Genomic DNA, 144179 nt, shown 5'->3' on the forward strand with positions numbered 1-144179 from the left:
GTCAAAGGTGGACAGCAGAGGCCTTTCAAGGAGGGCGCCTCTGTACTGCAAGGCACGTGCGAGACCGGAGAAGACTCGTTAAGCCGCTGCTTCTGCGGATCTGCGCACGAACGACAGAGGCTCTCACTTGAATCCTGTGTCAGACACGTGAGGGCGTCCCAGCAGCAAGGGGCTGGGGACAGTGGTCATTCCGGCCCTCACTGATTCCTGTGTTTTGACATACTGCAGTTTGTGTTCAGTTAAATGGACTGATGGTTATATCACCTGGGTTTCGCTAAACCAGACACCACAAAGTAGACAACTGTCTGCTCCTTGAAGAGTCCTACCAGGTGGACTGAAGCAATGCACACAACATAAGCACCAACGACTGAAGGAGCTGTGCCCACGCCTGTCCCCAGCACGAGCTCTTCCCACGCCACACCACCGGATGAAGACGCGGCGACCGCGTCGGTCAGGGCTGTCAGCACAGCTCACGGTGACGACGGAGGCGCTCCAGGCGGGCGTGCCCAGCACGGTCGTCTCTCACAGGAACTACCGGACGCCTGAAGCGCAGCTAGTGTGGCTGAGAAGCTGCACTTGAATTTTTCACACCTACTTTAAATCCTCACACGTGCCTGGTGGCTACTGCACGGACAGCGCAAGTCTAAGAGAGAACACACTCAGGCTGGGGTCCAAATGCTCTCCCTTACAAACTGTGACCTCTGGCTTAATGTTTCTATGCCTCTATTTCTTCATCATAATCATAACAACTATCTCATATGGTTAAAATTAAACTAATGCACAGAAAGTACTTAGACAACGGCATAGAATATAGAAACTTTATTATCTCCTAAGCAGATTAGAGAAGAAAAAAATTATTAATTTGAAAAATGGAGAAACAAATACTTCTCGCTAATGAAACTTGAACAAAGCTTACATTGGGCTTTGAGATGTTAAGTAGTTCGTACAAGGCTACCGCAAGTTGTGGGACATCTACGAAAATTTTATCTCATTGTTATCTTATGCATTCTTGTATACATCTTATAATGAACATTGTAGATATCAGTACTACTATATAAACTATATAATTTCTTTGGCAATGACATAAATACACTATTGAAAAGACAAAGACTGTCAGCATGAATTAAAAAAAGAAATCACCAACCAGACTGAACTACGCTGCTGCTGCTAAGTCACTTCAGTCGTGTCCGACGCTGTGCGACCCCATAGACGGCAGCCCACCAGGCTCCCCCGTCCCTGGGATTCTCCAGGCAAGAACACTGGAGTGGGTTGCCATTTCCTTCTCCAATGCATGAAAGTGAAAAGTGAAAGTGAAGTCACTTGTCATGTCCGACTCTTCGTGACCCCATGGACTGCAGCCTACCAGGCTCCTCCGCCCATGGGATTTTCTAGGCAAGAGTACTGGAGTGGGTCGCCATTGCCTTCTCCGGAACTATGCTAGTTATTACTATATAAACAAATATGTATATGTTAGATATATGCACTCAATTTCTTTTCAAGTTAGTGCAGTGAAAGTATATAAGCCATATCTTCTAAAAAATAAAATAATGGAGTAACAAAAATGTTTAGAGAGCTCTCGGCTAAACCAGAAGAAATATATTCATTTTAGCCAAAAAAAAAAAAAAATGAGTGTATAGGCATTTAATTATTGTGCGTAAGTCACACACATAATTATTAAGTCAAGTAACGAAAGCACAAGAATAAACTAATGCCATTTGCGGCAATATGGACGGCTCTAGAGATTACCATGCTAAGTGAAATAAGCTGGACAGAGAAAGACAAAGATGACATGTTATCCTTTATATGTGGAATTTAAAGGGGAAAAAGACACACAAATGAACTTACTTCCAAAACAGGAACTGACTCACAGACACAGAAAACAAACTTATGTTTACCAAAAGGCACAGGGGAGGCTGGGGGAAGGCTAGGACTAACATACACAAACTACTTTGTATAAAACAGATGACCAGCGAGGACCTGCTGCACAGCACAGGGAACGATACTCAGTATTATGCAACAACCTGTAAGGAAAAGAAGCTGAGAGTAAGAGGAGGGCAGGAGGAGAGGATGGGACGGCCGGATGGCGTCACTGACTCAACGGACAGGAGTCTGAGCAAACTCCAGGGAGAGTGAAGGACAGCGAAGCCTGGCGCGCTTGGGGTCACAAAGAGTCAGGTAAGACACAGCGACTGAACACTAATAACAAACGTGTGTTTCGGAATTGCTGTGCGACATACCTGGAATTTACACATATTGTAAATCAACTGTTTAAAAAAAAACTTTCTTAATAAAAATAAAGACCACTGTTTGCCAGTTCAGTTCAGTCGCTCAGTCCTGTTCGACTCTTTGCGACCCCATGAACAGGAGCACTCCAGGACTCCCTGTCCATCACCAACTCCCGGAGTCCACCCAAACCCATGTGCATCGAGTCGGTGAAGCTATTCAGCCATCTCATCCTCTGTCGTCACCTTCTCCTCCCGCCCTCAATCTTTCTCAGCATCAGAGTCTTTTCAAATAAGTCAGCTCTTCGCATCAGGTGGCCATAGTATTGGAGTTTCAGCTTCAGCATCAGTCCTTCCAAAGAACACCCAGGACTGATCTCCTTTAGGATGGACTGGTTGGATCTCCTTGCAGTCCAAGGGACTCTCAAGAGTCTTATCCAACACCACAGTTCAAAAGCATCAGTTCTTTGGCACTCAGCCTTCTTCACAGTCCAACTCTCACATCCATACATGACCACTGGAAAAACCACAGCCTTGACTAGACGGACCTTTGTTGGCAAAGTAATGTCTCTGCTTTTTAACACGCTGTCTAGGTTGGTCATAACTTTCCTTCCAATGAGTAAGCGTCCTTTAATTTCATGGCTGCAATCACCATCTGCAGTGATTTTGGAGCCCAGAAAAATGAAGTCAGTCACTGTTTCCCCATCTATTTGCCATGAAGTGATGGGACCAGATGCCATGATCTTAGTTTTCTGAATGTTGAGCTTTAAGCCAATTTTTTCACTCTCCTCTTTCACTTTCATCAACAGGCTCTTTAGTTCTTCTTCACTTTCTGCCATAAGGGTGGTGTCATCTGCATATGAGGTTATTGATATCTCTCCCGGCAATCTTGATTCCAGCTTGTGCTTCCTCCAGCCCAGCGTTTCACATGGTGTACTCTGCATATAAGTTAAATAAGCAGGGTGACAATATACAGCCTTGACGTACTCTTTTTCTATTTGGAACCAGTCTGTTGTTCCACGTCCAGTTCTGCCTGTTGCTTCCTGACCTGCATACACATTTCTCAAGAGGCAGGTCAGGTGGTCTGGTATTCCCATCTCTTTCACAATTTTCCAGTTTGTTGTGATCCACATAGTCAAAGGCTTTGGCATAGTCAATAAAGCAGAAAGAGATGTTTTTCTGGAACTCCCTTGTTTTTTCAACGATCAGTGGATGTTGGAAATTTGATCTCTGGTTCCTCTGCCTTTTCTATAATCAGCTTGAACTGGTTATAGAACTTGGAAGTTCATGTTTCACATATTGCTGAAGCCTGGCTTGGAGAATTTTAAGCAACACTTTAATAGCGTGTAAGATGAGTGCAATTGTGCGGTAGTCTGAGCATTCTTTGGCATTGCCTTTCTTTGGGATTGGAATGAAAACTGACCTTTTTCAGTCCTATGGCCACTGCTGAATTTTCCAAATTTGCTGGCATATTGAATGCAGCACTTTCACAGCATCATCTTTTAGGATTTGAAATAGCTCAACTGGAATTCCATCCCCTCCACTAGCTTTGTTCGTAGTGATGCTTTCTAAGGCCCACTTGACTTCACATTCCAGGATGTCTGGCTCTAGGTCAGTGATCACACCATTGTGATTATCTTGGTCATGAAGATCTTTTTTGTACAGTTCTTCTGTGTATTCTTGCCACCTCTTCTTAATATCTTATGCTTCTGTTAGGTCCATACCATTTCTGTCCTTTATCAAGCCCATCTTTGCATGAAATGTTCCCTTGGTATCTCTAATTTTCTTGAAGAGATCTCTAGTCTTTCCCATTCTGTTGTTTTCCTCTATTTCTTTGCATTGATCGCTGAGGAAGACTTTCTTATCTCTCCTTGCTGTTCTTTGGAACTCTGCATTCAAATGGGTATATCTTTCCTTTTCTCCTTTGCTTTTCACTTCCCTTCTTTTTACAGCTATTTGTAAGGCTTCCTTAGACAGCCATTTTGCCTTTTTGCATTTCTTTTTCTTGGGGATGGTCTTGATCCCTGTCTCCTGTACAATGTCATGAACCTCCGTCCATAGTTCATCAGGCACTCTATCAGATCTAGTCCCTTAAATCTATTTCTCACTTCCACTGTAGTCATAAGGGATTTGACTTAGGTCATACCTGAATGGTCTAGTGGTTTTCTCCGCTTTCTTCAATTTAAGTCTGAATTTGGCAATAAGGATCTAAGCCACAGTCAGCGCCTGGTCTTGTTTTTGCTGACTGTATAGAGCTTCTCCATCTTTGGCAGCAAAGAATACACTCAATCTGATCTCGGTACTGATCATCTGGTGATGTCCATGTATAGAGTCTTCTCTTGAGTTGTTGGAGGAGGGTGTTTGCTATGACCAGTGCGTTCTCTTGACAGAACTCTATCAGCCTTTGCCCTGCTTCATTCTGTACTCCAAGGCCAAATTTGCCTGTTTCTCCAGGTGTTTCTTGACTTCCTACTTTTGCATTCCATTCCCCTATAATGAAAGGGACATCTCTTTTGGGTGTTAGTTCTAGAAGGTCTTGTAGGTCTTCGTAGAACTGTTCAGCTTCTTCAGCGTTACTAGTTGGGGAATAGACTTGGATTACTGTGATATTGAATGGTTTGCCTTGGAAATAAACGGAGATCATTCTGTCATTTCTGAGATTGCATCCAAGTACTGCATTTTAGACTCTTTTGTTGACCATGATGGCCACTCCATTTCTTCTAAGGGCTTCCTGCCCACCGTAGTAGATATAATGGTCACCTGAGGTAAATTCACCCAGTCCAGTCCATCTTAGTTTGCTGATTCCTAGATTCACTCTTGCCATTTCCTGTTTAACCACTTCCAATTTGCCTTGATTCATGGATGGACCTAACATTCCAGGTTCCTATGCAATATTGCTCTTTACAGCATTGGACCTTGCTTCTAACACCAGTCACATCCACAACTGGGTATTGTTTTTGCTTTGGCTCCATCCCTTCATTCTTTCTGGAGTTATTTCTCCACTGATTTCCAGTAGCATGTTGGGCACCTCCCAACCTGAGGAGTTCATCTTCAGTGTCATATCTTTTTGCCTTTTCATACTGTTCACGGGGTTCTCAAGGCAAGAATACCGACGTGGTTTGCCGTTCCCTTTTCCAGTGGACCACATTCTGTGAGACCTCTCCACCATGACCTGCCCACCTTGGGTGGCCCCACACGGCATGGCTTAGTTTCACTGACCTAAACGAGCTGTGGTCGTGTGATCAGATCGGCTAGTTGTTGTGACTGTGGTTTCAGTCTGTCTGCCCTCTGATGCCCTCTCTCAGCGCCTGCTGTCTTACTTGGTCTTCTCTTACCTTGGACGTGGGGTGTCTCCTCACAGCTGCTCCAGCACAGCGTAGCCACTGCTCCTTACCTTGGACGTGGGGAGCTACCATTGGCCAAGCAACTTCAAAAGTCACAATACTCCAGTGTGATAAAGAGAGGAGAATCTAAATAATTAGATTTTGCTTTGTTAAACAGTAACGATGTTTTTAATTAAATAAAACCTCAATATTAACTGACAAATTTTCTAGAATAGCTGGTTGTGAAAAGCCTATTTTGGTGTCAAAATAGTTCACACAGTAAAAATATCAGGGTAACACTGAAAATACCTATGGAATAAATAAACTTTCCAAAATTCACAGGAAAAATATCCACAGTCCAGTAAGTTTGGGAAAGGACAGTGTTAAACACATTTCTTTACGACAAGACTTCTTGGATCTTGTGATAAGGAACTGAGGGTCATAGTGACTCTCAGAGGAAATAAGTAGTTTCTCAACTGTAACCAATCATAAAATCTCCATTTTCTTATAGCATCTAATTGGAAACTTAAAAAAATCTGCTTTTTGGGACTTCCTTGGTGGCAAAGACTCTACAATGCCAACACAAGGAGCCCGGTTCAGCCCTTGACCAGGGAACTCAACTCTGCACGCCACAACAAAGACTGCAGACCCCACATGCTGCAAGCAAGACCAAGCACAGCCAAACAGATACACAAATAAATTAAAAAAAAAAAAAAATCTTTTTCAAAGGCTAGCTCCTCAGCCTTCTCTTCTTTAGAAGGATTTTTTTTAAAAAACAGTATTCCTCCTTGTGTGTTTCACAGTTTTCAGTCTCTGGGTCTTTGACCTCTCAAATATCCCTCCGTGAAGTGCATGCATTTTCTTCTAAAATCATAAGGTGAGGAAAATAAACTTTTATAGCTCTTCATGAAGTAAATAATTAAGGTTAAAGAAGTGATCAAAACACACTCACAGTTTAGGATTACAATTGGATCAGTAAATTTTCCCTCTTAGCAAGCAGTCCCATCTGTCCTTCACTCAGTTACCCCATTGTCAGCATCCTAAATCACCACTGTACATCGTCAAAACCAAGAAGTCAACATTGTTACGTGAACAGAACGCCAGAATGTATTTAGATTTCCCTAGCATTTTCACTAATGTCTTTCCTGTTGCAGGATCCAATCCAGGAAATTCCACTGCATGATCATCGTATTTCCTTGGTCTCCTCTGGTCCATGACAGTCCGTCCATCAGTTCATTCACTAAGTCGTGTCCAATTCTTTGTGACACCATGGACTGCAGCACACCAGGCCTCCCTGTCCATCACCAACTCCTGGAGTTAACCCAAACTCATGTCCATTGAGTCGGTGATGCCATCCAGCCATCTCATCCTCTGTCGTCACCTTCTCCTCCCGCCTTCAATCTTTCCCAGCATCAGGGTCTTTTCAAATGAGTCAGCTCTTTGCATCAGGTGGCCAAAGTATTGGAGTTTCAGCTTCAGCATCAGTCCTTTTAATGAATATTCAGGACTGATTTCCTTTAGGATGGACTGGTTGGATCTCCTTGGGGTCCAAGGGACTCTCAAGAGTCTTCTCCAACACCACAGTTCAAAAGCATCAATTCTTCGGTGCTCAGCTTTCTTTATAGTCCAACTCTCACATCCATACATGAGTACTGGAAAAACCATAGCCTTGACTAGACAGACCTTTGTTGGCAAAGTGATATCTCTGCTTTTTAATATGCTGTTTAGGTTGTTTATAACTTTTCTTCTAAGGAACAAGCGTCTTTTAATTTCATGGCTGCAATCACCATCTGCAGTGATTTTGGAGCCCAAAAAAATAAAGTTAGCCACTGTTTCTCCATCTATTTCCCATGAAGTGACAGGACTGGATGCTATGATCTTAGTTTTCTGAATGTTGAGTTTTAAGCCAAGTTTTTCACTCTCCTCTTTCACTTTCATCAAGAGGCTCTTTAGTTCTTCTTCACTTTTTGTCATAAGGGTGGTGTCATCTGCATATCTGAGGTTATTGATATTTCTCCCGGCAATCTTGATTCCAGCTTGTGCTTCATCCAGCCCAGCGTTTCTCATGATGTACTCTGCATATAAGTTAAATAAGCGGGGTGACAATATGCAGCCTTGACGTCCTCCTTTTCCTTGGAACCAGTCTGTTGTTCCATGTCCAGTTCTAACTGTTGCCTCCTGACCTGCATAGAGGTTTCTCAAGACGCAGGTCAGGTGGTCTGGTAGTCCCATCTGTTTCAGAATTTTCCAGTTTGCTGTGATCCACACAGTCAAAGGCTTTGGCATAGTCAATAAAGCAGAAATAGATGTTTTTCTGGAATCCTCTTGTTTTTTCGATGATCCAGCAATGATCCAGATGTGACAGTCTATCATAATTATTTTTCATAAGTTTAATCATTTTGAGGAGTAGTAAGTGTGTCCCTCAGTTTGGGTTTGTCTGATTATTTTCCTTCCCTCATATGTAGACTGGGACTGTGGCCTTTAGATCACAGGAAGTGTATCTCATCACAGAACATGATGTGGGTGTGCCTTAGCACTGGGTTTGCCAGGGTTGCTTGGTGAAGGCAGTGTTGGTCAGCCTTCCTTGCTGTAAAGCGACCACTGTCCTGTTTCCATAATCTGTTCTTTAGAGATGAGTCAGTAAGACCAGTCTATACTCAAGGGCAGGGGTGCTAGGGTCGAGAACTTTGAAAGCCAGTTCTGCTAGGACTGGAGCACATTTGACACGAAAAGTTTCGTTTACAGTAAAGTGGAAACCGAAGAGTCAGGAGAAGAGGATGGGAAAACAAAGGCACTTTCCGCTATTCACCAGACAAGGATTTCACTGTAAGAAGGATACTTTGATCAAAATGTCTTTTTAGGAGTTTACAAGACTTGGGTAGTAAAACAGCTGCTCTGTTCTCTCAAGAATCATCCAAAAGTAGTAAGGAGACTGTGAAACGAACTGTAAACGTCAACTTCTAAGAAAGGAGAAGAAATTAGGAGCACAAATCCACAACACATGAAGAACGACCAAACGCAGGGTGAAGCGTGGGGCAAGAGATGTTGACAAAGACACCCTCCCCTGCAGCTCTCAGGCAAACTTGGCAAGAAAAAGAAGTCAGACAAAAGGAGACGTCAGAAAATTTAGTGCACAGACATTTTAGAAAAGAGGTAATACAATTAGCCATCCTTTACAAACAGGATTATTTTCAAGTGAAACCCAAGTAATGCATTTAGAACATGACCCATTGCTGTATGGCACAAACCAAAACAATCTTCTAATTATCCTTCAAATAAAAAGAAAAAAATTAAGAAAAAAATTAAGAAAAAAATGCTGAGTATTTAGTAATGTGGCTGTGATGGTTAATTTTACATGTCAACTTGATGAGAGATGCCAAGAGATGCATGAATAACTGGTTAAACATTATTTCTGGCTGTGTCTGAGGGGGCTCAGGAAGAGACCAGCATGTGAATTGCTGGACTCATCGAAGCAGAAGGCCCTTCAGTGTTGGTGGGCGTCATCCAAGCCGGTGAGGCCTGAGCAGAGGACGACGGGGAGGGAGGTTAAATGCCCACTCCACCTGCATGTACGAGGGCTGGCACCGACCATCTGCCCCCCGCATGTACAAGGTCTGGCACTGACCGTCTGCCCCCCGTGTGTACGAGGGCTGGCACGACCGTCTGCCCCTGCGTGTATGAGGTCTGGCACTGACCGCCTGCCCCGTGCATGTACGAGGGCTGGCACGACTGTCTGCTCCTGCGTGTACGAGGTCTGGCACGACCGTCTGCCCGTGTGTGTACGAGGTCTGGCACTGACTGTCTGCCCCGTGTGTACGAGGGCTGGCACGACCATCTGGCACTGACCGTCTGCCCCCTGCGTGTACGAGGTCTGGCACTGACCATCTGCCCCTGAGTGTACGAGGTCTGGCACTGACTGTCTGCCCTCTGCGTGTACGAGGTCTGGCACTGACCGTCTGCCCCCTGCGTGTACGAGGTCTGGCACTGACTGACTGCCTTCTGCGTGTACGAGGTCTGGCACTGACCATCTGCCCCTGCAGTCCTGGTTCTCAGGCCTCCACACTGGACTGCACTCTACACCATGGACCCTTTGTCATTCTGGTCTTTGAACTACACCACTAGCTTTCCTGGGTCCCTGTCTAGAAGATAACAGGTTACACAACTTCTTAGCCTCCATGATCATCTGAGTAAATACTTTTTAAACAGATATATGTTGTTTCTCTGGAATTGATTAATACAGTAACAAGGCACAAAATTAGCATAAAAGACTAGATAACCTTATAATGAAAAAAAACACCACTTACAGAATACCAAATGAAAAAAAGTACTTTATAATAAAGCTAAAAATAAATAGTATATTAATATTAATAGACAGTTACACTGATATCCCTAATAAGAATAATCAACCCTAAGATATCAATTCTAAGTTAACTCCTGATTTAAAACACAGCCAATATCAACCTACAAATGCAATTTCAGGGAAAGGCCAGGAAGACTCAAATATTAACACAGAAACATAAATCCACAACAATGGCAAAATTACAGGAATGGAAAATCAATCAGTGGAAGCCAGGGGGTGGGAGATGGGAGAGCGGACTACAAAAGAGCGACCTGAGGGAGTTTGGAGTCATGGGCCATGGTGGCTAGATACACAATTTCAAACATTTGTCAAAATCCACAGAAATGTACACACAAGGAATGAGTTCTACTGTATATAAATAAGTCAACCAGAAAAAAACGCACAACCCACAAGAACAGCCAAGAAACTCTGTAAGAGAAAAGTAATGAGGAGACAGTACATCAAAACATATCACAGTGTTACAATAATCTGAACAGTGTGGTATAGGCAGAAAGGGAAGAAACCCATGAAACCAGCTACAAAGCCCAAAAGTGAACCCAAATATATACAACACCTGCAAGTTAGAGAGTAAATCTGGAGTTTTAAACACATGGTATTGGGCATAGCATACTGGAAGGAAATAAAAAGTGGGTCCTTACCTCCTGCTGCTGCTGCTGCTGCTAAGTCGCTTCAGTTGTGTCCGACTCTGTGTGACCCCACAGACGGCAGCCCACCAGGCTCCCCCGTCCCTGGGATTCTCCAGGCAAGAACACTGGAGTGGGTTGCCATTTCCTTCTCCAATGAATGAAAGCGAAAAGTGAAAGTGAAGTCGCTCAGTCCTGTCCGACTCTTCGTGACCCCATGGACTGCAGCCCACCAGGCTCCTCCACCCATGGGATTTTCCAGGCAAGAGTATTGGAGTGGAGTGCCATTGCCTTCTCCAACTTACCTCCTACCTTCTATCAAAATAAATTCCAGATTGACTCTACTTGGATAAGGGACAGAAATCTGAAATTTAAGACTTTAAAACCAACAGAAAAAACTGGGGGAATTATTTTATAATTACGGAATAAGAAAGACCTTTGTTGGTACAACACAAAATGCAGTAGTCATAGTGACTATTGGAGACCTACAGGGACTTCCCTGGTGGCTCAGGGCTGGACCCCAGGGTCCCGACGCAGGGTTCGGCCCCTGGCCAGGGAGCAAGGTCCTACTTGCCCCAACCAAGGTCAAAGACCAAAGACCCTGCATGCGGCAACTAAGAACTGCTGCAGCCAAATAAATTAAAAAAAAACACACAAAAACCTATATAAAAACTATACAAAGATAAACATTGCTGCAAGTATCAATCATTTTAAAACCACATACGCTATATACCTGTATAAACTAACTCTATACATGTGATACTGGCCACACTAACTGCCTCTGGGGGAGAAGACTAAAGAAACTTACACTAGAAGTTTTATTATTTACGTGTAGTTAACTATAAAAATGAATTTTTTTCATTGTTTGTATCTATCCACCAGGTTAAAGAACGGAAAGCTCACCATAAAAAATGTTCCTGATGAGAAATATCCAATGTAGATAACCAATTTAGAGATATGTATAGCAAGCAGCTCCTAGCACCGCGCTTGCTATGTAAGAGGCCCTTACATTACATAGGTAGCTATTACTCATCACTGACTTCATACCTCACATAATTATCTGAAATGTATCCTCCAATCATCTGAAAATACGTCTCTTCTGCTGAGAGGACTCTGTCGCCTCTGCCTACTGAAACCATTCTTCCTAACAGGGCCATCTCAAATCCTACCTATCCAAAAGCTCTCCTCAAACTTGTGAACAGGTGTATTATATACACACAGAAAGAGAAAGGCAACAAAAGCTATGAGAAAATACAACGGCAAAATGATCAATTTAAAAAGTTATTTATTAAACAAGTATATTTAAAAGTCCAATATTGCCAAATCCCTTTGAAACATCTATTCTGGGAAGAAGTATTCTGTCAAACTTTCTAAATGATAAGGGAAATGATAAAAATAGAACAGTAACATTTTAGGCAAACAATAAAGCACATGGTAAATTTAGAAATAAAAAAAAACACACAAATATACAAACTATTGAAGTATCAAACCAAAATGTTTTGTATGTTTTTAAATACTGCTGGTATACTCACGCTGAGGGTCAAAATGTCTACATTTACGCTTATGAACAGCATATAAACACCTTTTTAAGGTACCATCCTTAGATAAATAATTTTAGAATATGTATTGGGTGTATTAATTATGCACATTTGGTAAACATGTTCTACATATGAATGTATTCACTTATACTTAATGAAAAAGGAAGTGATAATTTAAACATCTTGATTTGAGAACTGTGGATTTGGTAGTTTTGTTAAGTTCCAACAACATAATGACCAAATGTGCTATCAAAAAAGCCTTTTTTTTTTTAAAGCTGCCTCTGAAAACTTCAGCATTAGTTTCTACGGTTAACAGATACATACAAAAACATGCAATAGAAGAGCCCTCTAGAAAAGCCTCTAGCCTTCAGTAGTTCCAAATGGTGCCACACAGTATTTCACTGGCAATAGTGGTTTTACCACAGGTTTGGCAGTAGCTTCTGTTTAAAACATAACTTTGTACCATAGTATCAATCAAAGGCTTTAAAACATAATTGACTTTGGCAGTACACATGGAGACCATGATGTGACGGGGGCTGCCCGTGCAAATGAGGGCCTGGTGAAGCGTCTGCTCTGTGTGCGTGTTTCCAGGAAGAAACCGGATGAGATGGTTTACTCAGGACGATAAAACACATTTTCCTAATTAGGTTTCAATTGTATAAATAATATAAACCAAATGTTTAGAACTTGGTGACTTCTTCTTTCTTTCTATCATGTTCCCAGCTGACGAAGTGCTGGTTCTGTATGCTGCTCTGCACGCAGGGGCCGGTCCCCCGGCCCGGCTCAGTCTGACAGGGACGGGGAGCGCGCGGACCTGCCGCCGGCGGGGCTGGGGAAGGCGAGCGGCCCCCGGCCGCGCTCTCGGCCGTCCCGCCGGTGCTTGTGCTTGTGCTTGTGCTTGTGCTTCTTCTTCTTCTTCTTGTGCTCGTGGTGGTGGTGGTGGTGGTGCTCGCTGTGCTTGGAGGACGCGGGCTCCTTCCCGAACACCGACAGTGGAGCTGCCGCGGCCGCGTGCACACTCATCTCCAGAGGGGGCTGCTCCTTACCTTCAAGGTGAGAAACACTCACATGAATTCCTGTTGGTGACAAGGAAGGGGAACTCAAAGGGAGCTGGTGGCAGGACAGAAAAGACGACGGTTCATCGTGTCCATAGAGAAAACTAGGAATGGGAGAAGAATCCAACTGAGACATACAATTAGTTACACAAAGGTAACTTTTCAGCACTGTGACCGAGAGGTCAATATTTCAATTCCTTGCAGTCTATACAAATTATGATATAGACCAGTGTGCTATCAAACCATCTTCTGAAAATTAACATTTAATAGTTTAAAGTACTATGAAACAACAGTGACGAGATGTGTATGTTACAGATTAAGACCAGCACTGTCGATGGAAACACGGCTCCTTAACCGCAGCTCTGCTGGCTGCCAGGGCGGGGAAGGCAGCTCTACAGGCATCCTTGGTCTCCCCGCACTCCGCAGACACAGAGCTGCTACACATGAAGCACAAACGAAGCTGAGGCAACCCTGCCTTCAGCAAGGCCAGGGCAGCCGTGTCCCCACCAGCATTCGCTCACTTTGTGTCACTGTCACGTTTTGGTAATTTTTACAATATTTCAAAATATTTCCATCAGTGAAAAGACTGACTTGCTGAGGGCTCAGATGGTGGTTAGCATTTTTTGACTGAGGTATGTACACTTTGAAAGATACAACCCCAGTGCACACTTAACAGACAACAGTATAATATAAACATAACTTTCAGATGAAATGGAAAAACATTCAAGCATGTATTTTACCTCACCTAAAAATGGAGCACATGTCTTTGAAGGCTCTTTCTATTTCCAATGTTCTATCAATCTGGGGATCTATAATAGCGAGTAGTGTACAGAATTTCTTGCTTCTCCAGACCGTACAATCCTGGGGCCATACCCACAGAATCCTCTTTCTGTGTGTTATCCTCGTTAATGGTATCATTCTACATGCAGCCAACTAAGAAAAAGGTCTTCCCTGGTAGCTCAGTGGTAAAGAATCTGCCCGCAATGCAGGAGATGCGTGTTTGATCCCTGGGTTGGGAAATCCCTTGGAGGAGGAAATGGCAACCACTCCAGGGACAGAGGAGCCTGGCAGGCTCCAGCCCACAGGGTCCCAAGAGTAAGATGCGACTTAGCAACTAAACTACTACCACCAGGAAAAAAACGCCTAAGAATCATCTCAGAGCCTCTCCCTTGTAGATCTAGTTGGTTACCAAGTCTCGTTTATTCTTACTTACCAGAATCTCTTAAATCTGCCCCTCTATCCTATCTGTACTAATTCAGACCGCCTCATCTCACTCGGATCAGAGTACGAACCTATTAACTGGTTCTTCGCCTGGAGTGCCTTACACTTGGATCCACACCTTACACAGCTGCACAGCAGTGGTTCCAAACCAGGGGCAACTTTTCTCCCCAGGGGTTGTCTGACAACGTCTGGAGACACTTTGGTTGTCAGAATTAGAGTGGGACAGCCCCCAACTGCAAATAATTCTCAGGGCCCAAAACGTCAATAGAGCTGGGGTTCAGAGACCCTGCTGCACAGCTATGTTCCTAAAAACCCTGACCATGATCACCTGTTTAAAGACTCACATAGTTCTACTGGCAGAAGAAAATCCTTAAGACTTCAGTGCATCAATTTCTGTGCGTATGTGTATATGTATCTACTTTAATATGTATATACATATGTACACACACACATACGTGTATTTACCCAAACTAGACCAAGTGTTTCACTAAAATGGACTCTAATGCAGTAGTTTCTTTTCTTTTTTAAAGCATAAATTCTCAGAGCTAATTTTGATCCAATCCAGCCTCAAGCCATGGGTTGTTTTTTTTTTTTTCACCAAAAGAAGCATCACCAGAGAATTTTTCTAAAGATCAACTCTTAGCACTAATTTTACTGACAGCTTATAATCTGAATCTTGAATTTATCTTATCTTTCACCATTCCTTTCTACATGCTCTAGAACAGCCCTTTCACAACTCTGTGTATTTATTTGTAAATGTTATTCCTAGGCTTGGAATGGCCTTCCCTTATTTCTGGCCTGACCTGCATGTTCATTTAAAAAGTATCAGGAACTACATGGGAACTGGGAAAGTGGTGGTGAACTGGACCGATCTCAGCTCTCCTGGAGTTTACAGACTAGCAAAGAGAAACAAGTATCCCCGGATAATATGAGCAAAAAGACAAAACACAGAGTGAAACAGGCACGCAGCTGGAGACTTAGTTAGCAGTTAGGGCTGCCAGTGTGAATCAGAGAGAACCGCTGCAAGGAAGTAACATTTAAACTGTAATCTGAAGGAGGAGGAAGGAGAGGAAAAAAACATTTAGGTTCTTCAATAATCTACAACAGCTCAAATGTCATTTTGGAAGAAAGTTTTCACCAAACTTCCCCAAAAGAATTAGCTTCTACAACATAATACAGACGAGGAAATTAAGACCAGAGAAAGTAAGCAACTCGCCCAAAGTGGTGCTGGGAAATCTGAGCCACAAAACCTAACAGCCCGAAGGCAGAGCCACTCTCGGGACCACTCCACCCGCGTGCACACGGCGGGCACACTGCGCACGCTCGCCTGTCTCTGGCCCCTCTCACGAGACTCGGCTCCTGGAGGACCGGCCTCACCTCTGCCTCCCAGGGTACCGCACAGTATCCAGCATCCTCCACTTCCCCACAACTTGCTCAATGAAGGAATTAGTGTCACAAATTCATGTAACTGTTGCATTTCTTTTTAAACAGGATGTCAGGTGAACTCAGTTGAACTAAATGCAATTTAAAGGCCACTGATTTTGAAGGGAGAGGAATAAACTGAAACTATTAGTTTAGAAACAGAAACTGTTACCGGCCGTTCATTAAACCGGTACTGGCGACTGTGCCTCGTGCCAGGCACTACTCCAGCGTTTTGGGACAAGTGTGCGTGCTTACACTCCTGTCCTCAGAGATTATCCACACCGTACTACCACAGAATTACAGGATTATAGTCATGATTTTTTGAACGCTAACACTAACACAAAAAAAGGATAGAGAGATTATATACAGGAGCTAGTTTGGGGACCTGGCATCTTTTGCAATAATTAGTGCCCAGAAAAAGAAAAAATTTGAGAGATATCTGATTTACAGTTAAATATGCTACTATATAATTTAAATTTTCATTTCAAATGAACTACATAACTGTATTCTCAATTCTATAAATATGGGAATACAAGTCCCTACCTAACAGAATACACATAGCCAAGTGACAAGGGAAGTAATAAAGCCTCACAGATTCCTTTCAGCCCTATCCATTATTTAGTCAGGCTACATCAACAGACTGCAAAGCTTCCCAACTGGCAGTCTGCACTGCTTGAAGGCTGAGGTCCTTTTCTTCACCGAGAGAAGTTTTATCATCCCATCCTAACACCTGCCAAGCTACTTGGATTGCAGAAAAGCCAATGATTATACAGGAAACTGCACTTCCCAGTAGAGGCAACTGCCAAGCACACAACTGAGTGTCTTCTTTTCCAGGGGATACTATTAACCACTTCAAAAGTAAAGTCAATCTCTTGTTTGGAGGTCTTACAACCTGCATTCAAGACATACTGACTATAAATCTTACATTTCTTGCATATCAAAACTACCAGATATCATCTCATTATCAGTCAAAATGGCCATCATAAAAACATCTACCAACAATAAACGCTAGACAGGATGGGCACAAGGTAGGAACCCTCTTACCTTGTTGATGGGAACATAAACTGGTACAGTCACTATGGAAAACAGTATGAATGCTCTTTAAAAATCTAAACATATAGCACACCCACTCCTGGGCACACATCCACAGGAAAACATGGTCTGAAAGGATATGAGCACCCCAACAATCACTGCAGCAATGTTTGCAACAGCCAAGACGAGGGAAGCAACCTAAATGTCCTATTGACAGAGGAACAAATAAAGATGTGGTACATCTATACAATGGAATACCACTCAACCACGACAGAGGATGAGATGGCTGGATGGCATCACTGACTCGATGGACGTGTGTCTGAATGAACTCCGGGAGTTGGTGATGGACAGGGAGGCCTGGCGTGCTGAGATTCATGGAGTCACAAAGAGTCGGACACGACTGAGCGGCTGAACTGAACTAAACTGAGAAGAGAGTCGTAATGCCATTTGCAGCAACGTGGATGGGCCTGGAGACTGTCATACTGAGTGAAGTAGGTCAGAGAAAGGAAATAACTGTATGATGCAGCTTATTTGAAGAGTCTAAAAGGGATGATACAAAATGAACTTATTTACAACGCAGAAATAGACGGAGAGACTTGGAGAACAAGCTTCTGGTCGCTGGGGTAGGTGGGGAGTGGGGACGACAGCTGGGGACTCTGGGATTGGAAAGTCGATCCTGCTGTGTTTGAAGTAGACAGCTAACAAGGGTCCAGCTGTGCAGCACAGGAACTCTGCCAAACACCGTGTAAGAAGTGAAGAAGAACAGATACGTGTGTGTGTGTGAGCGCGTCACTCTGCTGGACATCTGAAACTACTACAACACTGTCAATCAACTATCCTCTAACAGGAAATAAGAAGTTAAAGAAATTAAATAAATCCTGCATTTCTCTTGATTAGCATAAAGTCTACTAAGAAGACAATGGATTAGCTAGATCCAAGGATAAAGGTGTTAGGGACTAGGGCTCCCAGGACAAATGGCCGCTTGCAGGTCTGGATAGAATATTTACAAGATGAGCCTGACACATCAGGTGTAATAGTAGAAAGGAAGTTAAACGTCTACTCGAAAACGTAAGAGTCAACTTAAGGGGTTCTCACCAATTGAAGTTGGAAAAATTTGAATACTGATAAAGATAATAACTTCTAATGACTAGAAGTGACTGATCACCACTGGAGGATGTTAGCCAATTTACTATTTTGAAACTGACTAAATACACAAACAGGGAGGCCTGGCGTGCTGCGATTCATGGGGTCGCAAAGAGTCGGACACGACTGAGCGACTGAACTGAACTGAAATACACAAAGAGAATCAAGTCTTTTCTTTCCTTGGCTATATGAGCTATCCCAATGGATAACACAGATCACCCAGCTTCACAGAAATAATCAACTTATAAATAAAAACAGAAAGATGAATTAGAATATCACAATCTTGCAATCCTTACTGAATTAATGGACGGATGCTTTGAATGTATTAGTGGCTAATCTCATATAAAAAGTCAACTAGACATGGTGCACTTCCAGATGGAAGAACACACCACCATCCGAAAACCTGAATCCAATTAAGCTTCCAGATACAACTACAAATTTAAAGGAAATACAGAGGACTCTAACATTTTAATTATACCACAGGTATACAATTAGCAAAACACAGACTTGAAAACTACAGATCAAAACTCTGGTGTTTACAACAAATACATTGTAAAGGGGGAAAAAGAAAAAAAAGATGGACTGGAAACGTTTAATTTTAAAGATGTAAAGGATGTATCTGCCAACTGCTTATGTGGACAAGGATTCAAACAAATAAAGCATTAAAAATAATGGCATTTATAACTCAACTGAAATGTACACAATGACTGAATATTTAATGATACAAAAAACCTTTATATTTTAAAGTACAAGAATATTATCATGGTTATCAGTTTTTAAAGTCCTTATCTTTTACAGACACACACAGAATTATTTATGCATAAAATGTGAGATTTGTTTCAAAATTATTGAGAAGGGTAGAAACAGGGTGGCTATAGATTAAACAAGACTGATCATTTCTGTAGCTAAGTAAAGGTTAGAGGAGGTTCTTTATACTACTCTGACAACTTCACAGTTCCAATAAAATCATTTTTTAAAAAGAACAACACAAATTAGCACTATCTGTAAAAATGATTAAATGCTTATATTTTTAATTTAGAAAGTTCATTCCTAGAAACATATCCTACAGATGTGCTCATGCATAAGTGCAAAGAAATATATACAAAAATACTCATTAGACTAGATCAGATAAAACCTAGAATTACTCTATCATCATACTAACCTTCAGCTCTTTTAAGTTTTCATTTATATAGACAATATATATTTTTTGTTTAATTTCTTTTCTGAATAATTTTTACCAGGTCTAATTCAACATGGTAAGAAAGTACAACTTCTCTCTCATGTGAACCGGTTCTAACAGTCAGATGTGAGCTTACTTTCATACTAGCATCATGATGTGTTATTCCACAGAATCTCTATTGGAAAAAATGTGTCTATTACCATCCCCATGATATGAACAGTAACATGCACAACTCCACATACCAATCATTTTAGGGGTTTACAAGATGCCTCAGCACTTGTCCACTCACGGTTAGGCAATACTCACTTAAAAGCTAATGAAAGCCCTTTTAAACTAAAGCCCTGTGCTATTCACCTGAAACTAACACAACACTGTAAACTGACTAAACTCCAAAATAAAACAAAAATTAAAAAATAAAGTTAATGACAGCACTTTTAGTGACTCAAAACATATGTCTCTATTGCAGACAGAAGAGACTTCAGGAAAAGAAGATACAAGTAATTCACAACACTGTAATTTGCCCATTTCAAGTTACAGAGAAAGAACACAACAGACGTTCAGTTTTGTTGTCCATCTAACATAAAGTCTTTCCTAGAGGCCTGCGAGTTCACTGTGGATAAGGGTTAGCTGCAGTCAATTTAACAAATGCAAAACAAACAGAAGAGGTGTTTAAGACAATCTTAATGTAGAAGCTTTCCAGCCCATTTGATAAAAGTGCTGATAACAGTGAGTACCCTGCTAATTCCATTAAGTTCATCACATTGGGTATATGTTTATATTTAACATAAAACCTGCAGTTTCTGTTAGGAAAAGTCTGAAGTCTGTTTTTCGGGCTCTTCAAATTTAAAAAAAAAGTGTAGAATTGTGTCATTATAATTTAAAGAAAAAAATCCAAGTCTTTTTTTAGTTTCAGGAAAGAACTCTAGTCTTCCCCCCGCCCCCCCGCCCCCACCCGCCAAAAAAAACCCACAGGATTTCTGTACCATGACAGTGCCTTTCTGACTGTTAGGTAACCAGCAACCCCTTCTCAGCACTGCAGGAGGTCTGCTCCTCCCTTCCGGCAGAAAGCAACCCCAGGGGTTGGTTCCCCTCAGCCCCTCCTGTCACGCCCCTCCCTTGCTCCCAGTGCAGCCCCAGGCGTGGGCATGGCGGGGGGAGGGGAGGGGAGGGGGCGCCGGGCCGAGGAGAGGCGCGCACAGCGCACCCAGCCCCGCAGCCCGCCGCCGCCGCCGCTTCCCTCCCCAGCTCGGGAGAAGGTCAAGTAAAATGACGATGAACACTCCTGCTGCTCCTCTGTTCTTACCCCAAGTGGCTGAACTCACCAAACATACTCTACCCCTGCCCTAAAACAATCCCTTCCAGGGACGGGGGAGCCTGGTGGGCTGCCGTCTATGGGGTTGGACTGGGTTGCACAGAGTCCGACACGATTGGAGTGACTTAGCAGCAGCAGCAGCAGCAGCAGCAGTGAGTGCAAGGGGGAGGGGTTGGAGAGCACATGGTGACCTCTGCTCTCCTTGGCAGGGTCCATCCCTCCCAGATGATGCCTGCACACATCCCAGCTCTCAGCGGACATCCGGCGGGCCCGCCCTAGGGCAGCCAGCTCAGAAACAGCGAGCGCCAAGCCTGGAGCCCAAGGAGACACCGTAAATGAGGAAGCAGACTGCCCAGTGGAACACAAAAGGGACCAATGGAGTGGAAAGCACATCCCAGCCTAAAGCACCTCAGTTAACTCTTTTTCTAAGAGAAGCTGGAAATGTAAATCTTTATCTGTAATCTCTTCATTTTTAGTCAACTACTTCAAAAATTTTTTAAGAATTCTATAGTCAAATAAAAGGTGCTTTAGTTGGATGAGCTTGAATAAGGCCCTGCAAACCTACTTGTGAACTTTTATCTAGAATCACCAGCGATCTGAGAGAGCTCACTGTGCCCCTCACCAACACTATGAGCCTCCCTGCCAGAACCCCAGGCCAAGGTCGCTACCACAGCAGGAGACCCCCAGCTTCTGTTCCTCTTTTACTGCCATCATCATCTGGGCTGGGTTAAAGCTGTGCTTCTAACATTCCAAAATACAAAAGATCTTCACAACCAAGATAATCACGGTGGTGTGATCACTCACCTAGAGCCAGACATCTTGAAATGTGAAGTCAAGTGGGCCTTAGAAAGCATCACTATGAACAAAGCTAGTGGAGGTGATGGAATCCCAGTTGAGCTATTTCAAATCCTGAAAGATGATGCTGTGAAAGTGCTGCACTCAATATGCCAGCAAATGTGGAACACTCAGCAGTGGCCACAGGACTGGAAAAGGTCAGTTTTCATTCCAATCCCAAAGAAGGGCAATGCCAAAGAATGCTCACACTACCACACAATTGCACTCATCTCACACGCTAGTAAAGTAATGCTCAAAATTCTCCAAGCCAGGCTTCAGCAATACGTGAACTGTGAACTTCCTGATGTTCAAGCTGGTTTTAGAAAAGGCAGAGGAACCAGAGACCAAAGTGCCAACATCTGCTGGATCATGGAAAAAGCAAGAGAGTTCCAGAAAAACATCTATTTCTGCTTATATTGACTATGCCAAAGCCTTTGACTGTGTGGATCACAATCAACTGTGGAAAATTCTTTAAGAGATGGGAATACCAGACCACCTGACCTGCCTCTTGAGAAACCTATATGCAGGTCAGGAGGCAACAGTTAGAACTGGACATGGAACAACAGACTGGTTCCAAATAGGAAACGGAGTACGTCAAGGCTGTATATTGTCACCCTGCTTATTTAACTTCTATGCAGAGTACATCATGAGAAACGCTGGGCTGGATGAAGCACAAGCTGGAATCAAGATTGCCGGGAGAAATATCAATAACCTCAGATATGCAGATGACAACCACCCTTATGGCAGAAAGTGAAGAGGAACTAAAAAACCTCTTGATGACAGTGAGAGTGTAAAAGTTGGCTTAAAGCTCAACATTCAGAAAACTAAGATCATGGCGTCTGGTCCTATCACTTCATGGGAAATAGATGGGGAAACAGTGGAAACAGTGTCAGACTTTATTTTTTGGGGTTCCAAAATCACTGCAGATGGTGATTGCAGCCATGAAATAACTTACTTACTTCCAAGCTTACTCCTTGGAAGGAAAGTTATGACCAACCTAGATAGCATATTCAAAAGCAGAGACATTACTTTGCCAACAAAGGTCTGTCTAGTCAAGGCTATGGTTTTTCCAGTGGTCACGTATGGATGTGAGAGTTGGACTGTGAAGAAAGCTAAGTGCCAAAGAACTGATGCTTTTGAACTGTGGTGTTGGATAAGACTCTTGAGAGTCCCTTGGACTGCAAGGAGATCCAACCAGTCCATTCTAAAGATCAGCCCTGGGTATTCTTTGGAAGGAATGATGCTAAAGCTGAAACTCCAGTACTTTGGCCACCTCATGCGAAGAGTTGAGTCACTGGAAAAGACTCTTGCTGGGAGGGATTGGGGGCAGGAGGAGAAGGGGACGACAGAGGATGAGACGGCTGGATGGCATCACCGACTCAATGGCCTTGAGTCTGAGTGAACTCCGGGAGTTGGTGATGGACAGGGAGGCCTGGCGTGCTGTGATTCACGGGGTCGCAAAGAGTCGGACACGACTGAGCGACTGAACTGAACTGAGTGCCCTTTCTCTTAGAAACACTGTTAACACACAGTGGCTGGGTTTGATACTTCTATTCTTCTGTATAGTGTAAGGTAAAAAGGGTTTTTGTTGGCTCGTTTGGGAAAGTTACCTATCAAATACAACAACATGTCTACCGGAAACCTGTTTTTAGAATTCCAAAGTAAAATACAGGTATGAGTTAAACTTTTGGAACACTATCATTTGTAATATGAATGTTTTCTAAATTCTTATAACGTCACTGATGAATTTTAAGACTTGCTCAGTGGTCACTGGTGCTTCCCTGGTGGCTCAGATGGTAAAGAATATGCTTGCATTGCAGGGGAGACCCTGGTTTGATCCCTGGGTCAGGAAGAATCCCTAAAGGAGGGAACGGCTACCGACTCCATTATTCTTGCCTTAAGAATTCCATGGACAGAGGAGCCTGGCAAGCTACAGCCCATGGGGTCGAAAAGAATGAATCATGACTGAACGACTAACCACTTCAGTGGTCACAGGGTACAGCAGAAATATATTTAAGGGAAATTACAAAGGCAAATTAAAGAATATATTCAAAACTAAATTTTACAGATCAGTCCATATAACACACTGGTGACGTACGAGGACCCCACACTGAGGCAACCAAGGCCAAAGTGTCAGCGCCTTCGTGCTCCTCACCACAGCGCTCTCCTCTCCTCTCCAGGCGTCCCATATGATGCTACGAGGACTGAAAATGCCAAGAGGTTCCACAATAGGTAAAAAGGTATTTTTAAAGCACTGTAAAACAACGATACACAGGTACACTGGTGGACACAAAACGGTGGTAAGATTTGCTCCTGTACATAGGCTAGTATGCATATCACTAGGAAAAACCAAACAAACTCACTCAGATTTCTCACTAGAGTAAGAATTTATTAGACGGAATTTATTTTTTTAAAGGCATGGAAGGTAGGTGGAAGTGTCACTCTCCAATCATATCAGATTGAGGTTTGAAATGCCCTAAGCGTTGTCATTTTAAAAGATGTAGAAAATTTTTCATGTCTGATAAAATCTTAGTAAGTATAAGGATAACAAAGCACAATTATTCCAAACCCCAAAACAAAACCAGAGAATACAAAATTGGCAAGGGAGGGCCAAGCAACGTCAAGATTCATGCATTAAAGCTAAGTGCTAAAGTCTCCAGCTGACTTCCTTCTGAAACACACTCCGTGAGCAACTGTTACAACAAATGACAACAGCACACAGAGAGACACGGCAACCAGCAGTCCAGGCCTCAGATGCACACACAGAGACGGCAACCAGCAGTCCAGGCCTCAGACACCAAAGTACTTTGAGGTGCAGCTTCTGTTAAAGTCTCCTACTCATCACAGCTGGCCCCTAAGCTCCTCAAGGCAATAAACAGTTACTCTTCTGTTTATATGATAAAAACATGGTTTATGTGAGCAAAATCCATCAGTTGGCACTGGGAAGCCTGACTAATGACTTTTGGAAAAAGCATTCTTTACAAACGCTTTTGCTTGTGTATCTTGGTTTTACTCCCCGTCCCTCCAAAACCTGAAGGCTGAGTCTCCCTTCATCAGCATCATTTGTTTACCCTATTTGGACGACAATCTTCATTTTGTAAGAATAAGAACAGAGTAAACAGAAGACAATGTAAAACAGTCAAAGTAGGTAACACTCACACCTGAACGCAATTCTTTCGTAAACCTAAGTCCAGTAAGTATGAAATAATTTAAAAGACAAAATACGTTAGTCTTCTAGGTATATACAGCATCAAGTCTCCATGACTGATCATGAATGATGAACTGTAAAAACCGTCATGGGGAGGGTGAGAGGAGAGATAAGTTGACTATTTTATAAAATTATAAAGGTATAGATCTGATAGTTTCTAGGGAAGCTGACATTTTTCAAACTAGAATATTCTTAGAGAAAGCACTGCAAGGAAGGAGTAAAATGTTACATCATAGGTATCTTTAAACGGCATAATGCAGAGCTGGAGCGGCAAGTGGCCAAGAGGAAATACCCACGTCCAAGGTCAGAGACACCCCAGTAAGACGGCAGACGCTGACAGAGGGCATTAGAGAGCAGACAGACAGAAACCACAGTCACAGACAACTAGCCAATCTGATCACACGGACCACAGCTTGTCTAACTCAATCAAACTATGAGCCATGCCCTTTAGGGCCACCCAAGACAGACGGGTCATGGTGGAGAGTTCTGACAGAACGCAGTCTATGGAGAAGAGAATGGCAAACCACTTCAGTATTCCTGCCTTGAGAACCCCATGAGCAGTGTGAAAAGGCAAGAAGATAGGACCCTGAAAGATGAACTCCTCAGGTCGGGAGGTGCCCAATATGCTACTGGAGATCAGTGGAGAAATAACTCCAGAAAGAATGAAGCGATGGAGCCAAAGCAAAACAACACCCAGTTGTGGATGTGACTGGTGACAGAAGCAACATCCGATGCTCTAAAGAGCAATATTGCACAGGAACCTGGAATGTCAGGTCCATGAATCAAGGCAAACTGGAAGTGGTCAAACAAGAGATGGCAAGAGTGAATGTCAACATTCTAGGAATCGGTGAACTAAGATGGACTGGAATGGGTGAATTTAACTCAGGTGACCATTTTATCTACTACTGTGGGCAGGAATCCCTTAGAAGAAACGGAGTGGCCATCATGGTCAACAAAAGAATCCGAAATGCAGTACTTGGATGCAATCTCAGAAATGACAGAATGATCTCTGTTCGTTTCCAAGGCAAACCATTCAATATCACAGTAATCCAAGTCTATGCCCCGACCAGTAACTCTGAAGAAGCTGAAGTTGGATGGTTCTATGAAGACCTACAAGTCCTTTTAGAACACCCAAAAAAGATATCCTTTTCATTATAGGGGACTGGAATGCAAAAGTAGGAAGTCAAGAAACACCTGGAGTAACAGACAAATTTGGCCTTGGAGTACAGAATGAAGCAGGGAAAAGGCTCACAGAGTTTTGCCAAGAGAACACACTGGTCATAGCAAACACCCTGTTCCAACAACTCAAGAGAAGACTCTATACAGGGACATCACCAGATGGTCAACAGAGAAATCAGACTGATTATATTCTTCGCAGCCAAAGATTGAGAAGCTGTATACAGTCAGCAAAAACAAGACCGGGAGCTGACTGTGGCTCAGATCATGAACTCCTTATTGCCAAATTCAGACTTAAATTGAAGAAAGTAGGGAAAACCACTAGACCATTCAGGTATGACCTAAATCAAATCCCTAACGATTATACAGTGGAAGTGAGAAATAGATTTAAGGAAATAGATCTGATATAGACAGAGTGCCTGATGAACTATGGACGGAGGTTTGTGATATTATACAGGAGACAGGGATCAAGACCAACCCCAAGAAAAAGAAATGCAAAAAGGCAAAATGCCTATCTGAGGAGGAATTACAAATAGCTGTGAAAAGAACAGAAGTGAAAAGCAAAGGAAAAAAGGAAAGATATAAGCATCTGAATGCAGAGTTCCAAAGAACAGCAAGGAGAGATAAGAAAGCCTTCCTCAGCGATCATGCAAAGAAATAGAGGAAAACAACAGACTAAGAAAGACGAGAGATCTCTTCAAGAAAATCAGAGATACCAAGGGAACATTTCATGCAAGGATGGGCTCAATAAAGGACAAAAATGGTATGGACCTAACAGAAGCAGAAGATATTAAGAAGAGGTGGCAAGAATACATGGAAGAACTGTACAAAAAAGATCTTCACGACCAAGATAATCACGATAGTGTGATCACTCACCTACAGCCAGACATCCTGGAATGGGAAGTCAAGTGGGCCTTAGAAAGCATCACTACGAACAAAGCTAGTGGAGGTGATGGAATTCCAGTTGAGCTATTTCAAATCCTAAAAGATGCTGCTGTGAAAGTGCTGCACTCAATATACCAGCAAATTTGGAACACTCAGCAGTGGCCCGAGGACTAGAAAAGGTCAATTTTCATTCCAATCCCAAAGAAAGGCAATGCCAAAGAATGCTCAAACTACCACACAATTGCACTCATCTCACATGCTAGTAAAGTAATGCTCAAAATTCTCCAAGCCAGGCTTCAACAGTACGTGAACTGTGAGCTTCCAGATGTTCAAGCTGGATTTAGAAAAGGCAGAGGAACCAGAGATTAAGTTGCCAACACCCGATGGATCACTGAAAAGGCAAGAGAGTTCCAGAAAAGCATCTATTTCTGCTTTACTGACTATGCCAAAGCCTTTGACTGTGTGCATCACAACAAACTGTGGAAAATTCTGAAACAGATGGGAATACCAGACCACCTGACCTGCCTCTTGAGAATCTGTATGCAGGTCAGGAAGCAACAGTTAGAACTGGACATGGAACAACAGACTGGTTCCAAATAAGAAAAGGAGGACATCAAGGCTGCATATTGTCACCCTGCTTATTTAACTTCTATGCAGAGTACATCATGAGAAACGCTGGGCTGGATGAAGCACTAGCTGGAATCAAGATTGCCGGGAGAAATATCAATAACCTCAGATATGCAGATGACACCACCCTGATGGCAAAAAGCGAAGAAGAAATAAAGAGCCTCTTGATGAAAGTGAAAGAGGACAGTGAAAAAGCGGGCTTAAAGCTCAACATTCAGAAAACTAAGATCATGGCATCCAGTCCCATCACTTCATGGGAAATAGATGGGGAAACAGTGGAAACAGTGTCAGACTTTATTTTTGGGGGCTCCAAAATCACTGCAGATGGTGAGTGCAGCCATGAAATTAAAAGACGCTTACTCCTTGGAAGGAAAGTTATGACCAACCTAGTGAGTGAGTAAAGTCACTCAGTCCTGTCAGAATCTTTGCCATCCCATGGACTATAGCCCACCAGGCTCCTCCGTCCATGGGATTCTCCAGGCAAGAATACTGGAGTGGGTTGCCATTTCTTTCTCCAGGGGATCTTTCCAACCCAGGAATCGAACCCAGGTCTCCCGCATTGCAGGCAGATGCTTTAACCTCTGAGCCACCAGGGAAGCCTTGACCAACCTTGACAGCATATTAAAAAGCAGAGACATTATTTTGCCAACAAAGGTCTGTCTAGTCAAGGCTGTGGTTTTTCCAGTGGTCATGTATGGATGTGAGAGTTGGACTGTGAAGAAAGCTGAGTGCCAAAGAACTGATGCTTTTGAACTGTGGTGTTGGAGAAGACTCTTGAGAGTCCCTTGGACTGCAAGGAGATCCAACCACTCCATCCTAAAGGAGATCAGCCCTGTGTGTTCTTTGGAAGGACTGATGTTGAAGCTGAAAGTCCAATACTTTGGCCACCTGATGCGAAAAGCTGACTCATTTGAAAGGACCCTGATGCTGGGAAAGATTGAAGGTGGGAGGAGAAGGGGATGACAGAGGATGAGATGGTTGGATGGCATCACTGATTCGATGGACATGAATTTGGGTGGACTCTTGGGAGTTGGTGATGGACAGGGAGGCCTGGCGTGCGGCAGTCCATGGGGTTGCAAAGAGCTGGACACAACTGAGTGACTGAACTGAACTGAGCTGAAATGGCATAAGAGGGGACAATTTTTACCCCTCTCTTCTACGATTTCAAAGTTTTATATAATAGGAGCATATTATTTTTGAAATAGCAAAAAGTGTAATTTAAAAGTCTTTAAGTCAAAGCAATTTTAAGGAAGAAATGTGAAGCTGGAGAAATCAGGCTCTGTGACTTCAGACTATACTCCAAAGCCACAGTAAACGAAATAGTATGGTGCTGGCACAAAGACAGAAATAGAAATCATTGGAACAGGATAAACATCCAGAAATAAACCCTTGCGCCTACAGTCAATTAACCTCTTACAAAGGAGGCCAGAATATACAATGGAGAAAAGACAGTCTTTTTAGTAAGTGGTGCTGAGAAAACTGGGCTCCCTAGAAAAGAATGAAATTAAACCATTGTCTAATACCAAATACAACAGCAAACTCAAAATGGATTAAGGATTTAAATGTAAGACCAGATACTATAAAACTCCTCAAAGAAAATGATAGAATGATCCTAGACAGAACACTCTATGACATAAATCACAGCAATATCTTTTTGTATCCTATCCTAGAGTAATGGAAATAAAACCAAAAATAAACAAATGGACCTTAAAAGCTTTTGCACAGCAAATGAAAAGACAACCTACAGAATGGGAGAAAATATCTGCAAACTATGTGATAAGGGATTAATTTCCCAAATATACAAACAGCTCACATAGATCAGTGTCAAAAAAACAAACAATTCAATTAAAAAACTGGGCATAAAATCTAAATAGACACCTGTGCAAAAAAGACATACAGATAGCCAACAGGCACACGAAAAATGCTCAACATCACTAATTATTAGAGACATGTAAATCAAAACTAAAATGAGGTATCACCCCACTCTAGTCGGAATCAAGTGAAGTCGCTCAATCGTGTCTGACTCTTTGCGACCCCATGGACTGTAGCCTACCACGCTCCTCCATCCATGGGATTTTCCAGGCAAGAGTACTGGAGTGGATTGCCATTTCCTTCTCCAGAGGACCTTCCCGACCCAGGGATCGAACCCGGGTCTTCTGCATTGTAGGCAGACGCTTTACCGTCTCAGCCACCAGTGGAAATGCTATGCTATGCTGTTTCCGACTCTGTGCGATCCCATAGACGGCAGCCCACCAGGCTCCCCCGTCCCTGGGATTCTCCAGGCAAGAACACTGGAGTGGGTTGCCATTTCCTTCTCCAATGCATCAAAGTGGAAAGTGAAAATGAAGTCGCTCAGTCGTGTCCGACTCTTAGCGACCCCATGGATTGCAGCCTAACAGGCTCCTCCGTCCAGTGGGAATAACCATCATCAAAAGTCTGCTACTGCTGCTGCTGCTAAGTCACTTCAGTTGTGTCCGACTCCGTGCGACCCCATAGATGGCAGCCCACCTGGCTCCCCCGTCCCTGGGATTCTCCAGGCAAGAACACTGGGGTGGGTTGCCATTTCCTTCTCCAATGCATGAAAGTGAAAAGTGAAAGTCAAGTCGCTCAGTCGTGTCCGACCCTCAGCGACCCCATGGACTGCAGCCCACCAGGCTCCTCCATCCATGGGAGTTTCCAGGCAAGAGTACTGGAGTGGGGTGCCATTGCCTTCTCCATCAAAAGTCTACTTACATTAAATGCTAGAGAGGGTGTGGAGAAAAAAGAACCCTCCCACAGTACTGATGAGACTACAAATTAGTAGAACTACTATGGAGAACAGTATGAAGGTTCCTTAGAAAACTAAACACAGAGTTATCATATGATTCAGCAGCAATCCCACTCCTGGGCATATATCTGGAGAAAAGCATAATTCCAAAAGATACATACACTCCAGCGTTCATTAGCAACACTATTTACAAATGGCCAAGACACGGAAGCAACCCAAATATCCAGGGACAAATGAATGGATAAAGATGTGGACTACCTTGGACTATTACTCAGCCATAAAAAAGAACAAAATAATGCCATCTGCAGCAACACGGATGGCCCAGAGATCATCACACTGAGAAAAGGTCCGAGAAAGACAAATGTATGATATTATTTATATATGCTATATATATATATATACACCAATGAACTTATTTACAGAACAGAAACAGACCCATAGACACAGAAAACAAATCTGTGGTTACCACAGGGGAAATGGGGGAAGGCGCAGACTAGAGCGTGGGATGAACAGACACACTACTGTACAGGAGACAGATGACCAGCACGGGCCTGCTACACACACAGCGCAGGGACCAGCGCTCCGCACTCTGTAATAACCATGTGATCCGAAAAGGAACGCGCATACACTTAACAGAGTCACTGTGCTGTACGTCTCTGAAGCTAACACAACACTGTGAATCAAAAATAATTCAAAAAAATATACATGCAGCTTGTGTTTGAAAAAAGAAGTCTGTTAGATAATATAGTAATGAAAAGCAAGTCCTCAGGTCTATAGTTTTTAATGTATTCTTTACATTGATGGGAGAAACTTTATGAAGTTTATAGATTCGTTCTTGAGCAAAATAACGACGACAGTCATAGTACTTTACCTGTTCCCTTCCGTGGGAGTTCCATATTCCACTGGGGCTTTGTGGTGGGCGTGCCATCACAGCCTGCTGAGTGCTGGGGTATCAGAGCAGATCGAGAGTTAGCTGGCCGATATTTGGAGAGCCCTAAGATGCAAAAAGAGGAAACCGGGGATTTATTTCTTTACTTCCAAAAAGAAGAAAACAGTCTACCTTAAAACCAGTTATCAGTTCAACAGTAAAACTCTAATAATAAAAAGGATATTATTTTTTAAAACTACTGAAAAATCCCACTTGATTTAATTCTTTGTCATGGTTCTAATATACTTAAGTTTGAGAAAAATAAACGTTCAAGAAAGACAGTTCACCTGAATGAACTGCTGCACACATAAACTGGAGTTTATATTCTGGAGCAGAACCATGTCATGTCACGGTTTTTATTATTTATGTGGAACTTTGCATCCAGTTAAGCATGCCTGTTCTCCCCAAAATTTATTAATAAATTCCATTATAATATTTAACTGACAGATCAAAATAATTTAGGGATTGTACAGATATTTGAAACATGGAATGTTCCAGTGGTAAGCCATGAAGAGTGCTGTCATACCAGGAGACCCAGGCTCTAAGTCCAATCATCCAGATCAGACCAACAGTCCTCTGCTTGTGTCTCACTTTCATGCGTCACACGAAAAGTCTAGGATTGGGATCTAGCACTGAGTTGGCTATTACCTGGGTATGTCATTGAGGGCAAATTATTTAATATATCTCTGGTTAAATTTACTTATCCATAAAATGGACAGAATAGAAAAATAATTGTTAAGACTGCTTATGGTTATGAAAGCCAAAGAATTCATGACCTTTCCGTTTTCAAATATAATTAGGTTCATATTCTTTTTGATGCCAATTCTCAAATTCTACTAGTTCATCCCAGATTTTACTAGATAGTAAAAAAGGTCTTACAAACAAAACTAAACAAAAAACCAAACAAAACGCAACCAAGGTGGGTAAGGGAGAGTTGTACAAATATAACATGTTTTAAAAAAAGCCATTCAAACACAAAGATCATAAAAGATAACCACATCGAGCATGAAGTATAAATAGGATTTTCCAGTAAAAAAAAACAAACAAACAGGAATAGTACCAAAAAAAGAAAAACAGTCATATTTATAAAGAAATATATCATAAACTTGAATTATAATGATAATAATTAATAATCATTTAAAATGGTAATTATAGTTAAGTATCCTTTATCACAATGACAATAAAACAGTATGTGAAGCACAGAGCATGGTGATAAATATTGATGAATTACATCTTTATGTATCAATATGGGTGAGTTTCAGCAGCATAACGTTGAGTGAAAAAAAGCTAAGTCATGTTGAGTATCACACAGTTTTCACGTAATCCAAAAACTAGGCAAAGTAAACATATAGATCATATATCTGTGTGGTACACTGTACAGAAAAGCAACAGAATGTTGAAGGAAAAACAGCTGAGATACCATTTACTTACTCGCAATGCAAAGAAGGTGAACAGAATCAGGAGAGAAGCACAGAGAGAACGGCCACAGAATGGAGAACGCCACACAGGTTAATGGGGGGTGGCGGGCTCACCAAGGCCGGCTTTATTACTTACTGTACTTCACAACTACAAGCAAGTTACACAAAGCTTTATTTCTGAAAACTTAGAAATGTTGATGACATGAACTAGGTGTAATCTCTTCAAAAAGCATTATGGCAATAACACCAAGAGCACGAAAATCTTCTAAAGACAAGCACCTTACAATAAAGCTAAAATTCATCTTTTTACCAAAAATATATTTTAAGGGATTTATCCTAAGCATAATTTGACAAAAAAAGAAACAGAAACTTCTGTATGAAGACACTCAGAGAGAATCACTTGCATAAAATTAAAGTCTGAAACAAATAGCTGCCCACAGGGAAATAACAGGTAAATTAGAACGTATCAGCTCGGTACTGCCTCAGGTAATGTTTTCCATAGAAAAGATTGTGATGTTTGAGAGATGTATGCAAAAATATAATATGACATGTTACATGGAACAAGCAGTCAAGAAAATAAAGTAGTTGTGTTACGGGCTGCATTAGTTGTAGTCAAGAAGTTTTATATATAATTACAGTCACATTATTAAAAAAAAAATTGATCTCTTATTTTATTTTGAGGTTAAGTCTAAACCTCAAAAAACAAAGAAACAAAAAACAGAAATTAAAGCTACTGGAAGGAATCTGATGAATGGATTTTTGAAAAAACAAATCTAGAAGTAAGCCAAATATTTAAAAAGAACCAAAACAAAGTAGAAAATCAAAAGAAATACTTGAAACAATCGTATCCCTTTGCCGCTATGTGTTATCTGGTACAGCCTGTATTTTATCCTGGCCGCCTCTGAACTGTGCAGCTACTCTCGACAATAAGGCAGCTGGTACAGCCTGTATTTTATACTGTATTTTAGCCTGTGTTTCATCCTGGCCGCCTCTGAGCTGTGCAGCTACTCTCGACAATAAGGCAGCACACCTCCACAGTGGTGTCACGCGGCCGCTCCACCAGCCCAGTGAGCGCAGTGCACCGTCTTACCTGGAGTTGACGGCCTTTCCAGCATGTTTAAATGATGGGAGATGAATGCCTGGCTATCATGAACAGTATCCATATCAATCTCTTCCTCGTCTTGAGAACTTGAAAACTACAACACAAACAAAACAAAGGAGGAAAGGAGCCATTGTTTCACTTTATGTCTGGATTTCTGCTCTCAGGAGAGGCAGCAGAAAAGCCGCAGGATATAGCCCCAAAACATTTAAAAGGAAAAGTGGTCTCCTTCCCAGAAAGCATTAAGAGAAAGAGAAGATGACGCAGCCCAGCCTCCACAGAAGCTGACTGGGGACGACTGGACGTGCACGAGCGGCTGAGGTCTGCCCTGCGCTGTGGCGAGAAGCAGCGAGCTGCGCAGGCTGTGCACACAGAGCTCCTCCCCCAGACAGAGAAGACGCGTGTGGCAACAGAAGTCTGACCATCGGCTGCAGTGTCTTAGATGGACACTTGAGTTCTTTTACGATTTAGGCTGTCCCACCTGTTCCTGCGAAGGGAAAACCACTGCGAGTAGTCACAAGGGTGTACAAGAAGGTGAGCGCCCTACGCTGCTCATACAGGTGTAGCCTGTATGTCTTACTCTGATTTTGAGTTTGACTTTACTGCTATCCTCATTCTTCTCCAGTATTTGACCAGGCTCTAGTGGGGACCCCAGTGGTGTGTCAGCCTTCCTCTTCACTCCCTGCTGATGAGCTGACATATTACATGAGGCTTCCTTGGCAAGGTGATCATCTTCCTGTGGCAATATTCAAGATTAAAATTAGATTCCTGAAGACAAGTAGCTCATGTTATAGCTGAAAACTAAGACCTACAGCAACCATGCAGATTAGCACACGCCCAGTGCCTGAAAGTTGTCAGCAACGGGCTAGAAACGAACCTCCCCTCCCCGTCTGCTGGTCTTTCTGGGAGGAGAAGGGAGGTATGAAAGGGAACTTTTCAACTTTCCCCAGAGCATACACATTTTGGTGTTATTTTCCCCTCTTATCTGGAAGACTCCAAGTATGAAAGTGGATCAATCAACATACATGGACAAGAATTAGAAACATTCATTTCCACTGGCTTATAGTCAGATACAAAAGAGCTCTTTAACGAGACTTTTTTTTTTTTCTATGAAAAGATTTGTGTTACTTTATATAACCTGAACTCTAGGATACATTTTAAATTTACAAAAATAAGTATGATTATATTTCAGAAAATCTAGGTGAATAACTTCTTTTAAATGACTATTACTAACTAGCATAAAGAGAAATTCACGTTTTAAAGTGTCAAAACACCAGTAGGGTATTGCCAGGCAAGTAATCTGGTCTAAATATTGGTGAAAAATGAAGCTTGAAGCACTGGGGACATTGTGTCACCAATGAGCAAGAGGCTTCTGGAAAACTTTCTTTAAATTACAGTAAAATAATTGATATGGATCCTGAAGGTCTTTCTACAATAAAGTCTCATAATTTCATAATGCATAGTTGGAAATAAAAGTTTTTGTAAAAGCAAACACATATACATATACATAAACTAAAAAAAAACATAATGCATTTCTCCTCCCCCAATCAGCAGATTACATGTTCACTGGACCATTCATATTATCTACTTATTTACTAATGATTCAATAAGCAGTCATCAGGCACTTCTCAAATGTTTAGAATGACGCTATTAATGCAAAGTAGCAAAAAAAAGAGAAAAGTCAAGGTCCTGTGTACAGACAAGTTCGGTTAATATGTAATTGGTTAAATGTTCAATTTTCTACTACTCAAAGGAGACACTTTAGGCTCCAGCACAGAAAGTCACTGTCATCACGAGCAGTGGGTGGACTGGCATCACAGCACCTGCTGCGCTGCCGTAGGCAGCTGTCAGCAGCTCTTTAGAGACTGTCAAGTGCTGAGACAGTGTCAGCCAGCACTTTTTAAAATGGTGCGAGAAGCTGTTAGTGGCTCTCAAATCCTCTAGTTCTAAAGAAACAATTCTCTTCTTTGGAGCTCTAAATAATAAAACTATTGATACTTTTTCCGTATCACATGTGATTCTTACAGGGTTCTGAAATCCAACTAGCTGTGTGTGACTACTTGGATTCACCGCAGCTTCTTGGTTGCCTGCTATGGCCTCTGGAATGATGGTTGGATTCAAGACAGCTTTTTTCTCTTTCAAATTAAGGACCAAGCCAAGTTCTGGCAAGGGTAAGCAGGAAGGTCTACTGAGGCCAAAAAGCGTGAAGTACAAGTCCACAGCGCCACACCGCAACCTCCAGTCGTGTGAAGTGCCTAGGAAACAAACAACAGCAATAACAAAAGGTCAGCGTGCACATCTATCCACACGTGTAGATGTCCAGAACCTGTACAAACGGAAGGGAACAGAGGGTTATGATGCCTAAAAGGAGCTGCCTACTGCCCTAGGCCCCAGTGGCAAGCCCTCTACTGTAAAGATGCTTCCTACCTTAATACCAGGTACCTACACAGTCACAGAAACCATAAATGTTCTAAGGAAATACTGAATTTTACAACTGAAAAAAATCTAATTCTTTCATTCTCCTACGAAATAAAAATTAGACACCTACTATATTTAAAATCTGAAAGTAATAAATTTGAGCATTAGAATTTGTTTCCAGGAGTAGCATTCATGAGGCTCTTGGTGTACCATCTTCCTAACATGCTATTAAAGATGAAAATCAGACAAGGTGAACAGGGAATGAATGAACGTGGAGCAGTTAACCAAGGAGGAGGAATTAAAAGGAAGATTTAAAGCCAGAAAAAAAAAATACTATTTTTGGAGTATTAGACTTATACTGGGCTTTTCTGGTGGCTCAGATGATAAAGAATCTGCCTGCAATTCAGGAGACCTGCGTTTGATCACTGGGTTGGGAAGATCCCCTGGAGAAGGGAATGGCAACCCACTCCAGTATTCTGGCTGGAGAATTCCATGGACAGAGGAGCCTGGTGGGCTACAGTCCACGGGGTCGCAAAGAGTCAGAACTGGTCCACATTCATTCATTCTCTGTTCACCTTGTCCGATTTTCTTCTTTAATAGCATGTTAGGAAGATGGTACACCAAGAACCTTCATGAACCCCACTGAACCCCACACTGGAAACAAATTCTAATGCTCAAATTTACTACTTTCAGATTTTAAATATGGTAAGAAACCCTACGACTATTTGAAACAACACAAGTCTAATCTCAGATTTATTGTAGAAGTGTCTGTTCAATACCTACATATTTGTGCTGTTCTACTAGGAACGTGTTAAAAAAAAACAAACAAACCAGCAAACAGCAGAGATGGCTACAGGCTGGTAACAGAGATGGTAACTTGTATTGGCCAGAGGAAAGCTGCATCTGCAGAAACTCAGTCTAAGGCGGCTGAGAGACTTCTCAGCTTCTCTGATGAGTATCCGTGTTTCCACCTCTGAAATCGGGGTTGTGGTCTCAGAGTATACCTCACCCCACAACAATGGCGGACCAGAGCCCGGGAACGCCAGAACTCCTCCCGCTCGCCTTTCAGTCCCAGTGGAGCATTCCAGGTGGGCACTGCCACCACACAGAGCTGCCAGGATGAGATTATCACCTAGGGTCAGATAATGACTATGGTTTCTAGCCAGAATTTAAAATGACCTAGAGAATTCAAAACAGCTGAGAAGAAATATTCTTCTAGACAAGAAAAATAAACCACATAAATAATTTTGGCCAAGAACGAGGGTTTCAGAAGAGTACCACAATGTTTTAAAAAAGAGGCACAAAAAGGAAAGACATTGCTACAGTAAATTCATGACAGTTAATAATTTTAAGTTTTGTGGTTTTCAACAACAAATATTAGAATAAGTAAATAAATTGCAATCAAGTAATGATTTTCATGAGATATACTCTAACAGACCCTGGGTCAGGAAGATCCTCTGGAGAAGGAAATGGCAACCCACTGCAGTATTCCTGCCAGGAAAATCCCATGGAAAGAGGAGCCTGGCGGGCTACAGTCTGTGAGATGGCAGAAGAGTCAGACCTGATTTAGCAACTGAACAGCAACCATAACACGTAAGTAACTATGACATTAACATGGGTGTGTACTTTCAATCGTCAGAGGAGTCACAATTTTACAGAGCTCATACTATATATACTCCTCTGTATTAGGCACTTTGCACATCAGGAAACAACTGTCAGTCTTACTTGAGACATCTTCGATTTTGCTACCATGTGGTAAGGTAACAGCAGATGCACAATACTGCTCAAGAGCTCTGAGAAGCATGAGAGAAACCAGAAATGGGAACAGTACAGAGAGAAGGTAAGGATTTTACACTGGAAATCCATTTCTTTCTCTGGAATATCCATACCTGGACACTTTACTGGACTGAAATTGCCCCATGTTTTGGGGGCCCTCATTACTGTCCTCCTCCATGCTTTTCACACATGGAAAGGTTCCACAGAGGACAGGGATCGGATTCCTGGACCTTCATCACAGAGGCTGGAGGAAATCAGCCCTCTGAAGAACAGAATGAAGGCTGCCGAAACAGCGAGCCCTCCGTGTCTGCCACTCGGGGTAGAGCAGGAAAAGACGCCCACCTCAGACGTTCTGTCAGTAAGGAAACCAGAACGGCTTAGGGCGCACTTACGACTGGAATAAGGCTAAAGCTTGGAGGGGAGTGTTGCCCAATTACGTCAACTGCAAATAACGATTCTGGAATCTTTATACACTGTAGACGACGTTGAAGCCAGTCATGAAACGGAGTAGGAACTCTTAAAAAGTTTTTTTTAAAGAAGCATTATCTCAGTTTTAAAAAGCAGGTGGGAAATGTATATTCTGATGAGCCGGGGCATCCTGTTCCTGAGGGTCAGCTGAGGACTGCGAGACGGCACGGGGCATGAAGGCTGCTGAGAGTCCCCAGCCCCTAGAGCAGGCACGCCGCTCCTGTGTGTTTCCGTGTGGCTTTGGGTCTGGGTCGGTAACGCTTCAGGGCCTTCAATCTGGATGGAGGAGGCAGCACTGCTCTATTCTTATGGGGGGACCTTGACTGTTTCCCCTCCTCAAAAATCTGAGTTATAAATATTACAACTTAAGGCTGATAGGATGGAGTTAAAAAATAAGCAGTGCTTCTGTTAAAATTATAAAACAGGAAAAAAATGAGAACATTGTATTTTAAAACCATGGAATAAAATCTTAAAATGGTTGTCACTTTACAGTGGCATTAAGTGGCAGAGTCAGAAAGGATGGATGGGAAGATCAGACTGACCACACGACAGTCATGCTTGTGGCGCCTAACTGTACACATTTCTAGGCTTCTGTCATCAAAATGACGAGTTTACTGCAAAATATCCTCGGGACTTCCCTGGCGGTCCAGTGTTAGGACTCTAAGCTTCCACTGCAGGGTTCATGGGCTCAATCCCTTGTCAGGGAATCAAGATTTTATAAGCACGACCAAGGAAAAGAAAAACGTCCTGAAAACGGTGCCTTGATCAGCGTTAAAAGCAATCACCTCAGAAAATGAAGGAATGATCTTTTCTAAGATCAGATTTGTGATCTGAGGGATTTGTCTTCAGATACTTTCTGATTTGAGCAGAGACCATCCACCCTGAGCACTGCCTCTCTGGCTCAGGCCAGCAGGGCGGGTCCCAAAGCATAACTGCAAATGATAATCCAAGGGCAGCTGCTACCTGAGGGAAGGATCATGGGGGAGGGATACATGAGTGTTCCTTGCCATTTAAGTGATTTGAGTTGGGAGGGGTAGATGGCAGATTAAATAACAAGTCTTCAGAATGCTGCTGCTGAGTAAAAACCAGAATTCTCTAGGCAATCAGTCTTCCCTGTCTAATGCCCAATGTTCTCCAAAAACATTAAAAAGAAAAAAACAAAAAACCTTCTCCGTTATCTGAGCCATTCCCACTGTTCATACTGTTCTGTCCCCTTTATTTACACATCTGAAGAGCAAGAGCAAAAACTGTTTATGCCGATGGCTTCACGGATCTGTTCTGTTTAGATTATTAGCACAGAGAATTCCAAACCAAAGCAGTAACTGTACTTTATTCTGAACACTAGCAAAAATAAATACTAAACATCAATCAGAGCTTGAATTTGTATAACCACCATCTTCCAATGGAGTTCAAACGTTTTAATAGAGATTGCCCCATTAACCTTAAACACACATTTATTTTGCCCATGAAACCTTCCCTAAGAAGTGACATGTGACTTCGTACTTCATTATGACTGTCTGTCAAGTTGCACTCCCTCACAATCATGGAATCATGCATTCTTGCTAAGAATATACTCAACACAGTACAGTTCATGTCACATGCTGCTGCTAAGCCGCTTCAGTCGTGCCCGACTCTGTGCAACCCCATAGACGGCAGCCCACCAAGCTCCCCCGTCCCTGGGATTCTCCAGGCAACAACATTGGACTGGGTTGCCATTTCCTTCTCCAGTGCATGAAAGTGAAAAGTGAAAGTGAAGTTGCTCAGTCGTGTCCTACTCTTCACGACCCCATGGACTGCAGCCCACCAGGCTCCTCTACCCATGGGATTTTCCAAGGAAGAGTACTGGAGGGGGTTGTCATGTCACATTTTAACTGCTGAATGATCCTGTACAAGTTCATGAAGTAGTCACTAATGAGATAGGCAAGCAAGTTATCTTCCAATACTTTAGAGAGAAGGTAAAGCAACATATTTATTAAAATAAATACCCACTGCTCCCTCACCATCTATCTGTAGCAACTTCTCTCTAAGCCAAACACTTTCAGTCTAGCTTTAGATTGAATTTTAAATCAAAGCCAATATTACAATTTCAACATATCGGAGACATAAAGCAAATTTTCTTTACATATATATTACAGTTACAATCCTACAGGAAAAGATCAGTGATTCAATTAAACAAAAATGTCAAAGAATATAAACACTTTACAAAACAGAAACTAGATAGCTCACATATATGAGAAGTACTCAACATAGTATCATTAGTATGTTAGCGTAACAACCTTTCAAGCACTTAATATGAACTAGTTACTGCATTTTACAAATAATAACTCATTTAATTTTCAGTTTGCAGAAGTACCTCTATTTTAAAATGAGAAATTCATGGGCTTAGACAAGTCACACTGAGAGCAAGTCATTCAGCTGAGGTTTAATCCTCAGCAAACTGGTTCCAGAGCTCATGCCTGGGAGCACTGACCGCCTCCTGACTGCACTCAGATAATGTAAATTAAAACTGTGACGATGAGATGCCATGGTCTCTACGGTGTAGAAAGCTAACACTGTATACCGCCCTGAAAAGGGTACGCGAGGAATTGGTTACCTCTGGGAAAGGCCACCAGGAGGACTACCGAAAAGAGAAAGAAGACTTATTTTTCCACCCTCTGTGACCTTCTGAAATAAACATAACAGTAAGACTGTGCAAGTTCATGTTTATAGATCTTTAAACATCTGAGACACTCTCACTAAATTAGTATTTCTGTTTCCTCAACTACCCTGTGGGGCAAAGTGTGTGGCTATGCCCTGAGCACATGTTACTGCAGCCACCACTGTGAAGGTAAGTACGGTAAGCAGTCTCCTTAAAAAAAATAAAATGAAAAAACTCCAATAATAAAAAGCTTTTTTAAAAGCCACTGCTCTCTTACCAGAATTCATAAGTTTCCAAAGTTGATCTACCAACGCTTCATTGCATAAGGGAGACTCCATGCTCTTAGTAAAGGGTGGGTTTTTAGTCAACATATTTAGAATTTTATGTCTGAAAGATAAAGAAAAATCAAATTTTTGCTAACTGTGAAATAAAAACATTTGAAAACTATCTCAAGTTTCTCCATCTTATTTTATCACCTCTCTTCTTAGACTAAGAACTTTCACAAACATTTAAAAATTATTCAACAGCTTGAAGTTTTTTTCTACATACAGTTGTCACTACAGAGATAAAATCACTTTTCTTTAACATATGAATTAAGTTAAACATATATATGATTAGAAGGGGAAAGTACAATACATGTAATACACATGACCACCACCTGCTTAACACACATGTGATTAACCATATACAGGTGTCATACTAAACGCTATGATGCAGTGGCAAAAGACAACAGTCTCTGTCTTTTTAAAATTTATGTTCCCATGGGGGAGACACAGGCTAAAAAATTTAAACTATAAATTAATATTTATATACATGGGTAGTGTGTATATACCGGGGTAAAGGAACAACTGTAGGATTTTATGGACAATTATTACTTGATGAACCTAACCTGGAGCAGGGACTCAAGAAAGTACCTTATAGAGATGATGTTCAACGTAGCTCTAAAGCATAAAGGGGTAATTACACGTAGTTAGTTTCTTTTCCTCCAAATTTTAAGGTTTCAGTCCCCCAATTCTGCAGAGCTTTATCTAACTCTAGTGATCTATCTAAATCAGTAATCCTGATATATACAATAACAAAGAATTTTTAATGTTAAAAGAGAGAAATTTTAAAAATCTGTACTTTTTAAAAGAATCAGTTCTTATTAAAGGCCATTTTACTATTAGGAGTTTAAAAATCAACCAAAAGCCATAAAAATAAAATGCTATATTTGAGGCAGGAGAGATGAATGTCACTGATGTTAAGAGAGACAGAAATAGCAGAAATAGAAATGTTTGCCTATCTTTAAGACTAAGAATCCCATCCCGTTAACAGCAGAACACAGCAGTTCTATATGCTGGGTACTCCGGGAGTGTAAATACTAGAACAGATCGGAGGCTGTCAGAGGCAGGGGTGGGGGTGGGTGACACAGGTGGACGGGATCAAGGGGTACAAATCCCCGCTCATCTTATACAGTAAGTCATGAGGGGATAACGTGGTGACTACAGTTAGTAACAACTGTGTTGCATATTTGAAAGATGCTAAGAGAACAGATCTTGAAAGTTCCTATAAGAAAAAATACTTGTAATTATGTATGGTAATGGATGTTAACCAAACTTATGATGGTGATCATTTTTCAAACTATACAAATAGAGAATCAATATGCTGTGTGCCTGAAACTGTCAATTATACCTCAACAGAGACAGAGAGGAAGGGAGGGAGGAAAGAGAAGGTAACGATGACAGAGAAAAGGACGAAGTTTCTATTCAAAGTATAAAAACCAGAGGGGGGAAAACCCACAAAAAATATAGCGACTGATGTCCCAAGACACCAAGTAACACACATACAATGCCATTAATGTGGTAACACTCCTATCCTGTAATCATTCACTGCTATTAAAGCTTTTTAAAGACGTGCTGACCTTTTTTAACTGTAACTATGAGCTGGATGATATGAAGTAAAGCCTAAGAGGTTCCCTATTGGTGATAGAAATAAACCGTATCAATTATGAAGTAAACATGTCAAATACAATCACGAATGTATCTTTAAATAGATTTTCAGTTCACAGTATAAATAAATGTTCTTGAAACTTGAATATCATGAGCTCCACAACATTTCAAAAGCAATCAGACTGTATAGTATCTAATTTAGAAATACAACTTCAAATATTATATAAAATGGTCTTCAAAACGCAGTTTTGAGATGTCAGAAGTATGTGCCTTAATGTTAGTTCTTGATGTGACTTGAAAACATAAATGAACACATGACAAGCTACATTTATAATTTCTGTCCTACTTGCCATCAGCAGCATCTTATAAACTTTCAAATGCATGAGCTCTACCAGAAAACAGACGAGGCTGGCTTCCTGCCGACTCTCTTTCATGTAAACATGCACTTCAGAACGGGTGATTATGAGATTTTTGTCCACATCAACCTGGTCCTTCATATATATATCAATCCAAGGACAAATTATTTATAATAAAATTCAGATCACAAATCAAGAACCATGAAATAAAAACAGCAAAACTGTACAAAGAATATTTTTTAATAACCATTGCTTAAAACACTGAAATACACAAGGTGGCTTAACCAGGAACCTGCTACAACTAACCTGAAAAACAACTGCTGCTCAAAGGTTTCCCCGTTAGGAGCTGAGATCACCTACGTGTGCCTCACAGCGCGACGCGCTCCAGTGAGGTTAAAAGGCAGAGTGGATCTGTCTGCCTTTTCAGAAGAAAATACCCGCCAAGTGATGTGCAAACTTGAGCAAGACGAGGCTTCTGGGTCTATGTTCTCGTTTCCAGTTGGAATGGCTAAAATCTAAATTATTTTCCAGCTTTCAAATTTCATTTTATGAAACTGAATTATTACAACAAATGAACACAAATTTGAGTCTATTAGGTATAAAGAAAGGAAAACAGATATAGTAAAAAGTTTTAATCCTGCTTAAATACACTATAAGCATCCTACTTTGCAAAAGCAAGCAGCAGAAATGAACAAAATGAAGAGAATACAAAAATGAAAATAGTTACTAAGTCAGGACTGGAATTTTAATTTCCCTTATTTTCTAAATTTTTAACAATGTTGTGTTACATTTTTTGATCCTAAATGCATTTATTAAAAATTAGGATTTTATATGAGCAAGAAATGGAACAAATGGGACACAACAAGACACTGTTCTTATTTACTTTCAAAATACAGTGTATCAATTGATAAAGAGGTTTTATGATTTTTTTGATACATAAGGGATTTTCCCATGTGTACTAAAAAGGGTTACATAAGCTCTTCTTTAAATTACAATAGAAATCATGTGTAAAATTCAGGGAATTAATATATCTTTTAAAGTATCTTTCCAAAGGCAAACCAAATAAAAAACGGCATGAGTACCTGAATAAGGTACTCCTGTATTTTCAAAAACTAAGACTTAACTCCATGTATAATTTTCTGAAATTACTTACTTCATGATTTATAAAAACAAAATATTATAGCACAAAAACACTAACCTTACATAGGGTACAGGGTCATTCTGAACCATGGTAAGTAGCCACTGCAATTCTTCATAACTCCTGTCCACTGAAAACAAAAACAAGGAAACGTACTTGTGGTAATTGTCACACATTAAACACGTGACAAGCAAGGAGCTCACACTTACTATGTAGGGCTCTGTCTCAGCCAGGTCTCTGATCAGAAATGAAGGATGTAGGCAATTTCTTACATTTTTAATGCAAGAGGCTACTTTGCAAGTTTTACAACTTGCATCTGTGCCATCTACAGCTGTGCCATCTATGCAGTCAAAGCATCAAAAACAGGACCAACCATGTATTTTCCACTTAGGTTCAAATCAATGGCGAATACAACATAAGACAAAAGTGTAATTTATTAGAGCCCTAAATCAGAGATGAATAACTCTAAATGGAAATGTGTTTAAATCGAAGTGTGTTTCTAGATGCTCAGATCAAATTACAGAGGTTTGCTATTCAACGGTGTCTCAGTTGAATCACACAGTGAACCGCTGCTGCCCAAGTGGTTTATTTAAGAGCAGCCTTAACTTTTCAGTACAACATAAAAAACAGCTATAAAAACCAGTACTATGATTAACTTTAACAAAATTCACTATTTCCATTTACCTTTTAAAAAAGTATTATATTTATGATTTGAAAACCTTTATTTTCAGGATTTAATTTCTAATATTTTCCATTCTTTTCCTCTCTTTGTGACCCAATGACTTGCAGCACGCCAGGCCTCCCTGTCCATCACCAACTCCCAGAGTTCACTCAAACTCACGTCCATTGAGTCAGTGATGCCATCCAACCATCTCATCCTCTGAGGTCCCCTTCTCCTCATGCCCCCAATCCCTCCTAGCATCAGAGTCTTTTCCAATGAGTCAACTCTTCGCATGAGGTGGCCAAAGTACTGGAGTTTCAGCTTTAGCATTATTCCTTCCAAAGAAATCCCAGGGCTGATCTCCTTTAGGATGGACTGGTTGGATCTCCTTGCAGTCCAAGGGACTCTCAAGAGTCTTCTCCAACACCACAGTTCAAAAGCATCAATTCTTCGGTGCTCAGCTTTCTTCACAGTCCAACTCTCACATCCATACACAACCACAGGAAAAACCACAGCCTTGACTAGACAGACCTTTGTTGGCAAAGTAATGTCTCTGCTTTTGAATATGCTATCTAGGTTGGTCATAACTTTCCTTCCAAGGAGTAAGCATCTTTTAATTTCATGGCTGCAATCACCATCTGCAGTGATTCTGGAGCCCCCCAAAATAAAGTCTGACACTGTTTCCACTGTTTCCCCATCTATTTCCCATGAAGTGATGGGACCGGATGCCATGATCTTGGTTTTCTGAATGTTGAGCTTTAAGCCAACTTTTTCACTCTCCTCTTTCACTTTCATCAAGAGGCTTTTTAGCTCCTCTTCACTTTCTGCCTTACCCTGTTATAATTTCTTTTGAGAAGCAGTATTCCTACTGAAATTTACACAAAAATATAAGGATTTGCGTATATTTTCTTCTACTTAATATGTAAAATTTAAGCAATCCTCTCTTTACACAGTTAGATAAGAAATTACCATAACTTCTTTATTCCCCACATTTTAGTATCATCTGGAACTTTAGATTTATACATTTCTTATATTTGCATATTATTTTTTAAGACTATGTTTTGAAATTTGCATTAAATTTTACATGTTAACAAGTATTTAAGCTTAGCTCTTTAGTTTATAGGAACAGATGCCTGGCATTTCACTGGGAATTTCATATCACACTTTCATCAATCTTGAGTTATTATTTTGGTTCACCTCCAGATCAGCTGAAAATTTTCTTGGGAAAAAATTTTTTCAGCACTCCATGGTATGCAGAACTTCCCCAGCCAGGGGTCAAACCTGTGCCCCCTGCACTGAAAGCATGGATGGGGACCACTGAATAAGACCAGGAATTTTGTTTTTAAAAATATTACATATAGGATATGGTCTTCTAGGTCTTCAAGGATACATGAACAACAATTTAGCAAAGCAGAGAATCTTAGATCGTAATTTCCCCTAAACATCATGTTGGCCTGTGCTGTCTTTCGAATTCTTCATACTCTGAAGAATTTATAGGCTACATTATTTTTTTACCTTGTACAATAAATGGGTTCTGACGCTTCTAGGAATAGTTAGAAATTTACAGACTTTTCCTTAATTTTAAAATTTTAAACTTCATAAGAGTCTAGCTTAGGTCAGTCTCATTTACACTCTTTCAAAGTATCCTATTATTTCTTGGATAATAGGATACATCCTATTATTTCTTCCGCCTATTATTCTTCAAGACAATTTTTTTTTTTAATATTTTATCTCAACGTACTTTCCCCTCTGTATTTCTGACAATGTTCTGAATATGTAATATTCCCTTATTCACTTTTTTCCTTCTTTTTTTTTCCAGCTTCATGAAGCCTTGTTTACCCCTCTCCTGAAGTCCCCACTCACACCTGTTCCCCCTCAGTATGTATTTATTGGCTGTGCTGGGTCCCCGCTGTGGCATGTGAGACCCAGCTTCCTGAGCAGGGATGGAAGCCAGGCTCCTGTGCTAGGAGCATGGGGTCTCAGCCTCTGGACCGTGCGGGAAGTCCCCGACTGTTAGCTCTTCTTCGACTTTTGCAGAGAAAACTTCTGACAGGTACAAAATGTTTTCTTGAATTCTTATATAATTAGAAATTTCTTCCAAGATATCTTGAAATAACATGTTCATTAAGGCTACAGAATGATGCACAGACTTTTTGGAAAGACCAAAGGTATCTATCTATAATTTTATTCTTTTCTCCCATTTACAAATTCTTATATGAATTCTATATTTACCAAAAATTCTAAATCAGTGAGTTAATTAAAAATCAAGATATCTGTATGCACATACTATGAAAATGCTAATGACTAAATAGTAAATGGTAAACAATTCTTTCTAAAATGATATAAGCATATATTTCTAAAGCATCACCTTTAGTGTAATCAACCACCGCTTCCAAAGCTGCTATCCTAATGTCCACAAAATGGCCATATTCTGCGTAAGACTTAAAAAGAGATGGATCACTGGGCACATGTCCGTTCTTCTGAAGCACTCGTATGGCTCTCAAACAACTAGGAAAATAGGATTTATAGTTAAATACTTTTGTTAAAGTATTTTGAATTAAACTTATTTCCTAGGAATTTAAAATAATCTGTAACAATAAACTGAAAAATTGATGTAATCTGAATCCTCTTTTTAATTCTTTAACACTCGGCTTTTATAATGACTCTAAAAAACTCTATTAAAAGAAAACACATTTCAAAACTTTGGAAATCTAATTTCAGGTATTATATTTATAACAGGAACACACTACAGAAAAATGTATTTAGCATAAAATATAACTTAAATAAAGTACTCTTTCTAAAAATTTTAGTGATACAAACATAGTTTATTCACTAACATATATGGAAAGCTAAGACTTTATATTGCTGAATCAGTAAATCATCAATTGTTTTTAGCAAATTCCTAATGAAACAGATAAAACCTGTTGATAGTCATGTTACAAAAAATATGAGAGAAGCAAAAAATTTTAAAAGAAGCCTAATAATAGAGGGATGTTTAAACTATATCCAATGGGATAAAAGCTTATGCAGATGCTTATGAATAATTTCCGATGACATGAGGAAGTGTTCATGACATAAGTAGAATATAAAAAATATATATATGTCAAAAATTAAAAATTGATATAGTTATCACAGGAAAAAATTTAGAAGGCTTTCTCCAAAAGAGTAATAATTTACCCATGGATGGTAGACTCATATTAGATTTTTTTTTTACTTTCTCTATTTTTTATGAAAATAAATTTCTCTAATAATTATAAAAGCAAGTAACTTTAAGAAGCAAATATGAAGAATCATTATACCTGACAGTGATGGTGTGCCTGTAACTTGGAAGAAGTTTTTCCATGTTCAAAAACCTAGTGATTTCTTCAAGAATGAGCCGCACGTCCGGATTTAAGTTATCCAAAGTTCGAACTTCATTATTCACACTGACTGCCGGCGTAACAGAGTTGGCAAGGGCATCAATCATCTCTGCACGATAATAGTTATCTGAAAACTAAGCCAAGAAACAATTATGAGACGATGATAAATTTACACTTCTTTTCAAAAGTGAATGAAATAAAATATAACTTTAAAAACATAATTTATCTGCAAAGACAAGCAAGTTTTCAGGTAAGTATTCAACACTGTCCTTTGGCGTAGAGTCACATATCGGAAAAAAGAGTGAGAGAGACTTACTTAATAGTAACACACTAGCCACTAGGGCAGGGAGCAACAGACTGCGCCCAACAGGAAGGAGAGTGTCCAGGCCGTGTGCTGTCACCCTGCTCATTTAACTTATACGCAGAGCACATCATGAGAAACACTGGGCTGGAAGAAGCACAAGCTGGAATCAAGACTGACGGGAGAAATATTAATCACCTCAGATATGCAGATGACACCACCCTTATGGCAGAAAGTGAAGAGAAGCTAAAGAGCATCTTGATGAAAGTGAAAGAGGAGCGTGAAAAAGTTGGCTTAAAGCTCAGCATTCAGAAAACTAAGATCATGGCATCCGGTCCCATCACTTCATGGGAAATAGATGGGCAAACAGTGGAAACAGTGTCAGACTTTATTTTTCTGGGCTCCAAAATCACTGCAGACGGTGACTGAAGCCAAGAAATTAAAAGACACTTGCTCTTTGGAAGAAAAGCTATGACCAACCTAGATAGCATATTGAAAAGCAGAGACATTATTTTGCCAACAAAGGTCTGTCTAGTCAAGGCTATGGTTTTTCCAGTGGTCATGTATGGATGTGAGAGTTGGACTGTGAAGAAAGCTGAGCGCTGAAGAATTGATGCTCTTTAACTGTGGTGTTGGAGAAGACTCTGAAAGTCCCTTGGACTGCAAGGAGATCCAACCAGTCCATTCTGAAGGAGATCAGTCCTGGGTGTTCACTGGAAGGACTGATGTTGAAGCTGAAACTCCAGTACTTTGGCCACCTGATGGGAAGAGTTGACTCATTGGAAAAGACTCTGATGCTGGGAGGGATTGGGGGCAGGAGGAGAAGGGGATGACAGAGGATGAGATGGCTGGATGGCATCACCGACTCGATGGACATGGGTTTGGGTGCACTCCAGGAGCTGCTGATGGACAGGGAGGCCTGGCGTGCTGTGGTTCATGGGGTCTCAAGGAGTCGGACACGACTGAGCGACTGAAGAATGGAACTGAAGACACTAGCTTGTTGACGAATGTTTACTACATGTAAGGCACGCTCATAGTGATCTAGCCAGATACGTCTAAAAGGAAGACTGCAGTTCACAAATCGTGCTGGTAATACAGAGTTTCGAATCAGCTATTTCTGTGTTCCACTCTCAACTAAGACATCTAACCAAGGGTCACCAGATATGTGCAGAAAGCATCAACATAGAGACCAGAACAAAGCGGGGAAAGCAGCTTGGAGGAAATAAGAATGTGCAAAGAAACGAAAACCAGTAGAGGGAAAAAAGTTCAAAAGTTATCATTAACATAGTCTGAGAAATAACCAATGATATGCCTTCCAACAGCATAATACATGTTTAAAAGAAAGAAATATGCAGGCAATCAGAATCAAAATTAAATTGGAATATAAAATGGAAAAAAAAAAAAACTTGAAATTTTGAGCAAAAAAGTTAAAAAATAGGAAAGAATGCACAAGGAAGCTGGAGGGCTGGTGTAGAAGAGAATAGGAGTTGTAGCAAAAGAAGCAGAGAAAATGGAGGAAACTATCCCCCGAAATGAATGAAATTTCTAAATCCATATCCCAGTCAATTCCCAGAAGACTAATTTAATCGAAAGCAATCCCAGCTGACTTGATTTAAACTCAGGAAATCAGATGTACTGGCCTAGAAATTTGAACATGGAGCAAGAAAATTAATTCTATCAGCAGGGTCATTTGTATTCAGAGATTACTTAAATAATGTTTGTAAGTTTTCTGCAAGAACATTTGCAGCTCCATTGTTCCTGTGGACAACCACCTTCTCTCCAGAAGTCTGCGCACACGCGCCTCACCAGAGCACTGTTAGTGCCCCACCGCTCCTCCATTCCTGCACTACAGCAGTAAGAGGCCTAGCTGCTGACTTGCTGGATTTTCTCATTAGGCTGAAACCTTGAGGGCCCAGAATCAGACTGTCATACATACAGCAGTTCTTCCACAGTTCTTCTGTTTGTTTCTGGCTGCTCTGTGCAGCATGTTGGTTCTTAGCTCCCCAGGCCGGCCCTGAACCCACACCCGCTGTAGTGGAACCGAGGAGTCTTAACCACTGGACCTTCAGGTAAGTCCCAAATACATGTTTACTTTAAATGAAATGTGAGATGGCAACCACCATGCCTTTCTTTTTCTATTTAACGTGGTACACTGCCTGGCACAGCATATATTCTCAAAAACACTTGCCGATTGCTAGAATGATAATGAGTAAGGTGAAATAACTTTTGAAGCATGGCATTCAACAGCTATTTACTAAACTGTGGATAAAACACACATTATGGTTAAAAAAAAGAAACGAGCCAAATTCATCAATGAACAAGTTATCCAAGAGGAACTGTTTTCTGACAGAAGAAAAAAGGAATAAGAATAAAATTGGGCTGTCAGACTTCACCAAAATCGATGTCAGGTGAGTTTCCAAAATTTGATGTGCTACTCTCTGCACCTTATAACAGGTATAAGGAACATTTAAAAATCAACTAATCTTGGTTTTCAGATATCTGGTTATTATAATAAATCATATTTGTATGTTTCTATCTCTAGAAATTTCAAGTCCCATGGACACAACAATGATTTCACAGTCTAAATATTTCTCTGAAAACAAAATACCACTGGCTAGTTTTATTAACATTAAAGTAACGTACCTTATTTTTTCTGTTGTCATTGTACTTGATTAGGTCTAAAATAAATGTTAAGACTTCTTTGGGACAAAGGTTGTGAACATCTCTCAATAAGGCCATCGCAACTGGCATAGTCTACACAAAAAAAAAACTTGTTTTCAATTTTCATCACTATAATTCAATGCAGTGCACGCTGAAAAAGGGTTGCCCTGGGGCTGACACAGTATCTGGGGGGAGTCCAGGCGCCCAGCCCCCCTGGCTCCTACTCCTCCCATGGGAACAGGCCTCAAACACTCTGGCAAGAGCACTAAGCAGGAACCCCAGGGGAGAGCTGCCGAGCTGGAGGCACTGGGCAGCCCACCTGCTGGAAGAGGGACATGTCATGCAGATCCAGCTCTGTGATTTACAGAGGAAAAGGGATGTGTGGGCTTTAGCATTAGACAGACCACTATTCAGTCTGTACTCCACTGCCATCTACAGTGGGTTATTTTAGCTAGCTGCTTGCTGAGCACCACTTTCAGGGCTCACAGATACAGTGGCTAGAGGCACAGGCGGACAGCAGAATTCAACTACTTGTCTCAAGAGACACAGACTCTCCAGTACCATCTTTCTCAGCCTAAGGAAAAACGGTAAATTACCTGAAATCCAACTTTCCCCTTTTCAAGTTTTCATAGACAACTTTTCTAAGGAGGTGGAAGCCTGACCCACAGAGGTAACCTCTACCAGAACAACAGCAGAGCAAAGCTATTCCAACTCAAGGCAGAACCACAGACAATGGACATCACAGTCCCCAGTACAGAGAGACTGGACCATACTCTCTTCTGATTAAAGTAACTATGCCCTCTAAACTGGTGGGCAAAAAGCAGCGTGGCTCCTCTGCGAGGCTGAAGGCGCAGAAGCAACAGGACGGTCAGTGTTACACTAGGTGTTACCAATGCTGGAAGAACTGGGGGAAAGATTCTGTTTCACAGAAATAGGACTTAAATTTAAGCACGAATCTTCATTCTTTTTTCTGGCACTACAAGTATTATGTGAAAGGTGAACTGGTCTGAAAGCACTGGCTTCTCCATTTTTTTTGACTGCAAACCACACTAAGAAATATGTTTACATCCCAAGTGAACACACACACACACACACACACACAGTCACATATACAAACTAAAAAATAAAACCAAAACAACTTGTACCTACCCTTATTACATGTGTTAATTCTGATACTGCCTATTGTTTTATTTAAAAACAAAAAGCTTACAAGTTGATTTCATGACTGCCTGCCTAACGGGTCACAACCCTCACTGTGCACACTGGCCCACGGCCCGTGGGAGAACGTGGGCACAGTGAGGGCCGTGCTCAACAGGCTCAGGAGGTAACTCGCTTCCAGGCCACACGCTAGTGGAGCAGCAACACACCGAGAGCCGAGCAACACGTTCAAGGACTACAAACGGCTCAGCTGCTAAAAATAACAGAATGCCTCAGACTTCTTTGATCACACCAACACTGGCTTTCCTCAAACGCAGGTCTCCTGAGTCTGCTCTGCTGACGACATGCACTATAGCTGTGTCATGACTTCCACTCCCAACGCGTGTCTCAGCGTGGCCGGGCAGTCCTTTCACATTTCCCTCCTCCACACACAAACTGCACTTGCTTAACCGCCCCCTCAACACCTACCATTTCATTTAATCTGGTTTCTACCTGCCTCAGGAAATGGAATGTTTTTATCTTTTCTAACATTAACCTTCCAACTATGTCCTGCCCACTTCTAACAACTTCAGAATTTGTCCTGTCTTGTCTTTTTCATATTTACTTGCTTCCACTTGAACATTTCATCTCTCCTCCACTGGTTCTCTTGTCTGTGCCAAACATGCCTCAAGCTTTTTCTCCCTCTACACAAAATAAAACCTAAAATGCCCTTTCTCAGCCTTGCTTTATCCTTAACATGTCTCCCTTTTCTCATACTCTTCAGCTTTAATCCTTCTAGTTCAATCTAGTTAATCTAATCTCTGCGTTCGTTATTATTAAGTTTCTCAAAATATTTTACAAGTGATTTCCAAGTTGCCCAAACACTGACCACCCCGCCAATCCCACACCGCTTCCTAAAACAGTGACTTCATCACACCACCACTTTTTAAATTACCATTTATAAACAACTTACTATGTGATAAAAATATAGTGTAAAACCCTTCACATGCTTGATATTATTTAATTCTCAAAAAGATAAACTTTACAATTGACTAAACCAGGGCTTAGAGTTGAAAGACTTCTCCTCTTGCAAACTGCTAGTGAGCAGCAGAGCCAGGGCTAACCTGGAGCTGTGTGCCACACTGTCTCTGGCCCAGAAACACTGTCCACACTCGACAGGGACAGCCATCAGAAGGACTCGCGCACCTCTCCATCCCCCAGGAACTACCCATCTCTACTGACCTCAGTACTGACGTGGACCTCGACAGGGACAGCCATCAGAAGGACTCGAGCACCTCTCCATCCCCCAGGAACTACCCATCTCTACTGACCTCAGTATTGACGTGGACCTCGACAGGGACAGCCATCAGAAGGACTCGCAAGCCTCTCCATCCCCCAGGAACTACCCATCTCTACTGACCTCAGTATTAATGTGGACAGTGAGTCACTTACACACAGTTCATAAAACCAAAGAACAAGCAAAACTTTGGAAAGTATTTCAGAAGCAAAAAGAGAAAAAAGACAAAATAATTTGTAAGAAAGTAAATAATATTTGGAGAGTCCCCAAGGTAAACGAATATATACTGATATTGGCATAAAATAATTATAAAAAAACCTGAAGGGAAGCTGTACCTTCTGTAGAAAGTAACTTTGAAAGCTCATAAAGTTGTTTGTTTTCACAATGTTTGGACAAGTTTTACAACAAAACATCCTAGTAAAGAGCGACTTCATAGCTGGTGGTCCTGTCCACGTGCTCACCATTGAATTTGCAATCTGCAAATAATTAGAAAATGGAATAATTTCCGTCACCACGGCAAATGTATTTTTAAATAAATAAAACAGCTTTCTGAAAGTTATCAATATACTGGATTCATTCCCAAGGATTTCAATTCTTAAAACTTTAACATATTTCAGTGTCTCAGTATCATTGCCAAGAAAATATATAAACTCCCCCCTCCTAAAATTCTATGTACGCGTTTAACTATTTTCTACTAATTAATCTCTAAATTGGAGCATTCTTTTTATGTTTTAAGAAATCTTCTTTGCAAAGACTTCTAAGTTTATCCATTTAGGCAGATGAGTTCTAATATTTTAAATTTATCAGGTAGAAACATCACCATGGACTTTAAATAAGGCTTTTAACTCTACCCTAACTGAAAAATAAGGCAAATACAGTCCTACCACTTAAGTCTGTAAGAACACATTACAAAGAAAATACATTCTGTTATTGATACTTTGAAAATGAAAGTTGCTCAGCTGTGTCTGACTCTTTGTGACCCCATGGACTGCAGCCCACCAGGCTCCTCTGTCCATGGAATTCTCCAGGCCAGAATACTGGAGTGGGTAGCCTTACCCTTCTCCAGGGCATCACCCCAACCCAGGGACTGAACCTAGGTCTCCTGCATTACAGGCGGATTCTTTACCATCTGAGCCACCAAGAAACCTAATTTAAGTCTGTATAAAAACCATAGCTGAAAAGAATGAAATTACAATTAACTTTAAATAACACAGGCTGTAATTTTACGGATTTGCTAAGGATTTACGGAGAAGGCAATGGCACCCCACTCCAGTACTCTTGCCTAGAAAATCCCATGGATGGAGAAGCCTGGTAGGCTGCAGTCCATGGGGTCGCTAGGAGTCGGACACGACTCAGCGACTTCACTTTCACTTTTCGCTTTCATGCATTGAAGAAGGAAATGGCAACCCACTCCAGTGTTCTTGCCTGGAGAATCCCAGGGACGGGGGAGCCTGGTGGGCTGCCGTCTATGGGGTCACACAGAGTCGGACACGACTGAAGCGACTTAGCAGCAGCAGCTAAGGATTTAGCCTGAGAGAATCACAAGAACTTTACAGAAGCAATAAAATTACACCCTCAGCAGGTGATTATCAAAGAAAAGCACATTTCCCTTACATATCTGAGTAGATAAAGGAGTCTAACTACTCACTATTTACCATTAAAGGTGAAACAAATATAAATCATTATAATCTGCTGAAATACTGGACAAGTAGATATAGCAGTGAGGAAAGCAAGACAGTCAATACATGGGAATGAACTTATCATCAAGATGTTTTTAAAGACCTGGAACCTAGTAAGTATTTCTGGTCGAATATCTGTTAGTGCTTTTTGATTTTCATTTGTTCTATAGTTACATGTTTCTTTTTTTTTTGTATCTAAAGAAAAATATTTACTTTTCTTAATAAATTAACTTTTGTAGAATGTTAAATGATAGAATCTATCATTTTAAACTCTATATCCCTATTCTGAATACTAAGCTCTAACCAACAAGAAATCGCCACCACAGTGGGATAAATTAATGAATGAATGAATGCCATGTACCATAAGGTAAAATATCCTTCAAACCAAGGAACTGCTTACATTCTTTGCTTTAACAATGTGCATGGCAATTCAATAAAATGGGGAAAATTCTCTTTGGTTTTAAAACCTGACTTTCAGTTTGACAGGCACAAGACTTGAACACACGATTTATTTTCAGGTCAAAACATGTTTCTTTCAAATCAGTCTTGCTAAAAGAATGTGGCAAAGAAGACCAACCCACCAAGTAAAGGAGCGGCTGCAGAGCAGTCTCAGTGCTCTTCAGGGTTGTTTCTTTACTGCACTGCCGTTTTCCTCCCGCTCTACTGCGAATAATCTCACCTAGTGCTCTTCAGGGTTGTTTCTTTACTGCACTGCCGTTTTCCTCCCGCTCTACTGCGAATAATCTCACCTTTGCGAGGCAGAAGCAGGCGGCCATCCGCACTCGGTAGAAGCACTGCTCCTGCTCCAGGACGTCCGTGAGGGCGAGCCGGGATGCTGGGGTGGGGAACCTCTCCAGGGCCGAGATGGCCTCCTGCTGCGCGACCACGTCCCGCTCGTAGCGGAGCTGGTACTGCCACATGAAGTCCGCCTGCTCAGAGTCCACCTTCCGCAGCACCGCCATGTCCGGGTCGATCCGGATCCACAGCAGAGGGGAGTCGGCACTGAAAGCAGAGAGCAGGCGCGTTTCCCTCTTTCCCACTTCAAATATTTATAAAACAAACACACAGCATTTATTAACCAGATTTCCTTCTCCATGCAGTATTCAAAACTGCCTGGAGTTTTACTGTATTTGTTTTTTTTTTTTAAATAAATCACACTGACAACTTTCCCATTATATTTAATATGTCTAACTTATATCAGTCTTGTTGAAACAAAAAACTCCACCTGAAAATAATAATTTGGGGACTTTATTAGTGATTACACAGTGTGCAAAGGGAAAATGGGACCAAATTTTTTCATTTTATTTCCTAAAGCTTAACACTTGACAATGGTTACAAATGCCACTCTTTATTAGAAATCAATCTATGACTAAAGTTACTTCTTATTAATTTACTAAATTAACTTGTTCCACTGACTTTCAATATTTTTTAAAAACGCTAGTCTCATGATGATCATTATCAAATAGAAAGTCCTGAAATCATAGTTCAGAGGCACAGCACAAATTTATTCTCAGGTAGTTCTCAAAGTCTCAAACACAGTTTTTAAAAAACTAGTCTCTTTTAACAAAAGAATAACACTTGAAATATTAATACAATTCAACAAATACTACTGGATACTTAATACAGGTGAGACACTTGATATGAAAAGATTATATAAGCTGTGTAATAAATAGCAGTGATATTTGGTACCCAAGTTAGTAAACAATTACAGATATTTTCTATTTTTATAAATATTTACATTTTTATAAATACATAGGCATTAAAAAATACACAGGCACAATATGGACAGGCAAAATAAAGTTTGAGCTACATTATATTTAAAAATAAAATGCTGTCAATCAGTAAGTATCACCACAAAAAATGTAGAATGAGATTTAAATTGCTTTTTGCAAACACAGGAGGCCTCAAAGTGCCCTGAGGCTCTGTCCAAAGACAAAGAGAACTAGTATCATCCGAGAGTTCACTGGAAACGCAAGCCGTCAGCACTCAATTGGAATGCTGGGTCAGAAACTAAATTCTAAGGAGATCCCCAAGTATTGCACACGCACTTCAACTTGAGAAGCACTGCTCTAGAGACCACCGGGGAAGCAAGGCTATTTCCTCTGAATTTTATCCAGGCCAGGCTAGATTTACTTTTCTCTGTTTGATTAATTATAATTTTATGTTCAATCTGTTATCAACATAAAGTTTCTTTTGCCTTTTGAAAGTTTTAGAAGCACCAATTTCAGGACATTTACATACTTTTAGATGTATGCTACACAACAAATGAGAATGCAGAAAATACTGTATCTTTGAATTTAAGTAACTTACTCCATTGCAGAAAGATCCATGTCAACTTCTTCACCATTCATCAGTGGAATTTTTTTCTTCTTATTCCTACATTTAATGAAAAGTAAGTTCGAAAATTCTGACATTTCCAATTTTGACAAGAGATAAAGAGCAGCTGAAGTTCAAATTAAGAATCGCATGTAGTGTTGAAAGATATGCTAAGGAGGAAGAGAGGGACAATATAATGGAATTTAAACACAACAAAACCTGTCTACTTTGAAACTTAAGAGAATGAAGTAAATGATATTAAAAGGTCTTCCTGATCAATGTTTAACAAAAGTCAGAAATATCTAATTAAATGTCAACTTAAAACATATACATATTTCCAAGAACTGGTACCTGGAAATTTTATACAAGAAGATAAGAGATCTACCAATAAAGAAATGCTTTATTAAAAACAACAACATAGGCCTGAAATGAGAAACGAATAATTCTGAACATGTGCTATACATGCAAGGTGCTGTCCTATACGAAATGAAGAAGTTAACTACAAAACATCCTCACAGTATGGATTAACATGCATAATTAATTAATATGCATAAGATTATGATGAGCCGAAACAAAAGCAACTGCCTCCATGCAAATTACTCCTGAATAATTAAGTCTTCTGGACACTACACTAAATGCATGGTCACGCGAGGACAAATACAAACAGGAAGAGAGCACCGTCTTCTTGTGCTCCTCACGCCAGATAATAAGCAGATGGCACACTGGTACTCCTGAGAAAACAAAGCCAAGGAAACGTGATGGAAAGGGGAGCAATCAGACGCTCCCAATGTCAAAGGTGGACAGAGCAAAAAGAAGAAGGATCTCCTTTGAACTAAGAATTTTCACAGAGAATGATTACAGGGAGACTTTAGAACCAAGCTCTCTAAAGGACTCAAAATCAACCGAGATACTTGTTTGAGATGACCTAAGTGCAGTCATGAGTAAAAAACTTTTGTTCCTCAAATTCTGACATTGCTACACACTCCTCCAGCAAAGAACAAAAACGTTCTCGTTTTTCATTAGTCAGAGTATGTGCCAATGGCTGTTAAAAAAGAGTGGTAAAGAAAAAGCATAGTAAATAGAAGATGAACCAGGGCTGGCAATGTGCCTTAGAAAGGCATCTCCAGTGTTCTTAAGGCCACGGTGACACGGAGAACACGCGGGGTAAAGCAGACACAGGAAGAGAAGGCAGGGGCCTTTTCATGACGTATGTACTAAGCTCCTTTCTTTAGAGTCAATGTTCATTTCCTCCAAATTTTCTATACCTATTAATCCAATGAGATAAGTAAGTACAACCCTAAGCAATCTGTCCTGAATTTTTCCTGGCTCCCAAAACTCAAACTTCCATTCCACCTCCCCTTGTTCCTACAAAGTAAGGATTCTCATACTTAAATTTTAAAATTAATTGTTTCATTCTAAGGATAAAAGTGTTGTCAAGAACAGAAAGTAGATAAGGAATCTGGTAATACTAACTTGAAGTAAAATGGGAAAAAAAGATGCTAGATAACATGTCCTCTATCTAAAAGTTAGGTGCACACCAGGGCTTCACTGTGGGCCGCGCCTACCTTCTGCTTTTGGAATGGCAAGGTATGTCATGTTTCAGGCTGTTCTCCTCAATCTGCAGTGTATGGTTGAAGGACCCGTCTAATTCCTGTACTGTCACTTTAAGTGGCCCCTTTAAAAAGAAACATGCCGTTCAAAGATAGTGCCAGGAGAAGAAAAACAAATCACATGTATTCTTACACGTAAGGAATATTCACCACGATGTTAAACAACACTGTATAAGACTTGCATGTGGAGACACAGAAGGGCAGCCGGTGCAGGAGGAGGTGGAACTGGGAGACTGCTTCCCCAAGGCCTCTAAAAGCAGGCCCTCCTTCCCGCCACCCACAGGCCCTTCCTTTATTTAAACTGGGCAGAAAGTGGTGCAAAAAGGCCATTTTGGGGAAAAAAAAACTTACCACGTATTTCTGGGTTCCAGGAGATGTATAATCTTGTTTTATTTCCAGTTCCAAGACATTTCGCTTTCTATTAAAGGCAAAACTTCCGTAAAATTTTACCACTCCACTCTGGTCTCTGCAGAACTGTGAAGGAATCTGCATACTGGGACAAACACGCACTAAACAGAACACAGTACTCATCAGGGTGTGAGATTCTCAAACACATTCCCGCCAGTGCAGAGCTCGAGAGCATACCCCACTGTACACCAGGTGGCAAAGCACTCAAAATTCCTGCGAAAAATGTTTTCCCAGATTAAAAAAAAAGATCCTGAAACATGAAGGAATTAGTTTTTTTGAAAGAAGCAAAACCACTCTACAGGGTTATTAATATAGAAAGTGCTTTGAAATGAAAAAATGTAACAACCGAAAAGTTCCCAGATACCATGCAGGCTGCGCCAACCCCAGCCACGTGGGAAGTCATGAGACCACTGCATCTTACAAGTGGCCCCACAGGCCTGTCTGGCGCGTATTTACCTCCCTGATCATCAAGCCTACTGCTGCACTCACACACTAAGAGGCACTTTAAAGGAAGCGAAACTTCACGAATACAGATGTGTATGGACGTGTGCGCCTCAGTGACTGGTTGGCACCTCAGAGGAAATGATTTACAGTTCCTGGCAACATCTACCATTAATTGCCTCCTTTTATCCCCCAAAGCTCTTCCTTCTTCCCCTTATACAAACAGTCTTCCCTCCTTTGCTCAACTACTACAGAAAAGGATACACCCACTGCTTTATTAAAGGCTGGATGTCTTTGCCAGAGACGTTCGAGATGGATTTCAAAAATCCAGATGTGGAAACCAACATTTGACTCCACATATGTGACTGGAACTTCTGAGATGAAGCAGTACTAGCCAAACTTAGCAGTTTATTGAAAACCTGTAAGAAAGTATCATTTAGTATATCTGTGTAACACAATTATACATCGCTTTCAATCCTGTCCTATTCCCACTTTGCAATGTAAGTTTCTTATAGACAATCATAGAAGACAACAACTTCACATCTTACTTCAAAGACTGTTTTTAGTTAAAAACTATGAGCAGTAAAGCATGAGAATATTTAAACAGCCAGACTACAAAACTATTCTTCTAAACATAACTGAATTTTAATGATGTCCTGGCCAGACAGTGACACTGTGTTTTTAGGAACTATATTAATATACATTTATAATGTACTGTGCCGTGAGCTGTAAGAAGTTGAGAACGCTGGTGTGGATTTACGCCACTCTAAGAGTGGACTGGCTCTTTACAGACCACCTCTCACTTGATATTTTTGTTCTTCAAAGGCAAGGTGAAGGATAGAGGATTCAAGAAACTTAATTTTGAGGCAAATTTAAAATGTTTTTTCAAAAAGATTACTAAAAAGTTATTTTTCATTTACCTCTAAGAATATTACCAATGGAAAAAAAATGGCTAAGCATTTATAATACAAGTGGTTTCTATTACCTCAACTAGAACATCTCAGCAAGTTCCACTAAAACTTGCTTAAACATAAGGGAGAACTTAGCAACAGAAAAAATAAACATCTTTTAGATAAATTTGCTTTTTCCTGCTGAAAATATCTCTAAATGGGGCACTTCATCTTTAACATTCTAAATAATGCCAAACAAAATCCTAGCATAAAAGTTTTACTTTTAACCTCACACTTTAATTTTATCTTCATAAGAATCCTGCATTGTGTGGGTCAAGTATTGATGCCCACTCTGTATCTGGGGAAACACAAACAAAAAGAACAGGAAAACTGGCACAAAAACAGAAATACAGACCAATGCAACAACACAGAAAGCCCAGAAATAAACCGCTGCACCTATGCTACCGCCAAGTTGCTTCAATCGTGTCCGACTCTGTGCGACCCCAGACACGGCAGCCCACCAGGCTCCCCCATCCCTGGGATTCTCTAGGCAAGAACACTGGAGTAGGTTGCCATTTCCTTCTCCAATCCATGAGAGTGAAAAGTGAAAGTGAAGTCGCTCAGTTGTGTCCGACTCTTAGCAACCCCATGGACTGCAGCCTAGCAGGCTCCTGCGTCCATGGGATTTCCCAGGCAGAGTACTGGAGTGGGGTGCCATTGCCTTCTCCATACACCTATGGGTACCTTATTTTTGACAAAGGAGGTAAGAATATACAATGGCACAAAGACAGCGGCTTCAATAAATGGTGCTGGGAAAACTGGACAGTTACATGTAAAAGAATGAAACTATAACACTTCCTAACACCATACACAAAGATAAACTCAAAATGGATTAAAGACCTAAATATAAGACCAGAAACTCTAAAAGTCTTAGAGGAAAACAGGCAGAACACTCCATGACATAAATCAAAGCAAGATCCTCTATGACCCACCTCCTAGAGTAACAGAAATAAAAACAAAAGTAAACAAGTTGGACCTGATTAAACTTAAAAGCTTTTGCACAGCAAAGGAAACGGTAAGCAAGGAGAAAAGACAACCCTCAGAAGGAGAGAAAATAATAGCAAATGAAACAACTGACAAAGGATTAATGTCCAAAATATACAAGCAGCTCACACAACTCAATATCAGAAAACAAAAAACCCAATCAAAAAGTGGGGAAAAGACCTAAACAGACATTTCTCCAAAGACGACATAGAGATGGCTGACCAACACATGAAGAGGTGCTCAACATCACTCATTATTAGAGAAATGCAAGTCAAAACTGCAGTGAGGTATCATCTCACACCTGTTAGAAAGGTCCTTATCAAAAAGTCTACAAACAATACATGCTGGAAAGGGTGTGGAGGAAAGGGAACACCCTTGCACTGTTGGTGGGAATGTAAACTGATACAGCCACTGTGGAAGACGGTCTGGGGATTCCTTAAAAACTAGGAATAAAACCACCACATGACCCGGCAATCCCACTCCTAGGCATGTACCCTGAGGAAACCAAAACTGAAAGAGACACATGTATCCCATCGTTCACTGCAGCACTATTTACAACAACTAGAACATGGAATCAACCTAGATGTCCATCAACAGATGAATGGATAAAGAAGTTGTGGTACATATACACAACGGAATATTACTCAGCCATAAAAAAGAACACATTTGAGCCAGTTCTAATGAGGCGGATGAACCTAGAACCTACTATACAGAGTGAAGTGAGTCAGAAAGAGAAAGATAAATATTGTATTCTAACACATATATACAGAATCTTGGAATATAGTATTGAAGAATTTATTTACAGGGCAGCAGTGAAGAAATAGACATAGAGAACAGACTTATGGACATGAGAGAGGGGAGGACAGGCTGAGATGTACGGAGAGAGCACATGGAAACTTCCATTGCCATATGTAAAATAGACGGGCAACAGGAATTTGCTGTATGGCTCAGGAAACTCAAACAGGGGCTCTGCATCACCTAGAGGGGTGGGATGGGGCGGGAGAAGAGAGAGAGGTTCAAGAGGGAGGGGAGGTATGTGTACCTATGGCTGATTCATGTGTAGGTTTGACAGAAAACAACAAAATTCTGTAAAGCAATTATCCTTCAATAAATAAATTTTTTTAAAAAAAGAACAGTTTACTTACTGGACAAATAGCTAATAGTAACAACTCCACCTATAAAGCCAGATGCCCTGATTCCTATTCTACAGAATAGTATTCAGATTATATGCATATAGAAAAGACCTTTCTTTACAATTATCAAGTTTTTACTACTTACTTGTAACATAAATTCCATACTGATCCTATTTTCAATCAGTCTCATCACGAGGTGAGCTTTGCACTGGAACATAGTGTAGTACTCCCAGGACAGCGTGTGCGGGTGCTTTATGGAGAAGTGTGGGTGGGGCGCTGGGCTGAGGAGACAGGTTTTGTAACAAATCTGAATGAAATAAATAATACATTTCATGGCTACATCAAGACACTAAGTCAAAAACTTCATGGGAATACCTGAGAAATTTACTTAGTATGAGACCAATGAAGACTAGGAAACATCTAAAAATAAACTTAACTATAAATAAATTAGAAAGTTTTATGAAAGGACATAAATGAAAATTTGAATAAATGGAAACATCCTAGTGTAAATAATTCAATGCTCTCCAAATTCATTCCTACAGTCAATGCAAATCCAATCAATATCCCCAGGTTAAAGCATACACAAAGAACCACTCAAGATGGGCCACATATCTAAAACAAAAACAATGATAAAAGTACTAAAAAAAATTAAGGAAAAATTTTTCTTTTCATAATCTTGCGATGGGGAAAATCTTCATAAGGAAAAATATAAAATCCAGAGGACTTAAAGACCAGATTGACCATGTAAAAATGAAAAATTCTAACATGATGAAAGAGATTATCAGTAAACGAAAGGCACAGTCAGCAGAAAGACTTATGACATACATGAAAATCTGAAGTGTTTACACTTTTTTACTATTTCAAATACTGCTACAGTGACTAACTTTTAATACATATGGAAGTACTTCTCTATGGCAAATATCTAGAAGAATAATTTCTATATGATAACAGAAATTGAACCCATTTTAGAATTTCGATTGGTACCAACAAATTACCCTTCAAAATTAGTGTTACCAAGTTATTGTCTCACAATCAATATGTAAGAATAGTCATTTAAAGTGAAAGAAGTGAAGTGAAGTCGCTCAGTCGTGTCCGACTCTTTGCAACCCCATGGACTGTAGCCCACTAGGCTCTTCCGTCCATGGGATTCTCCAGGCAAGAACACTGGAGGGGTTGCCATTTCCTTCTCCAGAGGATCTTCCCAACCCAGGGATCAAACCCGGGTCTCCCTCGTTGCAGGTAGATGCTTTATCATCTGAGCCACCAGGGAGTCATTACACTTCCTTAAAAAATACAGCATTTTGAAATTTAAAATATTTGTTAAATTGATATTTGAAAAATTACCTTTAAACTTATTACTTCTGAGCTTATGCATAGCAATATGAAAAGGGTTACATAAACTCCAAGGTATAATGGAATAGTACATACAGCATGCAAACAGAACAAAGTAAATTCATGTATGGCTTCCCAGGTGGCTCAGTGGTAGAAAATCCACCTGCCAATGCAGGAAAAGTGGGTTCAATCCCTGGTCCAGAAGATCCACTGGAGAAGGAAATGGCAACCCACTCCAGGATTCTTGCCTTGGAGAACCCCATGGAGCCTGGTGTGTAGCACACAGGATCGCAACGAGTCGGACACAACTACCCCACTGAGCAACAACAACAAAGCTCGTGTACAGCTGCGGACTGCTCGCCAGGATACAGACACAACTGACTTCTTAAAAAGAGGAGCGTACAGTAACACGCATACTTAAAGTGTATTTTGTGACTGCCATATACACACAAAAGCCAAAAAAAAAAAGAGGTCTGGAAGACAATATACCAAATTTATAATCATGGTTATCTCCAAGGAGAGGAAGTGGTAGGAGTGAGACGTGGTAAAAGAGGGCTAAACAAAATCTTTTCCTTTTTATTCCACAAGCTTCTAAATTGTACTGTTTTGCATCTCCTCAAAGAACATGCATTCATCTGCTATTTTTACACATAAATTTTGAAAATCAAACATACAGACAGAACTAAATAAACAGGCAAAACAACGTAAAAACATTCAGTGTAAATAATACTTGCACACAATGGGAAGGCTCTAATTACAGCCAGGAAACTGCCAGATAGCAGGCGGTCAAGAGAACAAAGTGAAAGGAACTAATATTTGGATGAGTGCATACTATGTTTAAAGCTTTATCTCAAGTAACCCTTATGATTAAGGCAGATCATCACTGTTTGACACATTAAAATACACACACACTTAGAAAGGCTATATAATTTTTTTAGCTCACAAAAATCAGTAACTATAAAAATCCAAGTTTGTCTAACTCCAAACTCCTATGCCTTCCCACTGACTTAATCTTATCTCCGTGACCATGCTTCAACAAAAGAAAAGACTCCTGGAGAACAAATTCCAGTCGCTTAGCCTTTGTTGTACTTTTAGACACTTGGGTAGCCTCATCAATCCTACAGACCACAAGAGAAAAACTGCTTGTAAACGCACAGAAAATATACAAGTTTACAAAGGAAACCAACTATAATGAGAAACAGCTATCAAAATATTTTTTAAAACTATGACATCACCAATATATGTGCTAGTTTACTAACGCATCAAATAGCAAGATCTAGGAAGTGACTTAGCAGCAGCAGTGGCCTACTGTTGCAATTTTAACGTATTGAGAGTAAAACATATCTCAAGATATCTGCTAACACTTAAAATGTGATAGGATGACATTCATGATTTCTACATTGGCAAAGTCACAGCACTGTTATCTACATTTATAATTAAAGGAAACATAAAATTCCAGTTAATAGTAAAAATACAGAAAAAATTTCCCATCCAATTCAGTTCATATTCTGTTAGTGAACTCATGGATCCTAGGACAAAGAAGAATTCCTGCTAGCACCATTATGTCGCAATAATGGCTATTTCCTTTACAGTGACTTAAGAGACAGAAACAAGAGAAGGAAATAAAAGGGAAGAGCAAATAAACGTCTAGATAGTTGGCCATTTAGATAAACAGGTACAGGCAGGCTGTGTTGATGATGAAACCACCTACTTAGACTTAAAAAATTAATCAGTGATACATAAGCAAAATGCTTGTTCCAATATTTTTAAATTTCTATGAGAACAGTATGATATATTAATATTAGCATTAGGAAATTAACATGAAAAAAAAAGCACTGTCTTTTTAAAATTCTTTTTTTAATGTAAAGGTTTTTTTAAATGTTTAAATCCATCTACAGCCACCTCATGCAACAGTAATGAAAGGAGTAATGAGAATATTACTGGTATCTGTGGTCTCAGGATAGACTACTTCTGTGGCCTGTATGGGCCTCATTATGCACAAAAGTGATTCTAAGACTAATCTCATAAAGCAAGGTTTGTAATATCATCTCTGAACAATAAACATACTTATCCTTCTCTTTTCCTCCACCAAATATAGGATGTAATAAAACTCCACCAGTTTTTAGTTCATACGCCACTATTTTGTCCAGCTCCTAAGGATGTAAAAACAGAGGCCAATGAAAATTATTTTCCATATTAAACTTTAGACCTAAACTGTGATTTCTAATTTCCTGGAATCAGAACATAAATTTCCGAAAGTAAATGAAATGTATCTGGAGAGTAGTTGTGTTCTCATAAACGAAGCAGACTGCACAGCTGGCTGAGATGGAGCCACATAGCCATGTCTCCTGTGGGACCGCAGGGCGGCCGGCAGCCCAGTCACATTTCCTAGTGGCTCTTCCCAACCTCTCTGACCCATTCTCCAAGTTTCTCTCTTCCTTCTCTGTATTTTGCTTCTGGTGGAGGATTTAAGCAAGTAAAAACGGATAAGGATAAAATTATATCAGGAATCTATGATTTTAAAACTCTATTTTTCTCTAATATGACACAGGTCAAAATGAAAAAAAAAAAGTTTCAGTGGAAAAGAAAGACACCATAACTGTGCTGAAAATCCACGACTGGTTCAGAGAGCACACAAGCAGGACAGAGAAGTGGCAAAAACCAGTGAAGCAGTGAAAGGCCAGGTCTGGAGCCTGGATCTACTGCTCGCTAGCTATGCAACCTTAGCCAAGCAAGTCCGCTGGGCCTCAGTTTCCTTCTCTGTAAAATGCAAATAATGACAGAGTAGTTAGGAGTTTAAGATGGTTATTACTTATAAAATGTTTGTAACAGTACCTGGAATACCATAAATGCTGTATGTCACATTTCCCCCTTGATTAACAGTTTCTGAACTCAAAAATGGACTTGTCCAGTTGTAGATACATGGATTGTTTCTTAATTCTCAGTGTTTGAGTTTTGACAATTACTTTTTCACTTACTGGAGTTCAGGTTTAGATGACCAAGGTACATAAAATGAGAAAAGAGGGAGAATAAAAAGGGCCCATCTAATGAGGGTATTAAAGGCTAAACTTTTTCCAACTGAGAAGGGAGAAGATAAGCAGGATAATTAAACACATATGAACAGAATGGGCTGGGCAAAATACAATGGATTTTTTGGTTTGGCCAAAATCTTTAAATAATGGGAAAAGATGCAGAAACAACAGAGAACTTGAATGCCCTGCAGGACTAGGCAGCGTACGGGGCGTACTCCTCCGACCCGGGTGCTGCAGGCCCTGCCCGCAGTGTGGGCGCTGCCACTGCTTACTCTCCTGATACAAGAGGCTTGGAGAGATTAGCCCCAATCATAAAGCTTGGGAGTGAATAAAAGTGAAAGCAAACTGGCTCCAGAATCTGGGTTCTAAGTCTAAACAAATTTAGAAAGTACGGCTCCTCTGTCCAAGGAATTTTCCAGGCAAGGATACTGGACTGGGCTGCCATTCTCTACTTCAGGGGATCTTCCTGACGACCCAGGGATTGAACCTGCATCGCTTGTGTCTCCTGCACTGGCAAGAGGATTCTTTACCTCTGGCACCACCTAGGAAGCCCTTAGAAATTACATTAATGCCACAGAACTACATTAAAAATAATTACTGTGAGGAGCAGGAATATATCTAATAGCTGAATTGATGTTTAAGGAGCTTACTTATTCTCATTCTTAGCAAAAGTCTTTGGAGGCCAACAACAGCAACAGAAACTAGATAAAATAGATAAGTCTCTATAAAACGATTCTCATTTTTTTCAGAAAAAATCAGGGGCTTTCAATTAACAGTAAGTATTTTATAGTTACTAAAAATAAAGGAAAATCTGGAGAACACGAACATGTCTTATTGACTTCTATGTAGATAAATGGATCCAGCTGCTTTTACCTCTTTAATCCAGTGGCGGTATTCATTAACACCAAAAGTTTTTTTCATCCAAAGACCATAAATATAACCAGAAATTCCTTTCAATACCCATTCATCAGACCTAAGCAAAAAGCCAAATAACAATATATTATTTATTTTAATATAAATAAAATATAATAAATTTTATTATTTTAATAATAAGAATTCTTCCGATAAGGCCAAAGAGGGTAACAGAGCAAGCATAGCAAGTACTTCTCTGCCTGTTTAAAGAAGATGAAAGTCCTGAAACTGTTTGGTCCCCCACTCCCTCTGGCTGCCCCCCGCGTGTCTCGGGGCTCCTGCTCTGGGCTCCCTCTGGCAGAACTCCTCCCCCAGGCCCACCCACACCGCCCACTTCTGGGCAACCACAGGCACACAGCCAGGACCACACGGCTCAGCTCTGCAACGCCCACACTCCAGCACTGCCAGCCCCGCGCATAATTATAGTGGCACCCTAAGACCTGAAGTTTAATCACTTATTTCTTAGTTTCTTAAGAGGAAAGACAATGACACTGTTCATTCAGGTATATATTCATGTTTATCTATTCATTCATTCAAATATTCTGCCTACATGTTTCAGAGACTATTCTTTAGCGAAACTATGTGTCTTAGGAAATAATAAATTAAGAGGCCTTACCCTCTGTCCTTCACCCTCCAGAAAGAAAAAACAAAAAGAAATCAAGACTTATATACTATCAATATATGTTATAATCGTAGGTTATAATCTTAAGGGAATTTGTCTGTTTCTTCAAATTTACCTCAGGTTAATCAGAAAGAAAACAAAAAGTATTTTATTTCTCACATTTTTCAAGTAAATTAGTTCAAAACCAGGCACTCACAGGAACCCCTACAGCACTGTCAGCACTGTGGAGGGTCACTGCTTCACCGTAGGAACAGCTAGGGCACTGAGGCCGGCATCAGACCCTAACCGCTGTTCTCTGCACACTCAAGTCCTCGTATCCACAGTATGTATTCAATTCTTTAAGGAACTGCTACTATCAAAATTCTTACCTTATTGAAAATTACAGAACTGATTATACTGACATATTGAGGAAATGGCCAAAAATTTAGGATAAAATTTATACTCATTTTTTTCCTTTAAACATATACAGAATAGTGTCTGTTAATTATCTGCAGTTAGAACAAAGTTCAACTTATGCTGCAGGAAAAGAAAATAAAAATAAACTTTTCTGATTATTCTCAGGAGTTGTGAACTTTGAAATTACTCACCAAGACATTCTGGATATGAAACATCCAAAAAACTGCTGGGCCAAAGACTGGGCTAAACACCTTCTGGTCAAAGGTGTCTCATCTATAATCATAGCACTGTGCAGCAGATTCGTGCTGGAATTTCAAAGAGCAGACAGCTAATTATAACCAAGAAATAAATAACTCTTCAATCAAAATAAAATAATCACACTTTTAAAATGATGGAATTCAACTAAGACATAACAGAGAAAAAACAGAATACTCTCCCCAAGAGCTTTCACATCTTTTCAAATTTTAGCTGAAATCCATATTTTAGTAACTTTTGTTTGAAGTACGGGCTGTAATGTTCCCCACCAATTTCCATGAAAAATATGAATATTCTTTTTGGGGGCTAGGCAGTTGCAGCAGCAATCAGAAATTGATATGTTCATCAGAGACTAGTAATTTTACAAGGGGGGTCTTCTAATTTCAAAAATCTTTTCCTAATAATACTATTAACTTTTGTCCTATAATATTTACTTTCAAATACCCTGACCCATCAGATCTTCTAACCACTCTGAAGAATGCAGGAACACTACTACTATGTCCATTTTACAGAAGAGAAAATAGATGCAGAAAAAAAAAATACCGATCCTGAGACATAAAACTTCCAAACTGTGAACTTTTCAAGGAATAAAAGAAGGGAGGGAGATAAAGTGGGTAAGAGAAAAAAGAAAATAAAGTTTTTTCCTCATTTTTTTATATACAAATTTCTGATGATATTAGGAAATTTTTATATGGTGCTAGGACAAAAACTCCACTAAATATCCATATAGTACTTTGTATATTTGTTTAAGTGCATAAGCAGAAAAGAGACTAAAACAAATACATAAAGTATTAGTAGCAGATAATTCTGGATAAAGATAATATATTGACTCTCTTGGGCTATTTTGAAATTTTCTTTATGCTTTTCTACATTTAAACATTTTGAAAACACAGAATTTCTACAAAGCCATTCATAGCTAAACTGAAGGGAAAAAGTTCAAAATGCATCTTAAAAATGATCACAATAACCTTCACATCATGAACCTAATTTAGTCATTTCAAATTTGGATACAGACCTAAAAATGCTCATGGAAGCATACGCAGCCACTTCAACATAAGCTTCATCAATGAATACAGTCTTAAAACAGGAATATGGGTATCGACATGTAAGAATTTCTTCATAAAATTCAAAAACTTCATGAAGATATGATGTGGTATGTTTAAGCAATGGAAGAAGTTGAGGTAAACAAAAATGAGTAACCTAAAAACAAAAAGCAGGGAAGATCATTAAATAAAGAGTTAACTTATATCTTAAATTTCCTAAATATCTCAATTACAAATGAAGCCGCATTTAAGTCCCTCCCCTCCCCTCATTTTTACAACAAATCCATGGCACTGAGATAAAACACTGGTATGAAATTAGTGACTACTATTATTATGTTTATGAAATATTCAATGCATCAGAATATTCATGATAGATTTTATGTCTATGAAATGCTTAGGTTAGATCCAATGAAAATATAACTTTGGTTACAAATTAAAAGTTTCTCCTACATATGCATACAAAACAAAAATAATCTAAACTTCTAAGACTTACTATAAACTTGCCTTTTACTCATAAACCTAACCTAGTGAATATTGCACATCACAGTACTATCTTACATAATTAAAAGCTGACCATCTTCAGCACATACAAAGAACAATATGAAGGCTGCAGGGAAGGCTTATTGGTAGTGAGGAGATAAGAAATGCCAGCAATAGAAATAATAATTCAGACTTTCTTCCACTACATCCCACTTTGGACACAAACACTCATATATCACCTACTGCTTCACTGCCCCTTGTTATGACTTTGTGCCGTAAGAGTAACGTCAAAGGCGACATCATCACTCTGACCAGCAGGCTTCCCAGGTGGCGCGGGGGTAAAGAAGGCCTGCCAGCGCAGGAGACGGGGGTTTGCTCCCTGGATCAGAAAGACCCCCTGGAGGAGGGCACGGCAACCCACTCCAGGATTCTCGCCAAGGGACTCCCATGGACAGAGGAGCCTGGTGGGCTACAGACCATGGGGTCGCAAACAACTGGACAAGACTGAGCAACTGAGCATGTAGGCACTCTGACCAAAATGCTCCAGAAAGGCTTTATGAAGAAGACTAGATCTCAGCTAATCTTTTTGAACTGGACAAAAGTTTGACAGGTATGGACAGAAAAAGAGGACATTGCAAATGGAGTCAAAGACAGGACAAAATATGGTTTGGTTGAAAAAAATATAAGTAAACTATGTTGAACAAACATAAATAGAAAAGAAATGAGGAAAAAGCTAGAAAGGACTATTAGGGTCAAATTCTAGATGCTCTTGAAAGCCATGCTAAAGAGATCTGATGACTGCAGGATGTGGAGGCAAGGAAAGCTTCTAACATACAATAAAAAACTACTCTTCTAGCAACATTATGAAAGAACAGACTAGAGACGACCGTAAGTGAAGGACGAGCGTGTGTGGATTACTAGTGTCAGGGCCCAAACTGCACTGTGACGAGCACTCTTATTGGTGCACAGACAAAAGAGAAAACACTATTCATCAAAAAAGACTCGCTTTTAAACAAAGCTACAGGATAGCAAATCTACTAATACAAGAGAAACTTTATTTAAGAGGGAAAGACTAAGTCACCGACTTTAAGTATTCAAGAAAAATATTTCTTGACTGACATTTATGTTTTTCCCATCCAGTGGTTCAGTGGGAAATGAAAAATTCTTCCAAAATATGAACCAGGTACTAATCAAATTTTGATTTTAAAGTTGATCATTTACCAAAAATGGTAAAATTCACTGCATCTTAGCAGTGAATACTTTTAAGAGTCATTGTTAAGACACCAAAAGCAAACCATTCATAAAATATCTTGAATATTTTCCATAAGTGATTTTATAAACCTTGTGAATTAAGGGATTTATTCAAATGTTACTTTAAACCTACACGGAGACTACGAGGGTCAATAACCAACGAATCACTTTATACCCAACAGAAACGTGATGTTTAAGGAGGCCTAACAGCACGACAGGGCTTATCAACTGGTCCCTGATTTAGGATCAGACATGTGGAGGGAACTGCAGGAAACCTCAGTGAGCTCACTGACCCAGGCTCCAATCCTGCCTGCCTTAACCTTTCTCTTCCCTCTACATTTGCTGAAGTTAGAATAAATCTTGCTTTTTAATTCTGAAACTGCAATATTTCAGGTTCTGGAGAGGGAACTAGAACATTCATAAACTCAAAGAAGTTCCACAAAAAATCAGTTATAGAAATAAACCAATATTAACCAAGTAACTAACCAAGTTACTTGAAGCTCTTTTGGAACACTAAGCCCTCTGATGAAAAAAATACGAAAATTTATGAAGAGTTTATTGTCATTACACATTTCAGATTAAAAAACCTTTCTCTCTAGTGAGAGCTGTCGTAGCTGAAAAAAGAATTAAGAAAAACTTGGTATTTTGTTCATGTTCCCCTGATCAGGCTTGAAAGAGTAGGAGAGAAGGGAGCAAGAAGCCCCAGTTTACCTCATGCATATATGGATCTACGAGGATTTCAAAAGGTCCAATGGCCAAGGAGATGTTTGATGCAGATGTTGGAATGGTAAGCATGTAATGGAAGGTCTTTTTCCTCATGTCATGGGTATACACAGTCTCCACCAAATCTCCATTGGAAACCGCCACCATGGCGGCATCCACTGTAAACTCTAACTTCCATGTACATAATTCAGAGTATGAATCAACACATGGGAACCAAAATCTAGAACAAAGATCAACAGTACAGAAAATGTTGAAAATGTAACCTACATTGTTCCTCCCACATAGAAGTTATTTTAACATTTACAGAATGCATACAAAAATTTTTTTTTAGATCTCTGCACACTAATGCTTTCTACTGAGCAACCTAAAAGAATGTGATTTAAGATACAGCCCTGTCTCCAAACATTACTTGGCAATATTAATAAAATACATCATGTGGTACCTCCAGTTTAAACCCCAAAAAGAAGTAACTAAGTCTGAGTTTCTGATTTTTTAATTAAAAATAATTTTACTTATATATTCAGTTTTTATGTAGCATTCATTTTTGGGAACGAAAAATGCTTACAATCAAGTTTTAAAAAATACAATATTCAGAATCCATTCCATACATCAGGAAACTGCTTCTCTGGAATATGTGATGCACTGTATAAATTTAAACAGCACTGATAAAGCCAGACATTAAATTTCTAGTCAATGTTCTACTCAGATCAGGTTTTACTGTGTACCAGGGTCTGAACTTGTTACTGAAATAAAAAGGATAAGACAATATCCCTGGCTTGGAGGAGTTAACAGTCTGAGGAAAAAACAGAGTATTTCAATAGCGTGGTTAACTACCGAGCTCCGAGAATGCACTACAGTTGGGTGGAACAATGCAGGCGCATCTCACTCCACAGTTGCACAAGAAAGGCGGGTATGCAGAGCACATACGTGTGCTTCCACTACTGAAGTTCAAAACCAGGTGCAACTAGTCTACGGCATTTTGGAGCTCAGGATGGAGGTTATTTCTCAGGCCATCAGGAGAAGCAGTGAGTGGAAGTGGGTAGGCGTGGGGACTGCAGTGCTAATAACGCTACCGTTCTTCTTCTCGGTGTGAGTGTGAATTACAGGAATCTGTTCAGTCTGAAAAGGTACCAAGCTTTCTATTTACAATTCATTAATTTTCTGTATGTTGTTTTACTTCAATACAAAAGTTTAAAGAATAAAAGAACTGAGATGACTTTAGAAGAGCAGACTTGAAGAGGAGCGGAGGGAGGACAGGGCTGAGGAAGAGCCATCAAAGGGGCAAGATCCAGCAGGGGAAAGCGGCTGCGGCCCGGGTTCACAATTCTCATCCGACATGGAATACCTGTACTGCATACACACACGTACAGAGAAAAATACAACTGAAAACATGCAATCAACTGTGATACATAAGAATGGGTAATCTACCTTGTGGAATTTTGATACCCACAAGAGAACACATGAGCACCTCTCTCTGCCATGCTTCCCTCTACACTGGGTACCACAAAATGCAGACCTCCTTTTGGCTGATCCAAAGAAAAATTGATGTGTATCTTTAGGACCTTTAACTCTGCAACAAATAAATACATACACAGACATATAAATATATATTAGGTAACAGCAGTCGACATAATAAGGGTAAAGACTTACACTGAACAGAAAGTGGGAATCGAAGCTTGAGTTTTACCTAAAAACACCACACTGTCTAACCCCATGCAGGCTGCTACCATCTCTGCCTGCAGGAGCTCAGCAACCTGCTTCTCCTGGTGTCCTTAGAGCAAGCGTGAAGTCGCTCAGGCCTGTCCGACTCTGTGCAGCCCCAGGGACTACAGTCCACAGAATTCTCCAGGCCAGAATCCTGGAGTGAGTAGCCATTCCCTTCTCCAGGGGATCTTCCCAACCCAGGGACTGAACCCAGGTCTCCCGCATTGCAGGCGGGTTCTTCACCAGCTGAGCCCCTAGGGATTGGTGTCCTTATCTCCACTCAATTCTACTCACTGCTAGCTGTGGGCTCTCAAAACACAGATCATACCATATTCTCCTCTCAACATTTCTGGCAGTGCTATACTGCCAAAAAAAAAAAAGTTCAAAACGACCACCTAGGACACTGACGGCCTTCCAGACCCCATTCAAAACTTACTTTTCAAGTCTGTTCACTTACTAGGCTCCCACATATCCTGCTAATCCTGCTTGTGACTTTTGAGGAGTGGGAGCAGGGAGTGGGGTAGGTGGGAAGGATCACCCAAGAACTGACATTATGCAGCATTATTCATTATGCTTTATTTCTAAGCAATAAATATGCACTGCATTCCCAAGGCTGCTTCCTAGGTGGCTTAGTGGTAAAGAATCCGCCTGCCAGTGCAGGAGACACAGAAGACTCGGGTTCAGTCCTTGGGTCGGGAAGATCCCCTGGAGGAGGAAACAGGCAACTCACTCCAGTACTCTTGTCTGGAAAATCCCAGACAGAGGAGCCTGGTGGGCTTCCGTCCATGGGTTGTAAAGAGTCGGACACGACTGAACACACACACACACACATATCCATCATTCACAAGATTAAAAAAAAATGTTTCTTTTCATTTCCCCCAACATGACAATATGGACTTTTTCCAACCCCTGAATATACAATGATGACCTTCCATGCCTTTCCCCTAAATTAGGCAATATCTCTAAAAAATAAACTCCTCCCCCAACTACACACACACAAACTATCCCAAAAAGGCAAAAACAAAGTACTTTACTTCCTTATTTTAATTTTATACAGCAAAATAAAGGTAGGCAGAGATGTATAATAATTAAAATAGCTGTAACTTTATACAGGAAAAGAAAGAATTAGAAATAATAAAAGTGTGCAGAGTGGGTGTTAGAAACCCCAGGTTCTAGCCTTGGCTCCTCTCCTCATCAGTCACATTCAGCAGGTCACTTACTGTCTTTAGACTTCAGATTGCTTTTCTGCGAAAGGAAGAAACTGAATAAGATGATTTTCTAGGATCCTTCCTTTTACAAAACTCTGTAATTCTAAACTGACTTAGTATCATATGAGTTCTGAAATCTTGACAAAGTATTCCATCCATTTGTTTTTTAAAATAACTTTCACTTTAAAAACTACATTGAAATGAGCTGCTTTTTGTTGATTGCTGTTTTCCTATTAGCCAGTTATCTTTAAGGAAAAAACCTTCAACTCCTGTGAATCTCAGCTGATTATAATTTCAATACCATAAACTTTCATGAAAAGCTTTTAGTTACTGAAACCAACATAATTTAACTGTACAGTCAATATGTTCTTGATATTTTACCATCGACGTGTTTCCACAACTCTGACGGAACCTTAATGCACAGCTCCCCATTCCCTGCGTCAGGATCCACAGCACTAACCGCAGCCGCATAAGCATTGGAAAAGTAATTGAGATTTCTCCTGGGGAGAGGGGAAAGAAGAGAGAAAGCCAGGCTTAACAATAAGACACGTATTTCACCAAATGTTTTCTTAAATACTTGGCACCACTTGTTTATAAGCATTATATCATCTTACATAAATCACAGGAATGCTTTTTAGCCAAGTTAACTGTAGATTTATTGCCCAAGACAAAAACTTGTCTAAGAAGGCCAAACCAGTCAAACCTAAAGGAATTCAACCCTGAATATTCACTGAAAGGACTGATGCTAACGCTCCAACACTTTGGCCACCTGATGCAAAGAGCTGACTCACTGGAAAAGACTCTGGTGCTGAGAAAGACTGAGGAGGAGAAGGGGATGAGAGAGGAAGAGATGGTTGGATGGCATCACTGACTCGATGGTCATGAGTGTGAGTAAGCTCCGGGAGTTGGTGATGGACAGGGAGGCCTGGATGCTGCTGTCCATGGGGTCGCAAAGAGTCGGACACGACGGAGTGAACAACAAGCGCAGTGGCGTATGTGTCTATTAACAGTCTGTTCACCAATGCTGTGTGCTTATTATGACTATCACATCCTTCATCAATTTTAGAATGCCAAAGCCACTACAATTCCCTGATACAAGTGTGAAGAATACAGTAGGACTGAAAAATAAGTATTATCTATCTGGCAAAAGTTTGAATGGATTCAACAAGCTTTATAATCTGACAGAAATTCAAGATGTTTAAAACGAGTCAAGATTAATTCCTCAAAATATAACACTGCTCCTCCTCACTCCAGAGTACATGACAACATAAGCTCAATGAAGGAGGGGAGCATTTGTGTGGTTCACCGTTACATCCTCTAAATGCCAGGGGACTTTCAATAGGTAGGCTTAGTAGCTCAGCCGTGTCCCACTCTCTGTGGGGACAGCCCACCAGGCTCCTCTGTCCATGGGGATTCTCCAGACTGGAATAGCTCGAGGAGGCTGCCATGCCCTCCTCCAGGGGATTCTCCAGACTGGAATACCTCGAGAGGCTGCCATGCCCTCCTCCATGGGGATTCTCCAGGCTGGAATAGCTCGGGGGGCTGCCATGCCCTCCTCCAGGGGGTTCTCCAGGCTGGAATAGCTTGGGGAGCTGCCATGCCCTCCTCCAGGGGATTCTCCAGGCTGGAATAGCTCGGGGGGCTGCCATGCCCTCCTCCAGGGGGTCTTCCCGGCCCAGGGGTCACGCCCACACCTCCTGCACTGCAGGGTCTTTCCTGCTGAGCACCTGTTCAGTGGGCACTTGGCCTTATCTCCCACTGGATGAAAGCCATAAACAGAAGACTTATGGAAGTATGAAAACACTGTTCTCATCTGATTTTCTATCTTTTCCATAAAGTAACTCATATACATATACATTCATACACACACAGATCACATTTCCTCACTGCAACCAGCGAAAGTAACACAGAAGAAATGGAACAAAGAAAGAGGGCAAGGAACGGCGAGAGCAAGAAAGGAAGATCAGACGCGATTCTGTGAGACACGCTGCTGTGACCTGCACGCCAGTCGTCATGCCCTGAGATGAAGCCACCAAGGACAGTCGGTGACATCTCACCAACTGAACACATCTTTAACCTGTGAGAAGACAAGTTTCATGTCCTCTACAGAATGACTGTAGGGAAAATAAACCAGGACGAGCCATTAAAGAAAACATTACACCCCCGCAACATGACAGAGGCCATTCGTCCCCCACCTGCAGCTCTACACTAACCAGGAAGGACGTAACACCAACCACGGCTCTAAAAACTACAAAATACAAGGTTCTGAAAGCAGTTAAGCCAATTTCTTGGTACTTTTAACACTGCCTTTCTGTTAGATAAATGTGTGAAATAAATGGCATAAAAACTCCAGGACCACAATAAAAAAGAAATATATGTTTTTTGACATACCGTCTTTCTCTTTTAATTATCACGCAGTAAAAGTAACTTTCTCCCTTTGGTATGTAGCGCTGTGAATGTCAGTGTGTGTAGCCGCTACCACGAGTGGGATACGGGACAGCTCCGCCATCCCCGAGCCCCTTGTGCCAAACACATGGAATCATAAGGATGCATTTTTGAGGCTGGCTTTTATCTCACTATGTCTTTGAAATTCATCTAAGGTGTACATGTACCGGCAGTCTGTCCCTTATTATAATGAACAGTATTCCACCGTACAGACTGTACCACAGATTGTTTATTGTTTGTTTACTCCTCCACTGAAAGACAGCTGGGTTCTTTCCAGTTTTTGGCTATTAGGAATAAAGCTGCTACAAACAACCGTGTATCAGTTTTTATGTGAATTTAATTTTCATTTCTGCAGTACCAACAGCCAAGTGTGGGACTGCTGAGTCATATGGCAACTATAAGCTCAGCTTTATAAGAGTCTGCTAAGCTGTTTTCCTGTGAGTATGGTTTCAGTGTGTCTGCCCCCTGATGCCCTCTTGCAACACCTACCGTCTTACTTGGGTTTCTCTTACCTTGGGCGTGGGTCAATCTAATCACACTAGGACCACAGCCTTGTCTAACTCAATGAAACTAAGCCATGCCCGTGGGGCAACCCGAGATGGGCGGGTCATGGTGGAGAAATCTGACAGAATGTGGTCCACTGGAGAAGGGAATGGCAAACCACTTCCGTACTCTTGCCTTGAGAACCCCATGAACAGTATGAAAAGGCAAAATGACAGGATACTGAAAGAGGAACTCCCCAGGTCAGTAGGTACCCAATATGCTACTGGAGATCAGTGGAGAAATAACTCCAGAAAGAATGAAGCGATGGAGCCAAAGCAAAAAGAATATCCAGCTGTGGATGTGACTGGTGATAGAAGCAAGGTCCGATGCTGTAAAGAGCAATATTGCATAGGAACCTCGAATGACAGGTCCATGAATCAAGGCAAATTGGAAGTGGTCAAACAAGAGATGGCAAGAGTGAATGTCGACATTCTAGGAATCAGCGAACTCAAATGGACTGGAATGGGTGAATTTAACTCAGATGACCATTATATCTACTACTGTGGGCAGGAATCCCTTAGAAGAAATGGAGTAGCCATCATGGTCAACAAAAGAGTCCGAAATGCAGTACTTGGATGCAATCTCAAAAACGACAGAATGATCTCTGTTCGTTTCCAAGGCAAACCATTCAATATCACAGTAATCCAAGTCTATGCCCCAACCAGTAACGCTGAAGAAGCTGAAGTTGAACGGTTCTATGAAGACCTACAAGACCTTTTAGAACTAACACCCAAAAAAGATGTCCTTTTCATTATAGGGGACTGGAATGCAAAAGTAGGAAGTCAAGAAACACCTGGAGTAACAGGCAAATTTGGCCTTGGAATACGGAATGAAGCAGGCAAAGACTAATAGAGTTTTGCCAAGAAAATGCGCTGGTCATAGCAAACACCCTCTTCCAACAACACAAGAGAAGACTCTATACATGGACATCACCAGATGGTCAACACCAAAATCAGATTGATTATATTCTTTGCAGCCAAAGATGGAAAAGCTCTATACAGTCAGCAAAAACAAGACCAGGCGCTGACTGTGGCTCAGACCATGAACTCCTTATTGCCAAATTCAGACTTAAATTGAAGAAAGTAGGGAAAACCACTAGACCATTCAGGTATGACCTAAATCAAATCCCTTATGATTATACAGTGGAAGTGAGAAATAGATACAAGGGCCTAGATCTGATAGATAGAGAGCCTGATGAGCTATGGAATGAGGTTCATGACATTGTATAGGAGACAGGGATCAAGACCATCCCCATGGAAAAGAAATGCAAAAAAGCAAAATGGCTGTCTGGGGAGGCCTTACAAATAGCTGAGAAAAGAAGAGAAGTGAAAAGCAAAGGAGAAAAGGAAAGATATAAACATCTGAATGCAGAGCTCCAAAGAATAGCAAGAAGAGATAAGAAAGCCTTCTTCAGCGATCAATGCAAAGAAATAGAGGAAAACAACAGAATGGGAAAGACTAGGGATCTTTTCAAGAAAATCAGAGACACCAAAGGAACATTTCATGCAAAGATGGGCTCAATAAAGGACAGAAATGGTATGGACCTAAAAGAACAGAAGATATTAAGATGAGGTGGCAAGAATACACAGAAGAACTGTACAAAAAACATCTTCACGACCCAGATAATCACGATGGTGTGATCACTGACCTAGAGCCAGACATCCTGGAATGTGAAGTCAAGTGGGCCTTAGAAAGCATCACTACGAACAAAGCTAGTGGAGGTGACAGAATTCCAGTTGAGCTATTCCGAATCCTGAAAGATGATGCTGTGAAAGTGCTGCACTCAATATGCCAGCAAATTTGGAAAACTCAGCAGTGGCCCCAGGACAAGAAAAGGTCAGTTTTCATTCTAATCCCAAAGAAAGGCAATGCTAAAGAATGCTCAAACTACCGCACAATTGCACTCATCTCACACGCTATTAAAGTGTTGCTTAAAATTCTCCAAGCCAGGCTTCAGCAATATGTGAACCGTGAACTTCCTGATGTTCAAGCTGGTTTTAGAAAAGGCAGAGGAACCAGAGATCAAACTGCCAACATCCGCTGGATCGTGGAAAAAGCAAGAGAGTTCCAGAAAAACATCTATTTCTGCTTTATTGACTATGCCAAAGCTTTTGACTGTGTGGATCACAATAAACTGTGGAAAACTCTGAAAGAGATGGGAATACCAGACCACCTGACCTGCCTCTTGAGAAACCTATATGCAGGTCAGGAAGCAACAGTTAGAACTGGACATGGAACAACAGACTGGTTCCAAATAGGAAAAGGAGTACGTCAAGGCTGTATATTGTCACCCTGTTTATTTAACTTCTATGCAGAGTACATCATGAGAAACGCTGGACTGGAAGAAACACAAGCTGGAATCAAGATTGCCGGGAGAAATATCAATAACCTCAGATATGCAGATGACACCACCCTTATGGCAGAAAGTGAAGAGGAACTCAAAAGCCTCTTGATGAAAGTGAAAGTGGAGAGTGAAAAAGTTGGCTTAAAGCTCAACATTCAGAAAACGAAGATCATGGCATCTGGTCCCATCACTTCATGGGAAATAAATGGGGAAACAGTGGAAACAGTGTCAGACTTTATTTTTCTGGGCTCCAAAATCACTACAGATGGTGAATGCAGCCATGAAATTAAAAGACACTTACTCCTTGGAAGGAAAGTTATGACCAACCTAGATAGCATATTCAAAAGCAGAGACATTACTTTGCCAACAAAGGTTCGTCTAGTCAAGGCTATGGTTTTTCCAGTGGTCATGTATGGATGTGAGAGTTGGACTGTGAAGAAAGCTGAGCACCGAAGAATTGATGCTTTTGAACTGTGGTGTTGGAGAAGACTCTTGAGAGTCCCTTGGACTGCAAGGAGATCCAACCAGTCCATTCTAAAGGAGATCAGCCCTGGGTGTTCTTTGGAAGGAATGATGCTAAAGCTGAAACTCCAGTACTTTGGCCACCTCATGCGAAGAGTTGACTCATTGGAAAAGACTCTGATGCTGGGAGGGATTGGGGGCAGGAGGAGAAGGGGACGACAGAGGATGAGATGGCTGGATGGCCATCACTGACTCGATGGACGTGAGTCTGAGTGAACTCCGGGAGTTGGTGATGGACAGGGAGGCCTGGCGTGCTGCGATTCATGGGGTCGCAAAGAGTCGGACACGGCTGAGCGACTGATCTGATCTGATCTGAAGCTGTTTTCCAGAACAGCTGTACCATTCTGCATCCCCATCAGCAATACCTTACCAGTACTTAGTCAACATGCTCTACTAGTTAAAGACTACTTCGGACATCTACAGGTTGTAACTTCTCTTCAATAAAATTTCAAAAACACAAAATCTGAAAGCCATTTATTTGTTAAATTTAAAAATAAAAAAAAATCATTGTTACAAAAAAGCTAAATTTAAACATTATATATTAAAGCACTCTGTTTTTTTTTTAAATGGAAAATTATTCTCACTTAATCTCATTTCCTGAGAAGAGGTAAAGTGGTCCAAATAAAATGGTGAGTCATTATAAGTGGAATCTGTTGGAAAACCAGTTTTGAGGAACAATCTTCTCATGGCTTGGATTTTACTGTTTCCTTTCATAATACAAATCAAACATGTTTCCTTTCATAATAACCTAATAAAAGCCAAAAATTACAAGGCAAGATTATAGTAAGTGTTTTCAATTTCCAGAATGATAATAACTATAAATACTAACATACCCCTGGCCTACAACCACCACAGTGCCAATACCCAGGCTTCCTTAGGGAAACAAAGCTTAAAGAGGAGTAATGCTACAGAGGATATTGAAAAACAAGTACATTAGTGTAAAATCAAACGAATTTTCTCCAAGAACCATTTATAAATATCTACATTAAATTAAAATAATTTGTTCTTTCTCAAGAACATGTACTTTTAAAACTGAATGTGCAGATTCTGCAAAACTTAAGATTCAACTGTTTATAAACTTTATCTCCATTAAAAAAAAAATTCATGAAAGCAAAATATATTACATCAGCAAAGTGTATATGCTCTAAGTATTCAGCTCCATGAATTTTCACAAAACCAACGGAAGCAGCAATGCAGAGCAAGGGCCGAGCCTTTCACCAGCCCCAGAGCCCTCCCGTCCTCCCTATCCGGGCTCTGCTTCTCACCAGCGGGGAGCCCAGTGTTCTGACGACAGTGGGGCAGGCCAACAACTCAACACACCCTCCTCCGTGTGCGACTTGTTCTATCCGACATTAAATTTGTGAAATCCATCCACATCTTTGCACTTAACTGTTGCTCATTCACTCTCATTATTTTTAGAGTTCCAATAGTGAATCTATCATTCTAATGCTGACAGGTTTTCAGGTTATTTGCAGCTCTGATGATTACGGACGCTGTTGAGAACACTGCTGTGTTTTTCTCGTGGTGGACATGTTGGGTATACGCGTGTGAGTGAGACTCTTCAGTCACAGAGCACAACCACATCTGATCTCAGTTTACATTTCTATTAACTGTGTCTGAAAATCAATTACGCTATATTCTTGTCAGCATTCAATTTTCTCCTCTGTCCTTAGTTTTGACAGTTCACAGACAAAATAAAACAAATAAAAGACTGACAGAAAAATTCATTTTCCAGAAACAGAACCAATATCAAAATTAATAAAACTGAGGGACGTTCCGGGTGGTCCGGTGGTTAAGACTTCACGCTACCCATGCAGGGGGCACAGGTCTGACCCCTGGTCAGGACACTAAGATCCTGAACGTGGCATGGCACAACCAAAAAATAAAATTAAAATGCCTTCTTAAAAATAATCAAAAAAACATTTGACATGATGCCATGAAATAAGGCTGTTCAGAGAAAACTCTACTGTAACAAGGTATTCTATGAAAAGGCCTACGGGATTCCACTGATAACAAGTTTAAACCTGAGTGAATTTAAAGTGGCTATACAAAAAATGTCCTAAATCATGATGGTGTGGTCACTAACCTAAAACCAGACATCCTGGAGTGTGAAGTCAAATGGGCCTTAGGAAGCATTACTATGAACAAAGATAGTGGAGGTGATAGAATTCCAGCTGTTATTTCAAACCCTAAAAGATAATGTTGTTAAAGTGTTGCACTCGATACGTCAGCAAATTTGGAAAACTCCGCAGTGGCCACAGAACTAGAGAAGACCAGTTTCCACTTTATTCCCCAAAAAGGCAATGTCCAAGCGTGTTCAAACTACTGTACAGCCGCGCTTGCTTCATATGCCAGCAAGGTGATGCTCAAAACCCTCCAAGTCAGGCTTCAGCAGGACATGAACCAAGAACTTCCAGATGTATAAGTTGGGTTTCCAACAGGCAGAAGAACCAAAGATCAAATCACCTACACTGGATGGATCATAGAAAAAGCAAGAGAATTCCAGAAAACACTGACTTCTGCTTCATTGATTATTCGAAAGCCTTTGCCAAATTATGGAAAATTCTTAAAGAGACAGGAATATCAGACTATCACACCTATCTCCTGAGAAACCTGTATGCAGGTCAAGAACCAACAATTAGAACCAGATATGGAACAGCAGACTGGTTCAAAACTGGGAAAGGAGTATGACAAGGCTGTATATGGTCACCCTGCTTATTTAACTTATACGCAGAGTACATCATGAGAAATGTTGGACTGGATGAAGCACAAACTGGAATCAAGATTGCTGGGGAAAATATCAACAACCTCAGATTTGCAGATGATGCCACTCTAATGGCAGAAAGCAAAGAGCCTCTCGATGATGGTGAAAGAGAAGAGTGAAAAAACTGGCTTGAAACTCAACATTCGGAAAACTAAGATCATGGCATCCAGTCCCATCACTTCATGGCAAGCAGAAGGGGAAAAAGTGGAAGCAGTGACAAATTTTTACTTTCTTTGGCTCTAAAATCACTGAAGCCATGAAATTAAAAGATGCTTGCTCCTTGGAAGGAAAGCTATGGCAAACCTAGACAGCATATTAAAAAGCAGAGACATCACTTAGCTGACAAAGGTATGTAAAGTCAAAGCTATGGCTTTTCCAGTAGTCATGTACAGATGTGAGACTGGTCCATAAAAAGGGATGCATGCCGAAGAATTGATGCTTTCGAACTGGGGTGCGGAAGAAGACTCTTGATTCCCTTGGACTGCAAGGAGATAAAATCAATCGCTCCTAAAGGAAATTAACCCTGAATATTCATTGGAAGGACTCTTGCTGAAGCTAAAGTTCCAATACTTTGGCCACCTGATGTGAAGAAATGACTCACTGGAAAATATCCTGATGCTGGGGCAGACTAAAGGCAAAAGGAGGAGGAGGTGGCAGAGAATAAGACGGTCAGATGCGTCACCAATTCAATGGACAAGAATCTGAGCAAACTCCGTAAACAGTAGAGGATGGAGGAGCCTGGTGTCCCCGAGGTCGCAAAGAGCTGGACACAACTTAGCAACCGAACAACAATTTGAGAAGCCTAATGAATTTCAAGTCACTAGAAACACTGAGTACAGGTAAGAACGAAACGGTTCTACTGCTATGCATGTGTGGTTACAGGAAGTCCAGATGAGAAGAGCCCTGTTTAGTCACAGGGTCACCACATGTAAGAAAACACGAGGCCAAACGAGAGCATTCATGAACGGCAGAGGGAATGGTTCACAAATTTGCCTTTTTCCATGAGGAATGACTGAGAGTACTGACATGCGACAGACTGGAAAAGAGAAAACTCACAGGAAAACAGTTCTTAATTAGGATAAGTTTCTGAACATTGTAGAAAAACAGACGAACTCAATGTAATAAATAACTTTCTAACATTCAGAAATAATGAAAGGGGTGCTTTAAAAAACAGTGAGCTCAACAGAAGGTGGAACAGTATAGGGGAAAATTCCTCTTGAAGTTTTGACTAAACAAACCCCAAAGTTCTCTCCACTATGACAACTTAATTACAAGCAATACTCTTACAACAACTGCCAGTCAGGCACTGTGGATGAGTTAAAATATAAAACTATCCATATTACCTAACCATAAACAATCAATAAAGGAATCAACCACTTCTACCATATGATATCAGCAAAACAGGAACATTTAAAATCTCTCTACACAGATGTCTATATAAAAATACAGGACTGAAAAAATATATACAGGACTTAGAAAATCTAGAAAACGGAATTAAAAAATCAATTCTCATCAGTTTAAAAAAGGCTTCAGTCGCTCACTCATCACTTCTATCTTCAGTCAGCTTTATTTCTACTGTCACTCCTCAGTGGAAACGAAGACAGGAGACAGGAACTAAACTGATTCCTGAAACTCAGCAAAGTGGAGACCTTTTGAGTAAAATAAACAAACTCTTCTCAAGGTAGCAAAGCCTACCTATGGAAGGGGAAAAACCAGGAGGGGACATGTCAGCCACTGCAGGCCACACACGCACAGAAACAGTCTCTGGCAAAAACAAAAAACAAAGAAAAAGCCACCAAAGAGACACAGCATCCATGGAAGCAAACTACATCTACAATATAAGTTCAAATAGAAAATATATTTGGAGAAACTTCAAGTGCTTATTTTCCTGGCAGACAATAAGCCAGAGAGAGACAGAAGGGGAGAAGTCTTACACGTTACATAACCAACAGGGTTTCTAATTGCTAGGACAGGTAATTTAACGTGTCAGCTAATGCTGACTTGGATAACATAGGAAGAAATGCCTTTTAATCTCTTATCTAAATGCTTCCCTCCCTCACATTCCCCCTGCAGTTCAAAGGCGCTACATCTCAACCAAGGTAAGCACACTCTTGCCATTAAAAATAGAAGGGTTTGGCACCTTAACTGTAAAACAAATAGGAAGAAAATGTGATGAAGTAGCATATTATTTCTTTGAACGTTAGGACATTCTGGTATGTACTCAAGAGCAAGTTTAACCACTGAGTTTTAAGTTTAATTTTCAATTTCAAATCTACTCTATTCAGTTTCTGCTTCAGCTTTAGTAGAAATTTTATTGCTTCATTCAACAATGAGAGTTACTCTGTAAACAAGAAAGGTGTTGTAAGTATCTAGGGACATGCTAAAGATCTTAACCACCTGTCCTTCCCACAGTCTTCTTTAAAAATAAATAACATCATCACAAGAGATCATTTTCACACCTTAACTACCTGTGAACAAAGTCTTCTTTAAAAATAAATATCATCATTACAAGAGATCATTTTCACATCTTAACTGCTAAGCTGTATTTCTTCTGAACCACTGGTATGCTTCTGTCTTGTTTTAGGAATCTTACAAACAATAGCATTTCCCTCTTTCATATGGTAACCAGAAATCTCAAAACCAAACCTACAGGTCTCCTCTAGTAACTTGAGTGTGGTACACACCATCCTGTACTTTTTCACTCTTCATGATTGTTTCATTAGCTACTTTAAAAAACTACTGTCGAATAAAATTCTAAAACCAATCTCAAACCCTCTTTTGAACAAGTCAGAGAATAAACAAACACCAACAAAAACTGGCATCTCTCTTACAAAGTAAACAGGGCTCTAGAGCCAGGCAGGAAAGCAGGGTTCCCTGAGTATTTCAGTGACCATGGCTAAGAGTGGTGGAGCCATTGAAAAGACAAATTTATTCTATCCTTTCCACTCTCCCAACTTAACCTTCGAAAATACTCTCCTTTATGACTCCCTTTTCTTTCTTTATCACACTAAAAGTGATGAGGCATCTTCCCTATTACTGGACAAAAGTTTTAGGGGATATCGTCACCTCAAAAAAACAAGTTTAATATATTCTATCCTTTTCAATCTCCCAAATGAACCTTTGAAAATACTCTCCTTTATGACTCCCTTTTCTTTATCATACTAAAAGTGATGAGGCATCTTCTCTATCACTGGAGAAAAGTTTAAGGGGATATCATCACCTCAAAATTAACCAAGTAGAGCTTGCTTCCTTAACAGATCTGGAGCCCACCGTTCCCATCACTGCACTGTCAGACTTTCTTCTTTGAAACCTGAGCAGCAACAACTGGGAAAGCAGCTGTGCAAACACTGTGTTTGTGAGTAGCAGATGGAGAAGCTCTTACGCTGTCCTCAAGTGCAGAGACCTAAACTCTCCTCAGTACTCTGTAACAGCCTACATGGGGAAAGAAACTGAGAGAGATGATCCCTGGGTAACGGGTTCACTCTGCTGTACCCCTGAACCACAACCCTGTACATCAACTACAGGAGCCCGCTCTGCCCGTGGAAACCGTGCAGAGAGCATCTCGGGGGCAGCCTGCTTCAGCGGCCTCCGATGCTCTCCGAGTCCTACCGTTCTTTAAGAACCCTGGTTGGGTGGGAGGACACGAGGCCTGGGATCTTGGTCTGCGGCCCTGGGGCGATTCATTCATCCATTCACTCTACAGATCTCTGCTGAATGCCAGGTGGTGCGCCAGCCTCTGAGGAGACAGCAAGGCACAGGCAGGTCTGCAGTCTGACCCTTGCTCTCGGGGAGCTCACTGGAAGCAGCGCATTCAGACAACGCAACTCGCAACCGGCAGAGAGCGTGACTGACGTTATGGCGGGGAAAGCACAGGATGAAGCGCAGCTCCTGGCTGGTCAGTCAGATGGGATATGAGGCCTTCCTGCTTCACACGGGGGGATGAGCACCACACGGGACGGTGGGTTTGGGGAAGCTGTGCGACACTGTACAAGGCGTGAAGAGAGCTAGCACGCAGATGCTCTCCACCCCTAGACTGGTTAAAATAGCACCGAGACCGAAAGGGGCTTATAATTTACTAAAAAACAAGAGTTTATAGTTTAGGGCACTCTACCCCCAAATACTGAGAATCAAATGATAAAATGCAATGCTATCGATGCATGCTATCAAAACTCTGAAAAAACAACTGCCTTCAAATGTACTTGACAGTATTTAAATCAGCATAAATCTTACTGGCGCACAATCAAGTCAAATGTTAAAAAGAGCCATAAGAATAATAAGCTATCCTATTTTCCTAGGGAAATAATTCAAAATAAAAGAAAAAAAAATTTAGAAAATAATCAGACAATCCACAGTATACTGAGTAAATGGAATATTGCCTGACCATAAAAATAACAAAGTATTTAAATGAAAAATGTAGAACATACAGCTGATCACTAAAAATGTGTGTTTAATGATAAAATCAGAGGCAGCCTAGACAGATGCAGTATTTAAAGTGAAGGAATTAGGTATTTCAGACTTTTTATATTTTATAAAGCTGTCAAATATTTCGTAGAATAAAGTAGTTTCTCCTCTATAGATTACAGTATCCTCTAATTCATTAAAGATTATATTAACATCCGCGAAACAAAATTTTTTTAAAAAACAAAAGTAGAAAACTGGCTAAGAAAAGTTATTTACAGCTCTCCGATAAAGGAAAGTTGGTACCTCACTATGCTGAGCAGAGCCGTGAAGTGTCCTGGATCAAACGGGCAAAGCGGCAGAAGCAACGGAAGCTCCGTGATCACAGACACTGAACCGGGAGCAGAGCCTAATGGTAACCTGAGAGAGTGGTGATCTAATAACCTAAGAGAGTGGTGATCTAATAACCTAAGAGAGTGGTGATCTAATAACCTAAGAGAGTGGTGATCTAATAACCTAAGAGAGTGAGGATCTAATAACCTAGGAAAGTGAGGAGGGGAGTACTGATCCCTTAAGAAACACCAACGTCCACAAGCGTGAGACTCACTGTTTCGATTCACTGTGACAAACTTCCAAGGTTGGATCATTATAAATGAAGGCAGCTTCTAAGTCATTGATTCTCACTCGGTATATTCTACACTGCTTGCTGTTCAACTTGATTCTATTTAAGTTTGCAACTGTGGGAAATATAGTCAGTTCCACAAATCCCTGTAAAGAGAAGGAATGATAATTTCATTACAATTAATACTGGTATACTTTAGAACACATTTCTTTGATTTCTACTACTTAAACACACACTACACTCCAGAGACAGAATCTCAAATAGGTATACACATCCAAGTGCTCTAACTTCACCTCAAGTACGGTTGTCTGAGTGACTAAATGGGTGTGAATTTACCATCCTGGTGTTTCACATTCACTATCAGTGAAAATTAAACCAGATGCTAGAAAAAAAGTAAAATGACTCAAATGTAAGAATTTTATATATAATACAAAATTATCAAATATAAGAATTTATAGATAGACTGGAACCCAACGGGGAGTAAGGGGAAAAAAATCCAAGAGCAAAAAGAGACCCAAAACCAGTTCAGGGAGTGAAAGGAAACTGCCTCTGGCGACCTCCCAGGTGGTCCAGAGGTTAACAATCCACCTCCCACTGCAGGGGACTCAGGCTCAATCACCGGCCGGGGAACTAAGACCCCACACGCCACAGGACAGCAAGGTCTGAGAGCTCCAACTACTGAGTGCATACACTTTGGAGCCCCCGGATCCCAGCAAGGAGCCCCGGCACCACAATCCTGTGTGCCCCATCAAACACCAGACGCGGACAAAAATTCATGAATATTTTTTATAAAAAAGAAAGAAAACAGCCTCTCAAAACAGGGTAAAAACTACACCACCAAAGCTAACACGTATGCATCTCTGCTCACGGGAGGTAAATCAGGACACGTGATATAACAAGAGTTACAAGAAACACTCAGGCAAGGAGGAAAAAATCCACTGCAGCCTCCAAGAGCAGCAGACACTTCAAAGTGCTGGATGATTTTCTACCAAGCACTCCCAAAGGCCACACAGTTCTACCACCTCAGCCTGGTGCTGAGCAACGATCTGAAGCACGTACAAGACACAAGAGGCAGTGACATCCACTGTCCACTACCCTCCTGCGCTGAATCAAATGCGAAAGACAGACCAGTGGAACATGGAATCTTATGTCCAGTGAGTTTAATATTCTGGGTTGAAAACACAAAATATGGGAGGGCAGGAAACAGTAACATTTCAAGGGCTGAAAATCCCAGGAATATCTAAAGTACAACTGAGGGAATAACCATAGCGAACAAGATTACAACACTTAATTATAAGGGCTGTTATTAAGCACTACTATGTATTACACTGGAATTCCATCCCCTCCACCTGCTTTGTTCGTGGTGATGCTTTCTAAGGCCCCCTTGACTTCACGTTCCAGGATGTCTGGCTCTAGGTCAGTGATCACACCATTTTGATTATCTTGGTCATGAAGATCTTTTTTGTACAGTTCTTCTGTGTATTCTTGCCACCTCTTCTTAATATCTTCTGCCTCTGTTAGGTCCATACCATTTCTGTCCTTTATCGAGCCCATCTTTGCATGAAATGTTCCCCTGGTATCTCTAATTTTCTTGAAGGGATCTCTAGTCTTTCCCATTCTGTTGTTTTCCTCTATGTCTTTGCACTGATCACTGAGGAAGGCTTTTTTCTCTCTCCTTGCTATTCTTTGGAACTTGGCATTCAGATGCAGTTGAGCTATTTCAAATCCTGAAAGGTGATGCTGTGAAAGTGCTGCACTCAATATGCCAGCAAATTTGGAAAACTCAGCAGTGACCACAGGACTGGAAAAGGTCAGTTTTCATTCTAATCCCAAAGAAAGGCAATGCCAAAGAATGCTCAAACCACCGCACAGTTGCACTCATCTCACATGCTAGTAAAATAATGCCCAAAATTCTCCAAGCCAGGCTTCAGCAGTACGTGAACCGTGAACTTCCAGATGTTCAAGCTGGTTTTAGAAAAGGCAGAGGAACCAGAGATCAAATTGCCAACATCCGCTGGATCATGGAAAAAGCAAGAGAGTTCCAGAAAAACATCTATTTCTGCTTTATTGGCTATGCCAAAGCCTTTGACTGTGTGGATCACAATAAACTGTGGAAAATTCTGAAAGAGATGGGAATACCAGACCACCTGACCTGCCTCCTGAGAAACCTATATGCAGGTCAGGAAGCAACAGTTAGAACTGGACACCCAACAACAGACTGGTTCCAAATAGGAAAAGGAGTACGTCAAGGCTGTATATTGTCACCCTGTTCATTTAACTTCTATGCAGAGTACATCATGAGAAACACTGGGCTGGAAGAAGCACAAGCTGGAATCAAGATTGCCGGGAGAAATATCAATAACCTCAGACATGCAGATGGCACCATTCTTATGTCAGAAAGTGAAGAGGAACTGAAAAGCCTCTTGATGAAAGTAAAAGAAGAGAGTGAAAAACTAAGATCATGGCACCTGGTCCCATCACTTCATGGGAAATAGATGGGGGAACAGTGGAAACAGTGTCAGACTTTGTTTTTTTGGGCTCCAAAATCACTGCAGATGGTGATTACAGCCATGAAATTAAAAGATGCTTACTTCTTGGAAGGAAATAGCATATTAAAAAGCAGAGACATCACTTTGCCAACAAAGGTCCGTCTAGTCAAGGCTATGGTTTTTCCAGTGGTCATGTATGGATGTGAAAATTGGACTGTGAAGAAAGCTGAGTGCCGAAGAACTGATGCTTTTGAACTGTGGTGTTGGAGAAGACTCTTGAGAGTCCCTCGGACTGCAGGGAGAGCCAACCAGTCCATTCTAAAGGAGATCACTCCTGGGTGTTCACTGGAAGGACTGATCCTCAAACTCCAACTCCAATTCTTTGGCCACCTCATGGGAAGAGTTGACTCATTGGAAAAGACTCTGATGCTGGGAGGGATTGGGGACAGGAGGAGAAGGGGAGGACAGAGGATGAGATGGCTGGATGGCATCACTGACTCGATGGACGTGAGTCTGAGTGAACTCCGGGAGTTGGTGATGGACAGGGAGGCCTGGCGTGCTGCGATTCATGGGGTCGCAAAGAGTGGGACACGACTGAACTGAACTGATATGTCACGCATTACACCAGATACTTTTGTATATTTTAATCCCATTAACAACTTCAAGAGATAAATATTAGTTTATACAGATTAAGGATTAAGAAAATTAAATCATTACGTGGAGAACTGAGATTCAAACCCACATCTACATGATCGCAACTGGTCCCCACTATGCCACAATGTCTTCAGTGCAACGCTTTTCAATAACATGCAAGAATTATTTTTTAGATAAAATTTAGCCCAGCCACTCAAAAGCCCATGTAGAGCCCCCTTTCCCCCAACTGACAAATAACAGTCATACATCTTTAAATTAGACCATCTGAATAGATCTACTTGCCTGGAAGCAGATAAGAACAAAAAAAGCAGAAGCAGTAACATTGATGAAGTCTCTGAGTTGAAAGGTGTTAAACTGTGAGCAACTGTAGAAAGACCTAAATTCCCTTCATCAGCAATCATGACCAATTGACATGAATGATCCTGGATTAGCTGAAAGACTGTAAGCAAAACTGAGATAACATCAAAAGTGAACCAGAAAAGATTATGGGAACTGCTGTCAAGAAGTAGTGACATGAGACAGAAGAATAAGCTTTGGGTTTCTAAACTAAGGTTAACAGTAATAAAACAGTGAATGGTATACTTCGTCATGATAGGGAAAGCCCAGCCTCCTTGAGTTATCAGGTCTCTGACACCACCTAGAACCCTGATCTGCACCTGGCCTGCAACCCTGCAGCCGCAGCTCCGGCAGGGCAGCCCCAGCTGGAGCAGGATGCAGCCTCCAGGGCTCCTAAATGCTCCCTCTTCCTGCTCCCACTCCCGCCCCAGCAGCCAACCCCAACGCCCTCCTAGAGTCCCTCCTCCTCAAGTCCAGGTTCATCTGTCCATGGAATTTTCCAGGCAAGAATACTGCAGTGGGTTGCCATGTCCTACTACACGGGAGCTTCCTGACCCAGGGATTAAACCTGCGTCTCTTGTTGTCTCCTGCACTGACAGGAGGATTCTATACTACTGAGCTACCTGAGAAGCCCGTACCTCAGTTTCCTCATCTGCAAAACAAGAATAGCAATACTACCTACCTTTTGGTGTTATTGTAACTGAGCAATTTAAAGCAAGGAAAGCACTTAAAATCACAGCTGGCATCCAGTGAAAGCTTTTGTTATTCTTCTTAGATTCTGCTGCTTCTCCTATGCGTTCACGCCGCACTGAACACCATCCTCTGTTCATTAATATCACCCCAATTCCCCAATATGCACTGAAAGTTCCTACGTTCCCTTATTAACCCATCTCAGCCGTCACGCTGGGCCATGGATGTAGACACAGCTGATTCCGGCAGGAACACTGCTTCTCGTTCCTGCATTTCAGCTCCTACCTTCACAGCCCTTCCGGGACAGCAGTCAAGACCACACACTGGGAGGCCCCCCATCACCGCTCAGCATGGCCCCGGCGCGGACACTTTAAGCCTGAGTGTCCGCAATGCCTGTCGCTCCCGCCAGCCCTCCTGCTGACCCCATGGCCCACTTCACTCCTTGGCCTCCTCCAGTCTCTCTCTAAAACCCTCCCTGGTGTTTTCAGGGCTGCTATCTTCCTTGGCCGTCTAAGATCCTTACCTTGAACCACTCTTGTGTCAACTATGGTCTCTCGCCCTTTGGCTACACGCGCCTATCTCCTCCTCCTGTTTTGAAGAGTTCCTTCCACTCCTCTGCTAGAGGCCACACTCTGTAGTGCTCTCAGAAGCCATGCTCTATTAATCACCTTCTCCTATAACTATAATCTCTCCTCTCACAGGACTTTCCCCCACACCTACAAACATGTTCAACTCTCTCCTATCTTTCTTTTAAATCTTAACTTCTATGTCACCTCAAATAAATAATTTTTTGCCCTTTCCTGGAGTTAACTATATTTTGGTTCAGAACTGACAGTAATCCCTGGAGTCCCATTACATTACAACAGTTCACTAGGCAGACTGGAAGTCAGGGTGTGTGTGTGTGTGAGAGAGTGAGTGTTGGGGGGAGGGTATGGAGGGGGGTTGTTTTTGCCAGGCAGTGCAGCTTATGGTATCTTAGTTCCCTGACCAGGGATTGAACCTGGGCCCTTGGCAGCGACAAGGCAGAGTCCTAACCACTGAACTGCTAGGGAATTCCCCAGACTGGCGACCTCTGGAGGTCAAGTAATAAAGGGGTTTAAGGGGTTCCCACATCTCTCTCAGGGTAGGCCTGGTGTTTATTACGCAGTCCAAACATACAGGATACATTTGAGTAACTGGCAAACCTCACAGTCATTCTTTGACCTCCCTCTGAGTGAGGTCTACGGTGGAAGGACTGAGTGGACACCAACGGGCCACCTGTCCCCCTTCAGCACAACCTTCAACACAACCTGACACCTCTGAGAACGGCAGAGATCAGCGCCCGCAGAGACGCGGACGACGCCTAATCCACCTTCATTTAACTCAGCTATTTGGCCAGTGCAAAAGCCAAGTGGGTCTTGCAGAATGATCGTGAACTATCACAAACTTGCCAACCACAACCACGTTTGCAGAAGTGATACTCTGACTGCAGCAAATCAGCACAGCTCCTGGTAGCAAATATTGCCATGAATTATCAAGCAATTTTTTCCCTCCCCCTCAAATCCCATCAGGAAAAAAAAAACAGAAGCAGGCTGTCTTCTAGACATGAGAACCCCATCACTATCATCTAGTAACTCTCTCAACTCTCTGCTCAGTCAAAACAAAGTTCAAAAGTGTCCTGACTGCAGGGTAGCCCAAAGTGAATCACACTGGTATGTTATACTGACAACATTACAATACCTGGACCTGGTGAGAAAGGAAGAACAAGTTCTCGATCTGCCTTACTAGAAAACACACAGATGGCAAAGGCTGAGAGTTAAATCTCATGGATGTTCGGGGGACTGTCACATCAACAGAGCTTCTAAGGTTCCAGTGGTCTGAGGCACACAAAAATAAACCTACAGTGAAAGTTACTGCACTTTGCACTTCCCACCAAGAGGGGGAAAAAAAGAAGGCAGGAAAACTGGGAGGCTTCTTTGCATTCAGAAAGCAATCTATACATTCAGGCATATCGCTTACTAGGCAATCATTAAGACTGTCATCTTCTGGAAGAGGTCCAGAACAACAAAGAGCTCTGCAGTGGGTCCAGGCTGTGGTCCAAGCTGCCCGCCTCAGGCCGTATGACTCAGCGGAGCCACCAGCACTGGGCTGTGCCCAGCAGACAGGGATGCTGCACTGACTCTGGCTTTCTCCCGCAGGATGACACTGCACTGCCATTCCGCGGTTTCAGAGGAAACCCGGGGCCTCTTCTGCCAGCAACTATTTTCTATGTGCAAAGCAACTACTGCTTTGCTACTAGACCCTGCAGTAGAGACCGAACACATAACCATGGGACTCCAAACATTTCAGGGAGTTTTTGTTAACCTGAAATGGCTATCATGAACTGAGTGCGTGCAGCAGCTTGCCACCTTTTAATGGAAACACCACCTCCGGACCAGGCCCAGGAAGGCTCCTAAGGCACAAAAAGCAAACAGCGTGCGCCACTGACTCAGAACCCAAAGAGACTTGCTCCCATCGAATCTCCACTTCCTCTCAATCCACACCCATGACCTCATGGAGAGTTCCCTATGTTTAATAACGAGACAAAACACAAGCCTGAATTATGAATAAGTCTGTACAGCAGGCTAGCACAGTTGAAAATGGATGGTAACTCTCACTGAAGCGTAGTCATGAAACAGTGCAAGAAAACCCTGCTGTGGGCAGGACACCAGCAAACGCAACAGGTGGCACAGTGTTTGCGGAAGCAGAAATGACCCACGTACACTTCTACAGGGAGTGGGGCAGTGCTAGGTTGGCCAGCTGGTTAGGAATGTGTAAAGAACAAGACTAAAGGACTGAAAATAAGAGGGTGATGGGAAAAGTAAGTGTACACATGAATCTCTCAGAGTAGGTATAATATGAAAATGTTATCACATAAATGACCAACAGAGGCATCCTCAGGGACTGTGGAGGGGGCCCTCAAAAATCAACTGGCAAAATTATCTATCCAGCAGATGTCCACAGACTCTTTCCCTAGCCACCCTAATACACAAAGTTGTCACGGTGGCAAGAACAGAGGCCACACAGGAACCCAACAACATGCTCTGCCCTCAACAAAGCCTGATCTGGTCACCATCAGTGCTGAGTGCCCGCCTCCCCACAGCAGAGGATCAAAATCAGCTTCTAACAAGGGATCTTCCCAGGAAGGATCAGTTAGTCAGTCACTCAGCAGTAAAATGACTACATTAGACAGCTGGTATTGTAGAGGGGAGACAGTAATTTATCCTTATAAAAACACATACTCTAGATTTTCCTTCCCTATTAATACAATTTACCTACAAAAAGCCATCCGTGTCAACATACTATCCCATACACACTTCCATGTGTATAGAAAAGTGTGGCAGAATTTACACATAAATTTTACATGCAAAGTTAATTTTTTCCTCTCATCCAGAAGTGGCCAACATGATCAACTGCTGAAGGCTCAGCTACAGCACCAACCGAGAGCTCTGACAGGAGGCCATCCTAAACCAGTGGCCGCTGTTGTAACATTAGGTCATCTCTGCACAGCCAAGCAGACCTGGGAGCCAAGGGGCAAAAGCAGGAGTGACTATGCTCACTACTGCTTCAAAAAGCCACTGAAAGGATTTTGCTTCCTGTCTTGAAGACTTCAGGTTCCGGGCGTTCAGAAGCCTAGTGGTCAAAGAGGAACGCATCCACCAGGGCACAGAGCCACGGCTTTATTAAAGTGGAAGCTGAGACTAAACCACTTCGGGCTCCTCATGCCATTGAACGAACAGGCACAGAAAGGGGTCACTGTCCTGGCTGAAAGACTAGCAGCAACTGCGATTCTGTTACACAACAGAAGCAAGAATTCCATTTGCAATTCAGGGGGTTCAATGGAAGGCCTCTGAGGTCCTCTTGACGAACAGCCCTAATCAATGGCAAACTGCAACAAACCAAATGAAGTCAAAACCAGCAAGGATGCAAAATGAAGGTCTATGACAGACCAAAAGAAATGCTGTCAAAAGGAAAGAGAAAACTGGAATAGGTGGAAGAAAGCTGTGTACATCAACTTTGACCTTGATATCAACTGAAGAAAGCAAGGGCTATAATAACTAATATTCACATTCTTTTACCCACCTTTCTTCCATTACAGGCGATAGCTAATATTTCAGGTGGGAAAAGTGCTGAAATCGCCATTTCTTCACACAAGTGGATTACTTCAGGGATCAGCTAACTTTTTCTTAAAGGGCCAGAGACTAAATAGATATTACAGGCCTCACAGTTTCACAGCTATTCCACTTTGCCATTGTAGCTTCAAAGCAGCCTTAGACAGTTTATAAATAAATGGGTGTAGCTGTGTTCAAATAAAACTTTACTTACAAAAACAGGTAGTTAGCTAATGCCACAACATAGCTAATGCTACAATAGCTGATGGGACTTCCTTAAGCTGGGAACACTGTCATCTAAACAGAAGCGTTGAGAGGATGATCTGGGGGCAAAAGGGGTTAGACTGCTGTAGATACCTTCCTTTTGCCCTTCCTAATCTGCCCTCTAACCCTACTCTGTATCCAAGAAGATGCATTAACTGGGCACTAGCCTTCCGGCTGCTGGTCAGGGTGGTCAAACAAGAGGCACAAAGAGGAAACGGAAAATAGAAGAGGAGGGAGCTCCACAGATTCATAACCCTGGGTCTTAGGCTATCAACGGCGTTCCTAGAACAAATATATCAATCCACACGGATATTTGGATATATATCATATATGGATATATATATGCAGATTTATCAATCCATATGGATATAACAATCCCTACATCTAAATTGGCGGGGGGGGGGGGGGGGGGGGTGTGCAATTACTAGGTTTCAAACACCTTTATCCAGAACTTTACTACAAAGCAATGCCAGGGAAACAAGGTCACGCAAAAATCAGAAAAACAATAGCAGCCTCTGAACAGTCAATTTAAATAAGTCAGTTTGTCTATCAACCTTAATTTTTTCACAGAAAAAAATCTCACTGTGGACTTATTGTTTCATACGCAAATCTAAAATGTTTGGTAATGTAGACTTTCATATTCCACAACATACTAAGAGAAATAAATTTTTATCAGAAAACAGGAAAAAAGGAAAGGGAGAGCTGAGGTGTTGGCCAGTATAGTAGTAAGGCCATGGCTCTTGAAGTCATACAAGTTTGAATTCTAATTCGTATCTATTCTCAAAACCCATGACCCGGAGCGGAAAGTTTCTGAGTACTGCAAAGCATGCTGTTGTTCTCTCTTATAACTGCTGAGAACATACTTACCACAACAGATTTTCTCTGGAAGTTTATGTTGTTGATGCAGACGACCTGATGGGTTGTACATTAAAGAATAAAGAAAATATTTCAATTATTAAATAATGCATATTTCGATCCCAGTGTAAACAAGAACTGTGTTCCAAGCAGCTCAAAATCATACTTATCTTTCATGCTAAAACCCTAGAAATTAGCGTAACTTGTTCATTTAAAATTCAGCAACAGCCACGAAAATAAAATTTTTTGGACAAAAATGCAATTTAAGAAAAAGGTACATTAATCTGTAAAGGGCAGTAAATCTGCTGAAATTACATTGTCATTCAAGACATTTTCGCCCTACAAAACTGTGGGCGGCTTCCAGTTTCCCACTAGGCTTTCCAGGCCCACTAAGTCAGCTTCAAGCGATCACTGAAACTGATTAATCATAACTAACGAAAACCAAACCTAGAAGTGTTAGTCGCTCAGCCGTGTGCATTCGGTGACCCCATGGACGGTAGCCCGCCAGGCTCCTCGGTCCATGGGATGCTCCAGGCAAGAATACTGTAGTGGGTAGCCTTTCCCTCCCCCAGGGCATCTTCCCGATCCAGGGATCGAACCTGGGTCTCCTGCACTGCAGGCGGATTCTTAACCGTCTGAGCCACCCGGGAAGCCCCAGAAGAAAGGGAGATAAAGAAAAAAAAATACTTATAATTTATACGGCCTTGGGCTTTCAAAGCCCTTGTCTCCTTTCTTCCTGTTCATTCTGGCGGGGTCAGAGCCAGTCGGCGGCATAAAGGGGCCCCGCGGAGCTCGGCTTCCCGGCCTCCCGGGCGGCGGCGGGGCATCACCGGCCTTGGGCACCCGACGCTCCCCGTTCCCGCACGCTCCCAAAAGTCACGGCCCGCGGCGGGAGCGCCCTGGGCACCACGCCCAGCCCTGCCCGATCCGCCGCGGCCGCCCTTCACACTCGCTCTGGGGACTCGGCTCGTCCGTCGTCTCCGTCGAGCGCCTGTCACGGAAACACTCCCCACAGAAGCGCCCAACGGCGCCGGCTAGCCGACATCTTTCTCGGAACCTCTGACTCCTGACGTCAGCGGAAGTAGGGCGGCTCTGAGGCGGCAGCCGGAAGTCTTGTTGTCCGTGGGCGGGGCTTGGCGAGCACCGGGCTTTGCGTTTGCCATTTAAAGTGCAGACGGCGGCTGAAAACCGTTGAAGCTGTGGAAACTTGACAGTTATTTTGTGGATGACGCGAACACAGCAGGACGGAAAGGCGAAACATTAAATTTTAGAGAAATAAAGATGTAGCGCAAACACTGAAAAGCATGGGGACGAGGTTTTCAAAGCGCCAAGGGCCGAGACCTAGGAAACCAGGAGGCGTCCCTCCGGGCGCTGTGTAAAAAGAACCCTCAACTCACCGGAGCTGTGACTTAGGCTGGAAAAGACGAGATTACACCTTAAGGAGTCTAACTCGAAATCAGGTCCTCACTAGGCATCGCTGCCTCGGTATTTATTGAAAAATTAATTAATTAAATAAGTGGATTATACAGATGCAGAATTACTGAAACACCGGACTATTTTGAAATCATCTGCATTTCATGAGGGAGAAGGCAATGGCACCCCACTCCAGTACTCTTGCCTGGAAAATCCCATGGATGGAGGAGCCTGGTGGGCTACAGTCCATGGGGTCCCTAAGAGTCAGACACGACTGAGTGACTTCACTTTCACTTTCCACTTTCATGCATCGGAGAAGGAAATGGCAACCCACTCCAGCGTTCTTGCCTGGAGAATCCCAGGGACCGGGGAGCCTGGTGGGCTGCAGTCCGTGGGGTCGCACAGAGTCGGACACGACTGCAGCGACTTGGCAGCGGCGGCGGCATTTCATGTGCATGGGAATAAAACGGTTGTAAATTCCAGTGACAGTTGAATCTTGGTTAATTGTGGATTATCCATTAACTTTTTTTTTTTTAACTTTGGACCAGGTTTAACTCTTCCAACTGTCCTGATGACAAGTTCATTAGCTAAAATTAATTTGAACTTTGGTCTAAAGGAAAACATACTAGAAAAATAAAGATGTAAAGTAACTTTATCAAGCATTCCAAAACCAGAAATTACTTGTAGTTTTTGAGTATTACCTGTGTCAGTATCCTTCATTATAGGATTATAAACTATTGTTAGTATTCTTCACAGGGGATTAGTATTGAAAAGGGTCTTCTTGAATTACAAACTTTTTAATACCATTTTGCATGGAAGATGGAGAATATTTAGCATGATAGATGCAATTGGGTTAAAAAGATGTCACTGGGTTAAAGAAAGAATGGGAAGCAAATTTCATCCCAAAGTGCATATCTGAGGTAGGAGATAGAGGGGCCCCTGGGCTGGGCAGCTGGTATCTGTCAAGTGGAGAAAAACTGAAGCTTTGTTTTCCCCACACTCCAAGGACAAAGCTAGTTGCAGAAGCTGAGCTCTGCTGGAATAGAGATAAGATGACCATTCCTGAGGTCAAGGAAACTTCCTGACCACACAGGTGCAAAAAGGCTCCTTGGAGGTAAAAAAGGGAGGCAGGGCACCAATACCCCAGTAGTCTCTGTGGTGGAATCCATCTTTAGCAAAAAGTTGCGCATGGACCTTAGGGAGTATCCTGGAACAGATCAGATGTGGGGAAAGAAGAAGATGGGCCAAAGGAAAACAAAGACCAGTAAGAACTGTCCTATAGAAGTGATTTAAGTCATCTTTACTGTGCTCCTACTCATTAGGGAGGACGGCCACACCCTTTCTTTCCTAGTGTGTATTTCTGCCTTATTCTGTCTTAAACTGTTTCTCTCCATGCTCCCCCACTTGTTATGCTGTATCTCTGAAAATAAACTTTGTACCTGTTTTTACAGTTTTTGCCTCCTCAAAACATTTTTGTTTTCAAAGGAGGCAAGAGCCAGGGGAACTTTACTTCTTGGTCTAGCTCCTGGTGCTTCCCTCATGGCTCAGACAGTAGAGAATCTACTTGCAATGCCAGAGACCTGGGTTCAATCCCTGGGTTGGGAAGATCTCCTGGAGAAGGGAGTGGCAACCGACTCCAGTGTTCTCATCCGGAGAATCCCATGGACTGAGGAGCCTGGAGGGGCTACAGTCCATGGGTTCGAAGAGTTGGATTCGACTAAACGACTAACACTTTCAGTTTCACTTTCTAGCCCCTGGTGGTGGACTAGCAGCTAGGATTCTCGGTTTTTTATCCAGGCCACCCAGATTTGATTCCTGGGCAGGGAACTAAGATCTCTCTTCAGGACCACTCACTGTTGTCTTTCTGAAATCATATCTACAGGAGCCAGGTGAACAGGAGCCATTATCAAGCCCATTTCATCAATACAAACAACTACTTTAAATAGTTGATAGCATCACGTGATTTGCTATTTTGGTGGAAGGTCAAAAGTAGAGGGGAACTCACTTGGGAAATGATATTTAAGTAAATAAATAATTCTCTTCTACGACACTATTACTATTTAGTTCTCTGAAAACTTTCAAATTTATTAATGACTAGAGTGCCAAATCCTAATTAAATAAATGCAATTTGCAATATAAAAAAACCAAACCTGTTACTGTATACATGAACTCATATAGACTACCAAAATATACTAAATATAGAAAATAACACTTTTGTCCTTGTTTACACTGTGTACATGAAACAACATATCCTGAAAGACATAAAATATCCTATCACCTTTAAGAAAAAAGAGCAGTAGTTTTAAAATACTGAAGATGAGGAGAAAAGGCCCCAAAGCACTGGGTTTTTCAAAGTCTGAAATACAAATACATAAAAAAACATTTTCTTATATCCAGCAACTTTAGTCCCAAAGAAAAAACTGTTGTTCTTTTTAAGAAATGGGTCTTCTTGAGTTATAAACTTTAACACCATTTTGCATTGAAGATCGAGCATATTTTGTGAGCAGTGCACCAATGGTTTGCTTCTCTCCACACAAATCTCTGTGGGAACGATAAAAAAATTAATGAACAAAATTAAAAAAATGAACATCAAAAATAGTCTAGGGAACATAACACGATATTCACAGCACTCGTTCTTTATATCTCTCCCCTAAGTCCACCTTTCCAACAAACAGAGGGGTATGCATTCTGGGGAGAGAGATGAGTAAAGACAGGCTACTAAGCCATAACTGAACTAGATACATTACATGGATGTATTATCTCCAACCTTCATGGTGAGAGTATGAGTCATGTATTATTTAACCCCACGTGAGATATGAGAAAACTGAGGCTGGGTAAAGAGAAGAGAGAGGCCCCAAGAGGCATGGGACACAAGGAGGAAGTGATGGGGTTTGTTAGTGGATTTTGGGAGAAGGAAATGGCAACCCACTGCAGTGTTCTTGCCTGGAGAATACTGTGGACAGAGGAGCCTGGTGGGCTGCTGTCCATGGGGTCGCACAGAGTCGGACACGACTGAAGCGACTTAGCATGCATGCATGCATTGGAGAAGGAACTGGCAACCCACTCCAGTGTTCTTGCCTGGAGAATCCCAGGGACGGGGGAGCCTGGCGGGCTGCTGTCCATGGGGCTGCACAGAGTCAGACACGACTGAAGCGACTTAGCAGCAGCAGTGCATTTTGGGTCAGTCTTGCAAGTAGTGACTTTAGGGTGAACTTGTTCTTAGGAATTCTGACTTCTCCCCAAATGTTAAGGCAGCGGGAAGAAAAGAAGGTGGCCATCAGAGGGGGTGGTTGCCTTACAGTCACAGGAGGGTACACAGCAGACCGTTCCTCTAAGAGTTGCAGTTTGCAAGAAGAGCAGAGAAGTGATTCTAGACACAGGAGAAAGGCAGAGAGATGACACATCCCCCACCATCCAGATCAGTACTTATGGAGAATGGTAAGAGGAGAGCCAGCCAGGACTTGAGAGCGCTGGGAAGGAAGCAGAGCCATCAGGGAAGACTCAAAACAACACAAAACGGAAACCCTCTGCTACCTGCTACAAAAGAGCAATCCTCAAAATCCATCTGTAATCAATCACTTACTGAATATATGGAGCAATATCTTCTTCTGTCCACTTCTCTCTCAGAGAGAACAGACTATTGAAACGTTCCTGATCCCCCTCAGGTAAGTCTTCTGCTTTCAACAGAAATATGATTTCTGGTCTTGACTGTCTGTCTACCAAGGCCAAACCCTGTAAGAAATGAGAAAAAGGAGAGCTCAAGTAATAGTTTAATGTTTAAAAAAAAAAAAAAAAAAAAGTGACTCATTCTTTTACCTTATGTTGAGCTCAGCCCGAGGTATGTAAAACCTCAGCATCATGAAGCTGAGAAGCTTACAATAGGCTTTTCATAAAGAGAGCACCTCTGAGCAGTCACTTCCCTTCCCTTCTAGAATCTGGCTCTTACCGCCACCAGTTTAGTGAAAAGGCTCTCGTTCTAAAGCTCACTGTGAGCTGTCGTTACCAAGCCCATGGGCCCTTTATTGGACTCGTCTCACTAGCCCCCTTTACTTCATTAGTATCAATCACCTCTTCCTCTTTAAGCCTGCATCACGATTTCATGCCTTTTCTCCTGACCTGATGTAATTCCCTGGGCCCCAGACCACCCCTCTAACTGTTTCACTGTCACTGTCCTGGGTAACCTCCTCTAAACCTGTGATTCCATCCACCACTACTTGCTAATGACTGTACTATTTGGACTTCACCTCAAATCCCTTGTCTAAGCACCAGACCTCTTTAGCTGAACTTATATATGAACTCATTGTGTCTGCTGCCCAAACCTGCTCTAAGTCCCACTATCTCAGGAAACCTAGGAGGTGAAAGTCTCAGTCGTGTCCGACTCTGCGACGCCATGGGATTCTCCAGGCCGGAATCCTGGAGTGTGTAGCCTTTCCCTTCTCCAGGGGATCTTCCCGACCCAGGGATGGAACCCAGGTCTCCCGCATTGCAGGCGGGTTCTTTACCAGCTGAGCCACCAGGGAAGCCCAAGGGAAACCTAGGCGTCAACCCGACTGTAAATGGGCCCAAGCGATCGTACTGAGGTGACACATGTGCTGAACCTAGACTGCGGTGGCTGGAAACTCATTACATTTGCTACAAATCCTTTACAAACAGGCAGACTGTGAAATGTGAAGTATACTTCAATTAAGTGGGCTTTGTGGGCTTTTGTTTTGTTTTTTTAAAGGGTTTTTGTGATGGATTGAATGTAGAGTGCACCCCTAAGGTAGGAAAATAAATTCAGTTCCAGTTCAGTTCCAAATTCAGTTCCAATACAGGCTTCATTCCGCCTCATAACCTGCTGAGTTATGGAGGTAATCACGTCGCCACCTTACCTTAAGCTGATCAAGCCTAGTTGTCATTCCTTCGGGAACACTCTGTTGCCATACTTCCTGAAACTCAGCGAGGTTGAACTTCACTGCGTTCTGAAGTAGCATCTGTGCTGTCGCTCTGCATATCTTATCTGCACTCAGTTCAAAATAAACTGCGCCTAAGGAAAGGGCAGCAGATGGTGGCACACTATCTTCTGAATTATACACCGTCCCCCTTCCCTCAGTGCAAACTCACAGAAGGACACTCACAACTCATCTCCCATCCCCTCATGGAGATCTCGGTTTTAACAAGAAGACACCTCAAAAGGCATGCCAAGTTTAACACACCAAGAGTTAAACACTTGTTAAAACATTCTCCCAATCTTACCTTCCTCTGTGTATTTCTTTCCGTAACATTTAAGACAGTGTTCAATCATTTCCCTGAAAAATTTTAAACACTTATTTGAAAAGTTTTCACAATTTTATGCATTAACTTTCAAACACTATTGCTAACTATAAATTAAGATATAAATTTGAAATACTGGGACTTCCCTGGTCACAGGTTTGATTCCTGGTCAGGGAACTAAGATCCCATAGGCTATGTGGTATAGCCAAGAAACTTTAAAAAATAAAAACTAAAATATACTGGAAAGCTACAATATGTCAGGCCCCATGTTAAATATTTTTATACACATCATGTGAGCATACATTTATTATAAAATAACATATATAATTATTTCTTTATATTTTTAATGGCAGGAAAAAAAAGTGACATTTATTCTTCCCAGTGACCAAAATTCCCAAGTCCTTTTTAGTTGTATATTTTTCAGATTTCTATATGATATTAAAATATAAACAGTCTATGCCCTGAGTTTAGTCCTACCCTGGATAATAATTTTCTTTCCCTTAAAATCTGGAAGGACGCGGAATAAATACTTACTCTGGCTCCAATGGTCCAAGTTCCTGGAGGCATGTATTCAAAGGAACTTTGCTAAAAGACCAAGATTCAGAATCCACAAGCTGAGTTATATGATTCAGAAGTTTCATCTCATAATCAAATTCGAGAATCCTCCAATAACCTATAAATTCCAAAGTTACATTTACTGAAGAACATTCATTTTAAACGAATTTAATGTAAACAAATGAATTGACTGATAAGACTCATATAGTAGCAATATACTCTTGCCCACTGCAAAAAAGAGACATGTCTTAGCTTTCTTTATAAACAATGCTTCTGTTCCAGCTTTTCTCCCAATCGTTGCAAACTGTGTCGGGGGGGTCAGGTGGTTTTTAAAGAGTACTTTGCACATGACCAACATTTTGACTTTTTTTTCCAAGTGCTTTAATCCTCAATTATCTCATAATAATCTTGTTGCTCTAAATGGAAATGGAGAAACCGGTAGCTGGTCCGGTCATTTTCTTAGAGGGTCACACAAAGGAGCTGAGGTCGCGGACTGGATACTCCACACGGTGACCTCTGCAGCAGGGCACTGTCGTGGTTAATGCCCTCCCGCCAGCCACCTTGGAGAGCCATTCCCGTGCTCACAAAGAAGTCTACTCAAGGACTATCCTGGTGGTCCAGTTGTCAGGAATATGCTGTGCAATCAGGGGATGTGGGCTGGATCACCAGTCGGGGAACTAAGATCCCGCACGCCGAGAAGCAACTAAGCCTGCACGCCACAGCGAGAGAGCCCGTGGGCGCCGACTGCTGAGGCCCGAGCAGCACAGCTGGAAAATCAGTGCACCACAGTGAAGGATCCCGAGGATGCAGTGAAGACCCACACGCCGCAAGCAACTAAGACGCCAGGCAGCCAAATGGAAGAATAAATATGCTTTTAAAAAAGAAGTCTAGTTCATTCACGAGATAACAGACTCAGGTACGATGCGGACCAGCAGCGAAACAAAGGCTGGGTGTCTAGATATATTTCCCAATCCCTGTGAAAGATGATGAAACGCCATCTTATAGCCAAAGGCACTGCCACCATCCCTGGAGAAACAAGTCAAGTGCACAGCCATCATTTCCATGGGAGAATGTTCCTATTCTTATTCTGAATAAAAGCAATGTTAAAACATGGAATGTGTGATGCAAAACTGAAAAAGAATAGTAGGGAAAACACCTATGCATCCCACCCCACCACACACACACCAAAATAAACAAAACATGCAATACACAAAAAATGCAGAGGGCTGCATTAAATCCATTTTTCTATTCTTAACCTTAATACTCATGGTATCCCTATACCATAGTAATTAGAAGCAGGCCTCCACAATTAAAAACTCAAGGAACCACAACAAAGAACCAAGTGCTTCCAGTTAGTTCTAAAGTCATGTGCAGCTGCTTTGCTCAGCAGAATTGACCACAGAAGCTCATCTTGCTTGGAAGACTGTGAGTAAATTGAAAAGTGCATCCACCACACCATGCCAATTTCCTCCTTCCTAACACGTGGGTGCAGAATTAAGCTGCTTCTCTGGGCAAGTTTGAGAGGGCTGAGCAATGCACACAAACATCTACTCAAGTGTTAATGTAGGCCCAGAGGTGGCGTGTGGGGAGGGTAGGGGTTGGGGGGAAGCTCCCACTCCCCCACTCCGGACCAGAAGAAAGTCAAAAAACACTGAAGACGGTTCTGCTGGGCTACTGCTGCTACTGCTTTTACACAGGTTTATTATATAAACTACTTCACACTTACTCAAAAGCATGCTGAGTGATCACAAGAATAAATAGATCTTCCAAGCAGTTTGGAAATTCAGTGAGTTAATTCTGAGCCAGGAGTTCAAGTCCCTGGTTTGATGCCTCACCCTGTCACTGTCTCGACATGGGGCCCTGGACCAGTCTGTCCCCCTTCCCAGGCCTTGGCTTCCTCACCTATTAAAGACAATGAAGGGAAAAGATTCCTGATATCTGAGACCTTTCCTGATCAAACGTGGTTCCTCTATTACCATGTACTCCAAAGGAAAAGGCCTGTAAGGAGTGAATCAAGTCACTGGTCAGAGACTGACATCCTTGTTAGAGGTGATCACATGGAGTCTCTACCCCACTCCCCAAAACACAAATATCGTCATCTCTAACACCAGAAGAGGACTCAAAAAACAGCATGCAGCGGCAATAAACAGAGGGAGATGTACAAAAACCTCTCTCTCTCAAACGATGCCCAATCCCACCACTATTGATAACAGTAAGTAATGCTACCTCCAATCTCACAGGCATTGAGAACTTGTAACTGGGTCATTATTTCTTCCTCACTTGCCTGAATTTGATCAAGCAAATCTTCAGTGGTATACTGAAACAAAAACAAACAAAAAAACGCGTTTTAGGACAAAGAATTTTTTTCAGACTTACTGAATTTTGAGGGGATAAAACATAGGGACAGATAAGGCAATATTTATAGCTGAATTTCTTTAGTTTATGTGTAACGATGACTAGACAAAGTCAGAGAACATCTTAGAAGAAAACAGAGCGAATCTTTGTGATGTTGAATGTGGCAATCGTTTTAGATACGATGCTGAAAACACAAGCACTAAAATGCAAACACATCATGTGCACTTCATCAAAACGAAAACTTCTGTACTTTCACTTGCCACAGTTTTTTTTAAAAAAGTCAAGAAAGTGAAACGATAACTCATAAAATAGAAGAAAATATTTGCAAATTCTCTCTGTCAAAGAGCTTGTGTTTAGATTACATAAAAAACTCTCCAACAATAATAAAGTAACCCAATTGAAAATTGGCAAAGGGGTTTCTGTATAAACATTCTATATAAAGCCCATATAGAGTGACCACAGGACCCATCAATTTCACTCGTGTGTGTGTGTATCTCCAAGAAAAATTAAAGCACAGGTTCACTAGACACTTGAACATGAGTGTTCACAGCACTGTTATTCACAATAAGCACGTAATTGACAACAATCAAAAAGTAGCAACTACACAAATGTTCATCAGCTGATGAATGGACGCATAAAATATGGCACACATAAGACAGGGCATCATTCAGCAACGAAAAGGAACCGATGGGCCCTGAAAACTGCACGCTAGGCCAAAGACGCCTGCCAGAAAAAGCCACTTATCTGATTCTATTCACACAAAATGCCCAGAGGCAGCCTCGGGCTGAGGTGGGAGAGAGGAGAGAAAGGCGGGATTGAGAGGGAACAGCTAAGGGGTACAGAGTTTCCTTGGAGGGGTGATAAAAATATTCTAAACTTCATCAAGTTGATGATCGCACAACTCTGTGAATGCACTGAAAACTGCTGAATTACATCCTTTAAAATAAGCACATTGCTTGGTATATGAATCAGATCTCAATAAAGCCGTGACAAAGCAAAAAGGTCAATTAGTTGAACTTCTAATACAAATATGATGGGAGGCGGTAGGGGGACAGAAGAAATGAGATTGACAAAATATTGATAAATGGCCAACAGAGTGAACATGAGTCTTTCTGCTTTGGGGTATGTTTGAAATTTTCATAATATGAACTTTAAAAAGAATGTTACCATTGAAGAATGTCATTATAGCTCTATTTTTAAAATTCCAATTAAAAAATGAAAATAATAGTCTTACTTTTGAGTGACTGGAATCCTTTTCTTTTTCACTGTCAGGTCCTTCATAGGTATTTTCCATCAAAAGTTTCTTTAACTTCTTTAGTTTAGGTCTGCATCTTCTTAATTCCCAGTAATTGTTAGAAAAACCAAAGATCTAGGGATTAAAATACATCATAATCTTTTAGGGGCCATTCTAAAAGAAAAGTTTACATAAAATTTCATCCAACACATCCGTCCTCCATTAGAAGCAAGAAAGGGAGCCAAGGCATTCTGCTTTCTGCTGAGAAAGTGCTCATCCAGCCATCTGCTTGAGATGGCTACCCATCTGCAGGTTACATCTGTTTAAATCTCAGTCAAGAAGACACTGCCAACATAATGAGAATGGATAATTAAGCTTCTGTTGTCATTGTTGTTCAGTGGCTAAGTCACATCCGACTCTCTGCAACCTCACGGACTGCAGCGCACCAGGCTTCCCTGTCCTTCATTATCTCCCGAAGTTTGCTCAGATTCATGTCCATTGAGTTGGTGATGCCATCCAACCATCTGTTCTTGTCGCCCCCTCCTCCTGCCTTCCACATCTCAAGTGCATTCTGGAAACTTAAAGAGTGTGCCCAGAAGAGAATGACTAGCAAGGTGACAATTCTGCAAACCACGTAGAAACCACAGAGAAAGAAGACATTTAGGCGGAAAAACAGAAAGTAAAGAAGAGCATTATCCTAGTCTTCAAATTATGCATAGATGTTACAGTGAAGAGGCAGCACTCTTGCTCTGTGTTGCTCATGATGCTAAAACTAAGCAGATGTGAAAAAAGAAAGACTTCTATTCAATGCAAGAGCTTCCACTAGGTAGAAGAGCAACTAATTCCTTACTGGACTTGAGAAGTAGAGGCCTGTCACTCAAATCAGGTGATAGTGGCTAAATGACGGGTAAACCGCTGTTATCCTTCTCTTCAGTCTCCAGGATTTGCCCAATCAACACCAGCACTTAGTAGGCACTCAGTAACTGTTTCACATGAAAGAACTGGAAAAAGGCGGAAATGGATCCTCTCTGGGATACACTGCAGCCCTAAGACGGACGGTCAGAGGCGCATCCACTCTCAAACCAGAAGAAGCCGTGATGGACGAGGCAAGGTCCAGAGCCTACTGGAGGTGCCGCGGAGTCTCAGCAAAGCTTAAGGACCAAAACAGAATGACTGCTGAGCTCAGGCACAGCTCACAAAGGGGCTGGACCCAACACACAGACGCTGGTGTGTGCTTTTGTGTTAAGGGGGAAAACGAAGCTCAGTATGGACTTTTAATTCGTTGTCAACATTGAAACATAAGGAGATTTTGCCCCCTAAAAACTAGATTTTAAGCTTCACTTGGACAAAAGAAATCAGAAGGTCTGGCAATGATGGGCTGCTTTCCCACAAGGCCAAGAAGTGCCTACCTACCTGCCTGAGGCCTGTGCACCCCAATCTGTCACAGACCCCCATTCCCTATCACCCCCGAGCCTGGGCACCCACTGCCATTTATCAATGCCAGCCTGCTCTGCTCAGGTGCGTTCCTGACCGAGCCTTTTTAAGCATCTGAAGTGCAACCCAAAGATTCTGAAACTCTGGCTAGCAGATCTCTGTTAAGTTTTACTTGGTCCCAGAACACAGAACTCCGGTAAGAAGAGCTCAAAGGTACTCACAGATGTTTATATCCTCTCCAAAACAACCACAAGACAGGTCATGATGAAAAAAATAACATCTTTTCCAAAAGGATGAAAGTCAAAATCTCTAGCTCATCACAATCAAAGACGTAACTCTACAAAAGTCAAAGTATCATCTTTACTGGCAGTTCCTCTGTTCTAGCAACATATGAACCACTCAGGTGTCCCAGTATTTTCCCTTATTTCTATTTCAATTCTGTTTTTAGGAAGTAGTTGGTTTGAAGTTAATCTAATAGAATTAAGGTGCTTTGACTGTATGTGTGTAACTATCGAGCCAGGATAGAAACATGTTTGGTATCTGCCGTCAGTAGTCTCCAAAGTAATTAAGAATTTGTTATACATGGCCACGGATAGTAATGAACTAAACCAACTTCAAAGGTGAGGAACACACTTCCCTCAAAAACATATTTTTTCATTTCCCTACGTCACCTAATGCACTAGTTATAGTTTGAGGGAATCACCTTTCAAAAGCTATCCACAGCAGAACTCCCTGAAAGTAGGCAAAACTTTTAGAATGAGTCGCCTCATAGTAAATTTTCTTTATTACAGAAAATGGTCAGCTTATCTAGGACTTAAACATCACACGGGGAAAATAAGAGACAACTTTACATGACTCCAAACAAATGAAAATAATGCTGAGAAATTTCCAGTCTCATCAGAGAAAATTTCAGATTCTCTGTGATTATACATTTCACACCTCCAGTTTTTTGGGTTTTTTTTTTTTGCCTCAAGCATGGGAGATCTTAGTTCTCCAACCAGGAACCGAACCCACGCCACCTGCGCTGGAGCACAGTCTTAACCACTGGGCCACCAGGGAAGGGCCACACCCTGAGTTTCCAATTGAAGGCATGCTGTCTTTTTCACCTAAGTCGGGAAACAGAAGACAGTACCTCAGTGTGAATAATGTTACCGTGTGTTTCTTCCATCTTCAGCTGCTCCGGAATTTTACAGCCAGGAATAAAAAGCAACATATTGGAAGTGTCTGCTACTTTCAGATCGTATGTTTTGTCTTCACTGCACAGAACCGCCTGCTCATCCTTATCACCACGAATCACTAGACTGCAGGAAAACAAGAAAATACTTGGTTTACTGAGACACCAATGCCCAGCCTCATTACACACAGTTCCAAAACCCTCTAGGTTTCTAGAATTTACAATGAAGTCTTGAGGCTATGTCTGGCCCCTCCTCTCACAGGCACCCCACCTCCCCACAACGATGGGCTCCACAGGGGAAGGACTGCGCCAACTGACTCACTAAGGAAAAATAACTCCACACGGGCCAAAAAAAAACCAGAGGCCGAATGTTACCACATGGCATCTTTGTGTAAACCGCTGGGAAGAGGATCCGTAGCCTGCAGTCAAGATGTCACAACTTTCTAAAATCGCTAAAGCAATACTTTTCAAACTTATGAGTGTGCGTGTTAGGGAACCCTGTTAAAAAGCAGGTCAGGATGCAATTCGTCTGGGATGGGACATAGGATTCTGCATTACTAATTAGCTCCCTGACGAGGACTATGCTGCTGGCCATGGTACCCACCCAAGTGGTCCTTCCTGTTTTGGCCTGAGCAACCCCTCACCATCAAATGAACACATCCTGGCCTAATCATCACCCACGCGAAAGAAACTGGGACCTTGAGAAAAGAAGGCCTCAGTGCTGAAAGGAAAATGTGCAATGGCTATGTTTACAAACTAAACGATGTCTCTGACAAAGGGTCACAGGTAGAAAAAAGAAAGAAGAAGAGGGGAAGGTCAAAAGCGAGAAGGGGGAAGAAGAAAAATAAATGATGAAGATAATGGAGATGACAAAAACGGAGTTGATTCTAGCAGTCCTCCTTGCCTATGTTTAATCCTCTGGTACCCAATTCACTTCTTTAAAATAAGTAATAAAAAACCCGAACTGAAAGACTGAAATTTTTTTTAGAAAAACTAATCCTACATTTAAGTGAAAATATAGGTTTGTGTTTTTTTTTAAGCTTTCTGGTGCTAACAACATCCAATAGTCCTAAGTACCTTCTCTTAACATATACATCCACATTGTACCATCTCTGCTTTCAAATATTTTAAAACAACAACCCCTTCCTTCACAAAAAAAAAAAAAAAAATTAACACACCTTTTCATTCTGGTTTTTGCCAGCTAGATTAACTATAACTGGAAAAAGCAGGTGCTCACACCTGAAGTCTTTTCTCAAAGTCCTGCCAACTCAGCTGAGATGAAATGAAAACCCACAGTGATGCTTCTCCCTCAGTTCCCTGAGAGATCCTTCACTGCTAGCATCTGAAAACTAGCCTATGACTATAATAATGTTCGATGAGTAAAATAAGAGAAGTGAAAGTCTAAAGGCAGCATAATTTAAAAACAAGTGTATTTATTTAGCTGCACCAGTTCTTAGCCTCAGCATGCAGGATCTAGCTCCCTGATCAGGGATTGAACCCCGGCCCCCTGCCTTGGAAGCACAGTCTTAGCCACTGGACCACCAGGGAAGTCGCCCAATTTTTAAAAGCCTACAAGATAACAAAGGTGAAAGCCACTCTAGCTGTGTCCGACCCTTCTAGGCTCCATGGTCTGGAGCCCACCAGGCTTCTCTGTCCATGGGATTCTCCAGGCAAGAGTGCTGGAATGGGTTGCCATGCCCTCCTCCAGGAGATCTTCCCGACCCGGGTCTCCTGCATTGCAGGCCGACTCTTTACCACCTGAGCCACAGCTATACAATAACTACAGGTGTCAGAGAGCAACAGTGCAGAGGAGAGTTAAACAAGAACGCCTAACTCCTCGTCTTCCGGGACTGCACAAAGTTGAGACAGAGAATGGACTTCCGTATGTTTTTCACATGGTCCTGCAGCAAATGTGTGGCGGGCCTAGCATTAGAAAACAGCTTCAGATTCTCAGTACTTGACCCCAAGCGAGTTTTTTTGTTTTTGTTTTTTTGAGGGCCTTCCACAATAACCTAATCTGTTAAAAAAAAAAAAAAAAGTTTTAAACTTCCCCCAAAGTCCTGGCTACACCTTGGGTAAAATAAACCTAAGAAGGCGAAGAGAGGAACTCCGTAAATCTTGACACTCCCACCGGGCGTCACGGTGACACGCGGGCGCTCCGCGCTCGGCCGGGCGCGCGGTTCGGGAACACCCCCCGACTTCCGCGGAGCCGCTTCCGGCCTCGCGCCCGCCCGCGGGGCTGCGAGGTCAGCGCGGCGGGGCCGCCAGCTGGGTGGGCTGGCCGCCCCGCTGGTCCCGGGCGAGGGGGCGAGGGGGCGAGGGGGCGAGGGGGCGCGCGGGCTCCTCTCCGGACTCCCCGCCCGCAGTCGCCGGCGCAGCGCGGGCTCCTCTCTGCGCGCCCCCTGTCCCCGGCTCCTCTCTGCACCCCCTGGCGTCCCCCGACCTGCGCCCTCCGCCCCCGGGTCCTCTCTGCACCCTCCCCCGTGGCCCCCCACCTGCGCCCGGCCTGCAGCCGCCCGCACAGCGCGGGCTCCAGCTCCAGCAGGCACACGTCGCCGGCGGCCGCGGGCCCGAAGCGCAGGCAGTGCGCGGCGGGCAGCAGCTCGGCCGCGTCCAGCTTGGCGGTCTGCAGTGTCGCGTCCACCTCGGCGCGGGTCCTCTCCATGGCCGCCGGGGGCCGGGGGGCGACAGAGACGAGCCCCCGACGCGGGAAACGGCGCGGGAAAAGCGCGCCGGGAGAAGCGCGGCCTCGGCGGGCGGGCGGGGCGGGCCAGGGACGGGCGGGGCGGCGGCACAGGCGCGCCCGAGACCCCGGGGGCGGGGGGAGACTGGGCGGTCCGGCCCCGCCCCTCCGCTGCGCCCCGCGCCCCGTTTCCCGCGGGGACCCCGCTCTCCTGGCCGTCGGCTCTGCGGCGGGCGGGCCTTGACATACGCGTTTTGCCCGCATCGTTGCATGAATCTTTCAATACGTGAAGGGCTTCCCTGGTGGTTCAGCTGGTAAAGAATCCGCGTGCATTGCTAGAGATCTGGGTTCGATCCCTGGATGGGGAAGATCCCCTGGAGAAGGGAAAGGCTGCTCACTCCAGTATTCTGGCCTGGAGAATTCCGTGGACTGTATAGTCCAAGGGATCGCAGAGTCGGACGCGCCTGAGCGACTCTCGCCGACCTAACCTTCCCCGCGTGCGCGCTGCCGCTCAGCCGGGCGGGACTCTGAGTGACCCGTGGACGGGCCCCAGGCCCCTCAGCCCACACTGCTCAGCTCTGGCCTCAGGTGGGCTCCCGATGCGCCTCTTGAGGACAGCAGACGCGGCCTTCTCCGGGGTGAAGAACGCGAACATCTTCCATTGCTTGGGCGTTTCGGTTCTGTAAAAGAGCCCAGAGATTCGGTGATCCCTTGCGGCGGAACCGGGACTCTGCCCCAGGGCTGCGCTGTTGCTTCTTGGCTGTTCTCTCGTCTCCATCCGCTCCCATCCCCAGTCAGCACCTGTTGGAAAGGCCTCCCTGCCCAGGAGCTCCACAGGGTCCTGCTCCATTTCGCCTTCCTTCACCACGGCCTGGTGCCACTGGATTGGCTTTTCTACACGTCAGGCGAGCAGTTCGGTTTGATAACAAGATCACCCAGCGAGAGTGGGATGTGCACCTGAAAATTCGACTGAAGATGCCGCTGCTGCTGCTAAGTCGTGTCCAACTCTGTGCGACCCCATAGACGGCAGCCCACCAGGCTCCTCCGTCCCTGGGATTCTCCAGGCAAGAACACTGGAGTGGGTTGCCGTTTCCTTCTCCCGACTGAAGATGAAACCTGGCCACATATTGGAGGCTGAAGCCTTTCCAGATATGCCTCCCTGGAGGAAAGAGTTGCACGTGGTACGAGAAACAGAGTAAAGCAATGTCTCGCAAAGCACTTTAGCTTGTATTTACTTAAAAATCACTCAGATAAGGAAGTTATTATTCATAGAAGATTTATTTCATTCTGTGGGAGCTACAGTAGCTTAGGTGTTTAACCTCACATCTTTTATTAATTAAACTTTTTAGGTAGGCAGTTAAAAATTTCCCCACTAGATAGAGGTACTGTTTCACGTCACACAGTGCAGTCTGATTTGCCATTTTCTTCTCCTTTGCTTTAGAAAAGAGAATAAATATTTATTAAATATTTACTGAGTCAAGCACTCAGCTGTGTATCTCATATACATTATCTTCTACTATCCTGGAGGAGGGAAAGGCTACGCACGCCAGTATTCTGGCCTGGAGAATTTCATGGACTGTATAGCCCATGGCATCGCAGAGTCGGACACGACTGAGCAACTTTCACTTTACTTCACCAACTTCGTCCTTGCAATAATCTGATCAATAATGGCTTCTGATCTCTTTCAGAATGTCTTTTCATTGTTGTTCAGTGCTAATTCATATCCGACTCTTTGGGACCCCGTAGGCTACAGCATGCCAGGCTCCCCTGTCCTTCACTGTCTCCAGGAGTTTGCTCAAATTCATGTCCATTGAGTCGGTGATGCTATCTAAATAAAATTAAAGTAAATAATAAAAAAAAATAATAAATTCTGGTATTTTAAAAATACACAGTGTGGAGTTGTGAATTTTAGTTTCATCAGGGTCTTTATGAAGACTAGGGCCTGGGAGTTAATCACTCAACATAAAGGAGGTAGGGGAGAAGCCAGTTTGTATCTGGTTTTTGGCTAGGAAATACGTGCATTCAGGCATAGTTAATGTTAGCGTTAGTTGCTCAGTCGTGTCTGACTCTTTGTGACCTTGTGGACCATAGCTGCCGAGCTCCTCTGTCCATGGAATTCTCCAGGAAAGAATAGTTGAGTGGGTAAGCCATTCTCTTCTCCAGGGAGTCTTCCCAGCCCAGGAATCGAACCCACGTCTGCACTGGCAGGCAGATTCTGAGCCATTAAGGAAGTCTACAGTTTTGCATACGTCTTGTTAGAAGCCTTCTCCTGATCACAGAGAACACAAAGGAGTATCAGGTTAATGATCTTAGTGCTTTTCTATGTCTGCGAAGACGCAAAAGTCTAGGGTCACTGAAATTCTTCTGAGATATGCATCTGACTATCTAAGGGCCTGCTCATCCAAAGCGTAGATTGCCTCCTTGAGTTTTTTATCCTGAATTCCTTTCAGGTTGCCCTGGCCATCGTCAACCACAGTGGGTTATGATTTAACCCATACAGAACAGGGTGGTAAGTAATGCTTTTGTCTTCGCGATCTTAACTTATGTCCACAGCCTAAAGTCCTTCTCAAGGCTCATAAGACCCTATGCAATCTCCACACCACCCCCCTCACCCAGGTGCCCTGCTGTTTCCTAAATTTAGAGGACGCACCCTGCCTCAGGCCTTTTTTGTTTTTAGATCAACTTTCTGTTAGTCGCTCAGTCGAGCCGACTCTTTGCGACCCCATGGACTGCAGCCCACCAGGCTCCTCGGCCCATGGGATTTTCCAGGCAAGGATACTGGGGTGGTTTGCCATTGCCTTCTCCAGGGAAATTCACTTTATTGATATATAATTTAAGTAAAATAAATTGCATCCATTTAAAGTGTATAAATTAACGATTTGACAAATTTACACACCGGTGAAACCACCACCACAATAAAAATGCACAGAACATTCTTAGTACCCCCCAAAGTTTCCTTATGCCCACTGGAAAAAGGACAAGAAATATTTATTTAGTATTAACTTCTAATTACTTGGGGTTTGCTTTACTCTTCTTTTTCTATTTTCTTATCATTGATTTTAGGACTCCTTTACTAATATACACACTTAAAACTATAAATTGTTCTCAAAGCTCTGCTTTAGCTTCAGTATTGTACACATTTTGAAAAGTTAACTTTCATTATCACACAGTTCAAAATATTTTCTGATTTTCTTTGTGATTACTTCTTTGATCCAAGAATTATTTAGGAGTGCATTGTATTCCCCACTGTATTTGTATATGTGATTTTCCAGGTATTTATTCATTTTTAATGTTGTATGGTATGGCTTATACATGGAGAACATACTCAATGTGATTTCAGTCATTTTAATTTTATGGAGACGTAGTTTATGGGCCAGCTGTGATCACCATGTTCCACCTCTTTTAACTCTTTCCTTCCTTTTCTGTCCTGTGGATTTCTTGAAATCTTTAAAAACGAATTTAGTTATAATTTATCCGCGGATATTTTAGCCCTTTCTCCTTGCATTTCTAAAGTAATTGTCATAGGGATTAAAATACGCACCCTTGAAAAGGAAACCTCCTGTGTTGCTGGTGGGAATGTAAATTGGTGCAGCCCCTATGGAAAACAATATGGAGTTTCCTTAAAGAATTAAAAGTAGAATTTCCCTAATGGTGAGGTGTTGTCTCAAGAAAATGGGAATACTTAGCTTCCCTAGTCCATGCTCACCAAAAGCCAAGAACATGCCCAATAAGGAGACAAACCACCGCCACCCCCCACCTCCACCCAAGTTTCCCAAAGGCTTTCTTGAGTGGCCCTTTTCCTGCAGAGACCCAGTATCATTTCACTACAGTTCAGTTCAGTCAGTCAGTCTTGTCTGACTCTCTGCGACCCCATGGACTGCAGTACACCAGGCCTCCCTGTCCATCACCAACCTCCAGGGCTTACTCAAACTCATGTCCACTGAGTCGGTGATGCCGTCCAACCATCTCATCCTCTGTCGTTCCCTTCTCCTCCTGACTTCAATCTTTCCCAACATCAGGGTTTTTTCCGATGAGTCAGTTCTTCGCATCAGCTGGCCAAACTATTGTAGTTTCAGCTTCAGTACCAGTCCTTCTGTTGCAGAAACCAGTGCTCAAGAAACCAAGCACCACACTCGGAGAGTTGGAGAACTCAGGTTTATTACACCGGTGGGCCCAGAGGAGTTAACACTCTAAGCTCTGAGCCCTGAACAAAGGGATTACAGAGTTTTTATAGACAGACTGTAGTGGGCAACACTAGCTGTTAATAGGCTGGTTTAAACTGAGAGGTTTTGTGTGCCTGGGAACAGTGGTCAAGGTGGGGAGGGGAATGCCTGGCCTGGACAGGCACGATTAAGCAGGTTTGCAGGGGCTGGGTGATTGCAAAGAGCAGGACAAGGGTGAGTGAGAGAAACTCCAGTTTCTAGTATTGCAAGTCCCCACTTTCTGAGACTACATGACCTACGTGATCCAGACTTTGCAAGGGGAAGGTGAGTTATAGAGGCAGAAGGAGGTAAAATTTTAACTTTTCTTCTTCACTTCCAATGAATATGCAGGACTGATCTCCTTCAGAATGGACTGGTTGGATCTCCTTGCAGCCCAAGGGACTCTCAAGAGTCTTCTCCAACACCACAGTTCAGAAGCATCAATTTTTCAATGCTCAGCTTTCTTTATAGTCCAACTCTCACATCCATACATGACTACTGGAAAAACCATAGCTTTTTGCCAACAAACGATGGACGTTTGTTGGCAAAGTAATGTCTCTGCTTTTTAATATGCTGTCTAGGTTGGTCATAGCTTTTCTTCCAAGGAGTAAGAGTCTTTTAATTTCATGCCTGCAATCACCATCTGCAATGATTTTGGAGCCCAGAAAAATAGTCATCTACTGTTTCCATTGTTTCCCCATCTATTTGCCATGAAGTGATGGGACCCGATGCCATGATCTTAGTTCTCTGAATGTTGAGTTTTAAGCCAACTTTTTATTCTCCTCTTTCACTTTCATCAAGAGGCTCTTTAGTTCTTCTTCACTTTCTGCCATAAGGGTGGCGTCATCTGCATATCTGAGGTTATTATTGATATTTCTCCTGGCAATCTTGATTCCAGCTAGAGCTTCATCCAGCCTAGTGTTTCTCATGATGCAATCTGCATATAAGTTAAACAAGCAGGGTGACAATATACAGCCTTGAAGTACTCCTTTTCCTATTTGGAACCAGTCTGTTGTTCCATGTCCAATTCTAAATGTTGCTTCTTGAGCTGCATATAGGTTTCTCAGGAGGTAGGTCAGGTGGTCTGGTATTCCCATCTCTTTAAGAATTTTCCAGTTTGTTGTAATCCACACAGTCAAAGGTTTTGGCATAGTCAATAAAGCAAAAGTAGATGTTTTTCTGGAACTCTCTCTCTTTTTTGATAATCTGGTGGATGTTGGCAATTTGATCTCTGGTTCCTCTGAATCCAGCTTGAACATTTGGAAGTTCATGGTTCATGTACTGTTGAAGGCTGGCTTGGAGAATTTTGAGCATCAGTTTACTAGCATGTAAGATGAGTGCAATTGTGCAGTAGTTTGAGCATCTTTGGCATTGCCTTTCTTTGGGATTGGAATGAAAACTGACCTTTTCTTGTCCTGGGGCCACTGCTGAGTTTTCCAAATTTGCTGGCATATTGGGTGCAGCACTTTCACAGCATCATCTTTTAGGATTTGAAATAGCTCAGCTGGAATTCCATCACCTCCATTAGCTTTGTTCATAGTGATGCTTCCTAAGGCCCACTTGACTTCACACTCCAGGATGTCTGGCTCTAGGTGAGTGATTACACCATCATGATTATCTGTGTCATGAAGATCTTTTTTGTACAGTTCTTCTGTGTATTCTTGCCACCTTTTCTTAATATCTTCTGATTCTGTTAGGTCTATACCATTTCTGTCCTTTATCGAGCTCATCTTTGCATGAAATGTTCCCTTGGTATCTCTGATTTTCTTGAAGAGATCTCTAGTCTTTCCCATTCTGTTGTTTTCCTCTATTTCTTTGCACTGATCACTGAGGAAGGCTTTCTTGTCTCTCCCTGCTATTCTTTGGAACTCTGAATTCAGATGGGTATATCTTTCCTTTTCTCCTTTGCCTTTTCTCAGCTGTTTGTAAGGCCTCCTCAGACAACCGTTTTGCCTTTTTGCGTTTCTTTTTATTGGGGATGGTCTTGGTCCCTGCCTCCTGTACAGTGTCACGAACCTCCGTGCCTAGTTCATCAGGCACTCTGTCTATCAGGTGTAGTCTCCCTTGAATCTAGTTGTCACTTCCAGTGTGTAATCCTGAGGGATTTGATTAGGTCAGTGGTCTGGTGTCCTTTAGTGTAGTTTCAAAGGAAAACCACGCGGTGGCAGCATATCCCAAGGTTGAGTCTTTCTGACACAAGGTCAAGAACTCGGGGATGAGCTGGGCTGAGACAGGAGGACCTCAAATTTATTGGTAATGTTTTATTTCTATCAGTAGAAAAAAGTGGCAAAAATATTGAAACTAGTGTGAATGATGAACACATCAAAATTTATTTTTCTTCTATTTTTACATTTAATTTTTAAAAACAAGTTCCCTTCTTTAAAGGATCAACAGAAAGATCTGGACAGGATATTGTTAAGCCATCAATCTACTTCCATTCCCAGAAAGAGAATAAAAATTGTGGCAGCTGGAGGCTCTAGACTTGTATTAATGGTTAATAGTAATGTACATCTTCGTATACCATGAGAATGTGTAGACAGAAACAACAAGCCACCTGGGGGAGTGCAGGAACATGGCACCAAGAAGGTGGGATTTCAGTTCATCTTTAAGATCAAGAGGCAATAATACAGTTGTATACGAAGAGGCAATAGCAGTAATGGTGTGTGTGTATGTGTGTGTGTGTGTGTGTGTGTTAGTCGCTCCATCCTGTCCGACTCTTTTGCAACCCCATGGACTGTAGCCTGCCAGGCTCCTCTGTCCTTGGAATTCTCCAGGCAAGAATACTGGGGTGGGTTGCCATTTCCTTCTCCAAACAGTAATGGTAGCTAACATGTTATTAAGTTTATAGTCGACAGTATTTTTTCACAGACTTTATTCATCTTCTCACACTGCTGTTCACCCCTTTTCCAGAACTATTCAAAGCATGGTGTGCCAGCTGATAACCCTTACCTATATGGAGAGACACTGAGACTCACAGATATTGAGAGAAATCGTTTAGAAATGTTTATAGCAATTTGACAGTTTTCTGTCCATTCACCAAACAGTAAAAAATTGGGGCTTCTGCTTTGTATGTTTTTAAAAATTCATTTTTATTGTCTTTTGCCAAAGTGCCAGTCTTCAATGGATTAAAAACACACACACTCATATGCCCGTGCAAGCACACATCTGATCCAAATCTACCAAAAGCCTGAGGAGCACTGGTCCCAGAGCTTGGAAACAGCAAGAAGGCATGGTGCAAGTGAATAGGGAGAGGAGGAGGAAAAGGTTCAGGTTTAACAGATTCTGCCTGTGACAGGTGGGCTCATTCCATTTTATTTCACCCTTCCAGCAATCCCGTGGGATCGGTGGTATTATCCTGGTTTTGCAAAGGAAGACAAATTTTAGAAAAGATAATGAACAGGAATCAAACCACGATCTGCTGGAATCTTCGGTCCTTCGGAGGTCAGGGGTGGATCGCGGTGTCCGCGCCCTCTTCTCATTCAGGGCACCAGCACGTCACATGCTGTTCCGGGCCAGTCGTGCCCTGAACACAGGTCCTTTGGTGAGCTAACTAACCTTCCTCTTAGGAGAAAGGGTCTGTTTTCTAGCCAAGGGGAACATGGTGTGTTTCCTACATGAAAAGAAAGATGAAAACAATAATAGCCCACTGGCATCCTGTTCACATCTACACACACAAACACACACAGAACCTTCTCCTCGAGCATGAACAGCAGATTCCACACTGCCTCTCACTGGAGGAGTGGTATCAGCTATACTACTGACTCGATCCCCGCCCCCTTATGTTAAGGTGTTTTTTAAATAGTTTTTTTAATCATAAACTTTTATGATAAAGTTTTTATCATGAAGTTTTAATCACAAACTATTAAACAGGAAAATATTTTACATAATTTTTTTTCATTTTCACTTTTGAGATGAAGAAAGCTGTCTGAATTCAAATGAAAGCATGACTAGATTTAAAGGGAGAAAAGCCAGAAGACAATCATAATAGTGATATGATTTACAATATGTAGTTAGAGCTTTTGGATAAAACAAAATATTGTTTGAACAATGAATAATTAGGAATAGGTAAATATTTTTTTTCATTTTACACTTTCAAAAAGCTTAAAACTATTAATCAAAGAGATTTAGTGGGACCTGTTCTGCCTTTCTCTTTTCTTCATATTGAAGACCTATTAATAATCAAATATTAATTAGAAATAACTTGAGAAAAATGGATTTGTCTGGAAACAAAAACACAATGGAAAGTATCTGGCAAGAATTTCTTCACCTTTTTCTCCTTCTTTATCTTCTCTTTCATATTAAAAGCAATAATGAGGGCCTTCCTTGGTGGTCCAGTGGCTAAGAATCCACCTGCCAATGCAGGAGACACAGCTTTGATCTCTGCTCCGAAGATTCCCCATGCTGCAGAGCAACTAAGCCTGTGCTGAAGCCCGCGGGCCCTAAAGCGCGGGCCCCACAGTAAGAGAAGCCACCGCAAAGGGAAGCCCAGGCCCTGCAATAGAGTAGTCCCCACTGGCCTCAACTAGAGAAAAGCCCAAGCAGCAAGGAAGATCCAGCTCACCCAAATATAAGGAATAAATAAAAGTATTTCAAAAAACAATGATGTTAAAGAGAACAGCTATTGAACACATGGCATATACCTGGAAACTTTACATAATGTTGTTTCACTTAAGTCACACAACATCCCTATAAAGTAGGAATTACTCCTGCTTTATTGATGGAAAATGGAGTCTTGGAGAAGTTAAGTAACTAGCACAAGGTTGCAAAGTTAGTAAATGACAGGATCAAGATAGAAACTGCATGTTTGAAGGTGAAATCCATGCAAGCTCTTGATATTCTTTGTAGCAATTTTAGAACAAAAACAGGAGCAAAAGCAAGCTGTTGATCTAATTAACCCTGGGCACCATGCTTATGTTAAATGATCCTCATAGTTTTTGGACAATGAGGCTCAAGTTGCCTCATCTCTCTGGGCCTGTTTCCTGAGTAAAAAGAGGGCAATACTCATTTTACCATTTGTTGCGATTAAAAGAAGTAACGACTATCGGAAGCGTCTTTAATGCAGCAGATGTCAACAACGTGGTAGCCACAATTATTTTTATTTTGTAAAGGAAGAAACTGGGAATTAAGCACATTTAGTTAGGAAATTATAGGTATGCCACTGGATCTCAAGTCCATCTGATTCCAACCCAGCATTCTTCATTGATGACCCCATGGTGCTGGAGAAGACTCTTGAGAGTCCCTTGGACTGCAAGGAGAGCCAACCAGTCAATCCTAAAGCAAATCAGTCCTGAATATTCATTGGAAGGACTGATGCTGAAGCTGAAACTCCAATTGTTTGGCCAGCTGATGCGAAGAACTGACTCACTGGAAAAGACCCTGATGCTGGAGACTGAAGGCAGGAGAAGGGGGCGACAGAGGATGAGATGGTTGGATGGCATCACCGACTCGATGGACATGAGTTTGAGTAAACTCTGGGAGTTGGTGATGGACAGGGAGGCCTGGAGTGCTGCGGTCAATGGGGCCGCGAAGAGTCGGACACGCCTGAGCGACTGAACAGCAACAGCAAAGGTAGGTAAACTGTCTTTGGTGAGAAGGTTGGGCGAGAAGCTTGGTTAATCTCTTGAAACCCTGCAATGACGTGTATGTACATCCTTCCCAGTTCACTGCTTAGGGAAATGATTATTTCTACCCAGGCAGTCGGGGACGTGGACGATATAATAAAAATGCCTGCACCCGTGTGTAGTAGCCTCCCCGCCCGTGCCCAGGACCTCGCAGACCAGCTGTGCGCGTCAAGGAGAGGCCTCCGGGCCGGACCTGCAGCCTCAGCAGGCGCTCAGAACCGCCCCGCCCCGCCCCGTGTTGATGTTTCCCTCTTGGCCCCGCCCCCGGCCACGCGGGGCTCGGCCACGCCCCCATGTGGGCGGGCTCTCTGGGCACCGCCCACCGCCTCCCCGCGGTAGCCAATGGCGTGTGAGCTCCGCACCGCCCCCAGCAAAGATGGCGGGGGCGGTGTCAGTGCGGGCAGGCTGGGGCTCCGAGCCGAGCCCACAGCGGACCACGGAGACTGAAGGCGCGGCGAGGGCCATGGAGGGGGTTGGCGGCGGCGACGGCGGGGCGCGGCAGCGCGAGCTCGAGCGCATGGCGGAGGTCCTGGTCACCGGCGAGCAGCTGCGGTGAGGCGGGGGGCCGTGCCGCGGCTCGTGGGGCGCCGCCAGCCCGCGCGCCCGCGGCTCCATTGGCCCCGGCTTCGCTGCGGCCGTGCGGGCGCGGGCTCGCGGGGCTGGGGCAATGGGCGCGCGGGGGCTCCGGGATCTTGCCAGCCGGGGCGAGGGGCGCGTGGGCAGCCCGCAGCGCCTCACCGCAGCCCTGTTCTTGCAGCCCTGCGCCGCTGAGACGCCCAGGGGTCTCGGACGCGCGGGGCAGCGAGGAGTTCGGGCGGCGAGAGCGGTGGGTGCGGGGGGCTCGGGCAGTGGGCGCGCGGGGCGACGGGAGCGGGGACCGCGGGCAATAAGCGCGCGGGGGCTTCCGCCTACGGGTCTTGCCAGCCGGGCCCCCGGGCCGGAGCGAGGGGCGCGTGGGCAGCCCGCAGCCGATCTCACCGCAGCCCGGTTCCTGCAGCCCTCCGCCTCTCGGACGCGCCGGGAGCGCGCGGGGCGGCGGGGGGCTCGGGCGGCGGGAGCCGGAGCGGCGGCAGGCTCGGGCGGTGGGCGCGCGCGCCCCTTCCCGGGCGCTGGGGTCTTGCCGGCCCGGGCGCGAGGGGCGCGTGGCAGCCCGCAGCCGGCCCCCCCGGGGCCGCGCTCCTCCGGGTGGAAGCCGCCAGCCCGCGACGCCGTCACTTAAGGTGCACGTTTCGCGTCGCTGCCCTGAGCCCCAGTGTCATCATCCGTGAAGCGGAGCTGACCTCGGCGCCCCCCGAAAGGTCCTTATGGGGCCAAACCGAAGGCTGCAAACCCCGCGCCTGTGCCGGCGTCCGCACGCGCGCGTGGGTCAGCGCCCGGGTCCGCAAGGGCCGTGGAGGCTCGGGTCCCGCCCGGTCCCCGCGCATGCCTCGGGCGGAGCGCACCGGCCCGGGCGGCGGCGCCCCGACTGCGTCCCCGCGCCCGGCGCAGGCGGGGCCCGGGGCTCAGACCCCATCACTCCCATCCCATCGCGGTCCTTGGATTCGTCTCTGAGGGTTGTACTGACGGTCTGACCGGTTCCGCAGCTGCTGGGCTTGTGGTCATAGATCGGTTTGCCAGGAAAAACAGAACTCCTTGGCTTCAGCGTCAGAGCCACTTGCATGGGCCGCTAGTCCCATCAGACGGCGTGCGCGCCTCTGCCTTCTTATTGGCCTGAGTCTCCAGGGTCTTTTTGGTGTCTAAAACGCTGGTTTCAGAACACGGAGGAGAGAGAGACGCCCTTGCAAAGATCCCTAAAGGTTTGGTAACCACTCTGCTTGCTGCGCTTGGATTGAGGAAGCAAATATTGGAGGTCAAAATTAATTGAGTTTAACGTTACGAAAGGCAAATTGCACATTTCTATTCCTTGATGGTTTTTAATGTATAGCCAAAATTCAAGAGAATAAAAGCTTCTTTTCCATCAAGAGATTTTCTAATTGAAAAAAAAAAAAAAGTAAAGCTTTTCTGATTCAATTTGAAACACTAACATTTTAATTTATCAGCTCAATTGGATACGTTTCACTTCCTTTTAAGAAATATGGTTAAAATGGTATGTTCTAGATTATGTGATTTTTACCACAATAAAAAAAGACATTTAAAAAATATATCACATTATGAAAGATTGTTTTCCAAAGGGTACTCAAACTATCATCTCAATAATGAAAAAAAGTAATAAAAAAAAAAAAAAGTGAAATATTGCTTGGTGCCTCTCTCCAGAAAGCACCTTCTCCTTCAGACATGCGTGATTGCGCCATCCTTAGGGGGTCCCTGGAACACTTCCCCCTTTCCCCCTGCACCCCTCTGCGCTGTGGCAGGTTTAGTGTAGGAAGACAGAGGGCTCTCTCTCGCTCCGTTAGGTAGACCTGGGTTTGAACTTCTGCGCAGCTACTTTGTTGCCAAAAGTCAACATTAAGTTATTTTGAGGAAAACTTGAAAGCCCGGTGAATTGGGTTTGCTACTTTTACTGGTGAAGGAGACCTTGGACAAGTTACTTAACTAGGAATGAGGGCTAATCATGGAACCTACCTCATGGTGTTGAGATGAGGGTTAAATAGATGAGTTGGTGCTTGGAGCAGTACCTGTCACTCAGTCAGCACCCTGCCAGCCTTAGTGTGATGGTTCTGTGACTTTGGACAAGTGAACTCACTTGTCTGGGCTTGTCTCTTCACCTGTAAAAAGGCAAGATAAGCACCCCATAGGGCTGATGACTTTCCTCTGGGCTTCACGTATTAGGGAGCATTTAGCACTTACTTAATGAGGTTATTGGTCGCCTTGCCCCACCCCCGTGCCTCCAGCTGAGCCGGATCTAGCAGGAAGGCCTGCTTGCGGTCAAGAAGGCCGTTTAGAACCAGCTTGCCTGGGCTTCTGATTCCAGCTCCACCATTTATTAATCCTGTGTCTCGGGGACAGTTTGCTTAACTTCTCGGGGCCTCAGTTTCCCTTGTCTTGCAGGGATTTTGTGAGGACTGAATGAGGAGATGCTACATGTAAAAGGCTTAGTAAATGTTAGTTGTTTAATTTTACTTTGGAAACGTGTCATCGTTGCCTTTTAAAAATCTCCACCCTCTTAGCACGGTGCTGAGTACCAAGTACACAGCACTTCCTCAGATGTTTGGATGAGTAGTGTATGTAACTAAATGTACCATTGTAAATGTGATATTCAGCATTGAGGGATTTAAGTGGCCGTGCACACCAGTGGCTTCTTGGTTACCAGAGGAACCTCGCACGAGGGAGTAGGGATGCAAAGCTCCTTGCTGTCACTATCACTCTTACAGGCTGATTGTGGGGACTTTGTGAGGTCCAGGCTTCCTGCCTCTAATGCTTCACACACTCACACACACACACACACACACAGAATTGCTGTCTTCCTTGTCTTTCCTTTCCGTTGCTTTCTGGGTCATCAAAGACGCGGCAAATAAGTAATGAGGACAGGACGCACTATGATTGGGACTGGAAATGCAGAATTTGGCTTCCAGGTCCAGCTCTCTGGATGCTCTTTATTTAACGTTTGTTCTGAGTGTATATATGGATGCTTCATATGTGGATGAGGTATTCACTTTAACTGTGTTTACCAGGCAGTTGCTCACTGGGCCTCAGTGACTGTGCCTGCGGAATGGGGATAATAATCCTCTTCCAAGGAAGACTTGTGGCTTTGGATCAAATCGGGCATAACATGGGAAGGAACTTTGCAAAATAAATCAATAAATCAAGAGTAGTGGTTGCTGTGATTATTATAAGCTCCAGATGTGAAATTGGGGGCTGGCTCCACAATCCTGACACTTTGGTAAGGCCAGCTGGCTGCATAAGGGTATGAAATTGAGTAACATTTAAAGATATATCCTGCTTTCTTTTCTAGCCTGACTGTGGAATCATTTTCCTAATCTCTTTGCGCTTTTCCTTATCCTAAAAGATTTACTTCCTTGCCCAATGTATTTGCATGTTTTTATATCTTTTTTTTTTTTTTGAGTGATGACCTTAACAAGAGTAGGGTTTGTTTAAAAAAATTTTTTTTTAACATATGTATTCCTTTTTGGCTGTGCTAGGTCTTCCTTGCTGTGTGGGCTTTTCTCTGGTTGCTGTGAGCAGGCTTCTCACTGTGGGGGCTTCTCTGGTTGCAGTGCATGGGCTTCAGTACTTGTAGCACACGGGCTTAGTTGCTCTGTGGTGTGTGGGATCTTCCCCGACCAGGGATCGAACCTGCATCTCCTGCATTGGCAGGAGGATTCTTTACCACTGAACCACCAGGGAAGCCCCATGTTTTTGTGTATTAAAAATGTATTTGGATATCACTTCATATCCCCAGGATGGCTATGATCAGAGAGACAGATAATAAGTGTTGGTAAGGTTTTGGGGAAATTGGCACCCTTATACACTGCTGGTAGAAAGAGAAAATGTTGCAGCCACTTTGGAAATCATTCTGGCATTTCCTTAAAGACTGAACATAGATTACCATGTGACCCAGCAATTTTACTCCTAGGTATATATTCAAAAGAAATGAAAACACACGTCTGTATAAAAATTTGTACACAGGTTTTCAGAGCAGCATTTTTCCTGGTAGTCAAAACCAGGAACAACTCAAGTGTCTGTCAGCTGATGGATGGGTCAATTATGTGTGATGTGTCTGTACGAGAAGTGTTGTTCGGCTATAAGAAGGAATGGAGTACTGATGAAAGCCACAGCATGGAGGGACTTTGACTTATGCTAAGTGAAAGAGGACACAGAAGGACACGTCCTCTGAGGCCTCTGACGTGACGCGTCCAAAATAGGCGGGTCTGTGGAGGCAGAAAGTGGCGCCGGGGGCGGGGGGGGGCGGGAGGCTGGTTGCTGATGGTGTAGAGCTTCTCTGGGTGCTGATGAAGTGTTTCCAACTTGACTGCGGTAATGGTAACATCACTGTGTATATGCTTAAAACCACTGAATTGTGTACACTCTGTGGGTGAATTATGTGGTGTATGAATTATATCTCAGTAAAACTATTACACAAATGCATTTGGATGACACATCAGAGTGATGAAAGACAAAGTATGAAAACTTTTCAAGTAAGCTTTTTGCCCTCTTTTTGGATTGGCCAAAGAATGCAGTGATATTTATCATCAGCTTGATAACAGCATGACTGTCACACCAGATGAGATGGGACTGACATTTTACATGTATCTTTTTTTTTATTAAATTTTATTTTTTGGCCACATGGCACATGGGGTCACGGCACCAGGGGTCAGACTCGTGCCCCTGCCTTGCACGTGCAGCGTCATAGCCACTGGGCTTCCAGGGAAGTTCCGGCGTGTGTCTTTTTACGGTATTATTCTTTTTGTTTTACAATATTATTCTTGATTCAACACAGAGAAAACATGCCATAAGTTGTCTCAGCACATTCCTAATTTGAAGATAATTAACTATATGTAAATCATTCATCATCCTGAGGTTTCCTACTATAACTTTTAAAATCATTACTTGTTTTTAAATGTTTATGTGTAAATCTCTTATCTTGACATTTGCCATGCAGCCGTAATTATGACATTCTAGGCACAACACCCAAAATCCACCTTATGTTTCTTCTATAGGTTAATTCCAAAGAAACTTAGCAAGAAAGTGGTTTGTAAAGGAGCATTTAAGGAATCCCATGGACTATCCCTGTTCTCTGCGGCGATGGTAGGTGTGATAGTAATAATACTTGTGTGTGCGTGCTAAGTTGCTTCAGTCATGGCCAGCTCTTTGTGCCCCCATGGACCATAGTCCGCTGGGCTCCTCTGTCCGTGGGATTCTCCAGGCAAGAATACTGGAGTGGGTTGCCATGCCCTCCTCCAGGGCTCTTCCCAACCCAGGGATCACACCCACGTCTCTAATATACCCTGCATGGGCAGGGCGTTCCTCACCACTAGCGTCACCTACTTACATGGCATTTATTATCTGCCAAAGACTCTTCCACGTGCTTATGTGTATCAGGGATATATATTAATATATATTACATATATATGTGTCTTAAGCTTTATAGCTACTCTGTGTAGAAGATATGCTTGTTATCCTCTTCTTACAGATGGGAAAACTGAGGAACAGAGCGTGTAAGCTAACTGGCCATAGATGATTCAGCAAGAAAGCGCTAGAGCTGAGAGTTAAGCAAAATGCTAGACCTCAGTTTAACGGTGTCTCCAATGAGTAATTTAGAGGGTTAGCAAGTGTCGGGGTGAGACCAATGCAAAACAGAATCATGTATGTAAGAGTATCAAAGTGTGATAACTTTTGCAAACAAGCAAGGAGACAAATGATTTTTCCCTTCTGCAGGGGAAAAGCTAATTAATTTCTAAGAAGTGTTTATGTTTTGACAAGATAGAACGGTCACTTTCTCCATTAACTTTTAAACCAGTGTTCCTTGTCATGTGGTTTTGAAAACTTAATTTGAACTCCACTCGTTCTGAATCTGTAATCATTTTGATGGGAAGATAAATCACAGTGCACTGTTCTGCCAGCTGTGAGCATGGGCGGGTGGGAAGGAGAGTTAAGGACGTAATGAGGAATGCTTAATTAAGAAGGAAAGTGCTTTAAGCTTTTCAGTTATGCTCATCTACCTAGACTAAATATGCTAATTACAAAGCTCTCATCCAATCATTAAAAGCTGGGACCCTAAAAGCAATTTACTAGGCAGTGAGCTTTAGGTAAGTTGTAGGAAATTGCAGTTCTTTCAAATGGTTTGATATATTTGCCTTTTATCTGCAACAGACTGCCCTTCCAGACTCCTATAGGCTTGCTGTTGCCTTGGTCATAAAAACATATTAAATCAATATTGAGTAGCTTTTCTGAATTTGCTTTGCCAGTGTTAATGCAGTATGCAAACTAAACGTAAAAAGTCAGCTGGTGGAACCAAAGGCCAATCTACAGTAAAGTAAATATGAGATACGGAATTTAGAGGTGCAGAATAGAACAAGGAGAAATACAGTTGACCCTTGAACAATGTGGGGGTTAGAGCAACCACCCTCTGCACAGTCGAAAATCGAGTGTGACTTTACAGTCAGACTTTCTCTGTATCTCTGGTTCCCCACCCGCAGATTCAACTCACCATGACTTGTGTAGTGCTGAAGTATTTATATTGAAAAAAGTCAAATATAAGTGGACCTGAGCCGTTCAGAAGGGGTCAAGTGTAGTTCATTTTATTGCACTTTGAACTTAAGGAACTTGAAGATTGGCTTAGAGCAGTGGTTCCCAACCCCCCGGCCATAGACCAGGACTGTCTGTGGCCTGTTAGGGACTGGAGTGCCCTCTGGAAGTGAGCCATAGCAGAGGAGCCCGGCTTCACCTGCGTTTACAGCCACCCCACCCCTCACAGCGCTGGAATCTGCCTACAGCACAGGAGACCCGGGTTCCATCCCTAGATCGGGAAGATCCCTTGGAGGAAGACATGGCAACCCACTCCAGTGTTCCTGCCTGGAGAATCCCATGGATAGAGGAGCCTGATGGGCTACAGTCCAAATGGTCGCCAAGAGTCGGACACGGCTGAGCGACTGAGCACAAGCCCGTCACTCCTGATACTCACCCTGTCACTCACGATGCACACCCCATCACTCACGATGCACACGCCCATCACTCCTGATGCACGCCCTGTACTCCTGATGCACACCCCGTCACTCACAACGCACACCCCGTCACTCCTGATGCAGACCCCGTCACTCACGATGCACACGCCCATCACTCCTGATGCACGCCCTGTCACTCACGATGCACACCCCGTCACTCACGATGCACACCCCGTCACTCACGATGCACACCCCGTCACTCACGATGCACACGCCCATCACTCCTGATGCACGCCCTGTACTCCTGATGCACACCCCGTCACTCACGACGCACACCCCGTCACTCCGGATGCACGCCCCGTCACTCACGTCACTGAGCTCTGCCTCCTGTAGATCAGCAGCGGCACTAGGTTCTCAAAGGAGGGCAATGAATGTAAGGCGCTTGAATCGTCCCCAAACCAGCCACCCTCCACCGCCGCCCTCCCCGGGCCCCAGGGAAACTTGCCCTCCATGAGCCGATCCCTAGTGCCAGAAAGGCTGGGGAGTGCTGGCGTAGAGAACGTGTTTGAGAGCGGCCCCTGTCGGTGGCCAACAGTGTGGAGCTTAGCTCTGCTAGACGCGGTAACCAGGGGGAGCAGCAGCACAGCCGCCCAGATGCTCCTACAGAAGCGTAGAGATCCAAACGGAAGGAAGATGCCTTTATTTTCCTAAAAAGCAGAGAGGATATCCTGGCGTCTGGGAAATTACCACCTGTTCAGATAAAGAAAAGGAGGGGGGGCTTCAGAAAATGGAGAGCTGCTCTATTTGGGGTCGGGCAGAGGAGCCACACGTAGAGCTGAGTTGCCTTTGAACTGGAGGCTTTGCCCGTTTACAGAGCCTGTTCCATGGGCATCTTTTCCACTTCACTCCTTGGAGGTGGGGGCATCTCGCACGGACCTGGCACAGAGCAAGCTCAGCAAAAGGTTCCTTTCCTGGAGAGGGAGCCTGGGAAGGTGCTTTGTCATTTGCAGGAACCCTCGTGCAAATGGAAGACAGTGTGTGCTCAGTAAATGGTTGTGGAATAATTTTACACTTCTCTTCACTTATGCAAGCCTGTCTCTGAAACGACGGCAGTGTTGCTTATGAGTAATGTTTGTGATGACTTTTCTAAAACGCCAGTGCTGGTATTTAGATCCTGCCTTCTGACGACTTTGGAATCAATAAACCTGAAAATAAGTCAAATGCCTACTCCTCAAAAGAAGAGAATAAGAGATGATGGATGATTCTTCTCTCCTGTAATTTCTAGTATTTATTTGGATCAGGGACTCACATCCCTTTATCAGACAGCAGCTCTTAATTGGTTGGTGTCTCTGAGTTTAGTGTTGAGGAAAAGACACAGGGAACAGTATCAACCCTCTGTCTGCCCAGTACCTCACCGCTGTTAGCTCTGTTCCTCATTATGTACTAAGGAGAGAGGTGGGTTCCAGCTCTGGGACCTCTGTCCCAGTGTTACCAGCTTTAACCGCACTTGGAGGCTTATGCCTGTGACTTTTATGGATTGTGAGACACTAGGAGGCCACAGTCGGGCAGGGCTGGTAAATGGCCATGCCCCACGGCGCCGCCAGCGAGGGCGACAGGGCCGCTCTCATCCGGGCTGAGATGGTCCATACTGGATGCAGGGACTTACCCGGGTCTGCACGAAGAGCCACCCTGCTGTAGCTTTTCAGACATTTTTAAGGGTGACGAGGAGAGGCGAGATGGAGAGAGAACACATGCCGGGGAGTGGGGGACAAGATGGCCTTTCAGCCGTTCAGTTTTCTGATAACAGCTGTTGCCAGGGTGTAGCAAGAGCAGACAAACACCAAGGCCTCCAGCTGGAGAAAGCCCACAGCAGCTGCACAGGGGGGTTGGCAGCTAACGTCATCAGAGCAGGGCCCAGCTCTTTCCACTTGGAACCTTTAGCTGTTGCTCGTGGTTTTGTTATTGTTGGTGGCATGCGTTATTTGCTTTAATTTTGATGACACTGTCTCGCTGCAATACTTGTACCTACAGATTTCTGATTCTGGTCTTCACCCCGAGGTTCCTTTCGTTGAGGTGAACTGTGGCCCAGCACCCACTCAGGTCCTGGGCCCTCCTTTGATCGTGCAGCTCTGTGGGCTGTCCCTTGGGTGCTGAAGTTGTTACAGCTCCGACAAGCCGAGCCTTGTGCTCCGTGGCAGACCAGGTAGCCTTCTGAAGGAGGCTCGTTCAAAATGCTCAGAAGCTTCTCCAGTCACAACTTAGAGTATGAGAAACAAAATGTTAGCTGAACGTCCTCTCATTAAGAGACAAAGCCGTGTCTCGTGCTGTCCTATTTTCATTACAGTTAGATTAGTGCCTGTACTTTATTACATGTGAAGTTTTGCTGTTTTCTAACAAGTTGTAAAATTCTGGAGGAATACACTATGAGTGGTGTGGCCACAAAAAAAAGAAAAAAAAAAGCAAGGAGGAACGGAAAGGGGGTAGTGCAGAGATGTATAATGAGGTGCCGGGTTAAGAACAACCAGGGTGTAAGTGGGTGCTTCCAGCTCGGTCGGTAAAGAATCTGCCTGCAATGCAGGAAACCTGGGTTCAATCCCTGCATCGGGAAGATCCCCTGGAGAAGGAAATGGCAACCTACTCCAGTGTTCTTGCCTGGAGAATCCCATGAACAAAGGAGCCTGGCAGGCTACAGTCCACGGGGTCACAGAGTTGGATATGACTTATCGACTAAACCACCAGAGTATAAATGTGCAAATTTGCAAAGAAGGTATATTAAGAAAGGACTGTTTTTTCCATCTTAAAAGAAGATTTAGCACATTTTCAGTTGAGGATCCTGGGTTAGTTTTCTATCAAAAAGCAGTTCTATTTATAAGGTTAGTACACTGTTTATAAAGAAAGCTGAGTGCTGAAGAATTGATGCTTTTGAACTGTGGTGTTGGAGAAGACTTGAGAGTCCCTTGGACTGCAAGGAGATCCAACCAGTCCATCCTAAAGGAGATCAGTCCTGAATATTCATTGGAAAGACTAATGTTGAAGCTGAAACTTCAATACTTTGGCCACCTGATGCGAAGAGCTGACTCATTGGAAAAGACCCTGATGGTGGGAAAGATTGAGGGCAGGAGGAGAAGAGGACGACAGAGGATGAGATGGCTGGATGGTGTCACCGACTCAATGGACATGAGTTTGGGTGGACTCCAGGAGTTGGTGATGGACAGGGAGGCCTAGCGTGCTGCTGTCCATGGGGTCTCAAAGGGTCGGACACGACTGAACGAATGAACTGAACTGACACTGTTTTCAGGCACATATACAGAGTCCAGTAAAGTGTGAGTTTTTTGAATTGTAGAAATCCTATTTTCCTTCCCGATTCCTTTCCTCTCATAGCTCAGCTGGTAAAGAATCGCCTGTAATGCGGGAGACCTGGGTTGGATCCCTGGGCGGGAAGATCCCCTGGAGAAGGGAGAGGCTACCCACTCCAGTATCCTGGCCTGGAGAATTCCGTGGACTGTATAGTCCATGGGGTTGTTTCACTTTCACTTTCCTCTCCTCTCCTCCAGGAGGAAAGGAGAATGGGGTAAACTTGTATCCTATTTTCATCGAGTTTTTTATAGAAATTCTACTTACGTTTGCTCTTTAACATTTCCATAAATGAAAATGCCTTTCACCAAATGTATGCACTGCAAAAACCAGAGGTTTGTTCTGTGTGGTGACATAAACTCTTAAGCTGAGATGCCAAGTGCGTCTTATATCATCTTTAGTTAAGCTATAATAAGCTTGATAAAATAAAACTTTACCAAAGTTCCTACTTGTACTATTTTCTTCTTAAAAACACAACAAGATCAATTTAGAGATAAGGTTTTGAGGCAGTTATCTGATGCATAACCAGGATTCATTTTCCTTCACATTTGTTAGAATTTACTTTGTTAATGACTGTATTGTAGACTCGGGTAGTCCAACCTAGCAGTGGGTATGACCTGTCTCTATGAAAGGGGATGAATAAACCTTGGTTGCCATGATAAAAGACACCGCCCTGCTACTATACTTGTGAGAGCAGAGCATTTAAGGACATTCCAATATGAGGAACATGATTGAATCAGCTTTTTCCTCCAACACTTTATTGTGAAAACTTTCAGACATACAGACAAGTGTGGAGAATTCCACGGTGAATGTTCTTGTCTCCTCCGCTCAGACCTCACCGTTAACGTTCCGCCGTACTTGCTTTATCACATGACTGTCTTTATATTCATCCTTCCGTCTAGCCATCAGTTCATCTTATTTTTTTTAGCATTTCAGAATAAGTTACAGACAATAATACACTTTTTCTAAACCTTCAACATGGAATTTACTAGCTTGTACTATTCGTTTATAATTCTCTTTTTTTTTTAATTTGAAGAAGAGTAGGACTTTATTGTGGAGAAGGCAATGGCACCCCACTCCAGCACTCTTGCCTGGAAAATCCCATGGACGGAGGAGCCTGGTGGGCTGCAGTCCATGGGGTCGCTAAGAGTTGAACATGACTGAGCGACTTCACTTTCACTTCTCACTTTCATGCATTGGAGAAGGAAATGGCAACCCACTCCAGTGTTCTTGCCTGGAGAATCCCAGGGACGGCAGAGCCTGGTGGGCTGCCATCTATGGGGTCGTACAGAGTCGGACACGACTGAAGCGACTTAGCAGCAGCAGCAACAGGACTTTATTGATTCATTTTTTTTAATTGAAGTATAGCTGATTTACAATGTTGTGTGAGTTTCAGGTGTACCAAAGCGATTCAGTTGTATATATGTGTACACACTTTTTCAGGTTCTTTTCCATCCTAGGTTATTATAAGGCATTGAATACAGTTCCCTGTGCTGTAGGGTGAGTCCTTGTTTATCTGTTTTATGTATAGTAGTGGCTATCTTGTTAATTCCAAAACTCCGAATTTATTCCTCTCCCCCACCTTCCCCTTTGGTAGCCATAAGTTTATTTGTATCTGAAGGGCTACAGTCCGTGGGATGGCAAAGAGGCAGACAGGACTGAGTGAGTAGCACTTTCACTTTTCACTTATGTGTATCAATTTTTTTAGATTCTGCATATGAAATGAAAGGGAAAGTTGCTCAGTCATGTCTGACTCTTTGAGATCCCATGGACTGTTCTCCAGGCAGTAATATTGGAGTTTGTAGCCTTTCCCTTCTCCAGCAGATCTTCCTGACCCAGGAATCAAACCGGGGTCTCCTGCAGTACAGACCGATTCTTTACCAGCTGAGCATGTAGGTGGTATCATATATTTATGTTTCTCTGTCTGACTTCACTTAACTCTAATATTCTCTAGTAACATCCATGTTGCTGCAAAGATTTTTTTTTTTGAGATAAAACTTACACAATGAAATGCACCCTCTGAGGAGTGTTGACTCAGACATACACCTGTGAAACCCAAACCCCTATCCTGATATCTTCGAATGCTTTTGGCGCCAAGAAACAGAAAATCAACTCAAACAACATGTTGACCCCATAACTGGAAATCCAGGAGACGTGAGTAACCAGTTGCTGCCACGTGCATATGTAACCATGTGTCTCTGAGACAATACTGTGTCCTTAGAATTATGCTGCTGGACTCTTAGAGCTGTCATCTATGGAGTCTTTACTTCCCTCTCCTTTCCAGAAGTGTTCAGCAGAAGTGCAAAGCTGAGGGAAAAGTTAGATTTTACTTTTTGAAGCTAAAAGCTGTTTCAACAGCAGCACGACAGGCTCTGTTGCCCTGCCATATCCATGCGGGATCCCTCTCAGTATCGTATCACTAGTTCCATAAATAATTCCCAAACCCCATCTAGATGTCAGACACTGGGTTAGGTGCTGGGGAGGAGGAGGACCTTCATTTCTCAGGCTTCCCTCTGTGATCACTTGCATCTCTCAGCGTTTCAAGCACACTTGCGGCCTCCTATGGATCAGAAACTTTATTTTTCACTTTTACGCTTTAAGGTTTCCAAATTGTGAAATATACCAAGTGCAGAATAATGTAAAGAACAGCACTCTCAAGGTGGCATTTCTGGCCTTTGTCCATCTGTATTTGTCCTGCAGCAGAATTGATTTCAGGACGGGGTGGATACCCCAGGGGAGTGGAGTCCGCAAGGATGCCAGTCGGGGAGCGGGGAGGGACAAGAGGCGTGTATTACATGAATCTAATGTCTTGTGTATCTTTGGATAGTAAACTTATTTTAAAACCTGAACATATGATAATTGTAATTTAATAAATTCATATATTTACAGTAAATATAAAAACTGAGAGACACTGAAAATAAATTATTGAAAGTTAAAGGTGGGGAGTCCTGAGGATGCTGTTGGGCATTTCGGCAGAGGAGGACACTTAGGAGCGGAGGCCATGCTGGTAGCATAAGGGACGAACACGGCCCCAGAAACCCTGCAGGCGAAGGGGCAGTGAGAGGGGAGAGACAGGGGCCGGGGGCCTGGGACTGCAGGCGAGGGGGCAGTGAGAGGGGAGAGACAGGGGCCGGGGGCCTGGGACTGCAGGGGAGGGGGTAGTGAGAGGGGAGAGACGGGGGCGGTGAGAGCGGGGAGACGGGGGCCGGGGGCCTGGGACTGCAGGGGAGGGGGCAGTGAGGGGGGGAGACGGAGGCCGGGGGCCTGGGATGCCAGGCGCGCTGGGAGGTGACTTCACGCGCGACAGGAAGCCGGGTGCCAGGCTCCGGGTGCCCGAGTGGGCGCCTCTTCCCTAACAAGCTTGGGCAGTAGATGGGTTCAGTGCAGGCATCTTCTCAGAGCGTGTAGGGAAGTTTGCACAAGAGAGTTAGAGATGATGAGAGTGTTCGCTGACGAGGGCGACCACGGTGTGCTTTATAGAGAAGAGAGGCAGAGTTGGATGGTCCGGGTGTTCACTACACAGTGACAGCGGCGCAGTACCAGGCCTCGTCCTGTGCGCCTGCGTGTGTTTACACTGTGTCATGAATCCTGATAATAATTCTATTATCCCTATTTTTAAGTGGAAGAAACTAAGGCATGAGCACTTTGACCAAAATCACAGAGATGGTGAATACGGGAGCTTGTTGTTGAACCCAGGCCCTCAGGGTTTCTGTTAGATGCAAACAAGCATGGAAATAACTCTGCAAACCGTCAAGAAGTGAGGCCCATCGTCTTGTCTTCAAGTCACAGACTAAGCCAGGTGGAGAGGGGAGAAAGATACAGGCACTTCAGTAATGTATGGGGCAGCATAAGAGGAGTGATGTGCTGGGTGGTTCAAACAGTGATGGGAATCTCTTGGCTTATGTAATGTTGAATTTCAGCGGCGGGGCGACTTCGCATGAGAGCCCCAGGTCTGTTTCTCTTAAACTCTCTTGATTCTGCCTTTCTCTGTGCTTTTACTTTGCCTTCGTGAAGGCTGCTTCTGTACCCGATGGTGGCCACCAGCGCCGATCCAGATTGAGGAGAGAGGACTTCTGTGGGCCCCCTGGGGAGGCTCTGTGCTTCCGTCGCAGGGGTTCAGGTCTGCTCCCTGGCCAGGGGACTTCTGCATGCCACAGGGAATGGCCAGAAAGAGAGAAAAAAGGTTGAAGAGAGGCTTGCCTGCCGCCAACCACCTACGGAAGTCTCGAGGAGCTTTCATGTTCTTGGGTCGTCTTGACTCACGAGATATTAAGACATATTAAGACAGAGCAAAGTCCTTCGCTGGCTTACCCATCTGCAGTGTTTCAGCAGGAAGGGTGATGTTACTCTGACTGCCTTAAGTCGAGCAGGACGCCTGCCCCCCACCTTGGGGTTACAGGTGGAGTCGTAGCTGCCATGCTGTGGTGAAGGATTCATTGAGTGTTCGGGGGATAAGCCCAGTGTCCTTCATAAAAGATTACTTGGGCTCAGTGATGAGAAAACACTGCAAAAAAATTGTGCAGCGTGTGATGTCATTAAGGCCAAATTTTAGGAGAAATAAAGTTGAGAGGTACAGAGCTTATAGAGAAGAAAAATTGCTAACAGAAAAGCCACAGGAAGATACAATTTGGGAAAGGTTAGGAGACATTGATGGGGCTTCCCTGGTGGCTCAGTGGTAGAGAATCCACCTGCCAATGCAGGAGATGGAGATTCAATCCCTGGGCCAGGAAGACCCCCTAGAGAAGGAAACGGCAACCTGCTCTAGTATTCATGCCTGGAGAATCCCATGGACCGAGGAGCCTGGTAGGCTGCAGTCCATAGAGTTGCAAAGAGTTGGATACGACCAAGCGTGCACGTGGGCAGGAGGTGTTGGCATATATCCTGGACACTAGTGCTTTCAAAGTCCTTTTCCCTCTAAACCTCCCTGTTGTGACGGCCACCTGCTCACCATCCATATGCTCCTTCCCTCACCTCCCACCCCTCGCTACTGTCTGAATTGGAAGAGATGCCTCTGGTGTTTGGGTTTTGCTCAGTAAGAGAAGTAAAATAGAACTCTCAACAGATGACTAAATTGGAGGTGGCTCAGGTTCAAATTGCAAAGAATGATTTTTGCATCACTTGGGTTTTGATGTCTTTCCAAGTAACACCTCCACCCAGAAGGACTCCTGACCAAAGCAGTAGAAAAGTCGTCTCTTTGTTTAAGCACGGCTGCTTTAGGAATAAAGTTGCAGACTTTCTGGGGAAGCTGCAAAAATGTTCTTTATTTACATAACTAAGAAAGGTTACTTTCAGGTCTTGCGTTTTGGTGTATTTTGTTAGTGTTTCCCCTGCATTCTCCAGAGATTGGAAATAGGTACCTTCAGTGTTTCCCCTGCATTCTCCAGAGATTGGAAATAGGTACCTTCAGTGTTTCCCCTGCATTCTCCAGAGATTGGAAATAGGTACCTTCAGTGATCAAGAAGGCAGGTTTTTTTGCCACTGTTAGGAAAATTTAAGCTTATATCTCATTGCACAATTGCATTGACTTCACAATAGCGACTTTGGTGTTCATTTTGTATTGCATCTTACCGTAAAGATAACTAACAAAAATAAATCCAAATTTATTCTTCTGGTTTTATTCTTGGATAATAGCTGCATGAGTTTAGCTTTTTATTCTTCAGAATGGGTGGCATGTGCACTGTTGCAGTAAACCTTTCCTCCTCGAGTCCTGACAAGGAACTGTGATCTGAATCGGGACTTTTCCTATGCCCACGTCGGCTGCAAAAGAGAGACGCTGCAGAGAAGCCCATCGAGAAGCGTCCTTGGAATCTAGGAAGCTGGGCTTGGAGCCAGCGTATTTGCTACGTGTTCACCGTTTGCTGACTTGGCAGGAATCAGGGCTTTACGCCAAGAAGGGCAGAGTGTGATTCCTCAGGTCTTTATCATAATTTACAGTTATGCCTCTCAAGTGGAGGTGTAGTGGTTAGGGCCAGGAATTCCTTAGAAACCACGATCCCGAGGCACTGGCAGACAAAACCTTCCGATTATTTCCAAGCCTAATGAGCCAGAGGGACTTGCTGCAGCGCCACTTTGGGTGGTTATTTTGCTGCTAGATAACTTGATTTCTGAAAGGGGAACACAGGGAAAGAGAGGAAGTTGGTTTGGCTCTTTGTCAGCAGTTCTGGAAGAATGTTTATTCAGGGCGGAGTTTGAGCACTCTGAGAATTCGGGGATTATCAGAACATTTCAGTCCTTTGATGTCCTGCCTACCCAGCAAATGCTCCTTAGCTGACCCCCTGCCCTCTGCCAGAGAAAGCTCCTCCTGGCCAGGGCTCAGTGTGTTCCCCGCAGCTTCCAAGTGTGCGGGTGGGGAGGGGTGGCCCCCTCAGTGTTGCAGTGAGACTCACGGAATCTGACATATGTTTGGGGAGGTCACTGCTGTCCTTAGTGGTGGCTTATGCGGAAAAAAAAAAGATTTTTAAAATGCAAGTTAGCCTAGCATTCCTTAAAAGAACACCTCCCATTTTTTTTTTGTTTGTTTGTTTGTTTTACTCTATAGTCAAAAATGCTCCTCTTGATAAGAGCAGAGCAGTAGATATTAAATTATGTAGCTTGGGGCTTTCTGGGAGATAGGCCTTTATGGAGATTATAGTACAATACGTAAAAGAAGAAAACACACTTATTTAGAGCTGTTTAGTGGTCCATTCAGAGATGTGTTCAGAGGTTGAATCTGAGATAGAGTGTCGCTTAAAACTGCGTGTACCGGAGGCAGATGTTTTTCAGTATTTGCCCACAAGCCCTTGAGAACGGCGTCTTCTCTGTGGGCCTGGACCACCTCCTGTACCGGCAGGATTAGTCAAGGCGAGTGTGTTTCTCACGGGGCAGATGAGGAAGCTCTTTCTTCTCCAAGAGCCTTGCGTCCGGTTTGATGGGCCTCCTGGAGGAGGGTCACAGTGACTGCATCCCTGCCTCCTCTTCCCCTTCAGACTTAGGAAAGGAAGGTGTCAGCAAAGGGCGACACCTTCTAATTTTTATTTTTTTGGCCATACCACAGGGCGTGTAGGATATTAGTTCCCTGATAGGGATCAAAGCCCCTGCACTGGAAGCACAGAGACGTCACCGCTGGACACCAGAAAAGTCCAGCAGCTTCCGAAAGGGAGCGTCCAGCTCTCGCTGCCAGACTGTTCTCGTGACTCAGGGGAATGGGTGCTATGGGCCGTCCGGTGCCTCGTACAGGCACGTCAGGCGGTCTACAACCCTTTCGACGTTTGTCCTCCTTGTGTAGTGAGCGGGGAGAAGGTGAATCCCGTGGTTTCTGGTGTGGATTAAAGAACCTTTCCTGGGGTGACACATGGTCCTCTGCCCCTTCGTTACTCCGGAGCTGGGCGTGAGTGTGAAGCCGCCTGACAGACCGCATGCTTCTGCTCACAGGAAGGGCCCTGGCCCCCGCTTCCCAACCTCCCTGTAACGCAAGCAAAAGCATGGCCTTATCCCTGGGTTACAAGTAGTGTGAACTCAGGCGCCCGCGGGTCAGAGCTGGGCCTCTGGAGACCTGCTGCTGCGGGGAGCAGGCTCCAGTCCAGGGCAGCCCACCCACCGGCAGGTTGAGGTGGGCCTCTCGGGTGGCGTCCACAAATCCTGCTGAGTCCCTCACATCCAGAGGGTCCAAGGGCCCTCTGCACACTCCCTGCGTGACATATGGCACCTTCTTCTTTCTTAGATCCAGAACTTCTCTGCCTAAAATCCAGGAAGAGGCGTTTCAGTGCTCCAAGTGCATTTTGACTTACTCTGAAGTTTTGAAACGAGGACTTTAAACTTTACCTTATTTTATAAATGAGGGTATTTAGTTCAAAAGTCAAACTCGGTTAGGTCTTTTAACCTCTGGCCCTGTTTTTAATTGCTTAATACCCAGTTTCCTTTTGCTGGGACCTTTGAAGTTTGACTTGCCTCTGAATATTCTGTGTTGGGCAAAAATTAAACTTAGATCTACAGTGATACTTATGTCTACACACATGAAGAAGATGAAGAGCAACATTAATACATTGAAAATTTTATTAAGAAATATTTGAAAGCTAAAGGGACTTCCCTGGGGTCCAGTGGGTAAGCTTGGTGCTCCCAATGTAGGGACCTGGGTTCGGTCTCCGTTGGGAACCGTCCCTCATGCTTCAACCGAGAGTCCGCAGCCCCAGCGAGGATTAGAAGAATGCAGAACTCTCAGGGTTGGGGAATTTTGGATTCAAGACAGAATAAGTATAAAGATTTTCTAAGCTCTCAGGGGAGTTTTGGGCATAATGCCAGAATTTTCAAGTATCCTGAGAGGGGAAAAAAAATACTT

General features: G+C 42.7%; 3 protein-coding genes across 25 annotated transcripts in view; 1 reads left to right on the forward strand and 2 right to left on the reverse strand.

Annotated features, from left to right (window-relative positions):
- Nucleotides 1–11795: 11795 nt before the first annotated feature.
- On the reverse strand, nt 11796–100114 carry TAF2 (TATA-box binding protein associated factor 2). Of its 9 annotated transcripts, none has more exons than XM_059874300.1 (27): nt 99737–100114; nt 99059–99112; nt 89614–89774; nt 76372–76490; nt 74507–74648; nt 73067–73298; nt 70597–70781; nt 69518–69631; nt 68270–68369; nt 66432–66517; nt 63178–63313; nt 60230–60384; nt 59468–59582; nt 59072–59181; nt 57501–57566; nt 55940–56192; nt 53847–53987; nt 51060–51170; nt 48056–48249; nt 47125–47264; nt 44156–44225; nt 40951–41060; nt 35399–35628; nt 33954–34109; nt 33365–33470; nt 30800–30922; nt 11797–13112 (listed from the first exon to the last, which is right to left on the reverse strand). In XM_059874300.1, exons 1-27 carry the CDS (start codon nt 99818–99820, stop codon nt 12850–12852), a joined length of 3756 nt encoding a protein of 1251 aa, XP_059730283.1. In that variant the 5' UTR covers nt 99821–100114; the 3' UTR covers nt 11797–12849. The 9 variants fall into 9 exon arrangements, with proteins under 9 accessions (NP_001178070.1, XP_059730283.1, XP_059730282.1 ...); XM_059874299.1 differs by having other exon boundaries at nt 11797–13142; NM_001191141.1 differs by lacking the exon at nt 33954–34109 and having other exon boundaries at nt 11796–13112; nt 99059–99113; nt 99738–99820.
- Nucleotides 100115–102512: 2398 nt separating this feature from the next.
- On the reverse strand, nt 102513–115129 carry DSCC1 (DNA replication and sister chromatid cohesion 1). Its single transcript, NM_001205657.2, has 9 exons — nt 114960–115129; nt 112423–112591; nt 109857–109991; nt 108494–108584; nt 106247–106385; nt 105695–105747; nt 105331–105485; nt 104043–104191; nt 102513–103000 (listed from the first exon to the last, which is right to left on the reverse strand). Exons 1-9 carry the CDS (start codon nt 115127–115129, stop codon nt 102892–102894), a joined length of 1170 nt encoding a protein of 389 aa, NP_001192586.2. The 3' UTR covers nt 102513–102891.
- Nucleotides 115130–125321: 10192 nt separating this feature from the next.
- The window catches only part of DEPTOR (DEP domain containing MTOR interacting protein), a 166463-nt gene continuing 147605 nt past the window's right edge, over nt 125322–144179 (forward strand). For 13 of the 15 annotated variants that reach the window (XR_003038042.2, XR_009490380.1, XR_009490381.1 and 10 more), the window contains exon 1: nt 125322–125522. Coding sequence is in view for 7 of the 15 variants with exons in the window: in XM_025001757.2 (XP_024857525.1) it covers nt 125347–125522 (176 nt within the window). In the remaining 8 variants the exon portion in view is untranslated. Of the gene's footprint in view, nt 125523–129827; nt 130656–144179 lie in introns of those variants that run through there. The other 2 variants (NM_001102312.1, XM_025001761.2) reach the window with 2 other exon arrangements.

The sequence above is a fragment of the Bos taurus genome, chromosome 14 (assembly GCF_002263795.3).
Source record: "Bos taurus isolate L1 Dominette 01449 registration number 42190680 breed Hereford chromosome 14, ARS-UCD2.0, whole genome shotgun sequence".
NCBI classification, from domain to species: Eukaryota; Metazoa; Chordata; class Mammalia; order Artiodactyla; family Bovidae; genus Bos; species Bos taurus.

What these genes read in the sequence shown, in the direction of transcription:
- TAF2 (XM_059874299.1), bottom strand. Translation starts at nt 99,820, where the DNA reads ATGCCGCCGACTGGCTCTGACCCCGCCAGAATGAACAGGAAGAAAGGA. An exon ending in ACCGCCACTGGATTAAAGAG is followed by an intron (nt 66,518 to 68,269) that starts GTAAAAGCAGCT and finishes TTACATCCTTAG; the next exon opens with GAGCTGGACAAAATAGTGGC. An exon ending in AGGCACACCATCACTGTCAG is followed by an intron (nt 47,265 to 48,055) that starts GTATAATGATTC and finishes CTATTTTCCTAG; the next exon opens with TTGTTTGAGAGCCATACGAG.
- DSCC1 (NM_001205657.2), bottom strand. Translation starts at nt 115,129, where the DNA reads ATGGAGAGGACCCGCGCCGAGGTGGACGCGACACTGCAGACCGCCAAG. An exon ending in CTTGGACCATTGGAGCCAGA is followed by an intron (nt 105,748 to 106,246) that starts GTAAGTATTTAT and finishes AAAATTTTTCAG; the next exon opens with GGAAATGATTGAACACTGTC. An exon ending in CTAGGCTTGATCAGCTTAAG is followed by an intron (nt 104,192 to 105,330) that starts GTAAGGTGGCGA and finishes CATTTCTTACAG; the next exon opens with GGTTTGGCCTTGGTAGACAG.